Source organism: Colossoma macropomum, unplaced genomic scaffold (assembly GCF_904425465.1).
Source record: "Colossoma macropomum unplaced genomic scaffold, Colossoma_macropomum, whole genome shotgun sequence".
NCBI lineage: Eukaryota > Metazoa > Chordata > Actinopteri > Characiformes > Serrasalmidae > Colossoma > Colossoma macropomum.
In genome coordinates this window covers 36,176,319-36,297,017 of record NW_023494790.1, presented here as the reverse complement: position 1 = coordinate 36,297,017, position 120,699 = coordinate 36,176,319, and the positions used below count along the sequence as shown (strand labels likewise).

Sequence of the window (120,699 nt, the reverse complement as noted above, 5' to 3'; positions counted from 1 at the left end):
ATGCTCTATACAGACTCACACTGGACCTCATTCCGCTAATATGGAGTAAAATTAATGCATTACCCATGATAGCACTTAATTCATCTCTGTAATATATCGTTATATTCTGCCTGACTCTTGAATTTCCTCTTTTTGTCTTGTTGAGAAGTTAGCAGCAAGTGAATTTGGTTTATGGAGGAGAAACGCTGTTCTGTTCATTTACATTTACATTTACATTTACATCATTTAGCAGACGCTCTTATCCAGAGCGACTTACAAGAGCGACTTCAGATTTGCACTGGAGATACGGGGCTAATGTAGCTAACAAGTTATGAATAGTACACTCTCTAAATCATCTAATACATCATACACTTACCTTAAATTGTTAATTTAATCTCAAGTAGACTTGCATATGTGTGTCCCACCTTACCTCAGATCAGCCAGTGTCTGAAGTTAGCTTCTTACTCTGGAGCTACGACGCTAATGTAGCTAGATAACAAGTAATAGAAACTACCTCAGTAATTAATTGACAAAAGTATGTAGCATAGCTAAAAACAGTACTGTCAGCCATCAGGAAGACAGAATTTTGTCTTGTTGAGAAGTTAGCAGCAAGTGAATTTGGTTTATGGAGGAGAAATGCTGTTCTGTTCAGATTTGCACTGGAAAAACGAGGCTAATGTAGCTAACAAGTAACGAATTGTGCACTCGCTAAATCATCTAACACATCACACATTTACCCTAAATTGTTGGGTTAATTAATCTATAGTAGACTTGAGTATGTGGTTTCTCAAACTGTGTGTCCCACCTTACCTTAAATCAGCCAGTGTGTGAAGTTAGCTTCTTACTCTGGAGCTATGGGACTAAAGTATCTAACTAACAAGTAATAGAAGCTACCTCAGGAATTAGCATCGTGCAAATTGGCTAAGCCATTAGACATTTGCCTCAAACTGTGTTGAGTTGCTAAGTAACCTCTAATCGGTTGCTTATGTGGTTTCTGACACTGAATGTCATGTTACGTAAAAGAAATTAACAAAAGTACGTAGCGTAGCTAAAAACAGTACTGTCAGCCATCATGAAGATTTGCACTGGAGATATGAGGCTAATGTAACTAACGAGTAATGAATTGTGCACTCGCTAAATCATCTAACACATCATACACTTACCCTAAATTGTTAATTAATCTATAGTAGACTTGAGTATGTGGTTTCTCGAACCACCTTACCTCAAATCAGGCTAATGTAGCTAGCTAACAAGTAATAGAAGCTACCTCAGCAATTAGCCTTGTGCTAAAAACAGTACTATCAGCCATCAGGACAGAATTTGGTTTGTTATTTCGTTCATGTTCATAGATGACAGTATATGATACAGTCCTCAGAATCACGTAAGCAATGTTTTGAGGCAAACGTTTTGTGTTTATATTACTTGTTAGCTCCATTAGCCTCACATAGCTCCAGTGAAAAACTAAAGTAGCAAACGTCAGACACCAAACATGTCTTGGCTGATCAGCTATATTTGAGGTAAGAGTAAAACTGCCCAGAAAACTCAGAGACCACCCTTCATTTATTTAATTTCCAGTCAAAATAGCCACTTAGTAAGTTTCAAGTTATATATTAAATATATGATAATCCACTTGCGTAAGGAGAAGAAAAGTCAAAGTAAAAATAAGTGACAGGTGGAGTTATATTATACATATTATATTATATATATATAAAATATTAAAGCTACAGAGAAAATAATTGGATTCCTAACCAAAAACTGTCCCCATCAGATAAACAGCACTTAAAGCTTTCATCAACTCAGCTGTGAAAAAGTCCTTACTGAGACAAGGAAATAGACACAAAAGAAGAAATCAAACAAAAAAGTAGCCGCTGTTCTCAAAACAATGGACTGACCACCCCAGATTTCAGCCATTTTGGGATTACTTGGATTGTGAGAAGCAGAAAAAGCAACCAACTTCTAAGACTGAACTTTGGAGGTGTGGAAAAATATCTCTACAGATTTCTTTGTGAAACTGAAAGTGAGTGTCCTGAAAAGAATGGAAGCTGTAATAAAGGTAAAGAGTGGACACACTACACACCAATATATTTGATATTATATTCAGTTGTTGAGGCTTTTGTGTAATTATTTTTGTTAAATATATGTTTTTGCTGAAAAATGCACGCATTACCTACACACACATTAATTGTAGGTACTTTAAGCCTGTTGTGTGTTAGCTCACACAATTGCGCTGTAAAATAGTATGCATGTGCAGCCACTACCAGAAGGCCAGGTCATCTGGCCAGCTTGCAAAAGCCCCTGTTTACCCAGAGCAACCACAATCTGTCACAGCAGGGGCTGCTGGAGGAATGCGCTTTGTGGCCCAACGAAAGTCCGAAACGTGTTGCATTCTAATCCCTACACCAGCTACGAACATGGCAGCGGTAGAGCGCTGGAAGGCCCCCCAGGCTCAGAGAATGAGAGAGCGTGGGTGTCTGATGGCTCAGAGAGACGCGAAACAAAAGCGTGTGCGCTGTGTACAGAGGGGAAAGATAAGAACGGCGTAGTATCTCGAAAAAGCCGTGACCAAAATTGTGAGAAACAGCACGGAGGAGTCTGTCACTCAGGCTGAAGTGTCACTGTCTAATTATATAGAGAGATATAGAGGGAGAGGGAGAGAGAGAGAGAGAGAGAGAGAGAGAGAGAGAGAGAGAGAGGAAGAAAGAGAGAGATTAAAGTGATAGTTTGGGAAAAAATCGAATTCGCACAATCTCTCCCTTACCCCAAATGCCATTGATCAGCCAAGACACTTTCTTTAGTTTTTAAGTTTGTGCTGGAGCCACAAGGCTAACAAGTAATGGAAACGTATGTACGCTAATTAGCATTGGCCAAACTGCATGCATTTAACCATCGCTACATCTGTTGTAAACATGCCCGCTCACATCCTTCAGTGGTGCCTCAGTGACCTCTAAAGCGAGATTTTATGGTTCGAAGACTAAGAAAATCCTCTTCTGATGATGCACCTTGAAGGTGAGAAGGTGAAAAACTACAACTGCCTCTGGATGGATATTTGGGCGCAAGCTGTTTGAGATGTGTTTGTTATCCTCCAGCTGGCTAATGTCGAAGGAAGCAAGACGGTTATGGTTACTGCCAGGAAGCCAAATATCACATCTGAATTTATTAGCCTCTACATCAGTGGCAGCGCTAGCAGGATTCCTTTATCACTGTGAGAGGAGGATTCCCAGTGTAAATGCTGTATTTGGGTAAAGCATGCTGGGTATTGTAGTGAGAGAACACTGATAAACGGAAAAACACAAAAAGGATGCAAAATCATAAATTCTGTCAAATCCACAAGACTGAGGGAAACAATGGTGAACAGAGTTTTACATAACACAACAAATAACGTTAAATGCTAGTAGTTTTAGGCTTGAATTCCCCTTTGAATTAAACCTAAAATGAGACCACGAAAATAGTAGTTAGTAGATGACGATAGTAGATGACCTGGCTTGAAATTATCACCGAGAAGGGAAGGTCAATCTAAAGTCTTCAAGACAACAGACAAATCGCTAATGTCGGAAGAAAATCTTGTATCTCCATTTTTGACGTTTTTCAGTTTTGGACAAAGTTTGAAAATACTTGTTACCCTTTACATTGTGTGGAAATTTCATGATGAATGGACCAAAAGAAACGGCCCAAAATGACTCGGAAAAAAGTCTGGTTCCATTGACTTACATCAAAAGTAAAGTAGGTTTTTTCCTTCTCCTGTAAAGTTACCATTTTGGAGATACGAGGTTTTTTTCCGACAACAGCGAAATGCTAATCGTCTGTTACCTCAGGTAATGTTAGCCTCGTCACATCATAACTTATTTCACATTATAGCTTTTAGCTGGAAAACAGTGAGTTCATGAGGAGTTTGTTAACTGATACTGAATGTGATAAACTCACAAAAGGATGTTGACAGTTTTATTTCATTAAATCGCTATGTGTAAAATGAGTATCAGCTCAAGTTAGGCTTCACGATGGCTGCTACTACTGTTCTTAGCTATATTAAGTACTTCTGGTCATTTTTATTGATAATAGCATGTCATACAGTGTCGTATACAACATAAACAAGTCTGTTTGAGATTTGAGACAAAGCTTCTGTTACTTGTTAACTATGGCACTGTGCAAAGTCAGAGACCACCATTATGTACAAGTTAAGCCATAGTGGAGCTGGATTAGTTTTATCTGGGGAGCTTCTGTCATCTGAGTGATTACAGATGGGATCTGTGGATTTAATCCAGTCTGAAAACTGCAAAGTCTGCTAAGTAATAATTCCAGAGTGTATTATCTTCTGTAATTCGCTGAGCTCAGAGCTCCCTCAGTAATAACAGTCCTGCTCAAATCACCATCACAGTAATAAATTAGCAGAACTAGGTAACAGAAAATGGCGCCTCGATTTTTTTCTTTTTTTTTAATCTGAAGACGAGGCTAACAGCTAAATGGAATTGGTTTAACCTTTAATTCCTTAATCTTCAAGTTCATGACAAGACTACCAAAATCCACAACAATTCAATGTACATTTCCTCCTGTATGCTATGATTATGGAACATCATTTTGAATTGGCAGTTATAGAGGGCATTACTCTGCACTGAAATGAGATTTAAAGTCTCCTCCCTCGTCCAGGGCCGTGTTTTGGGTTTTTTGGCACCATATTTGCCATTTAGCCGCACAGTGTGTGGGTACTGTTCAGAAGTGTGCCGCCTCACATGTAATGCTGACGCGAGTGTCCATCTAAAGATGTCTTGATGCAGGCTGTTTGGGGTCATTTTGAGAAAATTGCACAGATTCCTGTACAAATTGGCCAGTCAAATCATGCACAAGTTACATTATAGGACCTTCTCCGATAAAATTAATCCAGCTTGAATAGAAAATCAGACTCCTAACAACCACCTGCAAGACCCAGACCACCAAAACTGCCCCCATCAGATAAACAGCACTTAAAGCTTTCATCTCTGAGAGAGAGGAGAAAATCAAGCTGCTTCAGATCTGAAAACATCCACAGGTGTTTCTGTCCATCCTTCCACTGTGAGAAGACGACTCAGCACTGTGGGTCTGAAAGGATGTGTAGCTGTCGAGAAGAACCTCACTGAGAAAAGGAGACAGACACATCAAACAAAGCTGAACAATGGACTGACCACCCCAGAGTCCAGACCTCAACACCACTGAATGTGTTTGATTACTTCAGAAAAAGATCAACCAGCTTCTAAGACTGAACTCTGGCGGCGTGTCTGCAGATTCTTTGAGAAGCTGGAAGTGAGTCTCTTGAAAAGAGAGGAAGCTGGAATGAAGGTACAGAGTGACTCACTAAATTCTGAAAAAAAGTGATATCATATTTAGTTGTTGAGGCCTCTGTGCAGTTCTCTGTTTTGAATGACTTGTATTAAATGGCCATTTTGCCGTTTTGACTGGAAATGAAATAAATAAAGGGTGGTCTCTGTTTTCCGCACAGTACTGTAAATTAGCCTCGTAGCTCCTGCGCTAAAACTAAAGAAGGAAACTTCACACACAAATCATGTCTTGGCCTGATGTTTGAGGTAAGATGGTTGGGTGATATGTGATGCATTTGATTTGCCACCAAACTGTCCCTTTAACATGCCACTGTTAAACTACCCCCGGCAGCGCGTGTTGAGAGTGGAGTCCAAAGACAGCGCACAGGCGTGTTAGTCTCACAATGCTGCAGTGGGTGAGAGAGCAAAGGGGGAGGGAGAAAAAGAAAAAGAGAGAGAGAGAGAGAGAGAGAGAGAAGAGGGAAAAGAGAGAGAGATAGTCGCTCGCATAACATCAGACGCATCACACACTCTCAAGGAATTTCTCTCCACCTCTTTCTTTTTTCCTTTTGCTCCTCCCCCTCTTTTCACTTTTAATTTCTTCTGTCCATTTATTTCTCCCCACATTATCTCTAACGTCTCTCCCTGTTCAGCTTCACCTAAATTATAGATGCTGAAGCTGGATGAAGACTGCGTAGAAGCGTCCACAGCTCTCTCTCTCTCTCTCTCTCTCTCTCTCTCTCTCTCTCTCTCTCTCTTTCTCTCACTGACTCACTCATCTCTCCCTCATCCCACTTCCCTCCTTCCCACCTGTTAGTCCCAGTCCGTCTGGCACGGAATTCCAGCTGTTTATGAGAACTTTCACGCTCGGGCTATCAAGCAGGTAAGAATTGACTTTCTTGTGCTTCTCAGGCTGGGCTTTATTTCTTTTATCTATATTCTGTCCATCCACTGTTAAAGTGTGAATCAGTGTTAGTGTACTGTAGAGCCAGTTTGGTGGTCGTTTGATTTTTTGGTCAAGAAAATAAGTATAATTGTTAGTAACCAGAGAGGCAAAGCGGACTAACTGAGCATTATAGGTGTCAACACAATATAAATACAAGACAACTATGATTTCATAATAGTTAACTTATCTTTCACAGTAAAAAACTGTATTCATGATCTTATTTTGAAATCAGCTCATTTTAAGATATTTCTGTAATAACAGCAAATTGAGGCTGAGCCAAACTGCACAGGACTATGGGATATGGCAGCAACTGAGAGCTAAAAAGGCATAAACATTTGAATAATTTAAAAACATGAATTAAAATAGAAAATAAACATGAATTCAAATTCAAGTTCAAGTTCGAAATAATTTTTAATAATAATCAGTATTTTTATTCTGACAATTTAGGTTCTGGTGTTGGTTTTTTAAGACTTAAAGTTTTACTCTGCATTATTTATTTATTTATTTAGATTATTCATCTAAATAAATAAATATGTATATGCAGGAACACTGCAGCGATAGCAGAAATGTTATTGTTTATTTGTATTGCCAGATTTGACCTTTTTGGTCATGTTTGCGCAAATTATAAGAATGTTAAAATGTCTGTAAAATATGTATTTGCATTTTAAAGACGCACATTTTCTGTGCATATACAGTAGGGGTGTAATGATACGCAAATTTCAATATATGATAAATATTGTCGTATTAGTCTCACCATATGATACGTTTTTGATACAGAATTAGAAAAGACAGATCATTTCAACATTTACATTTACATTTGTATTTGTTCACTTTTTGTAATTCCCAAAACATTTTTTTGTATTTTTCAAAGTCATTTTGTTGTAAGACATACAATAAATGAAAAAAAGAAACAAATGTGCAATATCTGTATAAAAGTAAAAAACGAATAGAGATGGACTCTACAATCAAATAGAGGTGGACTCTACAATCAAATAGAGGTGGAGTCTACCATCAAATAAAGGTGGACTCTATATCCAAATAAAGGTGGACTCTACAATCAAATAGAGGTGGAGTCTACCATCAAATAAAGGTGGACTCCACATCCAAATAGAGGTGGACTCTACAATTGAATAGAGGTGGAATCTACAACCAAATAGAGGTGGACTCTACAACTGAATATAAATGAATTCCACAATTGAATACAGGTGGACTCTACAACCGAATAGAGGTAGCCTCTACAGCTGATAAGAGGTGGAGTCTACAACATAGCGGTGGACTTTAAAACCGAATAGAGGTGGAGTCTACAATGAAATAGAGGTGGAGTCTACAATCAAATAGAGGTGGAGTCTACAATCAAATAGAGGTGGAGTCTACAATGAAATAGAGGTGGAGTCTACAATCAAATAGAGGTGGAGTCTACAATGAAATAGAGGTGGAGTCTACAATCAAATAGAGGTGGAGTCTACAATGAAATAGAGGTGGAGTCTACAATCAAATAGAGGTGGAGTCTACAATCAAATAGAGGTGGACTCTGAATAGAAGTCACCTCCACAGCTGAATAGGGGTGGACTCCACAACCGAATAGCAGTGGGCTTCACAACATAATAGAAGTGGTACCACAGCCAAATAGTGGTGGACTCCACAACAGAATAGAGGTGCAAATCTTCCTATTCTTCAGCTTCCTATTAAAATTTTCCATTCCACCTTAAATGGCACAGCAGTAACATGTAACTGCTGCTCCATTTAAGGTGGAACGGAAAATTCAAAGAAAAAGCTGGCTAACTTTAGCTTTGCGTTTTCTCCTCACTGTGGTAACTGACACATTTGGATGATGTCTTCACAGATGAGTTAGCATATTTTAAGGTATTAGCTCGGGTATCTGATACTGTGTTGACCACACTTGGGCACTTCGATCTGCTGCTCTTTGTCCCTCATTACTGTACATTACTTAATGTAACGTTAAGAGTGTTGCCCAAGACATCTTACTGGTGTGGAATGGGGTGCTTGCCTGGACAGAGAACCCATTACCCACTCCACTACACTGCCGTAGTATAGCATAGCTGATTTAGAGCTTTAATCCAACATTATCTGCTAGTATTTACGCCACAGCAATCCTGGCTACTGGATGGATTTATTTGCTCACATTCTCTTCATTTACTTAGCGCAGATTAAAGTTTCATTTAATCTCTTATTCATTCCCTTCTTGCACCGTCAAGCACCGGCTATTAACTTCCCTCTTCCCACCTGCGATGTCCAGCACACCTGTTTGCTCACCGTTGCTTCCCTGGACTTTGCTGTTCTCCGTCTCGCCACAATTTCATTTCTTTTTCTCCCTGTCAGCTTCCATGAGCTGTTTTGTTGTTGTTGTTGTTTGGCAGGCTAGCATGAGTTGTCTGGTCAGCAACAAGCCTATGTGGTCAGTGACGGACATGCTTGTACACTGTACACACATTTTTTCAGCGCACTCACCTCTGTCAGTTCACTGTATTGTGACTGCTGTGGCACCATTGTGACTATGAGGCTAAAGCACATTAGCATACACACACATACACTTGAGTCATATGTATAATTAGAAGCAGAGCACATCACTAACAGGCTCGGCGTATCTGACTCTCCACACTTGTGCACTCTTCCCTCTCTCGCTCTCTTTCTTGCCGTTGTCGTCTAAAAATACTGGCGCATAATTGGCAGGCGCTCACGTGGTGTTTGTAGATGAGTGAGATTTTCTCTGTAATGAGGGGAAATGATGGAAATGACATCATATTCATAAAGTGTGATAGTCTGACTGATATAAGCAGAGTTCACACTCAATGTAAAGCTGTAAGATTTAACTGTATGTTTTTAAACAATGAAAATAAAGATCTATCTATCTATGTATCCATCCATCCATCCATCCATCCATCTATCTATCTGCTCGCTGTAGAGCCAGTGTGACAACAGATGTCAGTAAAACAAGCTATTTCTTTGAAATTGTTGATCACATCACTTCGAGATAAGAAAATAGTTGGCAACTTTAGTGGAAAGATGGGCTAAACCAGAAATTTTGAATGTTAATAACATTCAATAACAACAATAATTACTAATACTAATGCTAATAATAGTTAATAACAACAACAGAAAACAACAAAACAATAAAAAACAAACCAACAGCAATGATAATAAACTATTAATATTATTTATAAACAAATAATGAAATAAAACAATACCAAAAAAACAAATAATATTATTTTATAACAAAATAATAATTGTAATAATTTAATAATAACAATGATAACAGTAAACTAAACGGTAAAACAGTGAATTTTAGTAAAACAATGTTTTTTGTTTATGTTCAAAATGTCTTCCTATTATTATCTATTATTGTTTTTAAAAATAATAAAGTTATTTATTATAATAATGTTATTTTCATTACTGACAGTTGTAGTCATTATAATAATAATGCTCATTCCATTATGCTATCATAATATATTGATATATAATAATTAATATAAAACATGTTAAATATCTACAATAATTGTCACAAAAAAAATCTTATTATATAATAACTGTAGTTTTCTAATTGCATGTAAGATTTTGGAATATTACTGAATGTGTTTTGGATTATTTGGATTATGAGAAGCAGAAAATGTAAAACCAACTTCGAAGACTAAACTTTTTCTTTGTGTGTGTATGTATGTATATATATATATATATGCAAATATGAGTATATATATTACATGAACACAGTTCCTTCGGTTTTAAGCCTCCATAGTGCCTCCACTCTCAAATCTCACGCTCCACATACTCGTCCACTTTCACATCTTTTTCATCCGGCCAAACTGACTTCAGATGATCCACGTATTAAATTATAGATTTTTTCAGGGGCTGCTTTGTAATATTTAACGATCTTTTACTCCACGTTTCTGACATTTCGACATCAACACTGACCCAGTGATACAGCACTCACCTTGCAGTGGGACTCTGAGAGGCGTGTTTTGACAGGTAATGAAGATGCCGATCAAACGACATGTGGGGAAAACGAGCGAGAAGAGCGGAAAAGAGATTATAGGAGGATGAAGAAGTGTGAGGAGGGGAGGAGAGGGAGCGACAGAGCAGGAAGATGAGTGTAATTAGAAGTGACTGAGAGAATGAGATGGAGAGAAGGAGAGTGGTGATAGTTGTTGGAGGGGGGCTGCTTGGTTTACATTGCTTTCTTTTTTTTCCCCAAGATACAGTCTGTCAGAATGTTTATGTCACACGGGACCAATGTAGCTCTGCAAACCACCAATTATATAAGAGCAGAAGTTTATTCATGGTTGAAGTGCTGTGTGTTGTTCTTATAGACTTCTTATGCCTGTACATAACATACCCTCGTCAGCTTGCCCTGGTCAAATCCCCAGCGCCACTTTTCAGGCCGTTCCCTTATTGTATTATCAAGTGAAGTTTGTTGGAAGAGCACTTGGAGGTCAGCCATCTGGCACAAACTCCCTTCGACTTATTGCATCCCTTCCCTTTCCAACTTTCATGATGGTGGGGAAAGGATTGTTGTGGACAGTGGAGGAGACGGAATGCCTCATAGATATATGGACCAAAGAAGGCATTCAAGCTCAAATGGGCACCACTCATAAAAACTCTCAATTGTCCCACTTGAGTTTCTATCCAAGGAAAATGATAAAAAGCAGCAAATGGATGAAGCTAGCGCCGACCATTTTGCAAGCCTGCATGAAGAAACGTGACGTATGGAAGAGCGTGATCGATCCACGGTTCGATAATGAACCCCTCCCCCAAACGAGCCCAAACTCAGTCCTGGGTGCAGACTCAAGTATTTGGGACACGTGTGAAAACACCTTTAAAAACAGCACTGAAAGGGATGGTAGTTGCTGTCATTGAGGATGCGTGCAAAGATTCCATTGTTAGCACAAATGCTAACTCGTAATGTCCTGCGATCTTGCAAAATTATGACGTTCAAATAAAGTTATGAGCAAAAACATTTAAATTGCTGCCACTCGCTATCCTAATGTTTCAGTCACGTGATTTTTCTGTTGTGGCCGCCATATTTGGGACCGAATTTCTGGCTTTGCTGCTCCACGCAAACATAACTAGAGGTGGAAGACGGCTAAAATCACTCTCCTTACTTTGGAAGAGAAAAAACATTACCTTGAAAAAGTCAAGCTGCAATGCTTTTACAGTCCAACCCACAGAAGCCCACCGGCTCTTCATGTCAGGGTGGGTAAAGAATCCCATGGTGCTGCATAAAGAGGAGATACACTCTGTCATCGTAGGAGGGTAACGACATCAGCTAATTAACACAGATGTGAACAATGCTGGCCTTTAGATAACTTTAGCTGATGTTAACAGCCGAGAGATGAACAGTCGTCCCCCCTAACGGAGCTGCAGACAGCCGGTATAACTTCACTCTCTGTTTCTGGAGATTTAAATGAGGTTTGAATGGAGAAACATAAACGTTAAATATCAGACTGAATGTCGTGGGTCGGAAAACGACGTCATGTTTTGACAGACGTGATTCTGTAAGTTTGCTAGTGCAGTTAGTGCAGAGTTCAGCTCCAGTCCTGAAACCCCTGCACTGCATAACTGTGGACTCCCTGAGCCAAACGAGGTTTGAACAGCAGAGAGAAACACTAAACTATACAGTGCAGGGGCTCCAAGACTGAATTATAGGCCTGTGCAGTCACTCGTCATTCTCGGCTTCTGTCAAGTCTTGCAGGTGAGTCACTCACAAAGCGCAGCAAAGTGAAGGCATTGCACAGTGCAGTCACTCCCTGATTCGGCCCTCAAAATGGCAGCAACTATACAGTGTGACGTCACGTGAGACGTGAGAATTCTTACTGCTATTTTAATGACTAAGTAAATTCGATTTCAGATTTTATTTACTGAACATATAACATCAAAATATGTACTTGTATTCTCCTGAGTGGTGCAACCGTAAAAGCGTTGACCCTATCATCAGGAGATCACGAGTTTGCTCACTGGTGATGCTACAGCCATCCATGGCTGGGGGTCCAAGACAGCACAGTTGGCCTTGCTCTCTGGGTGGGTAGGACGGCTCTCCGTCTCCCCCATCACTCAACGTGAAGCAACCAAAGGAGGATGAACTGGGTTCCTCTCTAGGTATTTTTCTTGTATTACTGTTGGTGTGTGTTGTGCTGGTCTGAGTGGATCAGACACAGCAGTGCTGCTGGAGTTTTTAAACACCTCAGTGTCACTGCTGGACTGAGAATAGTCCACCAACCAAAAACATCCAGCCAACAGCGTCCTGTGGGCAGCGTCCTGTGACCACTGATGAAGGACTAGAGGATGACCAACACAAACTGTGCAGCAGCAGATGAGCTATCGTCTCTGACTTTACATCTACAAGGTGGACTGACAAGGTAGGAGTGTCTAATAGAGTGGGCAGTGAGTGGACACAGTGTTTAAAAACTCCAGCAGCACTGCTGTGTCTGATCCACTCAGACCAGCACAACACACACTAACACACCACCATCACGTCAGTGTTACTGCAGTGCTGAGAATGATCCACCACCCAAATAGTACCTGCTCTGTGAGGGTCCATGGGGGTCCTGACCACTGAAGAACAGGGTAAAAGGGGGCTAACAAAGTATGCAGAGAAACAGATGGACTACAGTCTGTAACTGTAGAACTACAAAGTGCACCTATATAGTAAGTGGAGCTGATAAAATGGACAATGAGCGTAGAAACAAGGAGGTGGTCAGAATGTTATGTATATATGATAACTCTTAGCCTTTAATCCTTTAGCTTCAATATTTAGTGTTGCCTCACGGAGACACAGCACTGCTGAGAAATGATGGCAGAGATCCATAACGTCACCTTACCAACTTCCCCTTTCATTAAAGAGGAGTTTTAAACCATTCGGTCAATCCATTAACCTCTACCTTTTCAGCGTGTTGCTGTTCATCTTTAGCCGCTGCTATCCTTCTCACTGAGCGCTGCGCAGTGGAGCCGATAAACTCTTTGCCTGTGATGATTCTGAGATGCGCCGATTGCTTTCTGCATGTGTAATTATGTGAAGCCATTACACCAAGGCGAGATTTACTGACCATAAAAACAAAGAATGTTCTTATCTATCACCTCAGACTCGGCTGAGCTAATTGAGGGCAAATGACCGAGGACGTCGCTAGGCTTCCAACAAAGCCAAGGCTTTACAAATGCTGTACATGGTGTCATCCTACCAAGGTCTTTTGAAGGTCAGAAAGGATCACATTATCCCTAATGGAGACTGAATTGTTCTTATACTGTCAGTCACATCTCCCTCCGATGCTTGGAAAAGCATTCTGGGGCTTTATTTTCACACTGTTTCATCTGTCACAGCTCTCGCGTATGCAGGATACTACCTGCTCAGAGTGATTTGCTGGAAGTCTTTTCATTCAAGCTTTTAGTCACCATCTGTTCTTCCATCCCTTCCCTGAAAGTACAGCCGGCACAATGTGACTGCTAATGAGTCATAAATATTGCTTTTAGAGTTAGCTAGTCTCGCATCAGCAAGTAAGAAATGAGCTGCTGGACAACTTAACTGATTCATTCGCAGACGGTGTCACTTTCTTCATGGAAAGTTTCCTCTGAAACTTAAAAGTATTCTTTCATTCTCTCAGCATGCTAGCATGTGGTTAGCCTTTCACGCCAACTTAGATTATGACCAAATTTTCACATTTTAATTTTTTTTAGTCAGTTTTTTCAGTCAGTTTCTATTCCCAAAGTCTTGCTTTTCTCCCCCACTGAATGCATTTACATGCAATCCAATCATAATCGGATTTCTGCAGTTATCTGATTATTCAAATGGTCATGTAAACAGCACAGTCTGATTTCTTAGACTGGAGTAAGGTCTAGAAATTCTATCAATAAATCTGACAAAGAGAGCTGGATTTTAGCTCAGTAATCAGATTTCTCAGTCCATGTAAACTCTTACTCTGATTTCTTTCCGGTTTCTCAGTCTGCATAAGTGTGAAAACAGACGACACTTTTGGAGCGACGCTGAAACCAAATACATGTTTGTATGAAGGATTTAAATATTCTTCATCTTCTAGATGATGTATGTTTATATTTTCAGGTAAAGTGACAAAAAAGTGACTAAAGTAAGAAAAAAAAGCCACAGCATGAAGTTTGAGTTTTACGTCACGTTTACGTCACGTCTTCTTCTGTGAGTTTATTGGTCAGTTGCAAAGCAGAAATCTGATTACTGTCTGACTCATGTAGACCTGGAGTTTCCCCATTACCTGATTACTCAAGTGCATGTACACGCGTTGATCAGATTACTGATAATATATTATTTTCCGCAGTTATCGGAATATTAAGTGCATGTAAACACGCTTATTCGGCCACTGCTACACTATAAACTTAAATTAGTTGACTTTACTTTCAGAAATCATGCAAATTTACTGCCTCTAAAAGAATTAAGCGAACTTACATCGTTCAGTCTTAAATAACTGTATATTTAGATTATAGTTGCTTTCTAATTTTCCACACTCCTTCCGCAAGTACAGTTAATCCAAATAACCTAGTAATTTTCCCATTGAGCTGGTTGTTTTCTACTCTTTTGAGATCTGCTTACTCTTCAGTGAGTTCGGTCAACTTTAATCGGCCTAGTTAGGCTTTAAATTTCCCCAAATAATGTCACTTTTCTCAAACTGTTCACACTCATTGCCTTTAGCTCAACAGAAAACACCATCATCATCGCAAAAACATGTAAAATGCATCCAAACTTAACATTTAGCGTGAGAATATGCAAATAACGTCATTATGTAAAGAGAACGAATGAAAATATTGAAACATGAGTTAATTAACTGCTAGGAATGCTAGGAAGCTTTTTGGGCAAAAGACTCTTCACTTTCCAAATTAAATGATCTTAACTAGCTTTACTTAAGTAACTAAGCCATTATACAAGAAACAGTCTTGCTAGATTTGATTAGCAAGTTTGAAATATGAGTAAAATTAGTGCAGTTATTCTATTTTACAGTGTGCCAAGCCATAAAGCTGGAAATCACTGCAACCACTGGAAATCCCTGTAGTGTTGAACAATCCTGACTGCTAGCCTAGCCGCTGATCTACAGGCTAATAAACACAACCAAGCTAGCATTGTAGTAATTCTTACCTCAATCGCTGAACAAAATTGTGAAGAAAACAGCGACTCTATTTAGACTCTAGTTAGCCCACTGCCTCGCTAACATTCTCCTCCACAGCTGACGAGTCATTTCTGTCACTGGAGTCATCCAGTTTCTCCAGTGTAATGATGATTTGAATACAGTTGCTGCAGTTATATGTCTGCAATAAGATGTTACGCTTACTAGCAGTAACGTTAGCTTAATGCATTCTGCATTCACCAGCTAGCAGGAAATAAAACCAAAAACGTTTTAAACGGTCTGGTCCCAAAAATCCCAACCCAAGGTAGTTGTAGTTCCTGTAAGAGCTCCTCCACCTTAAAGACTAGTTTTCCTAGTCTTGAAACTGGAAATTCTCTGTTCTTTTTGCTGTTGGTTTGCTATGTGGTGTTGATCAGAGGAGGTATGGTTCTCCTCTTGAGTCTTGGCTCCTCTGGTTTGTCCCTCTCGCTCTTTTCCTTGCCTCTGTCACCTTTGGCGACACTCATGGGGGCTTGGACACGGATTTTTCTGTAAAGCTGCTTTGTGCCAAAGCCTGTTGTACAAGGTGCTATATAAATAAATGATGACTTGAAGCTTTAACAAGAGTTTCCTTGAGTTCAAGAGAGCACAGTTGGCCTCGCTCTGTCTAAGTGGGTAGGATGGCCCCCTGACCCCCCCATCACCCAACGCTGTGCTAGCCAGCGCACGCTTCTGTTGGCTGACGTAACAAAACTGGCAGTTGGCGTTCTCCTCCAAGCACGTTCAGCTGTCCAGTGATGTTGCATTAGCAGCAGTTCAACAAGATCTTGGAGTTGAACAGGTCTTGGAGGAAGTCTTAGCTTTTGCTCTCCCGACGCTGGTGGTATCGTGTGATTGGTGGAATCCTAACTAGTGGGTGGAACCGGATACGGCTAAATTGGGGAGAAATTGGGGAAAAAAGAGTTTCCTCATCAGCTGGTTTACATTGACATGAGCTCAGCTGCTGTGCCGCTACAGAGCACATATCTGTGTGGGTCTTGCTGACCTTTTGACTCTTCGGCTTTGCAAGATTCACCAGCTTAGACTGACCCAGCTTTGCTACTGACTGAGATTCACACTGACAAGCTGCTAACAGGTCCTTCTCTCACTATTGATGAGCGGAATGCGTCCAGAAGGCTAACACAGTTATCGGCTGAGGCTCCTGAGGGCCGTGGGTCCCTCTGGACTCAGCAGGAGGCCAAATACCGTAAAAGGCAAATTATTTCTTTGTTTTTTCTTTTAAATCTGTATATTTAAATGATTTAAGATGTACAGGGTCACTCAGAGTGGTTCGATGTGAAATGTGCCATTTGAGAGTCAGAACTGTTTACAGTGGTGGTGATAGGAACCAGACGGCAAGAGTGGCACTTGATTTTCTCCTCTTTCAAAGATGAAAGCTTGAAGTGCTGTTTGTCTGATGGGGACAGTTTTGGTGTGTACCAGGTCTTCCAGGTGGTTGTTAGGAGTCACATTTTGTCTGTTGATTTTAATCAGTTTTTGAACTTTTCTCTGACTTTCACCTTCATTATGAAAATAGATGATCTTATATCTAATCTCCTCAGTCTTGTCCAGTGATCTTCCTGCAACAACACACTATCACAGCATTATACACACTTAAAAAAGATGGCACTTCAAGAGTTCCTTAGTAAAGTAACGTGGTCTTATAGAATCATGAACAGTCAAAGGTTTCTTTGCATTCTGAAAGGTTCTTCAGATTAATGGAGATTATTCTATATAGAACCCTTTTAAAAAGGGTTCCGAAACACGTGAAGCACCACTGCATCTTTTTTAAAACTGCCGCTAACACATTGTCATTGGACAGCTCAACACGCTTGGAGGAGAATGCTTACTGCTTATTCTGTTACATGAGCTAACAGACGCCTGCGTGGCTAGCTTCATGCCGAGTGATGGCAGGAAAGGGAGGAGGAGAGAGGCCAATATGCTCTGTTGGACTCCACGAATGGCTGTGGTATTGCTAGGGATCAAACTTGTGATCCCCCTGTGAAAGCGCCAACACTCACATGGTTACAGATGATTACTAGAATTAATTTTATATGCGACCATAGTGCAGAATACACACAGGAGATCCAATCTGAGCGGTGTTGTGATGTGTTTCAACCCAAATTATGCCAGCGGTACGAGAGAGAACCACAGTTGTAAAGCATCTGGGCAGAAAACCTTGAGCCCTCTGTTCCTTTTAACAGCAGCGAGCAGTAAGATCCTCAATTCCAGACCAGACGTTTCTGTCTAGCACACATTATGAGGCCAGATGAGCTGCTGTGACTGCCTCTCTTCAGGGTGCCAATGCTCTTTCCACAACAGATCTGTGTCAGCTGATATGGTGCTCATTCAGGGCCCGAGGCCTCATTAATAACAAAGTCCATTCAGATTTAAGTATACAATACAAGGTTTCAGGTCTCTCAATAAACAGGAGATTTTCCCACACTCAGATTAAGCCTAAATTTAGGCTACTAGTGAAACACTGTTGGCATTGCAGTTTAATCCAAGACTAAGCATAATCCATGTCCATAGGTTGGCCTCATATAAAAGTTAGGTAAAGCAGTAAAGCATGGTTTATTCAAGGTCAAGGTTAAAATTTACACAATATTCTCCTTTAATCACACTGTATTGTTAATATCTCTCAAATATTGCTTGCTTAGTATTTGAGATTACTTAAACCTCAATGCAGTTTGGTCCAAACTTGGTCCAAACTATATTTGCGGCTCTTTTACTGCCCTGTTGTGGCTCCACAGCAGAATCAGATTTGTAGGTAAAAATAAAATAATCCTCCTTTACAGTAAAATAAAGCTCTGCTGATCGTTCAACACAGTTTAACAATAAATGGTCTTAAACTCTGGAGTTAATGTAGAACTGCTAATTCACCCTTTAACCCTGAAGATCAGCGCAGACTGCTGGTCACCATAGCAACACTGACAACAGTCTCGCCTAGCAAGTAGCTAACGAAAGGGCAGACAAAAAGATTTAAGATGAACATCGATAATTGGGAGACGAAATTGACTTATTGGCATTTATAATCACTCCAGCTGGTTTCCTGATACGTTTAATCTGCAACGAGAAACTGACAAACACTAAAAAGTCGTGAGGCTGAAGTCAGTTTCTCAATCGTCAGCTTCTTGTTCGAATTCTCCCGTTCCACCTTAAATGGTGCAGCAGTTACATTCTGGTGCCTCAGGCACCATTTAAGGTGGAACAGGAAAGTTCAAGAAGAAGCTGGTGAATGAGAAACAACTTCAGCCTCGTAAAAACTGCTCTACTTTTGTGGAAAAGTTTCCTGCCAGAGATGTGAGAAAACGGCTATAGCTGAGCTAAAGCTTAAAGCAGAGCAGAGTAAGTCTGTGTTTTCGTTTATATTATAAATTTTTTAGTCTATACTAGTACATCAGCACATACTGAGACATATTTACAGCCAAGATGGTAAAATGGACATAAAATGTTGTGGCCCCCAATGTGCATTATTTTTTGTTGGAAGGACAAAATGGCTCTTCTTAACATTTGGGTTGCGACCTCTGGCCTAAGGGGAAAAACCATTTGTTTTGTGATGAGCTGTTCCTTTAAAGACCCTGTGCCCTGACATTTCTTGTTTTTTTTGTGCATAGTGCATAAGATGGAGGAATCTTGGTTTAAATATCAGTCAAACCTTCAGGGAGGATTTTTTCACACATAGTGACGAGTGGCGCATGAGGTGGCCACACAATGCTTTCTCATTTCAGGGCATTTTAGCAGATTATAAATGAGAGTGTACTGGCGCTCTTTAGCTAAATGCCTGTAAGGGAGTGTGGGAGCAGGGTGGAGAGTGTGGAGAGGCACCTCTCTGTACCAAATCAGCTTCACTGGAGTGTCACTGAGGGCAGAAATTCAGAGCTTATATCCCTTAAAGATGTGTATTCCTGGCAGCCGGTGACTCCGATGTTGGAGAACCATGAGGAACTACGGGAGAGCCTAGTTTTTACCTGTTTTTTTGCTAATTAATTTGAAAAATATTTAAGTTGGAATAATCTTGTTTTTATACAAGCAATGTACACATCTCTGCTACAAAGGAACACTTGAACCTTGTTTTTTATCACCTGCAGTTCATTTACAATTCACCCAAAATGACGGGAAGTGCAGTGTTACAGTTTAGCCCATGGGTGGGTTCACTGTAACAGACAGAGAGTCAGTTTAACACCTGATACAAATGTCTGATGAATCAGTGCAAACAAAGTTAATTCAGTATAAGTCTATGTTGTAAGAAACAAATATATTATCCGACCGTTATATATTAAGACAGACAGATCAACTGATCTAATTACCTATGAACACTGATATGAAACTGTGTGTCAAACAATGACAGATTTATTTTTATCCAGTGAAGGAAAATAAAAACGTCACACATCAGTAAAATATGTAACATTGAGTCTGAATAACTACAGCTTTACCAGCTGTTACTGTCAATTTCATTAAAATACTGAACCAAAATACTGACATCTGAGTATTAAGATACTATTAAAGTAGTAGAAAATCCCTGTTTTTAGATGTTTTCTTATTTTCATCTTAAAATCTGTGTAAACATATGGAACAAAAAGACATAATTTACTTTATTAGCCTTTGTTTACTGAAGGTGTCTGAACTGTAACGCTGTGTAAGAACTAACCCCGCAGTACGGAGGCTGTATAAGCCCAGCTAGCGCTTACTGTGAGCTTGTCAGCTGCTTCAAAATGGTGCTGCGTTGTCGGAAACAAGATGGTGATTAAAGTGATATAAGGTTGTATGTTGTGATTTACACAAACAGCTCAGTAGCCGAAAAAAAACTTGTGTTGAAAAAACTGACTTACATGCCCTAAAAAAAAACCACTCTTTGGCACAGATCTATTTAAAACGCTGACGAATCACTCTAAATTTTGGTGGGAGGCTGCAGCTAGGAAAGGTGATAATGTGACCAGAAGCTCACGCTGCTTGACCTTGTATAACAACATAACATGTCTGTGCATTAACTTATTTGCACTTATTTGCACTAACAACTACTAAATTCTGAGTAGGTTACTCAGTATTGTATCAGAGTCGGTATCGGCGAGTACTAAAAACATCTATTCATACTTTTACAAAATCTGTAAATGTAAAAGCTACAAGAGGCATAAATGTCAAAACTCAATCAAAAACGAGGGAAGAATCCACCTCAACGATAATGCTAATTTATGCTAGCACTTCTGTGTAATTCTAGTAGTATGTTAGCACTAAGCTATAAGCGATTCCAGTGGATTGTTTGGCAGTTTTAGATTAAACACATTTGAAGAGATCTGTAACTTGTAAAACACATATATACATATATAAAGACATTAACATGTATTTATATGTGTGTGTATATATATATATATATATATATATATATATGTTATATATGTGTGTATATATATACATATATATATATATATATATATACATATATATATATGTGTGTGTGTGTGTGTGTTATGCCTTGTATCAGTTTTATATTGACTCTTTCCGTACAAAGTCCTGATATAGAGCTGCTGCCATTGTTTTCCATTTCTAACAACTGACTGAAATCTGGATAGACCACGTCATGTATTCAGTCGTATCTAGAACTTCCACAAGGTCAGAAGTGACGTTTTTCCTCACAAAGCTGTTTGATAAATCAAAATATGATCGATTCTGTCACTTCTGAATTATATTAGGACTTCAGTTCAGCTCCTGAAGTCCTAATCAGTGGGAGAGCTCACTTGGCAGAGACAAAAAAATTGGACCATTTTCTGTTGGCCGTTTTAAGAATTTAGCCTCTTTTTAAAACAAACAAAACAATGAAATAAAAGTATTACTACAATACTTGCAGAGTTTAAATACAACAAGCAAGATGATTACATTAATTAAAAATGATCTAAAAATTACAGATACGTATTTTTTTTATTTCACTCAAATCTTTAGGCCTTCTCTGCAGGCCAAAATGCCCTGAGTGTTCCCCACTGTCTAAAATAGAACTAATCAAGTCAGGTGCACCCTTCCTTCTTACTTTCAGTTCACTTTCAGATTTTTAATCTTCAGACATCTCTGAAAGTAACTGACCTTAAGCTGAAAGACGTCGACTTTAGGCCAAAACCAGAACTACTTAGAGCTCCTCCGTCCAAGACTGTAATTCTGGTCTTGTTGAGGACACTGTGTCTTTCAGACAGCTTGGCTAGACTTCCAGTCTGCCAAAGCCACTGTAGTGTCACTGTAACTGATGGATGGATGGAGCGAGTGTGTAAATGGCATTTGAAGGAGATCATATGAAGATGTTTATCAGCGCACGCACCCACGCAGTTTTACTGGTAGAATCCCTGTTGCCTGGAACGATGCATTATGCATAACACTGCAGAAAACGTGTATAAAATGTAAATGTGCTTAGAGAACGCAGCACGGATTCTAGGATGATAGACATGATGTGGGAACTGATTAATTCAGGAAACAAAGCAAATTAAACTACCCCGATTTGATAAAAACCAACAATAATGCTACATATTATCAGCGTAAAATATATTTACGTTAATTTAGTCTTTTTTCTTACCACAAATAGTGTCAGTATCTCAGCCCTAGTTTTGTGCAGTCTATCCCTCCTTAAACAAACCTATATTATGCTTAAGCAAACCACGATAGTTCATAAAATGTCAGATGAAATTCAATTAATATGCAATGAATTTCTAAAATGCATGAATAGAAGTGTTAGTGGTGAATGTCTGGCTGTTGAATGGTCAAGCTTGACTGTTATTGTACAGGACCAGTTAGTTGTTGATAATATGAATCAGGGAAAAGCAGATGATTAATCACAAAATAATACACCACAGGAAGTGTAGGTTGTGATATTTTTAGGATTGTTTCATTTAAAAAGCATTTAGTATTGCTCTATGATGTTCATATGATCCATGCGGTCATTGTGACAAATTATTATACAGTACAGGACCGGTAGGGGGCGATATTTCTTCTATTGATTAATTTAGAAAGCATTTAGTATCATTGTATAATGTTTATATGATCCATGCAATCCCTGTGACAAATTGTTATACATTACAGGAAAGGTAGGGGGCGGCATTTGCTATATGATTTCTTTAAAAAGCACCTTATAATGCTCTATAATGTTCCTATGATCCATCATGTCATTCTGACAGATTGCAATACGCTAGAAGATGTGTAGAGAATGATATTACTTCTATAGTTTCATTTAAAAAGCATTTTAAAAATGCTCTATAATGTTCATATGATCCACACAGTCATTGTGACAAATTGTTATATATTAAGGAATGGTAGGGGGCGATATTTCTTCTTTTGTTTCATTGAAAAAATCACCTTATAATGCTTTATAATGTTCCTATGATCCATCATGTCATTCCGACAGATTGCAATATACTAGAAGAAATGTAGAGAGTGATATTACTTCTACTGATTCATGTAAAAAGCACTCTGTAAAGCTCTGTAATGTTTATATGATCCATGGGGTCATTCAGTTGACATCTAGCTGCACTTCTGCAGACCAAACCCCAGACTGGACAAAACCTTAGCGTGGGCAAAAGTTAGCCAACTGGCTAGTAAACTCTCTAAGTAACTAGCTAGCTAAAGTTTGGTGAGGACATGTAATGTTAGGTTAATGTTTGTTAGCTAAATTGTTTCAGAGAAGGCACGCTAGTTACTCAATTACATAAAGTTGGGTAACTTAAAATCACTCTTTCTGTCTCTGCTGAAAAAGGTGGCCAGCATTTGTTGTTTTGAGCATATTTTTGCTGTTGACCAGCACTGGTTGTGTTGTGTTGTGTTGTGTTGTGCTAGCTAGCTAACTTTATCCCTAACCCTAACCTTAGCCATTTTATTTTGAATGAACAGTTTACACCAGCTAACATCACAAGAGGAGTAACAGACCATAACCTGAACCATAACACTTTTATTTTGAAGGAGAAATTCATACAAGCTAATGTGGCTGGGGTGCTAACATGTGTTAGTTATCTAATGCTAATGTGAGCTACCTCACCAGTACTTCAGCTAGATAGCTAGCTGGCTAACATTTGCCTAAGATTGGTCCTGCTCTGCTCAAGTGGAGGCCTTACCTCAGCCTGGGCCTTGGCCTGCAGGGCTGCAGCTGGACATTTCTGGATCATTCTGACAGATTGTAATACATTACAGGAAGCACAGGGGGCGACATTTCTTTTACTGTTTCATTTAACAAGTGCTGTTATGCTCTGTAATGTTCATATGATCCACACAATCTTTGTGACAGAATGTAATACACCACAGGAAATCTAGGGGGAGATATTTCTTGAAGTGTTTTTACAAAATATTTTATGATGTTCTGCAATGTTCATACGATTCATTCAGATGTTGTGTAGCACAGTTTGGTGAATTCCCTGCTCTCAACTCATCAGTTAATTACCAGGTTTACACAGCAGAGAAAATACCAAAATGTGCTGGACTCCAGCCTTGCATGGCCACAATTAGTGACCCTAATTAGTCACCAACCACTGGACAGTCACATCAGCTGGCATGTCCTAAAAGCTAACACCCTTCTCTGTCTGTACTTGCAGCTAGATGACGGTGCAGAAAGGAAAGAGGATGACCATCTCCATCCAGGAGCACATGGCCATCAACGTCTGCCCAGGCCCCATTCGGCCAATCAGGCAAATCTCCGCCTACTTTCCTCGCCTCTCTCCAACATCCTCCTTTTCTGATTCGCTGTCGCCCAACCAGCCGGGGTCAACGTCCCTGGCTGGAGGAGGGGCTTCAGGGGGAGGGGGGCTGCTGTCCCCTCTGTCTCCGGGGGCAACTGGAGGCGGAGGGACGCTGTCCGTCATGAGTAGCATGGACACATCGGTGGAGATCGACAGCTGTGACAGCGATGACAACAGTGAGTGTTGTACACAGTGGTCCTTCAGCCGTGCTCCCGCAGGGCTTGTCTCAGAGCACCAGCTCTAAAAGCGACTGGTTTTGTTAAGCTGTAAGACTGCGGGAGTGAGTCTCACTGCAAGTACCACACATAGAGGAGGGAGGCAGTTTCATGAATTATATATGATTAGTTCATCTCTTTAAACCAAAGCCATTCTTTGAGATAGTAATAACCTAAATATATCGCTGCTGTCGGAAGAAAACCTTGTATCTCCATTTTTGTCGTTTTTCACTTTTTGACATAAATTGGACATACCTGTTGCTCTTCACATTGTATGTAAATTTCACGATGAATGGACCAAAGGAAACGGCCCAAAATGGACTTGGAAAAAAGTCTGGTTCCACTGACTTACATTAAAAGTAAAGTAGGTTTTTTCCTTCTCCTGTAAAGTTACCATTTTGGAGATACGAGGTTTTCTTCCGACAACAGCGATACACAAAATTATCATTTATAGAGTGTTTTCTGTTGGGAGGTGTCTGTCTCAAACCTTAACCCCTAAATATACACTTGTGAAAATAATACTTGCTTTTTGCGAAAGCTTTTTAGTTTTATCATGAGTCTAATTTTTAAATGTAAAAACTTTGTTATAAAATGTTGTCCCAAGCTTTTGTCACTACCGAAACACACAGAGTTTTAGTATGTGGGCGGAGCCTTATTTAGCCACGCCCCTGTATCTTAGAGCAGGAAGTGAGACTGCATCCCTGTCCCTCATGTCCACATGGTGAGCAGTTAGATCCCATTGTTTTGAAGTAAATGTGTCCCAAAGTCTGAAAATCAGTGTGGAACATTAAAAATTGTCACTCTCAAAACACATTTTCAGCAATTAAGTAAACGTTTCTGTGTTTTAATAAAAAAAATGATGATTTTGTGTGTGTATAGCTGTTCAAAGCTGTGTTTGCTAGTCATGTGCTGGTTAGTGTTTTTGCTAAAATGAGCTAAAACTTCATTCAAGAAAATCATGCAGGACCTCCCAAATTCAATCTTGTCTCTCATATGGGAGGTCCCTTTGCTCCTATGGGAAGTCCAGGACCCCACCAGGCCCCCCTTAATTCAAATCCTGATAGTGCTATTTGGATGTAATTAGTTTTACACAGGGAGGTGGCGTGATGTAATTATTGACCGTGGAACTAACCACAACAATCTGTGTCTAGAGCTGGAACCTCTGGATTAGATGATCTATTCATTAGTGACTGCTCTTGTTCTCCGTTGCAGCGTCTTTAGGCACGCTGGAGTTTGACCTGCTCTACGAGTCAGCCACAAGTTCCTTACACTGCACCGTTCTCAGAGCCAAGGTAATCCAACAGCTCCTGATTTCTACTGCTGTCTGTTCGCAGGAATTGAGTGACCTATTAATGTTCACAATACTATTGCCATTCATTAATCCAAGATTTCTAGGGGGTTGGGGGTTATTTTGAGGTGAAAGCTGGGCTTAATGGAGTCTTCAGTGGAGAATAATCTAGTAGACCTACATGTATTTTCCATCTCAGTCTATATGTAGTTCACCTAGATCTATAGTCCATCTGATACTACAGTAAATCTCGGTCTTTAGCCCATTGTATAGTCAGTATTATGTACAGTGTATCTGGATCTACTACTATCTGTATAATCAAAGTGGATCTCCATGTATTTTCAGTTTATATAGTCCACATGGATCTATAGTTCATCTGGTTCTATAGTCAGTCTAGGTTTTTAGTCCATCTGGTTCTATAGTCCATGTAGGTCTACATTCCGTCTTGTCAAAAAAACACCTGGATCTATAATCATCCTACGTCTTAAGTTTCTGAATGTATAGTCAATCTGGGTCTTTAGCTGACTTTTTTCTATAGTAATGGGTCTATAGTCCACTTAGTTCTATAGTCAATCTAAATCTATAGTCCATCTGAATCTATATTCAGTCTAGGTCTATAGTCCACTTGGATGCATAGTCAGTCTGGGTCTATAGTACACCTGCTTCTATAGCCAGTCTGGATGTATAGTCAATTTGGGTCTAAAGTCCACCCAGATATATAGTCAATCTGGGCCTTTACTTTACCTGTTTCTGTGATTAGTGTGAGTCTAAAGTCGATCTGGTTCTATAGTCAATCTAGGTTTTTAGTCTGCCTGGTTCTATAGTAATTTTGGGTTGATTTCATTCTATATTCAATCTCGTCCACAGTAAACCTGGATCTATAGTCAATCTGTGATTTTAGTTCACTTGTTTCTTTAGATGGATTATATAACCAGGTAACTATGGAATCAGATGGGTCTATAGTTCATCTGGTTCGGTATTCAATCTTATGAATAGTACATCTGGATCTGTAGACACTCTGGGTCTTTAGTCTACCTGGATGTATAATCAAAGTGGATATACTCCATGTATTTTCATTTTCTGTAGTCCATGTGGATCTATGGTCCATCTGGTCCTATAGTCAATCTGGGTTTTTAGTCCATTTGGTTCTATAGTCAGCGTAAGTCTATATTCCATCTCGTGACACCTGACTCTATAGTGAGTCTGGATGTATAGAAAATTTGGTTCTATAGTCTATGTGATTCTACAGTCAATCTGGGCCTTTAGTTCACTTGTTTCTATAGTAATGTGTGTCTATAGTCCATGTAGTTCTATAGTCAATCTGGGCCTTTAGTTCACCTGTTTCTATAATCATTCTGAGTCAACAGTCCATCTGTTTTTGTCAGTCTGGGTCTATAGTACATCTGGCTTTATAGTCAGTATGAATGTATAGTCAATTTGGGTCTATAGTCTATGTGATTCTACAATCAATATGGGCCTTTAGATCACCTGATGTATAGTTAGTCTCTGTCTATAGTATACCTGGCTTTATAGTCAGTCTTTATATTGTAGTCAATTTGGGTCTATAGTCCACTTGGACATATAGTCAATCTGGGCCTTTAGTTTACCTGTTTCTATAGTCAGTCTGAATGTATAGTCAATTTGGGTCTATAGTCTATGTGATTCAACAATCAATCTGGGCCTTTAGTTCACCTGTTTCTATAATAGAGTTAGTCCATTTGGTTCTATTATCGACAGTCCATCTGAATCTTTATTCAGTCTAGGTCTATAGTCTACTTGGATATATAGTCAGTCTAGGTCTATAGTCCACTTGGATATATATAGTTAGCCTGGGTCTACAGTACACCTGGCTCTATAGTCAGTCTGGATGTATAGTCAATTTGGGTCTATATTCAACATGGATATGTAGTCAATCTGGGCCTTTAGTTTACCTGTTTCTATAGTCAGTGTGAGTCTATAGTCCATCTGGTTCTATAGTCAATCTGGCTCAACATTACACCTGGATCTGTCGTCAGTGTGGGTCTATAGTCCATCTGGACCTATGCTTGGTCATCTGGATGTATGGTCAGTCAAGGTCTAGTCCATGCACAAAGAGATTGGCCTTTAGAGTTTTTGTCATGGCACCTATAGCTTTCTTTCAACCAGACAACTTTCCTTAATTCCGCAATACAGGGACTGGAGTAGGTCAGGTTATATGAGGCGGTCCAAGAATAATACGTGATGACAAAACAAATGTAAACAACGAATTTGAGCCATTAAATTCAAATGGACAGTGTGGGGTCCAGAGTCTTCAGTCTAATGTGTCTGTCAGACAAGAGAAGTTTCAGCGAATCTCCATCACTTCTGAGCGCCGCCTCATTTCATCAGGACAGGGAGAGAATTTAAACGAGCAACAACCTGCCGTCTTTCAAATACGTTACAGAGGACACGTACAGTACTTGGGGACATAATTTGATCTCTGGTGCGTGAAGTCATTATGTTTTGCCACTGTGTCTGAGCCACTGGTTGATAGCTGGAGTGTTACATGTGGTCTCATATGACACCTAGGAAGTTAATAATCACTCCCTATTCACCCTCAGTGTCGGCAATGAATGTGACAGGAGATGAGCTGGATTGTTTTGCAGAGAGGCTCCATGAGGCTCTGGCACTGCTGTTTTCCAGTCATTCATTCTCCCTTGCAAAGAGGCTATTGATTCAGGGCCCCAGATGCTTTGTTCGCAGGGCGAAGCTGCAGAATCTCTTGCCATCATCTGGAATTGAGCAGTTGAAATGCTCAATTTTGACTATTTCTGATTTTACAGTAATAGTGAAGTTGTCAAAATGATGAAAACACACATAAGGAATTCTTCAGTGACCATAAAGTGTTAATCTAATCAGAACAATCATATATATTTTCAAAGATCCTTTAAGATAGCCCTCCTTTGCTGTCATGCTGCTTTGCACACTCTTGGCATTCTCTGAACAGGTTTGTGATGAGCCACCTGGGATGCTTTTCCAGCACATATGCTCAAACCACACTGGCTGAGAACAAATACTTGTTGGGGGGCATTTAAAGGAACATTTACATTTAAAATGCCTGTTTTGGGAATGAACTCATTGATAGTCATCATCATCATTGCTTATATTTGTTGTAGAAAGCATTTAAACAAGTAATCAATAAGTAATTCAGTAATCACTCGTCTGCCGCTGTGTGGTCATTACAGCCTGAGTTAATGTTATTGAGAAAGCTGAAGGAACCTCCGGACTCTCAGCATAATGATAGCCTTTATCCTCGATTTAGCCTTTAGCATAGCAGCTCACTAGCCAGGCCGGTGCATCTACTAGCCTCACCTGTGGTGCGCCTCCGTGCTGTATCACCCAGCAGTGAGGTTGCTGAACTTTACCCTCCTCTGCTGTCACTGCAGACTGGCAGGGTCGCCTACAGAGCAGCGCTAGTAGCTGTTAATGAAGTAATGCTCTTGTTTGTTATGAGGGTCCCATTTTGTAGGGAAGATTTCAACCTCAATTCCAAGGGACAAGGTGACACTCGAAAACAAGGGGTAGGGGTGAAAATAAGAAATGGGTTTGGCCCTAAATATAAGCCTTTAGATCAAAGGGTTTACTTTTTACTGTTGTAGTTGGGTTCTCTTGGTCCAGACCAAAGCAGAAAAAGACACATTCTTGTAAACGTTCTGGTTCACTTAGCGCTCACACCGACATATTTTGCGAACTGATTGGGCAGACTTTATAAAGTACATTTGGCAACAATAACTGGGGTAATGCTGCCCCCTGAATTAACTGAGCTTTTGGGATTTATGTATGTCTTGTTTTATATAAGTCTTATGATTTTCTAGAGCAGAGGGCTGCAAATCTGGACCTTGAATCCAATTTCCAGACCTGGATTTAATAATCACTGACACTAGCCTGGCTGATCACGTAGATCAATCATTCAGTTAACTATCAGTGATTACAAAATCCAGGACTGCGAACTGCATTCAAGGTTTGAAAACCTCTATTCTAGAGCAACAAGCCATCTGTACATTACTGTGGTTTTCCTAAAAAATAAGTTTCTGAATTTCACAAGTTTTATACAATGTTGGCCTCCTCAGGGGGGCTTGGTGCGCTGTTCTGGTTCACACCAGGGTTCGAATGGCAGTGTTTTCGCTTGTTCTAATGAACCAGACTAACAGAGCAGGCACACCAGGGTTCATTATAATTGAACCAAACCTGCCAAGTGTGAACACGCCCCCTTAGATTATGAAAAACCCGTTGAGTCAGATATGTTTACACTTGAGGCTGCTACTATATTTTCTCATTTATTCTTAATTGCTGTTGCAAAAGTTTGTCCTTTATGTCTCCATAACTATTCCATTACATGGTCATGATCATGTTAATTTATTCAAGGCAATTTTTACGCTTCTCTGAACCTCATAATATAATCTCCTGTCTTGTTTTTATTGATTATGTGATATGTTTATTAGTGAATGTCCTGACCCATTGAATACAGAGTGAAACTAAGTCTTCTTGTGCACATAAATAGCTCAATACTTTGTGATTTCTACAATAACAGTAGGTAATTACAGACATCTATAAAAATATGTTTAAATATGTTTGGGTTAGACTTGCCTAAACTGTCCACTCTAAGCCTGTATGTGTCTATTCAAATTATTACTTGACTTCTTACAGTAAAATTATCAAGAAATTATGGATGTTTAAGGATTGAAATTACCTAATTTTAGGCCTATCACTGTATACCTGGATAATACTCACTCTCTCACATTTAGCAGCCTGAAGATTCTCCACAAGGGGGAGCTGCCAGCTCTCAAAGCAGGGGAATTCCTACTCAAAGTAGGGGAATTCCTACTCAGAAAGTTAAGATGTTCAGCATATCAACATGACTGCTTGCACCATCCGCAGTAATCAAGCACCGCTTCTCTACTTTTAAATGAGATTATAGTATTATTTGCTTTCAATCAACACAGAGACACAGCAGATGGTTAAACCTATAACACTGATTATAACTTCTGCTATTTTCAGAATGTGAGTACATTATGGACATCAAAGTTATTGCTCAAATCACTAACGTTAGCTGGCTAGCTAGTTTCTAATAATACTCACTTTCATGGAGGCGTGCATGTCTGAGCTCTGACTGACCATTTCCTGAACACACAGAACTCACAAAGGCCTTGTTAATTAGCTGATGAGTTGAATTAGATGTTCCTAACGATGATTACCATTGACAGTAGTGACTTACAGCAGTGCATAATGACAGAATACAGTGGAACAGGAAAGAGCCGTAATATGTAGCTATTGTAACACAGAACTGAACACCAAAGAGCACCAACACTTTAATGACTCTCAATCCTTTTGGAACAATGTTCTGTGGACTGATGAGTCAAAAGTAGAACGTTTGGGAAGACAGGGGTCCCATTACATCTGACGTAAAGCTAACACAGCATTCCACACTAAAAACATAATGCCAGCAATGAAACATGGTGGTGGTCGTGTGATTGTATGGGGATATTTTGCTGCTCCACAGCGATGTGAAGGACTGATCTCTAGTGATAGGAAGCATTTGGTTACAGTTGTTGCGACTAAAAGTGGCACAACAGATCATTTAGAAGCAGCGTTTTGTGTTTCCTCATGTTGTCTTGTGTTACCTTTTGTGTAACGATCTGAACATTTGGCATGACAAATATGCAAAAACAGGAAATCATGAGGGCAAATACTTTTTCACAGTGCTTTACGCGACAATTTAGCTTTTTTGAGCTTAAGGTTCAGAGGGAGCTCTTAAGTGGTGTAGCTGTCACCCTAATGTCGGGACGTTTTACAATGTGGTGTCACAGTATGTCTGTCCGACTTTTAAACCTTCAGCAAAATATCATGATGCATACTGTGTACTTTGAAAATGTCTATATTAATATCATACTGTAGTGCCCTCCCCTAAAGACACGTGCACTCATGATGGCCTGGTTACATCCTCTCTCTCTCTTTCTCTCTCTGTCTTACAGGGTCTGAAGCCCATGGACTTTAACGGGTTGGCTGACCCTTACGTGAAGCTACACCTGCTCCCTGGAGCCTGCAAGGTTTGCTCTAATTCTTCTCTTTTCTGTGCACATTCCGCATCTTCACCCACTAAGCTAATGACCATGACAGTCTGATACTGTTATTTACATTCACAAGTCACAAGTCACCTCAGGGATAAAGAGAGAGAGAGAGAGAGAGAGAGAGAGAGAGAGAGAGAGAGAGAGAGAGTTAGTTTCTGCTCTAACGGCTAAGTACATGCATGGTTCCCCCTCAAGGAACTGTGCTGTCTTATCTTAATCCTATTTTTACAGAGGAAAAAACATGATGGCATCTTGCCAGTGGTTTTCCCTGAAACGTGGTTTAAGGCAAAGTGCTGAGTGTGACCGGTTGGGGGCTTAAATGGTGCTGGACATGCGCACCACAAACTCGGTTAACCAAGAACATTTGACTGCTTCACATTTTTGCTGATATCACTGTAATAATCTATATTTCATTGCTCTTGGAACAAAACCTCATATCTCAATTTTTGTACATTTTATTATTTTTTTACACAGTTGAAAAATGCCTGTTGCCCTTTACATTGTGTGGAAATTTCATGATGAATGGACCAATAGGATTGGTCCAAAATTGGGTTGTTGAGTTAAGAACAGGGATGTGGGAAGCGGGGGTGCTGAGGGGACCGCAGCACCCCCAGACTTCAGGATTGCAACTGATAAAAATAATAGATAATACTTGTTTTGAGCTGAGTTTTTATATAACCCCATTTTTAAAAAATTTGGGACGCTGTGCATATGTAAATAAAAATAGAATGCAATGTTGTGCAAATCATGTAAAGCATATTTTTAAAGGAAGATACTACAAAGACAACATATCAAATGTTGAAACTGAGAAATTTGATTGTTTTTTGAAAAATATATGCCCATTTTAAATTTGATGCCAACAAAATGTTCCAAAAAAGTTGGGACGGGGGCCTGTTTACCACTGTGTTTCATCACCTCTTCTTTAACAACACTCTGTAAGTGTTTGGGAACTGAGGAGACACGGCTGTAGTTTTGAAAGTGAAACATTTTCCCATTCTTGTTTGATACAGGATTTCAACAGCTTGGGGGCTCATTTGTCGCATTTTTCATTTCATAACCCTCCAAATGTTTTCAATGGGTGACAGGTCTGGACTGCAGGCAGGTCAGTTTAGCACCTGGACTCTTTTAATACAGAGCAATGCTGTTGTAATACATGTAGAATGTGGTTTTACATTGTCTTGCCGAAATAAACAAGGCTTTCCCTGAAAAAGACGTCGTCTGGATGGCAGCATATGTTGCCAAAACCTGTATATATCGTTCAGCGTACTGGCTTTTGAACTGTGCACTGATAATAAGCTGAGTGGTCTTTAGCCTGGAGGACACAGCATCCATGATTTCCAAAAAGAATTTCAAATGTTGATTTGTTGGGCCACAGAACACATTTCCACTTCACCTCAATCCATTTTCAATGAGCTCGGGCCCAGAGAAGGTGGCAGCATTTCTGGATCCTGTTTATGTACGGTTTCTTCTTTCCATTTTAGAGTTTTGACTTGCATTTGTGGATGCAGTGATGAACTGTTTTCATGAGCTGCAGTGATTTCCACTACAGAATCATGTCTGTTTTTAATGCAGTGCCGCCTGAGGGTCCAAAGATCACGGCCAGCAAATACTGGTTTTTGGCCTCGTCCCTTACATACAGAGATTTCTCCAGATTCTCTGAATCTTTTAATGATATTATGTACCGTAGGTGATGAAAAGCAAAAGTTCGTTGCTATTTTACGTTGATAAATGTTATTCTTGAATTGTTGCACCATTTGATCGTGCAGTCTTTCACAGAGTGGTGAACCCCTCCTCATCTTTACTTCTGAAAGACTCCGCCTCTCTGAGATGCTCTTTATACACAATCATGTTACTGACCTGCTGCCAATTAACCACCAGGTGTTTCTTTTAGCATTACACAACTTTACCAGCCTTTTGTCGCCCCCGTCCCAACTTTTTTGGAATGTGTTGTTGGCATCAAATTAAAAATGGGCATAATATTTTTCAAAAAACTATAAAATTTCTCAGTTTCAACATTTGATATGTTGTCTTTGTACTATTTTCAGTGAAATGTAGGGTTCAAATGATTTGCACATCATTGCATTTTGTTTTAATTTACATTTTGCAGAGCGACCCAACTTTTTTGGAAATGGGGTTGTATTTCATATATATTTTTAAAATATTTTTGTCTTCTCATAACACCCTAGTAGTCATTTCAGTAAATGAACACTGGCACCTTAAATGGTTAACTGAGCACTAGAGTACTTGCATTCAACTCTACTATCAACTCTCAATTAAAGCTATAATAACTAACTAGGCTAGCTTAGCAACTGTTTTCTAGCTAGTGCTAAAGCTTCAACCTCCAGACTCGCAGGGACGTTGACTATAGAGTCCAGTTTAAGGTCCAGTTCCAATGACAGTTTACCATTAGCCATACAATTTAGTCCAAGTTTAGGATTAGTCCATGTCTGGGAAACCGGCCCTCAGAGATTAAGGGCTTATTTCCCATTGAATTCATTACAGGATTGTATCTGAAATCTAACAAAACCCAACCAATAATTCTGACATAGCATGCATATGAATTATGCAGTGTGGCACCAGTGAACGTGCTTGTGCATATCACTCTAGTGCAGGTTAGAGGGTGTTCCTGTTAATTATTCTAAAGAGCCATGTAGCTGTCCAAGTGAGGCTTAGGGTTGAAAGATGGACATCAAGCAGGTTTCATGTTCAGGGCACTTTGCTCCTGATCTGACATGACTCTGTTCATAAACTCACAGCTAAAGGCTAACATGGCCGCTAAGCTTGACATCACCATCTTTGCAGGCCGAGTGCATGAATTAAATTACCTCAAACATAATACACCACGTGTTATTTTGGATTATTACAGGCAAAACAACATCCAGCAAACAAATGTATATTCTGTATGCTAATTAGTGATCCGATTCTTCGATTCAATTCAGTGAATCAAGCTACTTTTAGAGAGAACATTCCCAATGTCTGCATCAGCGGTTCCTACGGAGTCTAGTTCCAACCTCAATCTGCCACACAGCTTCAGCGAATTATCTTGTTCAGAGGTCATTGGTCAGAGGGGGCAGCACGTTAGATGACAGTTGGAATGAAACACTGCAGGAAGGATATCCAGGAAGAGTGTTAGTGACCACTGGTCAGCATTTTAATCAATGGGGGTTGTGGAGTGGTTATCAAGGTCATATGCAAAAGTTTGGGTACCCCTGGTCAAATTACATGTTTTCATAGTGATAAGAAGTACACTTCCTCTACACACGTCGGCCCATTTTACTGCACAATTGATATTTATTTGCTGAATTTAACGTATTGGGAATTGAGCCAGCAGGAAGGCAAGGCCTGAACTCCGAGCCCAGACTAAGCCCCACAAAGACACAGGGGAAAGGATGAAGTCCCTGAGAGAGTGGGGGATGGCTGATCCACAGTGAGGCCACTTTGATTTGTCTCACGTTCGTTCCTGGTGGACGAGCTGGAGAGTGGGGGCGGTAACAGAGGAGATGGGGCTTGGGACTTGCGCGCCGTCCCCCACTCCCTTATGGATTTCATCATCTCCAATCATCTCAGAGTTCGAGCCCTGCCTCTCACAGTCGTCATCGGGGCCCAGGGGATGGGCACATGCCACAGGAATAAACATTAAACATAAAATGTGGCATGTGCAAAACTTATGGCATAATTTATATTTTTATGTTTTATTTTCTTTCCAATATATTAAACTCAGCAAATAAATAGAGATTAGTGCATTAAAATGAGCAGAAAAATGCCACATTCAATGTGCTCCCTGTGGAGGATGTGTTAACTTGCTGTCTTGTCAAAAGTGTGATAAAATTAACTTAAAGCCAAGTACATATAGCTGCTGTTTGGTTTATTTATGATGAGCAGCACCAAACAGTACGTACTTTACATTCCGCGTGTTTAATGTAGGTTCTCATTCCACCTGGCTAGCCAGATGGGGGGCGCGGCACACCCACAATGCTTATTTAAGGCATGTGAACATGCACTCTGGAGAAAACACTACATCCCATTCCCCGTCCTTCAGGCCAAATGATAAAAAAAACAAGTAGGAGGCTTTCGGGTGTCGGTACTCTGGGCTTTGACTGACACATTTCCTGGAGTTTGTCTCATTAATATCATGCAAAAATACACTTGCATCCCACATACTCGCAACCCAATTTGATGGCCCTGGTGATATATTGGTTGCTTCCAGCACCAGGGCAACAAGTTACACTTATTGGTTGTGGCATGTCTGTCACAGTCCTGTTAGAGTTGATAATAATAAATGGGTTAGAAAGAGGTCAGTATTTCTGCTTTGGTTTGGGTTTATTCTAAATTACAGATGACTCTAGTGTAAATCTCCAGCAGTTATATCTCCATATTCTTGATTACTTTCACCTAAAATTCCCAAATGCAAAATTTAGCATAATGGGATAAAAATTATGGGTGTTTCTGCAACTACAGGCACTTGTGAGTCCAAGCGAATGTACAGTAAATAAGCAGTAACGTACAATAAACGCTAAATGTAACAAGTTCATGCAATTTGAATGAAGTGTATTGTGGCTCTCGAGAGGCACCGCACTCACAGTAGGAGAGACATTTCTTGCAAATAAGTTGTTGCTAGCTTAACATGTGCTTGCATGTTGGTTGTGCTATTCTGTGCTGGGTTGTGGGGTAGTCAGGTGGATTAGTGTCTACCATGAAGGAGAGCTCTGTGGATAGAAGTGCCCGGCTGCTGAGCAGTGGCTCTCCCTTGCTTCCTATTCAATAAAAGAGCATTCTCCTGTAAAGCACAATGTTTCCCGTAGAATATTCTTCACTGATGCTACACTGGTGTCAGAAGTGGGATAGTGCCACCCAGCAGTGTAGGGAGGAATGGTGCTTCTGAGTCCGACTGAAGCCCACGGAAGAAGAAGCAGTGCAGTGAGGACCAGCAGCAAAGACGGCGGAAAAAGAAGCACGAAGAGATGGCAAAAGAAGCAGCAGCAAGCTGCCCGCAGAGCAGCCCAGCAGCCTGCCGGCGTTGGCCCAGGCCCTCAAGCAGTGTTTCGAGCGGGTTCCAGCGGTGTGGTTGGCCCAGGTGGCTGCTTCCTGGAGAATGGATGGGCGAGCTGGCAGGGGAACCAAGTGCAATGGTTCGGCAGGCATGTCTGTGGTTCAAGAATGTGGTCCGGGAGGTGTTGGATCTGGGGCACCTCCTGGGTGCGCTGCCGCCAGAAGAGTTGCTTTCAGCACCACCTGGCCTTCAAGCCATCATAGCTGATTTTATGTGTGTAGCTGTCCAAAGCTGTGTTTGCTAGTCATGTACTGACTAGAGTTTTTGAGCTCAAAATGAGCTAAAATTGTCACCACCGAAACAGTCACTACTGAAAGTTTCAGTAGTGTTATAATTGTATTGGTAGTGACAAAATCAAATGTTCAGTCTTGTATTTTTAATATAATACACCTAATTAAGGTTTAGGGTCATTCAAAGCAAAAGAATTTCAGTCTAAAGTCCAAGTCATTTAAAATTCAAAAATGCGTTTTCAACTATGACTTTACAATCAGGCAGAATGACTCATATTAGCTATAGCTAATGTAGCAACCCATATAGTAAAAAGTATATCCTCACGGGAACAGCTCAGGGCACCACAGAACAAACGTTTTTTGTTAAGGTCCATTTTTTTATGTTGTGGGCAGCCAAAAGTGCCTGTAGTTGCAGAAACACCATGTACTGTTGTTTTTTGTATTGTACGTTTACCACGAGTCAAATACCATAAAAATTCATTAATTTCTAAAACTCTCATTCTTGATCAAATCAGTTCAAATCAAAATATATTTGTATAGCACTTTTTCACAAAGCAGCATTACAGGAGTCCAAGAACAAAGGCCTAGTGACCAAACCAAGGACGACAATGGCAAACAAAATCTCCCTACACTGTTAGAAATAAAGGTTCTGTTCAGGTTCATTTTTCGTTCATCAAGGTACAAACACTGTAAATGTTCCCTCAAAGGTTCAACGGTGGTTTTAAGGTCCAAATGTGTTTTTCCAGGTGAAAAATTCATATTTGTTCCTTTTCATAACCGAATGTTTTAAAACAGAACAATAAAATAAAAAGCAAGAGCAAGAAACACTGAGAGGAACCAAGGGGAACCCATCATCCTCTTGCAAAACAACAGATTAACCTGTGAAAACCAGTGACTAGTGTTAGAAGCCTATCAAAGACACATCTGAGAATTAAATCTGAATGAGTGCTACCCTTGAGAACATGTTAGCGTGAACTTAAAGGGGAACTAAATTAGTCATTTAATGGTTTAGCTGTAAACAAAGTCGTTCAGAGTGGTTTGGTGTGAAATGTGCCTTTCTAGGGAAGTCAACACTGTTCACCATTATAGTACTAGGAACCAGACGTCCGTATGTCTACACTACAAATGTCACCATTTTATCTGCCATTCAAAATGACCAGTGAATTTACATGTGTCTTATGAGTTTTTATGTCAATATATAAAAAAGTGCTAAATTGAAAAAAAAAAACGTTTTCTTTGGGTACTACTTTTTCCTTACAACGCCCTGCATGTACCTCTCTGCCCTGAACGAAGAAAGAAACTCCAGCAGAAACTGGAATCAAGGTAAGAAACGTTCATGAGTGAAATAAATTAGTCGTCGTTAGCCACCGTGCATGTAACACTGTTAGCCGTTAGCTTAGAACAGACTGTCTAAGTTGGCCACACTATAAAATAACTGTCTCCCTCGCTATCCTACCTCAGAAACTGGTAAGCAAAGCAGCAAGTCACTGACACCACCAATTCCCATTCGCCCGGGGTTTCTCTGCGTCTGCGCCGGCGGGTTCAGTCTCTCTCCTTTTTAGCCCTGTCTTCTTTAAACAGCTGCAACTCATTTGTGTATTCTAGTTCAAATTTATATGACTCTACGACATTTTAGAGACAGACCTCTTCAAAGTCCTCCGCATACTCTGCAATCCTTCAAAATAGGTAAGAAAACCGTAAAAATAAACTGTAAACAAAAGCCGCTGCTAGCGTTAGCCGTGCTGAACGGCTGTAGCTACAGGCTACTAACAACAAAAGCATGTTAACTTGCACACATTGATCTCAGTTGGGAATGCGGTTTTGAGAGGAAACATAGAGAAACCTTATAACAAAACAAAGTCGCAGGTATTAAGCCACACATTCCTAACCATTTCGTGTAATAACTTAACGGGGTGTAGCTTTTAGATCCATTAATTGCTTCGGACGTCAGGTTCCTACTAACATAATGGTGAAAAATTCTGACCCTGAATTTCTCTAGAAAGGCACATTTCACACCAAACCACTCTGAATGACTTTGTTCACATCTAGACCATTGAATGATTAAGTAATTTCACAAAATCGGTGGAGTTCCCCTGTAATTAAGTGTCATTTATCAATGATATGCCAATGTTTATCCACCCAGGCCAATAAGTTGAAGACCAAGATTGTGAAGAACACCCTGAATCCCGTCTGGAACGAGACTCTTACCTACTGCGGCATCACAGAGGAGGACATGTACAGAAAAACTCTCAGGTAGTCTCTCTTTCTCCTCCTCTCCCTCTTTTGACTTTCTTACTCTCCTATTATTCCTTTTGCCCACATCTGTTCTCCATTATTTGTGGTTCGTTATTCAGCCCTGCCAGAGGACACGCTTTTAGCTCATCTACAAGGTCAAGTTCAAAGCAGTGAAGCAGTTAGCGGTGTGTATTACGAGGTGGGTTCTCCCGTTAATCTCCTCCGCTAGAACAATCCTCTTTAGCTTCAGATAGCCAGCGGCTAGGGCAAGCAGCTGCTGCCGTTCCTGGGCTGCTAAAGAAAAAGAAGATTCTTCTTCTGTTGGCTGGACATCCGTTCCTCGGCAGCGATACAGATGAAGCAATGTCACACTCTTTTTCTGACTTACTCACTGCTGGTGTAGCTACTGCTGGTGCTAGCTTGGATGCTAAGACCAGTGAGAAAACAGTGTCAGCTGGACAGCCACCCCCCCCATTAATAACTTGGCATAAGAACCTGGACTCCCCTCCATGTCCAATCTTGGAGCCTGGACATTTTTTCCGATGTGGCCCAGCCAGAACCCATCAGCCATCCATGACTTCACAACAAATCTGTGATGACTTGTGGCTCTTTTGGATGGTGGCCATTAGTGAGCATGGCTGCTCATGCACCCTCGGTTTCCCACTCGGCAGTTGGGAGACGCTGCTGGAGAGGCCTTTGATCAGTGTGTCCAAGTTGCCTCCATCCAGCCCTTTCCAGTGTTGGAATGCTGGCCCTCAAAGATGCCCACTGTCCAACAATTGCCAGCCCTGGGCATGTCAAACCGGGGACCTTCCGGGCCAAAATGTATGGAGATCAGCGTTTACCCTCATCTACCACTCTGAATTCAGTTCATGAAGGTCTTGCTAATTAGCTGATGAGCTGAATCAGGTGTGTTTAATGAGGCAGTGAGCTGAAGTCTGCAGTGTTTTGGCCCACGAGGACTGGAGCCTGACACATGTGGTCTAGACTGACTCTAGAAAAGCTCTGGTGAAAAGATGCTTCACAGAAGCACAGCTTCAAACAAACAAGGCATATAGTACCTTTGAGTCTCACTGACCACTGACCTTGCCGCCCTTTCTCCTGAAAGTCAGTGCTCTGACTCATGGATAGCCAGATCACCTCCTGTTTACCCACAACTGCATAAAAAATCGGGGGATTCTGGAACCTGGTGGTTTCTGGTTGGCTATAATGCTGCGTATTTGATCATCAAAAAATGTGTGACCTTCAGCCACAGTTCCAGCTTCAACTGCGGGTGTGGCTGCTGGAACAGATGTGCTCCACTGGTGACCGCCATGATTCCTTATGTCGCTGCCAATGCTAAGGATTTCCAGGGGTAATAGTTCCTCTGAAGGACGTTTCAAGAAGTGCTTGATGAATATCAAGTGAGTGGAGTTGCTTTCTGTAATTGCTTTCCACAGTTTTTGGTGATTGTAGAATTAAACTGTGAGCTAATGCTATCGTCCTAGCACCATTTGTCAAATGAATCATAAAGCTAGCTCTCTCAGTCTTTCCACTGTGCCAGGCCTGCTGCCTGACAGGCTCTTGGGTAATATAGCTAGCATTCACAAGAAAGACCAAGCTTTATACTTTCCTAAGCATTACTGGTTTACACTATTCCTGTTCACACTATCGTGGAGCTTTACCTGGGCCTGAACTTGATCTGATCAAGTTTTGAGTCCAAACGTGACCCCACCCAAACTACATTATCAAGTTTTCAGTCCGAAACTGACCTGAGCTTTCTGTCTGAAACTGACCCGGACTGGCCTATTATCATCCAAAATAAAAACTGATATATAATGACAGCACTGGTCAAATTACCACATAATGACAATAAAAAAATTGTCATTAGATCATGAACAAATAATTTATTAAAAAGCAGAAGACAATTTGATGAAATAAAATAATCAGCTGCCCAAAATCAATCTAAAAATAAAATCATGACCACCTCCTTGTTTCTACGCTCATTGTCCATTTTATCAGCTCCACTTACTATATAGGTGCACTTTGTAGTTCTACAGTTACAGACTGTAGTCCATCTGTTTCTCTGCATACTTTGTTAGCCCCCTTTTACCCTGTTCTTCAGTGGTCAGGAACCCCCATGGACCCTCACAGAGGGTACTATTTGGGTGGTGGGTCATTCTCAGCACTGCAGTAACACTGACGTGGTGGTGGTGTGTTAGTGTGTGTTGTGCTGGTCTGAGTGGATCAGACACAGCAGTGCTGTTGGAGTTTTTAAACACCTCAGTGTCACTGCTGGACTGAGAATAGTCCACCAACCAAAAACATCCAGCCAACAGCGTCCTGTGACCGCTGATGAAGGATTAGAAGATGACCAACACAAACTGTGCAACAGCAAATGAGCTATCGTCTCTGACTTTACATCTACAAGGTGGACTGACAAGGTAGAGTGGACAGTGAGTGGACACAGTGTTTAAAGACTCCAGCAGCACTGCTGTGTCTGATCCACTCAGACCAGCACAACACACACTAACACAGCACCACCTCGTCAGTGTTACTGCAGCGCTGAGAATGATCCACCACCCAAATAGTACCTGCTCTGTGAGGGTCCATGGGGGTCCTGACCGCTGAAGAACAGGGTAAAAGGGGGCTAACAAAGTATGCAGAGAAACAGATGGACTACAGTCTGTAACTGTAGAACTACAAAGTGCACCTATATAGTAAGTGGAGCTGATAAAATGGACAATGAGCATAGAAACAAGGAGGTGGTCATAATGTTATGCCTGATCGGTGTAGAACCATGAACACTCAAAGAACCATTTGCATGATTAAAGCGTTCCTCAGATTGATGTAGAATGTGCTGTAGATGGTTCTGTATAGAACCCAAAAGCTTGACATCATAACAACAGAAGAACCCTTTTGGATGCTATAGAACCAACCTGTTCAAAAAGGTTGTGTATAAAACCACTTTCATGCACATTTTCCATCAATCTGAAGAACCTTTTAATCATGCAAAGGGTTTTTTGAGTGTTCATGGTTCTATATAGAACCATTTTCTTTACTAAAGAACGCTTGAAGAACCATCTTTTTTTAAAGGTATAGATATTTTCAGTGTAGATAAAGTTTTCATCATTATCAGTTGTTGCTGAGCCACATATGATCTCGTAATGTAAATACACGCCTGAGGACAACTTTAAAACCCCACCATTAGTACAGTTGAGAGCACAAGCAAAACAAGCTAGCTATCGAAACACTATTATTAGCTAATGGGACTCTTTTTACTTACAGGAGGTGATGTTTATCTTCACTGCATATAAAGTGTTCTCCACACAGCAACACTTCTACATGCTTAATTGGAGTTTTCTGGGGGTCCCCCGACTTTGAGCTCTGCCTTCCCGAGGTGCTGGATTAGAAATTTCTTACTCAGTCTGTTTCCAGCCTAATAGGTCTATGCTCTCTCCCACTTTTAGCACAAAATCTTTCATGGTGGTCCCTACATTCTTCTTACAAGATCAAGATGTTATCCAAGAGTTCTATTTCTTTACGTAGAAATAACGTGAGGCTATTTTTGAGCACACAAATTAAATTTTAACATCCTTTTGGCTGCATTCAACTGAATTGATTTGCTGTTTTATTTCTGTTTCATTTTCTTTACGTTCTGCTTATTTTCTCACAAGCATTGCACTATCCACCTTAGCAGAACGTGAAGCACAATCTGATATTTCACAATTTTTTTGTCAAAATTGAGAGGGGTAGCTTCACAAAACATGTCCACGATCTGCTGCAAGTTATGCTGTAAAGCTTGAAATAATAATTTTCAAAAATCAGAGGTGTCGGTCAGATTTTTCAGAACATGTCATATGTTTTTACGCATTAACGTCACATGCACAACCTCAAAAAGAAGATCAGCCTCAAAGTTTAGGCTTCAAATGCAAAATCAACATTACACTAATGAAGATTTAATGACAATAGCATATAATTAACTCATATCCATGGAAGACACGTCCTTCACCTGAGTTCTCATTGAATACTCTTTGCGCTCACAATCATTAGATTCATCCACTCGGGGAAGGGGTCTGCGTGTTATGTGCAATTACACATTTCCACCAGAGAGGTCACAAAATCACCAAAAAATCTCCATTTGCATAGCACAGGGGTCGGCGGCGCAAATGTTCAGATGAACCATTTTGTCCTTTCAACAAAAATCAAACCACCTTGGGAGCCGCAACATTTAATGTCCATTTTATTGAAGTAACGTTTTACCATCTCGGCTGTAAATATGTCTCAGTATGTGCTAATGTAGTAATATAGGCTAAAAATATAAACAAAAATGCTCTGCTTTAAGCTTTAGCTCAGCTATAGCTGCTTTTCTCGCATCTCCGGCAGGAAACTTTTCCACAACTTTTCGACTTTTACGAGGCTGTAGTCAGGTTCTCATTGGCCAGCTTCTTTTTCGAGTTTTCCCATTCCACCTTAAATGTCGCCAGAATGTAACTACTGCACCATTTAAGGTGGAACGGGACAATTTGAACAAGAAGCTGACGAATGAGAAACTTTGCTTTGTGACTTTTTAGTGTTTGACAGTTTCTCGCTGCAGATTATATGGAGTGGTTATGAACGCAAATACATCCATTCATCTCCAAATTATTGATGTTCGTCTTAAATCTTTCTCTTTGCCTTTTCATTAGCTACTAGCTAGGCTACTAGCTGTTTGCATTGCTATGGTGACCAGCAGTCTGCACACCAACCTTCAGGGTTAAAGGGTGAATTAGCAGTTCTACATTAACTCCAGAGTTTAAGACCATTTATTGTTAAACTGTGTTGAACGATCAGCAGAGCTTTATTTTACTGTAAAGGAGGATTATTTTATATTTACCTACAAATCTAATTCTAGAGCCTCAACAGGGCAGTGCAAGAGCCCCATGTTGCCGACCCCCGGCATAACTGTTGACGTCAGTAAGAAGCTACAAAGCCAGCCCTGCGTGTGGTCTTTGATGGTTCTCATTGGAGCTGTGTCACTCAGGCAGGTGTGCCCCATGTCTCCATTACTGTTTGCTCCTGTCTTTCACTGATGCCTGTGCTGGTCAGGAATAAGGAGGCTGTAGTCACTCAGCATCGCCACAGGGGTTGATTTGGCATCCAATAAGCGTTCTTAAGGTTACATCCCTCTCGCGTCAGTCGTCCTTCGTTGCCTTCATGTCACTACATTTTATCATCTGGGCTCCCCCTGCGGTTAGATCTGGGATGTATATGAAGATGTAGGCCAGTTTCATGCTGCACCAATCAAGTATTTTCAGTATTGCATGGTCACACAATATTGGTTGTGTCTTTAACTCTTGCTAACAGTCCACATGGTGCGTCCAGTCAACCTCTAATGTCCTCAAAGACATTATTCTCATGGCATTATGTGCACGGTAATATTGAAATTGTCAAAACTGATATATTGCACATGACCCAAATGTCTGAAACTACTGAGATTGTTTGGCCTTATTACCCGGCCCTACCTGCAGCGTTCCTCTACGATTGTTTACTGTCAGCACATTCTCTCTGTTCTGTTCTCTCTCTCTCTGTGCCTCTTCCAGCTGTAGTGACAGATTGAGGTCAGAGTTACTTCTGGGGGGCATTTAATTTCACTGACCCTTGGAGAGGTTGTGAGTAGTGTGTTTGTGTGTTTGTGTGTGTGTGAGTGCAAAAGAAAGGGAGAGAGAGAGAGAGAAATAGAGGATGGTGGTGGGTGTCGGTCTTCCCGGGCTAAGTTAGACCGCTCGAGGCAGGTGAGAACTCATATTAACCTCCGCGGAAACAAACACAAATAGCACGCACTCAACAAGCGCAGGGGGATGAGAAGCATGTGTGCGAGAATTTGCGGTGTAAAAGTCAGAGACCCCCTTCGTTTATTTCATCTCCAGCCATTTTACACAAGTACAAGCTATTCATTTGTTAAGAGCAGGAAACTTATATAAAACTGAAAATTACAATGACTAAAAATAATATCATTGTTTTCAGTATGTAATGAATCCATCCTTTACCTTTACTGCACCTCCCATTCTCGTAGGAAGAATCTGGACGGATAATTAAGTCCATGCTCCAAAGTTCAGTCGTAGTAGTTGGTTGCATTTAGACTCATCAGTGGAAACTCCTGTTTTTAATTTTCGTCTTCCTTACACTGTTAGAAATAAAGGTTCTGTTCAGGTACATTTTTTGTTCATCAAGGTACAAACAGTGTAGATGTTCCCTCAAAGGTACAACAGTGGTTTTAAGGTCTGATTGTGAACCTTAAATAAGTTTTTCCAGGTGAAAAGTTCGTATTTGTACCTTTTCATAAACAAATGTTTTAAATCAGAACAATAAAATAAAAGTCCTGGAGACGAGACGGGGTGTGTGGAGTCAGTACAGCTTAGAACATATCATTTCAGTGGATTATGGTTCAGTTATGTTCCCTGACTAAAGGTACTGAGATGGACCCTTGAGGGAACCATCCCAATGATAAGAGGGGTCTTGTCCCAGAGACAGTTTGCAAGTGGATTATCTTATGTCTCATCTCCTCAGAAACATCTAATTTAGCCATTTTAGGTTCACATGAGAAAGAAATTTGCGAGCCAGCTAACATCTCGCAGGATACACCAGCTATGTCCTTCCATTTCTCACAAACGGAGGACTTATTTCTCAGCCACATCTGAAGGATCCTACAAAATGGGACAGCATTTAGTGATGCAATGGCAGAGAATTACAGCCCTCTTCAGCTACATCCATAGCTGTGAGACAGGGAGGATGCTTTTGTTGGGAGGATGCTGTAACTCATGGGTTTTAAGACGGAAGGATGGAAGAGGTAAAGTGGCAGTAGGTGCACACAAGTAAAGAGGATCTGGAGGATCAGGATTATGTCTAGATGAGGTCAGGCCACATAAAAACGCAAATGTAAATACGTTCAAAACAGAGACAAATCCAATCGTTCAAACCACTTCAGGAGGTGAATTGAGATGCATTTAAGCCACATTATAACAGTGTAAACACATACGTCTCTCCAAGACACATTCGACAACCAAAACTCCTTCCAGTACAACCAGAAACCCTTCCCAGTACAACCAAATCCCCTCCCAGTACAATCAAAACCCCTCCCAGTGCAACCAAACCCCCTCCCAGTACAATCAAAACCCCTCCCAGTACAACCAGAAACCCCTCCCAGTACAACCAAACCCCCTCCCAGTACAATCAAAACCCCTCCCAGTACAACCAGAAACCCCTCCCAGTACAACCAAACCCCCTCCCAGTACAATCAAAACTCCTCCCGGTACAACCAAAACTCCTCCCAGTACAACCAAAAGTCCTCCCAGAACAACCAAAACTCCCCCCAGTACAAAACTTGTCCCAGGAAACTTTTCTGCAAAAGTAAAACAGTTTCTTGTAAAATGTCTCTCAATGTTTTATTTTTATGGGGCTGAAGTCGCTTCTCATTCGCCAGCTTCTTTGAATTTTCCCGTTCCACCTTAAATGGTGCCTGAAGCGCCAGAATGTAACTGCTGCACTATTTAAGGTGGAAATGGAGAATTTGAACAAGAAGCTGGCAAACAAGAAACTGACTTCAGCCTCATGACTTTTTAGTGTTTGTCAGTTTCTCGTTGCAGATTAAACGTATCAGGAAACCAGCTGGAGTGATTATAAACGCAAATAAGTCCATTCATCTCCAAATCATAAAACGATGTTCGTCTTAAATCTTTCTCTTTGCAGTTTCGTTAGCTACTAGCTAGGTGAGATTGTTGTATGTGTTGCTAGAAGACCAGCAGTCTGTGCTGATCTTCAGGGTTAAAGGGTGAATTAGCAGTTCTACATTAACTCCAGAGTTTAAGACCATTTATTGTTAAACTGTGTTGAACGATCAGCAGAGCTTTATTTTACTGTAAAGGAGGATTATTTTATTTTTACCTACAAATCTGATTCTGCTGTGGAGCCACAACAGGGCAGTAAAAGAGCCGCATGGTGCCGAGCCCTGCCCATGGTGATTCAGCAGCTCTGCGATAAGCTGTCTATGCACATTACGTTTACTGGGAGTTAGCTTAAGAAGATCTGAGCCGAACTGCAGATTGCAGTTAAGTTAGCTTAGTAATGAATAACATACACTGGGTTCTGTCCACCAGCGTTTCTTTTCCATTAGCAATAAATCATCTTCTTAGCTTTCCATTTCGACTTAATTTTCCCTACACTGAACTTTTTAAAGCCTTTGTAGAGCCTTTTTTTGGAAAAGGGTAAAACGATGGATTCCCGTTAAACTCTCTGTTGGCAAATTATGAACCGAATGAGCTGTTCTGCATATAAATTGCCGACTTCACACCGGTCTGAAATTGATCCATGGCTGCTTTAAACCCCTCCAGACTAACTAGGCAGGCTTTTCCAATAGCCCTGCCGACTGAATGTCATCTGTCACTCCAATAGCAGAGCGATCATTTACTCTCATGTAAAGATTAAGTAGCTTAATCTCTCCATCCTTCTAGACTCGTCACTCATTATTATTATGATCATTATTCTCTCTCTTTCTCTCGCTCTCTCTCTCTCTCTCTCTCTCTCTCTCTCTCTCTCTCTCTGGTGTCCCTCTTCAGCATAAGTGAGTGTGTGGCCGGGTTCTCATTTTCCGCTGGGATGACAGGGTGACGAACACTAAATTACCGGCCGGTCCTTAAAAGACTATCGACCCGCACCGTTTCCCGGGGCAACGCTCGTCTGGCATACCGCGCATGCTTTTGCATGGCCTGAGAGTTCCGGAGGCCGGTGACAGGACCCAATTTCACCACTCTGCTCCCAGGGCTCCAAACAGAGAGACAGAGGGAGAGAGAGAGAGAGGGAGGGCATAAACAGAAAGAAAAAAGAGACTGCCTGAACAAAGACGATCCCAATACAGTCAGAATTCAGGACCCTCAGAAATAGGCGTACACAGACTTCCTCTTCTTTTCTTGCGCCGTCTTCTGCTCGTCTTCTACTCCGCTTTGTTCTCCACCTCTGCCCGCCTCTCCTCTCCTCTCTCCCGTACTGTACCTGCGTTCACTTTTTTATTTTGATGCCTTCACCTTTTTTCTCTCCTAGCTCTCTCATTGGCTGTTGCCTGAATCACTTGTTCACTTTCTTCAGAACATTTTGAGTCGTAAAAACCAAACATGTTTGAAAATATCGGAAGGCTTGATCAGTAAAGCGGTAAAGATTGACTTGTTATTACTACCAGATCATCCGCGCCCTTAATCGCTTCCTACCGAGCTCTTATTTTGTAAAAATATTTGTTATAAAGCGGCAAATCAGTGTTAAAATCGGGCTGAACATTATAGTAGTGTGCACTCAGCATACGGTTGTCTGGTATCCATGGTGCTCAGGCATAATAACGAAGCTTGTCCACTGCCTGGAAAACTATAGTCAAAAACAATTATACTTTTTTTGTAGAATATGTTTATGAATTTTTGACTACAAGTATAATTTATGTGTTTCACATTCACGTTTACTGACAAAATTTAGAAATTGCTTAGTGCCTTTGACAGTACACGTTTGCATGTTCGGACCATTTCTTTGACGTATAGATGTAGGCCCAATCCCATTTCACCCCTTGCCACTTAGCCCTACCCCTCCATTTTGTGCATTCACGTCTAGGGGTAGGGTGTCCTGATTTTTGTTGGGTGGAGGGGTAGAGTGGCTACATGGCACTCCAAATGGAGGTTTTTCAGAGTCGAACTCCAAACAGAGGGTTATGAGAAAATAGAAAAATTGGCAAGATGGCTGAACAAGAGAGCAAAGAAACCCACAAATGTGAGAATTTTCTTCATATCACTGAAGAATTAGGGGTGGGTGATAATAAATAATTGCCCCCTCTTTAAAGTCATATGATTCCCTAAATGTAACTAAAGCCCAGCAGTGAGGAGCTGAACTTTACCCTCCTCTGCTGTCACTGCAGACTGGCAGGGTCGCCTACAGAGCAGCGCTAACAGCCTGTTCCCATTCTTATCATCCCAATGACACCTGTTGGAACGAAAAAAGATAAGGCATTTTAACTGGGTGGTTCAGTGATCAGGGCTTCGGTGTCATTACAGAACTTTTTTTGCTATCTTCTTCAGACTGCACATGCAAGCTATATGTGTACAAAATAGTAAACAAATTAACAGATGGTGATGCAGTATAGCAAACTGACAGGCACGGTGCTCGTAGCCTAGCTTAGACCAGCTTCTATAGGTCTTTAACTGAACTATGTTTTTTTAGCTAATTAGCTAGTTAGCGGTGATTATATGAAGCTTTTATCTAATGGAAACTATTACAGCTGTTCAGAGATAAAGCCCATGGGGGGGTCCTTCAGCCGTTGTATTGGATGGTTAGGAGAGGATGCTGTTTCCACAGTGACTCCCAAGTTAGCGACCTACGGTTTGTTGTTCAAGAATTAGCATTTGGCCTGTGTTAGCAAGAGAAAATTCCCACACAGTACCTGTTTGAGTGAAAATTCCTCAATAATATCTGAATAATACACCGTGACCCAGAAGGATAAGCGGTTTAGATGATGTATGTATGTATGTATCTGATTTATAGGGTAAAATTGAATGTTTTCCAGCCTTTCTCAACATCCATCTACTTTAAGAACTTGTCAAAACAATACAGTCGCTAATGCTAACAAATCGCTAAAATTACATCAGCTTTCCATGACTACTTGTCGTTGTTTTGCTAGTTCTCAAGAAGCATTCTGTGGTCAATAACCCGCCTCCCTGGAGATCTACCTTCATGTAGAGTTCAGTTCCAAAACCATGGTCAGTTAATCAAGGCCTTCTGAAAACACCTGCTAATCATGCAGTCCGAGGCCTTGATGATAGGTTCCAATGCAATCAGCCTAGTCACTGACCTTGAGCTGTAGTAGGAAGAAACATCAGTCCAATGCTGAGCAAAGGAACCATGCGATGGACCGGTCCTCTTCCGTACAACAGTGAGCTCCATTCCTACATTCCGGTCTTCAAGTGAAGGGCTGAGGGCAACATTGCGAGATTGGAATAATGAACTAATAATGAACTAATCATTCAACTTTTAATTCCAATTAAATTATTCCTGGCACAGAAGGACCTGGCGGCCAACCACTGACATAAAGAAAAACCTATCGTCTCTCTTTAAATAAGTCATGTTTTCATTCGTGTCAGCCCAGCGACATGAAGCAGGGCTGAATGAGTAATTACCACAACTTCATTCATTCCTGATTAAACTGTGCCTGAAGGCGCCGTTATCAGAACACAATGGGAATAGCATTTTACGCTTGTTCTTTTTTAATCTGAGTTTAAGTACTTTTAAGAGTCTCCAATCTTCCCCCTCGGAGGACAGAGCTCCAGTTGGCACGAGTGGAATGCAACATGTCTTTGCGGCTGCTGAATGACGTCAAGGGGTAACCTCAGTGGAACATTAAAGGAATAGTAAAAAAAAAAAAGTACAAAATTTGTAGTCCATAGTCCAGCAGCCAAACAAGATTTGGTGTCCTTTAGTGTAGCGCTGGAACTACGAGGAAAACAAACTAGCTAGCAAACACTAGAAGTGAACAGCCACCCAAATCTTTTCCAGAAATACATCCCCAAAACTTATCTTAGTCCAATTAAACCACAACTAGTCTTTATTTAGGTTACGTAGATAGAGTTATTATTATTTTTTTTTAGTCAGTATAACTTAAACATACTGACCATGTTCATGACCATGTACATACTGACCATGTACATACTGACCATGTACATACTGACTATATTCATGACCATGTTCATGACCATGTACATACTGACCATGTTCATGACCATATTCATGACCATGGACATACTGACCATATTCATGACCATGTTCATGACCATGTACATACTGACCATGTACAAACTGACTATATTCATGACCATGTTCATGACCATGTACATACTGACCATGTTCATGACCATGTTCATGACCATATACATACTGACCATGTTCATGACCATGTACATACTGACCATGTTCATGACCATGTTCATGACCATATACATACTGACCATATTCATGACCATGGACATACTGACCATGTTCATGACCATGAACTATAAAAACTTCACTGTGTTGCTGAAAGCAGTGGACAGCCATTTTAGACAATGGGTGTTGTGTTAAATTCTGTTGAGAGGCATTTTGGGCAATTTTGTGACTATTGACTTCTATTGTTTGTTAGCAACATTAGCCTCGTAGCTCCAGTGCTAACCTAAAAAAGGTACATTTGGTTAGATCAACCACATCTGGGGTAAGTGAGGTACTGAATATGATAATATGATAAAATAAATCATTTAGCAACCAATAATAAAGTCTATTTGCTTGAGGTTATCGGTCGCCTGCTTTGGACGGTTAGTAAACGATAGTTTTTACAGTGACTAATGACAGCAAGGGTTACCAGCCTACAGTTTCTTGTTCAAGCAAGTACCTTATTGAGTGAAAAAGCCTCTGATAACCTTTGATTTATTGGGTAAAACCTTGATGTATTTCATTCTTTCTCAACGTCTCTCTGCTTTGAAAGCTTGTCAGAAAGAATACAGCAGCTAATGCTAACAGATGTGCAGCCGCCTTTTGTTTACTGGCTGTTGTTTTGCTAGTTAGGAATAAGATTTCTGTGGTCAATAACGAAACGCTCCTCCTGGAGATGTACCTTCATGCAGAATTCAGTTCCAGACTTGTGTAAACTGTGTATTTTTTGCTGAACTATGTCTTTAATGATGTAGAAGATGCTGGAATGGCTAATGGAGCTATTTCAGACATTGATTTTAGCGCTGATTCATAGCTTGACCCCTCTATAACTCTTGGTTTAAATATATTGCCATGCGTTTGCGTGTATGACAAATTTCTTTTCTACCTGACCTGGAATGACATTGTTTGTGCAAATGCACATCTCTCCCTCTGACTCTCTCCCTCTGACTCTCTCTCTATCCTCCCTCTCTTGCTCATGCTTTCCCTCCCCGTCTATCTCTCAGGGTGTCTGTGTGTGATGAGGACAAGCTGACGCATAATGAGTTCATTGGTGAGTCGAGGGTGGCCCTACGTCGAGTGAAGCCTGACCAACCCAAGCACTTCAACGTCTGCCTGGAACACCCGCCCCCCGTGAGTGCGTGAATGTGTTTCTTGGCCTGGAAGATGGACATGCTCAGTGCCCAGAGGCGGCAGACACAACATATGAATTATTCAGTTATTCTACCTATTTATAAACTTAATAACATACAGACAGAGGCATCTTCAAAGCGCAGAGAGTCGGAGAAATGGGGAGCAAACAGCTTCAACGTGTATTGATTCCAAATCCCAATTAGGAAAGGTTGAGTCAGCAACACCATCGCTTGCAAGACGTCTTCTCAGAATGCCAAGAGGGAGCTCGGGGCAACCGAAGTGTTCTTTCTTTCTAGTGATCGCCAGTGAATGATATGATAGCTGGTGGCGCTAATTAATCATGCTAACTTGTCACCACAGCTAACAACGAATGAAAGCTGGTGGAGACAAGTTGGCTTTGCACAAATTAATCATGCTTAATGGATGAAGTATTGCTTTAAGGCCAAGTATCCATCTTTGCGTCTGAATCACAGCTACTGCAGGACTCGTTCTGAGAATGCTAAGAAAGATAAGAGACTGAAATATCCCTCGTCATGACTGCTAGTGCTGCTAATGAAGTCGCTACAAATAAGGAATATTTCAGCCTTTAGCGGCTGTAAGCGTTGAGGAAACCAGTGAGATCCATATATATATGACTTTTTTGGTTAACTAAACTCAAAACACTAAATGCTATATGCTAACAATAATCGTCACCCTGCTTTGAACTCTGAACATGAAGCTAACACCCACAGCTCCAACGCCGAATCGGCTAAACTGGCGCTGCTGTTGTTCCAGTTGGCTAAAAACTATTGTTTAAAGATGCTACATATACGGTTGTTGCAAGGAAACATTAAAGAATAAGCAGACAAGGCTTTCAGTCTTATTCAGTATAACTTGTACACATCGTTCACTTCTATACCGAATATATAGCGAAACCGCTATTGTGTTTCCATGGCAGTGGGTTTATAGATTGGTTCTGAACAGGCTATTGTCATGTTAAAGCAACGTAAACATTAGTTAGTTGTTACTAGTTAAGATATGACTGTTTGTTGCAACCAAATTTAGTACCCAGATAGCGAGCATATATCAGTCCGCTGGCTTGATAAGGTCGACACCCCACTGACTGTTTGCCACTGCTAGTCCACCCTTGGACCACTCAGATTACTGTCCAGTGTACAAGCTCTACCTAGTGTTTAATCTCCTCAAACAGACTTTAAATGCACAGAGACTTTTATTTTAGAAAATAAACTAAGACAAATATGACAAACAACTGAGAGGGAACAACATTATGACTAGGCCTGATATAAAATGATTTTATAGAAAATATTGCTGATACTATGTAGATTAAAATTAGTTACTAAACTAATTTACAAAGTATAACTAAAGAAAGGAAGGAAGGGAAAATAAGTAATTTGGACTGTGAGTGGAAAACGAGTGATGATAAGTGGAAATTTGTCTAATACTCTGCTTAAACACTGATGGGCCGCCCAGAAAACGCTGAACAAAATGCCAGTGGACCACCAGCTTTGCCATCAGCGGGCCAACAGTGGTCCACTATTCTCTTGTTATCAGGGTAAGAGGATAGTATGAAACTAAGTTATGTTAAGTAAGGGCTTAGTAAAGATTTTCTTAGAAACTTTAACATATGCATCTTGCTAACTCACTTATTAGCAGTGGTGGACGAAGTACACAAACCATGTACTTGAGTTAAAGTAGAGATACTTAAGGTAAAATATTACTCCAGCAAAAGTAGAAGTTCCTCCCTTTAGACCTCCACTTGAGTAGAAGTACAAAAGCATTTGCCTTCAAATGTACTTAAGTATCAAAAGTAAAAGTACTAAAAGATTAATTATGACTTTAATATCCTATTATCATTTTTGTAACATGACTCTGCTTCATTAACTCATTTTAGGTGAAAATACTCCAGTGTCTCTCTTGGTAAACCAGTCTTTTAATAGAATGTCATTAGTTAGTGACGCTGATGTTTATTAAAATTATCATAAGCACAAAACACTGAAGGCAAACAGTTTCCATCAGGTAGAACTGAGTGGCTCTGAAATCACTTTTTACAAACAACCAAAGTTTCAGTTTAAGATTTATTTGCAACTTAGTTACAAGTTTAAGTTTAATAAAAACTTTAAACTCAGATTCACAAATGAGTTTCCTTTACTAAACTGCATCTGTAGGTCTCTGTTCATAAACATAAACTAGACAAAACTAATTTACTATAAAATGAAATATTGTTTGTATGAATTCAGAAAAAAGACACGTCAGTCACAACTGCATATGAGTACATATTTCTATATTGTGGTCTGTTTACACAAAGTTAGGTTAGTTCATCATTTATGTTGAATAGACTCTCCCAAAATTTTACGCTGCTGCACTGATGTTGAACCGTGTGCTGCACTGGGTCGGTATGACCAACAGGTCAAAACAAGCTCAAAACAATGTGACCGCTGTGCCCTGATTGGTGTTCTTGCTTTGCGCTTCTTTCGTTTTGACGTTACGTTTTTATACACACATAACCCAAAAGGAACGACAGATTTCTCATAATGTAGTGGAGTAAAAAGTGAGATATTTGACTTTGAAATGTAGTGGAGTGAAAGTAAAAAGTCGCCCAAAATGCAAAAACTTCAGTAAAGTACAGATACACAAAAAACTACTTAAGTACAGTTCTGAATTACATTTACTTAGCTACTGTCCACCACTGCTTATTAGCAAAGTTAGCATTTTTTGTGAAGTCCTGCTTTTCAGCTACCATCTTGCGACCACTAGTTTTGCTACCCAGATAGCAAAGGAGCGCTAAATTAACATTGATATTGTGTCTGTTTTGGTCAGTAGCCTCAAATCATTGGTGATTCAACAATGCTGCATTAAACTGGACAATAGTGTGTGAATATTTTCTCAACATTTCTTTGCCATCTGGGCAATGATGAATGAAAGCCAGTGGGAATCATGGCTCCCACTATTTATCATTTCTCATTAGCCATATAAGAATCTGGGGTGAAGCTCTGCTTTCAAACTAACTGGATCTCTGTCTTTCAGCTGGCGTCTCCGACTGCTATGAGCACAGCACTCAGAGGGATCTCCTGCTATCTTAGAGAGGTACATTTCCTTTTCCTCTCTTTCTGCTTCCCTGGCTCTAAATCCCAGTACCGATTCGGCGGTCTCATTTTCCCCCTCTTTCCACGTCACTAATGCTCCACTTTGCCCTGCCCATACTCTCTCTACCATTAAATATTTAACTAAAGTGGGAGAAAGCCAGTTCGGTTTCTCTGAGGACGGCAGCTGTGCCCCCCTTTCATGTTGCTTTCTCATTACCGGACCATTTGACACAGCCAGGCAAACCAGTTCAGCAGATCACTTCCTGAGACCTGCTAATTAGTCAAATGAGGCCAGGACGAAAGCGCTTGACAAGTGGAACCGGAGAAGAGAAAGAAGAGGAGAGAGGTGGTCTTGAACGTGCGCAGCTTTCTTGGGGAGGAAGGAAAGTTTAACGATTCATTGATGAGGAGGGCAGGAAGGAGGGTTTATTTGGGAGCCTTGCTCCACTCAGTGATCACCTTTGTCCTACTTCCTGGAGAACGGCGTGCTGAGAGATTGAGGAGCTGCTAGAGAAAATTGCATCTTGCTTGTTGCACATTTTTAGAACTTGTCTCGTTGTATTTAAAAATCCTTATTAGAGTCAGAGACCCTGGCAGGCTCAGTGGACTGTTTTCGCAGGGAGCCGGGTTACGTCACACGTGAAACTGATGGCTCACGTACGGCTCAAAATAATGTGCCGCTGGAAGGCTATAAATACATGCGGCTGTACATACAGAGCCGCCTATGGTCACGAGTGACTCACACTGTGTTGGTCTCTTCTTCTCTGGATTTTGTGCTCACTTTTCACTCATCTCCTCTCTCCCCCCTCACATGCTTCCCCAGTCTTCTGCCCTCCCCTCCATCTGCCTTCCAGCCTGATGGCAGCTTGTCATTAGCAAGCTACGTAACCAGTTCATTACACAATGACGTGTACTGGGATTTGAGAATAAATCTACAGTGTTTTTGTTGCTCATTGAGCTCTAGTGTAGAAGAGGTGAAGTGAAATGGCAAAAACCCTACAGAACTGCTTAAATTGAGGACCTAAGTAAAGCCATAGGATTGGTTTCCTTTAACCTGGTGCCCATCGTTCTTCAACAAACACTATCACTGTTATGACCGAGTCGATCCAATGACTAGATACTCTGGAACGTTCTTCACTCATTCACACTGGTACATTTGGCCTTGGGTTTGTTGGAGAATGCTGGGTCTGTGTGCTCCTGTCATCGAATTCTTCAGCAAACTTCAAAATTCTCCAACAAACACCATCATTTTCCAACACTAACGTTCTCTAACACGCACACAAAATCTCCAAGACAACACTCTCAGGATTCTTCAACAAATTCCAACAATTAACACAATGTTCTTCCGCAAGCTCCAACATTCCGAGACAGACACCACATTTCTCCAACAAGCTCCAACATTCCCAGACAGACACCACATTTCTCCAACAAGCTCCAACATTCTCCTGGGACGCCCACATTTTCCCACAGACTAGCCATCAAACACCAGAAATCTTAAACAAAATCTATTCTCCAACATTGTCCAACAAACTCCAAAATTCTCCAATGAATGCCATCATTGTCCACCAAACACCAATATTCTCCACAAAATGCCATCATTTTCCAAACAAGCTCCAACATTCTCCACAACATTCACCAAACACCTCTGTTTTCCACAAAACACCAACATTCCATACCAAATACCAACATTCTTCACCTAATAATAATAATAATAATAATAAGTTTAAATTATGTAGCGCCTTTCTCAAACCCAAGGACGCTTTACAAAAAGATCAGAAAATAACAAAATAAATAATCAACAATAAATAAAACAACACAGTACACACACACACACACACACACAAACACACACACACACACACACACACACTTCTACATTTCCAACAGCTAGCAAGGGGGGGTTACAATGACCACAGTGTAGAGTCACTTAGCCAGCCCAAAAAGAGTCTTTAGCCGTGGGGAAAGTCTCACATCACAGCTACGGTGCGTCACACAGGCAGCCAGCCTAGGAATCCTTAAAGGCCGGGTATGTCCTTAGCCACGAAGGGGTAGCCTTGTCCTGCATCCGAAAACCATCAGTCCAGGCAGCCTCATAGCTGCAGCATAGCATCGCTTAGGCAGCCAGCCCAAGAGGCCTCGTAGCTGCGGCGTAACGCCGCTCATGCAGCCGAAAACTACCAGTCCAGGCAGCCCCACAAATAAGCACTATTTGACTTTAATCTAGTAAAAGAAATATCACGCTAAATGAATGGATGTGAAGAGGGAAGAACATTCTAGAAACTCCCATATAGGTATGTCACACCAACTCCACGTTGAGTGATGGGTCCTGGGATTTTAGCGTGTCGCAAGCCTAAAACAATACGAGGTCTAAGGCCAGGCTTTATGTCCAACAGTGTACCGTGGTGCTGATTTATTTTTGGCTGAGTTCTGGATTATTATTTAGCAGTTGCACACAGTGAGTCAACTTTAATATCGTGATGAAGCTAAAATATAAATATTGTCCCTTGAAGCGCTGTTCCTTGCCTGAATTCCAAATGGCAGAGGTTAAAGTTGAATGGCCTTTCCTTTTGAGAAGGCTTTTACTCAGCCCACCTGGTTCATACCATAGTTCATATCTCACGTGTTGTCCCTGATGTTACCTTCTGTCAGCGAGCTGGACTCTAGTTGAGGCCGACATGATTGTCTTATGTACGAAATACCCAAGGGACTTGTTGTACAGAGAGAAATCGCTTCGGCGCTTTCCGTAATAGTGTTTGAGTGTTTGAGTGGATTCTTTTCACAGCGAGAGATAATGAACACCAAAGCAGGTAGAACAGAATATGAGCGAAAATCAAAGCACTTCCGCTGTTCGATCTGGCTGATACGTACAGCACAGAGAAACGAGTAAAAAGGGCGATGTCTCGGGAACCTTCGTCAGAGGCTGGTGCTCTGCAGTTGAGAACCCACCATTGATCATGTTAGCTTTGCTCTGCGTATCTCCTGGGCAAATCTACAGAAGACAGATTCTCTCCATCTCCAGCGACTTCCGTTCCGAATACCAAGCAGACACAGCAATAACAAGAAGCGGCTGCAGACCAACTTCCTTTCACTGTTGAGATTTATTGTTATTCATGTATTCTGGCGCCTAACTATTCAGATTTTATGAGCCAGGTTCCAGAAATTCTAATCATCTCTCCCAAGGTAGCAACCTGTGGTGCGCCGTACTGGGGCTCGCTGTTATGTCAAGTTTAAAACAGACCGGAATTCATCAGAGTGACACATCAGTGAGAAATTACGGAGGAGAAGAGACTTACAGCCTTTGAAGCATTTTCCACTGTGGGTAAAATTCAACTTCAGCTAAACTGATTACTTATCCTGTATACAGCTGAGCCAGAGATGCAGCTATAGCGAACAGGCCTATAATTTCCATAGAGTGAAGAGACACTTGTTTTTGTTACTTAATATACTTCCAGTGCATATATGCATTCCAAATGTATAAATATGAATAAATGCATGAATTCATAAACGTAAACAAAGTTTAAAAAGCAATACAGAGGGAAAAAAATTAGGACACCGCCTATGAATAACTTTGGTACTACGTTGGAAAGTCATTGAGTGTGTTTACGTGCACTCAATAATCTGATCATAATCAGATTTCTGCAGTTATCTGATTATTCAAATGGTCATGTAAACAGCACAGATCTAAGAAATTGGAGTGAGGTCCAGAAATCTGATAAACAGGCTGGATTTTAGCTCCGTAATCAGATTTCTCAGTGCATGTGAACTCTTACTCTGATTTCTTTCGGATTTCTCAGTCTGTGCATGTGCGGAACAGAAGGCAGTAACAGAAATAAGTGACGAGACACAGCAAAACACTTTTGGCGCGACGCTGAAACCAAAAACATGCTTGACAAAATAAAGGATTTAAATATTCTTCATTTTCTAGATGATGTATGTTCATATTTTCAGGTAAAGCAGCTTTACATTACATTTATGTGTCCATCTTATTCTAGGAGTTTACTGGCTGGTTGTAAAGCAGAAATCCGATTACTGTCTGACTCATGTAGACCTGGAGTTTCCCCATTATCTGATTACTCAAGTGCATGTAAACGCATTGATCGGATCACTGACAAAATCTGATTTTCTGCAGTTGTCGGATTATTAAGTGCATGTAAACACACTCACTGTTGGCAATCACAGGTCTGACGTGGTAAGAAGTAATTAGCTTTTGGTAGCATTGTGGTTCAAATTTGGCCCGTTCCTCTTGACAAACTGTATTAAATTCCACAAGATTACAAGGGTCCCTCTGTTGGACTTGCAATTTCAAAATCCTCCATAAATTTTCAAAGTGGTTTAAGTCAGGAAATTGGTTAGGTGATGCACTTACCTTTACCAGTAATTATGTTACCAGTATTAAGTTGTTTTGACTGTATATTTGGGGTCATTGTCTTTTTGAAATGTCAGTCTTCTCCTCATTCTTGGCTGACAAGATTAAAATCTCTAATATCTCCAACTATATTGCTCCATTCCTGTTTCCTCCGATGTTGCTAATGCTCCAGTGCCATTTGCAGAGAGGCAACTCCATATCATGATGCTCCCACCTTCTTCACTGAGGTTATGGTGTTATTGTGATCATATACACAATCCTTCCTCACAGTAGTTGCGTTATGACAGTATGACCTATGCAGCTTCTGCCTTATCTGATGTGTATCTGTGTGTTTGTAGTGGGAGACGGAGCAGCAGCGGAGTCTGGAGGAGCGGGGCCGATTGCTCCTGTGCTTGCAGTTTCTGCCACCAGCCCAGGACCCTGAGGGTGGAGAGGTCCCACCAGAGGCCAAGGAGAGAGCCAAGGGTGGCCTGTGTGTGGGCGTCCGACGCTGCGCTCACCTAGCCGCCATGGACGTCAACGGCTTTTCTGACCCCTACGTCAAAACGTAAGCGTGTAGGCTATGCAGTTGCCTTGTTGTTAGAAGGGATGCACCTCATTGTAACTTACTCACTCAAGTTTAGCAGCTGAAGGTTCTCCACAAGGGGGCGATATTATCAGAAGTTAGATGCTGAGACATATTTCTTTGCACAAAGTAGTGGATATATAGACCACCAGTGCTTTATCAATCATCCTGTATGTGTTCCACCATGTTCTGTATCTACCATCCTGTATGTGTTCCACCATGTTCTGTATCTACCATCCTGTATGTGTTCCACCATGTTCTGTATCTGCCATCCTGTATGTGTTCCATCATGTTCTGTATCTATCATCCTGTATGTGTTCCACCATGTTCTATATCTGCCATCCTGTATGTGTTCCATCATGTTCTGTATCTATCAACCTGTATGTGTTCCACCATGTTTTGTATCTACCATCCTGTATGTGTTCCACCATGTTCTACATCTACCATCCTGTATGCGTTCCACCATGTTCTACATCTACCATCCTGTATGCGTTCCACCATGTTCTACATCTACCATCCTGTATGCGTTCCACCATGTTCTACATCTACCATCCTGTATGCGTTCCACCATGTTCTACACCTACCATCCTGTATGCGTTCCACCATGTTCTACATCTACCATCCTGTATGTGTTCCACCATGTTTTACATCTACCATCCTGTATGTGTTCCACCATGTTCTACATCTACCAAACTGTGTTTTCCACCATTTAATTTTTAGTTTTTTATATATGTACTGTGTGGTTTGAGGAATGAATGGCGTGTTTTGAAACTTTAACAATCTCTTTTATTAAGAAAGTAAACAAGAAGTTAGTTTTTGATGATATAGGCCCTTTAAAATGGTATTGGGGTTCCACCTGATGGGAAACGATGAGGACATGTTAAACAGAGTCCTGAAACGGGAGGTAGCATTATTATCATCGTGATGCCTGTCTGTGGTGTATGTGTTGGGAGAGTGATAAGTCCTGACAGACATCAGAGGGAAAAGTGGGTCTTCTGCTATATTTACTTGAATGCCACTGATGTCCTTAAGCTTAACATCACAGCCGATGTCTTATTTACTCCTTTTTCTTTCCTTCCCCACTGCGTCTTTCTTTTTCCCTTTTGATTCATTTTGTTCTATTTTCTCATCTCCTTTTGCAGATTTTATCAGTTTTTCTTTGGCTCCCCCTCCTTCATCTATTCTTGTCTGATTCATTCTTCTGTATTGTTATCTTTTGCACATTCTCTCTTTTTCCTCTTCAGCTCCCTCTTTGTACTTTCTTTTCTTGGTTAACTGTGTTACCTTTTTCTCTATTTCTTTCATTACTCCATCTTTTTTCTTTCATTTCTCACTTTGTTTTTCTCATCTTCCTTTTCATATGTTCTTTCTCTTTTTATTTAAGTGTCCTTTGTCTTTCTTCTCTCATTTTTTTCCCTGAATTCTTTTTTTACATCTTCCCCCTTTCTTTTCTTTCCTTTTCCTTCTAGTTTGTTTCTTTTTTCTCAATTTTTTTTGTTTGTTCTCTCTTTTGACTTCTTGTTTCCTTTTTATTTTGTTCCAAAAAATATCCAGCATCTCGAGAATCTTCCATTTGGACCAATAGAAATGTTACATATTAAAGTTACCTATTTTTCAAGAGATTTTTCTGAGAAGATTAGATATAAAATATAATCCCCTTGCATACAGAAGGAGAAAGTCAAAGAAGAGAAAAAACAGGAGTTTCCAAAACTGGAGTTCAAAAACCTGACAGACACTAAAGCTGCCCCCATCAGATAAACAGCACTTAGAGCTTTCATCTCTGAGAGAGAGGAGAAAATCAAGCTGCTTCAGATCTGAAAACATCCACAGGTGTTTCTGTCCATCCTTCCACTGTGAGAAGACGACTCAGCGCTGTGGGTCTGAAAGGATGTGTAGCTGTCGAGAAGAACCTCACTGAGAAAAGGAGACGGACACATCAAACAAAGAAGCTGAACAATGGGCTGACCACCCCAGAGTCCAGACCTCAACACCACTGATTGTGTTTGATTACTTCAGAAAATGATCAACCAGCTTCTAAGACTGAACTTTGGAGGTGTGTCTGCAGATTCTTTGAGGAGCTGAAAATTAGTCTCCTGAAAAGAATGGAAGCTGTAATAAAGGTAAAGAGCGGACACAATAAATACTGATTTAATATTATATTTAGTTGTTGAGGCTTCTGTGTCATTTTTTGTTAAATATAATGTGGCATCAGAACACGCCCTGTTCATCCAGTTTAAATATGTGTTCACGGTAAACTCGTTATTTTTGTTACCAGAAAAGTTCTTTGCATAGACTCTTATTCTGAAGTTACATGTACAGCCGGTGTGGTTGTTTTAGTAGCAAGCTGGAATAGCCTAGCTTGGGACAGTAGAGCCTAAGCTACCTGGTGTGCTGCATGTGGACCAGACCCCTGATTCCACAAAATTTCTTCTGAGCACCCCCATCGCTACAATGGTGTCAGAACTGGCAGAAAAACCGAGGATGGGAGATCGGTTGTGGGGAGCGCGAGGCCAACAGAGGGTGACAATAAGACGCAATGGTGCCAAACCACACGAGGACTAGCTGAAGAAATAGCTGACCTGCAGTGGTCGATAGGGCCACTCTGCGTTGAACCTGTGTCCTCCACAGCTAACAGCCACAGACGTGATGCAGCGAATGCGGCAGTTGGCATCACCCATGAAGCTCAAACACACTTGCTGCCGCTACGTCGTTATGATGGCTCGGGAATTGAGCAGCTTATCTGCGACAGTTTTGAGCTGACGAAAGCAGCGCAATTAGCCTCAGCACTTGAAGGCTCAGTCCTGCAGGCTTTGCTAGACCTCCCAGCCGACGTTCCGAAGCACCCCGACAGCTGCAGTGGACAGCCCAGTCTCCTTTGACCTGCCTGTGCTCTTCAGAGAAACCCTGCCATGCTTTCCGGTGGCACCAGAGCACTGTTAAAGACCCTCAGCAGCTTCAGAATGACCTCAATGTCCTTCGAGGGCCCAGCAGGACTGGGTCATGCCATGAGGCTGCAGTGGATAGTCCAGAAGCTGAGCAATGGGGAACTCTTGCTACCTCCTTGATCCGGGTGCCCTTAAAGACTTGGTCTGGTGGGACTGGGACTGTTAAGCAGCAGGTTTGGGCAATGTGGCAACAGAGCACGCCCTGTTCATTCAGTTTAAATGGGTTCATGGTAAACTCGCTATTTTGTGTACAAGAAATCCTTATGCAGTTCTTTCCACAGACTCTTATTCTGAAGGGATAGCTATGGCCAGTGTGTTTGTTTTAGTAGCAAGCTGGAGTAGCCAGGCCAGGGACAGTAGAGCCTGAGCTAGCTGGTGTGCTGCATGTTTTCCGTTCGGCTGCGCGCTGTTTTGAGTGAATTATTAATAAAGATGAGCTATGGCCCAGACCCCTGACTCCACCAAGGTTCCCCATATCGCTACAGTATTTTTCTGCCTTTTTTCCTGATGCCGAAAAATCAAAAACTTAATAGCTTGTACTTAATGGTTGTTTTGACGGGAAATTAAAATGATGATGGGTGGTCTCTGACTTTTTATCTCTCTTTGGTTTACTCTTTGACTTTCTTTTTCTTCTTCCGGCACACACACACACACACACACACACACACACACACAAACAGTTATCTTCCTATGGGCAAATAACAAATATGGCAACCACTCAGTCCTGGTCTCACACACACACACACACATTCAGCATTAAGGCAAACAAACACATGCACGCAGCACACACTCACTGTCGTCATTGCTGTGTATTGTGTGTGAGGTATGCGTAGGCACGCACTGCATTAAAGGCAACAAAGGACAGAAATGGAGGCCATTCATTCAGAGAGGCTTTGAATGTTCTTCATTATTAACTGAGTCTCTCTCTCTCTCTCTCTCTCTCTCTCTCTCTCTCTCTGTGTCTCTTCCCTTGCAGGTACCTCAAACCAGACGTGAAGAAGAAATCGAAACACAAGACTGCTGTCATTAAAAAAACACTGAACCCTGAGTTTAATGAGGTATGTGTGTGTGTGTATTTATCCAAATCTCTTCAGAATCATGACTATGTGAACGTTGTCAGGGGATGTTTGTCTGCTCCCCACAAGGAAAAAGGTTTTTTTAATCTTTTCCCCCAGTTTACTTGTGCCCAGTTCATCCACCTAGCTAGGTCTCCCCATTACATGATCCTACCAAGCTGGGAGGGTGAAGGCTAGAACATGCTTCATCTGAGACATGTTAAATGCCACATCGGTTCTATAACCAAAAAATAGCTCAACCATTTGCATGGGAAGTCCCTGTAGTTACTGAATAATAAGCCTTAACATGTAATAAGCCTGGGATTTTAAGGGGTTAATCCAGCGGTTGGCAACCCAAAGGTTAAAAGAGCCATTTTGTCCTTTCAACAGAAATCAAACCACCTTAGGAGCCACAGCATTTTATGTCCATTTTACCATCTTGGCTGTAAATATGTCTCAGTATGTGCTGATGTGCTAATATAGGCTAAAAATATAAATGAAAGCGCAGACTCACTTTGTTCTGCTTTAAGCTTTAGCTCAGCTATAGCTGCTTTTCTCGCATCTCCAGCAGGAAACTTTCCCACAGAAGAAGAACAGTTTCTTGTAAAATGTCTGTCAGTATTCAACTTTTTACGAGGTTGAAGTCGGTTCTCATTCACCAGATTCTTGTTCGAATTTTCCCGTTCCACCTTAAATGGTGCCTGAGGCGCCAGAATGTAACTGCTGCACCATTTAAGGTGGAATGGGACAATTCAAACAAGAAGCTTGATTAAAGTTTGATTAAACATATCAGGAAACCAGCTGGAGCAATTCTAAATACAAATAAGTCTTTAATAAGTCTAAATCTTTCTCTTTACCTTTTCGTTAGCAACTAGCTAGGCGAGACTGTTGTCTGTGTTGCTATGGTGACCAGCAGTCTGCGCTGATCTTCAGGGTTGAAGGGTGAATTAGCAGTTCTACATTAACTCCAGAGTTTAAGACCATTTATTGTTAAACTGTGTTGAACGATCAGCAGAGCTTTATTTTACTGTAAAGGAGGATTATTTTATTTTTACCAACAAATCTGATTCTGCTGTGGAGCCACAACAGGACAGTAAAAGAGCCGCATGGTGCCGAGCCCTGGGTTAACCAAATCACTGTGGTAACTGCATTGATGATGCCACAAATGTGAGAATAATGTTGTTCATTTATTAATTTATTTCATTCAATGTAAACATATCTAAACTTTTAAACATGAAGGTTGAACATGTTCGGTGCTCAGGTCTGTACAGAAAGCTGCCGATAGTACAGTCTATGATGTCCTCAGACCACAGTGTCAGGTTTCAGACATCAGACAAAACAGCTTCAGGTCACATTTCAGCTCTCAAAATCAGGCTAAGCTAAGCGGCTACAGGGTCCATGGCATTGGATGTTAAAATCTGTGTCACTTGTTGCAATTCTTATTAGTTTATTTAAAAAAGATTGCACTTCAACTCACACACTGTCACTTGCTCTGACGTCTGCTTCAGAGAACCGAAGAAAACATATTGCTTTTGTTATCAGTAGTAGAAGTAGAATCTCTGTAAGTCCATCTGCTGATGCTACTGGACACATCATCAGTGACGCTCCTGGAAGCATCAGCAGATGTACTAATAGAAATAATAATAATAATATTATATTAATAATAGCAGCATTTTATCTTCCTGTAATTTTTAGATGGCTCATAACTGAAACATTCATTTAGCTTCAACCAAAGCTAAAGCAAAGAAGGGGAAGATACCCCACCCACCCCACATCTGAATTCGAGGATCATTACCAGCACAGGTGTATGTAGATTGTTCTGCCATTCAGGAGCCCCTGTAGAAATGCATTTTTTTTGCCCCAAAAACTGCAGCTTTTATTAAAAAAGTCCAAAGAAATTGTTAAGTTGTTCAAATTCAAACAATCTAATCTAAACAATTTGCAATGTAGATAACAAGTATGCTTATGTACACCAGTTAGCATTTGTGGAAAACACCTCACAGTGATGGGAAAACACACCAGTGTGTATGTGTGTGTGTTTTCCTGTGTTGCTGCTTACACGTGAGGCTCAGGAGACATGTCCATGTGTGCATTAATGCTCTGCTTTCTGCATGTGCCTGTGAGGGTCACTACAAACACTGCTTAAATGTCAAGTGCTTGATAAAGCAAGTCAAGTAGATAAAATGGGTCAAAATTGCATAAAGCTGTGTCCTGTATTATAATAATGCAAGATTTTAAATCAAGTATTATATATAAAAATGAAGTATTTGTAAATTTCCTGCATAACTCCACCTCTCGCTTTCTCCTCTACAGGAGTTTTTCTATGAGATCACATTCAACGAGCTGGCGACTAAGACACTGGAGGTTACAGTATGGGACTATGATCTGGGAAAGTCTAACGATTTCATCGGTAAATAGCATCTCTACTGTTCCACTCATCTCTTCACAGTGAATCTGCACTTTCCATTCACTTAGAAACCCTTTGCTGTTGTACAGTTAAGCAGCGTTTACATGTCATTTACCAACGATGTGCCTCAAAGTGGTACACAGTGGCGGCACATATTGTTATACCAGTTGAAATCCTTTGTAAGTTACGAGTTTTGTCATTACTGTTATACCGGTCTACCACAAATAAGCACAGATAACACAACATACAGGCAGTGCAAAACACGCTAAATCCATCCCCTTCTGTGTAGCGAGTTGCAGTCTGAGGTAAATTAATCCAGTTTGTATTTAGAATGTAACGAGTTAATGAGTTAAAGGGAAAAATAGAATGGACAGAAAAGCCAGTTTCTTGGGGTTAGCCATCTACAAACTGGGGTTAGCCGTCAGCTTCTCAGCTGATGCTGATAGCGTGAACGGCTTATAATATTTAATAAATTCATAGATGAAGGTCATAGATAAAGCTTGCATGTCAGAGACACATGTATGAGACAAATGATGTGAAAATTTCGGGCATACTCCGATATTTAGCACCGTTTTTGCCATGCTCAGAGAAGCCGTGGTATGATTATATATAGTCGCCTTTATTTTGTTAGAGTTATGAAGCAATACTGACATCTGTCAATGTATTTTTCATTTCTGATTTTACTATTTAGCCCAATAAGAGTATTTTAAATTGACTCAAAAAGGGTTTTTATTAAAAGTAGACATGCTAGGAGACATACTATATACACCATTGTTAATCAACAAAATAAGGTTTACTCAAGCGTCCAGAATGGTTTTATTCTAGAAAGAAATATAAACTCTTACTCTGATTTCTTTCGGATTTCTCAGCCTGCGCATGTGTGAAAACAGCGGTACCGGAAATAAGCAAGCAACTTTGCTGCGAGACGCAGCAAAACACTTTTGGAAACCAACTACTTCCAGAAGGCCTAGAATGATGCTGTTAAAATGCTATCTGAATTGCTTCTGCCCAATGGAAATCAGAATGTGATTGATTCATTTATTACCTCATAATTATGCCGATAGTCATTCTAAGTCTTCCTACTGGTTATGACTTCAAGAGCTCTACCTAGAAACCACGGATAAATTTGACTGGCCAATTTTCTACTGGGTGTTTCAAGAATTTAACCCTTTTGTTTTCATCCAAAACTTGAAACAAGAGTAGCATTGTAATACTACGAGTTTAAATACAGTAAAATTCTGTTGAATAAAAATGAACTAAAATGTGCATCTTTTAGTTCCCAGAAATCATTAGGCCTTCATTGAAGGCCTAGAAGGCCCTGACGGTTCCCCACTGGTCCAAATGACAGACTGATCACCCTGTTAGGACAGGCTGAGCTTCGCAATTGCTTTAGCATTGCTAGCTAGCTAAGTTAACATTGTAGCCTACCGAGCGACACCTAACGCAACATTAATCCACCTGATCTATCCTGAATAGTCTGTATTGGATCATGTTCTGTAAAGCCTGTCCTAACTGTAGCTACGAAAAGGATGCGTTTGTGGGCGGAGCCTAGATAAGTCACTTAGCACACTGTATCACAGCATCCTAGCGCCCTTAAATTTGTTACCGGAAGAGCGTGAGCCTCCTTTTTTTCCCATGATTATTACAGGGAGCCAGTCAGTCTTGGGCTCTGAATAGAAGGCTGATTACATGTGTGCACATCACCGTCCCACGCCAGCAAAGTGATAATTACATGTTTCGTTCTCTCCGTTTCGCGTCTCCCAGGGGGCGTGTCTCTCGGCTGTCACTCGCAGGGCGACGCCCTCCAGCACTGGATAGACTGTCTGAAGAACAAGGGCAAAAAGGTGGAGCGCTGGCACACGCTGACCAACGACCTGCCCGGATTCCAGGATTGAAGAGGCCAAAGCTAATGGCCACTCGCTGGCCTTGTTTTCATTAACATCGGTCCGTTTTGCAGCTGAATGGTTGTTCACGTCAATTTAGCAACAGGTGACTAGCATGCAGCCACGCTGTATGAGCTCTGCTTATAGGAGTTTGTGTTGGAATCAGTCCCACATGGAGGAACTTCATGAGCTGGGGGGGACAATTTCTGTCATTACTCAAATCTTCTTACTCTCTGGGTTTTATTCACAACTAGGCTTTTTATATCCGTTCCGCCCTACCAACTCACTGCACTTCACAATAACACGCCTCTGAAATGCAATTAGCTATTGTTTTATGAAGGTTAATGAAACTCTTGTTTCACTGATGCATAATCTGGAATGGTTTATTCTAGGATTTATTGTATAATACCAAACCTACGCAAATGAGTTTTGAATCTGGGCAGCTTTGAGAAGTAATATGTTTAAAAATAGCGCCATATTTTGGTTTTAATGCAATAATGTCCAAGCTTTTTTTTTGCAATAAGGTACAGCCCTGTTTGACAATGCTTCCTACCAATTCCTACAGAAGTGGTCTTAAATCCAGACGTGCAGTTTTAAAGAAATCACCACTGAACTGCTTGCTGCTGATGTTGTAAATTACAGTTGTTCTTTATTTAATGAAGAATAAGCAATGAAGTCCTCGCTAATGGTATGTTCGTGTATATTGTTCGGCATGCTCGGTGTGTTGATATGGCTTTTCCTTTTCTATGTTTCTCTTTCGGAATGCAGCCGCCACTCCTAGCGTGTTTCTGAGGGGGGGATTAAAAGAATGCAGCTGTCTTTTTGGACCTACTTTGCAATGAGCCATTGCTGCTCCATGAGCAGCACAGCAGTGCCACACTTGGCAGATTCGCTGCATTACAGAAGCAATTCTGAATTCGCTCTCCCTCTTTACAACCCCTATCTCGCTCTCTCTCTCTGTTTATTTGTTTAAGGTCAGTTCCAAGGATTGTTCTAAATTTCTGCAAAATTCAACCACTGAGATGTAAACAAAGCCATTCAGAGTGGCTTGATGTGAAATGGTACGTTGTAGAGAAACTTACAGACTCAGATTTCTTTACAGTGGTGGTGAATGGAACCAGGGGTCACAATGTCCACAACACAATCATAGCCATTTTCTTTGCTGTCCAAAGCAATTGGCGAACTTACAAGTGGAATGTTGATAATGATAAAATAGTGATAAATAGTGATAAATCTAAAAAACTAAGTTTGTTTGGGGGCTACGTTCGCTATACTGCACTCTTAGGCAGTATATTTGTAACCACTTTATGTATTATCTTTAAGGGATGCACCCAAAGTTCGGCCACCAAAAAAGGTGGTCTGAAAATGGTCGAAAGTGGCACTTTGGTTTCCATCCTGTTGGCCAAAAAAGCCCCAAAACATGAAAGAGGCGTGCTGTCCTGCACAGTCCAAACAGTTGGAGCGGCAGAAAAACAGTGAAACGCTCAAGCGCTGTCCCCTGCGGCTCTGTTTTATATAGTCTGTAACAAAAATCATATCAATAATACAGTGGAACTCAATATCTTTCGGTAATAAACTTTCTTGCCTCTCATTTTGGAAGTTTGTTTGTCAGGTAATATTCATATTACCAAGCTGAAGTGGCACAAATCAGATTTTTTTGCCTTAATTGGTGATCGGATCATGTTTGGATTTTACTTGAGCGCAGGAAAAGCCAGGTGTAAACACCCCCGGGGCCATTGTGATCGTATTACAGTCTCTCATACCACATTTGGAGGATCTTGACCACACTTACACGTGTAATAGGTGTAAACGGAGTATGTATTCATGTACAATTACGAGACCAGAAATGCTTCTGCCGAGCGCTGACTAGCAGGTGAGAGGATAAACAACTAAACGAAAGATGGAGGATCCGTAAGTTTCCCCAAACTACGAGCCCATTTGAACTCCAGGCCGCTAAAGATGTCCAAGCCAAGCTTGTCCACTCATATCTTAACGGGGAAAAAAGTAAACAAAAGTAAAATGGAAATGATGCATATGTTGATGTGCTTTTAATAACGTGGGAAGTAAAATCGGATCTTCTCTGGTCACACTGGGGACGCATTTTTATAGTAAATGGAATTCAGGCCAAAGTTTATCCAGATATGATCAGGACAGGAAACACATTAATGCGTGTAAACAGGTGTAAACAGGCTCAGTGTGACAGATCTGATGTTTCCAGAGCTGTGTGGACACAAAAATCTGATATTTTCAAATCAGATCTGAGATATATGGTCACGAGATAGACACTTGTTCAGACTGCCAGCCCAAGTCTGATTTTTGCCATATTCAGATTGAATCCAGATTAATTTTTTATAGTCTGAACAACACAAAAAAAACCCCACATGAAATCTGATTTTTGCAAATCAAATCCAAGTCATATTTGGAGGCACAGAAGCCTCTCAGCCTGGACGCTCTGGACATTCAAATCAGATTTCAAAGTGTCCTTTGCGTCGGTCGCAACACAACTAACTACGATGATGTCAAATCCAGAGTGACGGAAGTGCTGGGATTTAAGAAGAGCGCCAAAAATTCATGTCACGCCAGAGAATTCTGAAGAGTTTGGAGGGATGAGGTGATGCACCTCCATCTCTCCTGCATCCGTGTTTGAAATCTGCGTTACCAGCGTAGCTACGTCGTTACCACGGCAACCCATGCAGATAGGCTGGTGATGTCTGGACATACAAATCCGATCTGATCACTTGCAAATAACAGTGCACACAGTCGTCTCAAAAGATCTGACTGGAGAAACAAATCTGATTTGCCTGCAGTCTGAACACAGCCTCAGTGTCTCAGATCTGAATCGTAATAATCAGATTTGTGTGTCCACACAGCTCTGGAAACACCAGATCTGTTTCACATTAGGACAAAAAATCTGATTTGTTCCACATCAGCCTGTAAATGTAAAAGCAGCCGTAATAAACAGCTGAGAGTTGATCAGAGCAGATTATCTTCGCGATGAAGGTTCTTTCTGCTGGTCAGTTTTGGTTTAGTTACCTACACTAATGTGAACTCTTACATTCGAAAAATCTGATCTGAGCAACTGAACTGAACAGCGAGGCTTGTAATGTGAACCTAAGATCTTGCTTTGAAACCTTTGAGGCTGTTTCTCTCTAAATGACAAACACTAAAGCGACTTGTGTGCTAATGGCGCCCCCTGCTGGAGAAACGAGATTAATTACGCATTATTATGTTTCTATTATGTATAATTTCACAAATTGTAATATTTTATACTATTTATCCAGCTGTTTAAAATTAAATTAGTTCTGTAGTTCTCAGTTTTCGATTAAGAATTCAGGTTTGGTTAACAATTTTCATTTCAGTGCATCACTAACAACCTGTTATGTAGCTTTTAAAGGTATTAAACTCCTCAGACATCTGGTTCCATTCACCACCACTAAGAACCATTCTGACCGCAGTTTGTCTAGAACACACTGAATGGCTCTGAACACGTATTCACTGGTTAATCATGCAGAAATTTTGAAAAGTTGTTGGAATTCCCCTTCATTCCATGAATTTTAGTGGAACCAAGTGGTGACTTAGCTCATATTGCAGTTATAATGCTACATATCGCTACAAATGCCTTGTGATGTATTAAAAAGGCATGTGCAGCCCCTTGATGTGATTAAAGACTGGCCTGTACTATTTTGACCAAAATGATTTCCACTGGTTGGATCAGATTAATACTTAGAACATCCAAAAAACACCTGTGATTGGTCGGGATGCCCACAGCATTTGCATATTTCAGTCCTCTATGATATCAGTGTTCAGTATGAAGGCTCATGTTATAAAAATGAATCACCAACAATATAGTGCAGCACTAATTAGAGCTAATTAGAAGCACTGATTACTTCCTGAATAGTTCAGTTCTAAAGAACCATATTTCAATTTTCTAGCTTTGTTTTCACAATAAATGTTTTAAAATGATAACATCATCCCGATCACTGCTGTCGTAACAAAAACCCTTGAATTGCCGACGTACATTGACGTGGCATTCCGGCCTAAAATTCATCATTGGTCTGACAGAACTCACGATTATGTCTCATTTTTGTGTTTGCACTACAATACCCAGCATGCTTTACACAAATACACCATGTAACCACTGGGAATCCCAAGGATATAAAATATAGGGGCTGGTATACAGACGTGATACCCAGCTTCCTAGCGCTAACGTTACCTATCTGGCCAGCTGGCAGGAAAAAAAACACATTCCAAACAACCCGCCCTCAAAAATCCACCCTGGAGGAGTTGTAGTTCCCCCCAACATTCAGATTACATCATCAGGGGGCTTTTTTTAGTGTTTAATTTGGAAAATCTCACTCTAGAGACCACTGTGGCACCACTGGAGGAGGTGCGTAGGCATGTTTACAACAGGTTTAAGCAAATTTTTCAGTTTGGTTCTGATGCCCCTTTATTATTATGATATTTTATATTTATCTATTGTTCCATTCATGATGAGACGTTCACACAATGGAAAAGCCAGCAGTCGCTTTTTACACGGATGGTGTAAAAGGAATATAAAGAGAACTAAAAATGGATGTGACAGCAACAATATATTCAACAAATGTTGTGAGTTTTCGGTTTCTCGTCTGTTTTGTTTACTCTGTAAAAATTATAATCCATATCAGACGTATACGGTTTGTACACTTACACCTCTACTTGATCTTTTATTTTACTGGCTGTTTGAAACGTTTACTTTCTCTGTCCGTTTGTTGAAGCGTTTCAGTTTTGTGAACGGAGCATGCTGTTGCTTATTAATGCATGTTTCATAACTGGAATAATAACAGATGTGTGTTTGTACGTTTCTCTGCTGTTGCGGTCTTCCTCTCAAACGATGATGTGAAACAATATGATGATGCATTTAGTGCATTTCTGTACACTGGTTGTTCGTCACCGTGCCTGGAATGATGCATGAATGTTTCCTTTTCCAGTGTGGACCTGTTCTGTCTCCTCATTTCAAAGACTTTTATTAAAAATAAATGGTGATTTGCTTCAAATGAGAGCCTCTTTTTTATGAATATAGCTGTGTCGTTGAGCACTAGTGCTGACCGCTTAACCATTTTTACAGTAAAATCGCAGTTTGCAATTTTCAAATCACAACAGCTGCAACTTTAACCATATCTGACATTATTCAATGTTGTCTTAAAGGGGAACTCCACCAAAATTTCTGCACAAATAAATGGTTAAGATGTGAACAAAGTCATTCAGAGTGGTTTGGTGTGAAAAGCAAGTCAGAATTGTTCAGAGTGGTGGCGAATGGAACCAGACATCCACCTCTAAAAGCTCCCACACAGAAAGTTACTACATGGAATGGTTATGAATTCACTGCCTGAGGCCTGAGACACTGTTTTATGATAGTTTTGAGAGCTAAAATGTATGGGCTCAAATCCATTCATGGTGGAGAGGTACATGTGGGGTGTTCTAAGGCAAAATAGTCCCTTAAGAAACGTATTTTCTCAGGTTTATGACTATTTTACCGTCATCAACATTACTTACAAAATCTCAGAAGACACGTGTAGGTTCACTGGTGGTTTTTCATAGTAAAAAATGGCCATTTTTGTAAATAGTGTGACCCCTGGTTCCATTCACCGCAATTATAAAGAATATATGAGCTGGTAAGTTTCTCTACAGTGAATCATTTCACATCCAACCACTCCGAATGACTTTGTTTACATCTCATTGTGAAGAAATTTGTAAAAAATTGGTGGATTTCCCCTTTATTAAGTTTAAAATGGGGTTATTTCACTTAATAACACAGAGCTCTTGAACTGCTATAGTAACTGAGGGTCCACAGTAAGAAGAACCTTTAAAAACTGATTAAAAAGTGATGACTATTTCCACATTGCCACTGGAGAGCTTCCTTTAAAGGGGAAGTCCACTGATTTTCCTAAATTTCTGCATAATTTAAAGTGTTTCAGAGTGGTTTGGTATGAAATGCTTCATCCAGGCAAAATAGTACCCAAATATTTATCTCTATTTATATTTGTCTCTATTTAACCAGTCAGTAGATAAAACTGTGACATTTACGTTGTGATTTCTGGTTCCTATCACTGTAGAGACAGTCAGGGTTAGTACAGTGCACCATTTCATATCAAAACACTTTGAATGGCTGTTTATGGCTGGTTATATCTAAATAATAGACTTTAGGCAGAAATTTGGAAAAATCTGTGAAATCTGCCTTTTTAAAAAAAGAAATAATTGCTTATGGTATTATATGAAAAAATACTATTATGCTTTATTTGAAGAAAAAGTTAAAATATTAAGTGTTAAAATTAACCATTTCATAACAACCCATTTTGAATGGCTGTTAACACCATAATAATAGAAAAAAATCGGTGGAATTAAAATTAAAAATTGTATATGGTATTTTAGGAACAAATATATATATAAAGAAAACCAAGTATCTACAAAATAGCAACTTTACAGGAGAAGGCAAAAACACTCTCACCTTTCAATGTCAATGAAAGGAGATTTTATTCCAAATGATTTTAGAGCATTTCTATTGGTCCAATTTGTACACAATGTAAAGGAAAGCTGGTGTGTTGAAATGATGTAGAAAACTAAAGAATCGACAAAAATGGAGACATGGTTTTCTTTGGACAGCAACGATGCGTATATATATATATATATATATATATATATATATATATATATATATGCCTCTTTGTTGATGAAAATGATTCACAGCGTGTTAAAATGAACTGCTTCATAACAAACCAATCTGAATGGCTACATCTCAACGATAGAATTATACCAGAATTGTAAAAAATCGGTGGAATACCCCTTTTTATCAGTAAAAAAAAACGCGACTTTTATTATGAAATTTCAACGCACCCTGGCACTCGGAAGTGAATCGTTCTCGTGGTGACATCGAGTACCGAGAGTGTTTTGTTGTTATTGTTCGCTTTATACTCGTCTTTAATTATTTAGCCGTTTTTGTGTTTATTATAATAAAGCCAAACGATTTTCTGTCAACATTAAGACCTCCTCAGTGGCGCGCGGCCCGGAGCAGTGTGACATCACGCGGAGCAGCGTGACATCACGCCGCGGCAGACCGTCCGGAGAGCGCGCGATGTGGGGAGCGGAGCTGCGCGCGCGGGTGAACGCGCTGCTGAGCGCGGCGGTGCAGGAGGTGCTGGAGGCGGTGAAGGAGACGGTGAGCGAGTACGAGGAGCAGCGGAGCCGGACGGAGCGCGAGAACGAGGCGCTGCGGAGGAGAGTGCGCGAGCTGCAGGAGCAGCTGCGCCGAGACAGCGCAGGTGGGCGGCGCAAGAACACGGTTACAGCGATGCCTCTCAGCCAGGGCCGCACGATACACCGATACCCCGAGTTATACCGCGATTTCCGATATATCGCGAGATTTACTAAATTCTGCAAAACTTGAATTTGTAGTTTTCTGCAGTTACGTTAAGGAATAACTGCAGTCCTGCTCACCAAAACTCAGAGAAAGCTGCTTTATGAGAAGCTCAGCTCTTTTGCCTTGTATACCAAAACGAGCGGACCGTCGCTGTCTGGCCAAAACCTTGTATCTTTATGTTTGTCGTTTTCATTTTTTGACAGAATTAGAAAAACCCAGTTGCTCTTTACGTTGGTCCAAAATTACTTGGAAAAAAAATTGTCCGGTAACGTCCATTAAAGGTCAATAAAGTCTTTCCTTGTCCTGTAAAGTTTCCTTTTTGGAGATACAAGGTTTGTTCTGATAGCAGTGGTATATCGATCCACTGGCTTGATAAGGTCGACCCCCCGCTAACTGTAGGCCACTGATGGTCCACCCCCGGACCACCCGGATTGTAACTCCTCAAAGAGATTTTAAATGAACACAGCCTTTTATTTTGGGCGTTAACTAAGATAAATATAACAAACAACTGAGAGAAAAAATGTATGTGTTACACTGATCAGGCATAACATCATGACCACCTCCTTGTTTCTACACTCACTGTCCATTTTATCAGCTCCACTTACTATATAGGTGCACTTTGTAGTTCTACAGTTACAGACTGTAGTCCATCTGTTTCTCTGCATACTTTGTTAGCCCCCTTTTACCCTTTTACCCACTGTTCTTCAGTGGTCAGGACCCCCATTGACCCTCACAGAGCAGGTACTATTTGGGTGGTGGATCATTCTCAGCACTGCAGTAACACTGACGTGGTGGTGGTGTGTTAGTGTGTGTTGTGCTGGTCTGAGTGGATCAGACACAGCAGTGCTGCTGGAGTTTTTAAACACCTCAGTGTCACTGCTGGAATGAGAATAGTCCACCAACCAAAAATATCCAGCCAACAGCGTCCTGTGGGCAGCGTCCTGTGACCACTGATGAAGGACTAGAGGATGACCAACACAAACTGTGCAGCAGCAGATGCATGATTAAAGGGTTCTTTGCATCATGAAAGCGTTCTTCAGATTGATGGAGAATGTGCTGTAGATGGTTGTATAATGAAAAACAAACGGGTTCTCCTATTGTTATGGTGCCAAGCTTGTAACAGTAGAAGAATGCTTTTCAAAAAGGTTCTAGATAAAACCATCTACAGCATATCCATGCACATTTTTCATCAATCTGAAGAACCTTTAATGATGCAAAGAACTTCTAATCATGCAAAGGGTTCTTTGAGTGTTCATGGTTCTATCTAGACCCAGTTTCCTTACTAAAGAACCCTTGAAGAACCATTTCAGGCCACTCTGCATTACTTTTTTGCGTCTTAACCATTTAATTATGCAGAAATTTTTTTGTGCCATCTTGTTTTTGACTATTTTGCAATCACAAATAGCTCTGTATCTTTCTCAGTGTCTAACTCCTCTTCCTTCCATCTTCCTCCCAATGACCTCTTAGTTGCCCAGCTCACCGCATCCATCCCTACCACCTCCTGTGGACATGAGCAGCCACCCACACTGAGGTGTAGTCAGCAGTCGAACACAGTGGTCACAGTAGTGGAGGACAAGCCGGTCCTCAAACAGGAACCTTCAGCCGACAGCCTGCAGGGTTTGTGTCCTGCTGAAATAAAAACTGAAATGGAACAGGTCGACTATCCTGCCTCGGAGCAGCCCATGCTTCATAACAGCTTTATAGCTGTTGATTCACATTTCCACAATTCCCAAACCGAGCTTCCTACTGAGCTTCCGGTCACTGAGATGGACTTCCCGCCGATGGCTCCGTGCATGAACGCAGAAGCTCTGAACGCTTTCGTGGAGCCGTTCCCTTACGAAGACGAGCCAAGCCTGCCGCTGGATGGCTGGAGGCAGCGGGCGGGCCAGCAGGATCAAGAGGAACGCCACAGCTGCCTCGTGTGCGGGAAAACCTTCAGCCGAATCGGGAACCTCCGCAGCCACCAGCGCTGCCACACCGGGGAAAAGCCCTACACCTGCCTTCACTGCGGCCGGCGCTTCAGCCACAGCGGAAACCTCCAGAAACACAAACGGGTGCATACAGGAGAAAGACCTTACCGCTGCCTGCAGTGCAGCAAGACGTTCTGTCAGTCCAGCCACTTGAAGAAACATCAGATGATCCACGCAGACCGGCAGATGATCGTAGGAAGGACGGAAATGGAGCTCTGAAGGAAACCTGGGTTTTGATGAACGTTTCACAGATCGAGTCACTATTTCATTAATTTCAAAGCATTTTCTGTTGTTCATTAACATTGAGTGCATTTACATTAACTTAATAATCCGATCATAATCAGATTCCTGCGGTTATCTGATTATTCAGATGGTCATGTAAACAGCACACTATGATTTCTAGATCGGAGTAAAGTCTAGAAATCTGATAAAGAGGCTGGATTTTAGCTCACTAATCAGATTGCTCAGTGCATGTAAACTCTTACTCTGATTTCTTTCGGATTTCTCCATCTGCACATCTGTGAAACAGACGGCGGTACCGGAAATAAGCGAGCAGCGTTGCCGCGAGACGCAGCAAAACACTTTTGGAGCAACGCTGATACCAACTACATGCTTGACGAAATGAAGAATTTAAATATTCTTCATCTTCTAGTGATGTATTTTCATATTTTCAGTTAAAGTGGTGCGATGTTTAAAAAAAAAAACTGCAGCATGAATTACGTTTACACTACGTTTACGTCACGTCTTCTTCTGTGAGTTTATTGGCTGGTTGTACAGTAGAAACCCGATTACTGCCCAACTCATGTAGACCTGGAGTTTTCCCATTATCTGATTACTCAAGCACATGTACACGTGTTGATCGGATTACTGCAGTTATCGGATTATTAAGTGCATGTAAACACACTCACTGTTCTGTGTTAAATTTGCATTCTGAAATTCTTGGGCCTGTAGTAATATCACTGCAATGTCTATGTACATAGTTCCTCACGTTAATATATTCACTGAATGGATGTATTTAAAACTTTTATTTTGAATCTAAAATATGGAGAGGTTTAATCTCCAAAGCTGAAACTGTTTTATTTATCAACTGAAGAATAAATAACATTTATTACCATCTGTCAATGCTCTAAATACTTCCATAAGGAATGTAGGTCCTCACATAAAGTAAGCATTTGTAATTATCAAGCAAAAGTGGCAACAAGAGTGGAAACTTATTATACAGATACATTTATATGCTATTATCTTGTTAGCAGATAAGCTTTTGCTACTCCCCCTGTCCTCCCCCTCATTTGCCCCTGCTCATCTCCTATCCCAGAAGCATGTGGAGAGTAATTTCAACATTTTTTTTTTGAAAAGTTGGTTCTTCAAAGCATACTTTACATATGTTTACAGCACATTTATAGCAGACATGAGCTAAAGGTTAGTTTTGATTTCAGGTTGACTTTAAAGGTGCAGTGTATAAGATTTAGGGGATCTATTAGCAGAAGTGGAAGATATTATACAAAACCATGTTTTCATTAGTGTATAATCACCTGTTACTATGGATCTGTTTGTTTTAGTTCGCTTAGAATGAGCTTTTCATATATATATATATATATATAATATAACAAGCATGTCCTGAGTTGAACTGGAGCAAGAAAGCAAAAATGTCCAGAACTAGGCCTTCAGGGAACCTGTGGAGTATATTCCAGGAAATGTGCTTTTATTTTGCAACACAAAAAGCAAGGAAATGATTCTAAAGAATTATTGTAGCTAGTAGAGAAATACTACGTTCATAAGTGTGACTGTTCCAGTTCATTCATATGTGCATGTATGAGTGATGTAACAAATTGTAAATGAAAAAGTAATGTTCACCTCTGGAATTCTTAATATTGTAGTGTTTGAATCCCACTTCTGACACCAGTTGCAGCGCTCAGCGCTCTTAAAAGAGGCACTGTTTTCACACAAGTTATGGTGCTATATTTTCCAGCTGCTGTTGGCCACAGCCACACTGCACACAAGTGAAGCTTTTCTTTCCCTTACAACTCGTTCTCTCACCCAGCTCACGTCTTTCTCTCTCCCTCCCTCCACACACACATACACCACACAGTCCTAGCATTAGGCACTGAAGAAAGTTTTGTCCCTTCCAGTTGGTGATGTGCTCAAGGCACTTATGGAATGAGTCAAGGGGACCATCGTTGTTTGGGGAGAGCGCCAAGTAGATCTGAGTATCATCTGCACAGCTGTGGTAAGACATCCCATAGTCTTGAAATATTTGGCCAAGAGGCAGCATGTATAAATTAAATAAGAGCAGCCCCAGAATTGAACCCTGGGGGACACCACAGTTCACTGGCAATCTCTCAGAAACATTATTTTCTATTTCAACAAAGTAATTCCTTCCTTCCTTCCAGGTATCAAGTGAAGTCCAACCCAGTTCTCAAGTTGACCCATGAGAATTTTGTGGTCAGTGGTATCAAAGGCAGCGCTGAGATCGAGCAGCAGCACAATAGATGTTTTTCCGGAGTCTGCATTTAAAAGAATGTCATTAATAACTTAATAAGACCTGTCTCAGTGCTATGATTAGGCCAAGATCCTCACTGAAATTTGTCTAGACAGCTATTTCAGGTCAGAAAGCCACTAAGTTGCTTGCAGACTATTTTCTCAATGGTTTTTCCAAAGAAAGGTAGATTTGAAATCGCTCTGCAGTTAGAGTTGCTTCTAGGTTTTTCTTTTTTAATGGAGGTTTTATTGTATTAGGAAAAATGCCCAACAGGAGTGAGGTGTTTACCATCTGAAGTATGTCCACTGCTGAGTGAAACACATTCTTCAAAAGTTGGTTGGTAACATGCCAAAACTACAAGTGGCTCATAAGAGATGATTCCCTATATCGATTAAAATATCATTATTAATAGCACTAAACTGGGACATTTTAACCATGATATCTTTATGTGGTGATGGAGAGGACGCCGGCTCTTTGTTGGATATAGATGTATTAATGGCTTGTCTGATATTATGGATTTTAGTGTTAATAAAATATGCAACCTCGTTACATCTCTCCGTTGGTGCCCATTTGCTGTGGAAAGAAGGAAAATACCGGTAAGTTTTCTTTATTTCCAGTGAAACACATTCTTCTACTTTCTAAAATTAAAGGGAAGTTCTGGGTAAGTGGTCACAAACCGTTTTAAATGTTTTTTTTAGCCGTTCAGCTTCATTTACTCCCTTTTACTGAGGACCTGCTCGCGGGCGCCCTCTGCCGTTTATCAGGCGTGTTTTTGATATAACCGTAGAAACAGAAAGTGGCCAGGCTCTGCTCTTGCTCCGGTTGAGTGGGACTTTTAATTTGAAATCGAAGGCGCACTGGGATGTAAATATAGGAAGAGGCAGGGACTGAATTTCGATTGAAATTCCTCTTTTTGAAGTTCCTCTTTCATTTAAACCGCCTCTGTCCTTTAAACCGGTCAGTTAGAGTGAAGACCAGATGAAATAAAGTATAGCGAACACGTTTATAATCTAACTGACCATATTCCTGAGGACGAGGCTCGTTTGTGGATTATATTTTCGTGTTATCGATAAGGAGGGGCTGACCGACTCTTCAGCTGCGGATTCGTGTTTGTCTGTCTGTTTGTTTGTTTGTTTGTTTACTTCAGGTTTTTCTGCCTGAATCTCTTTAATAACGTCTGTAAACCAAGTTAACTGAGTGTTATCCGTACAAAACGGGCCACTATGTCCACGACGACGCTGGAAAAGAGCCAGACTTTCTCTCGGTAAAGCATGTTTTCATACGTTTAACCTAAACTGTCACTCTTTAATATGTACTATATCTGCTAATGTAGCGCTGGACTCACTTAAAGGGGAATTCCACCTGATTTTCAAATGTTTGCATAATTCCGTCGTTGAGATGTAAACAAAGCCATTCAGGGTGGTTTAATATGAAATGGCTCTTTTGTAGAGAAACTTACAGACTCAGATGTCTTTACAGTGGTGCTGATAGGAACCAGAGGTCAGTGTCTACAACACAAATATAGCCATTTTATTTCAGTGAACCTGTCTTCTGAGGTTTTATGTGCAGAGTTGATGAGGGTAAATACTTTTGTTGGGGACTATTTTGCCTTAGAACACCCTGCATGTATCCTTCCACCAAGAACGGGTTAAAAAAAAATATATTAACAAGACCAAAACTTTATCCCAAAACTATCATCAGGCAGGGTATTCATAACAATTTTGTGTAATAATTTCTGTGTGGCAGCTTTTAGAGGTGGACGCCTGTCAACAAGGGTGATGGTGGTGAATGGAACCAGGGGTCACCATGTCCACAACACAAATATAGACATTTTATTTACCATGCAAAACCATCAGTGAACCTACACGTGTCTTCTGAGTGTGTATATGAAATGTTGATGATGGTAAAATAGTGATAAATCTGAAAAAAAATATATTTTCTTTGGGGACTATGTTGCTTTAGAAGGCCCTGTATGTACCTCTCTCCAATTAGTGTATCAAAAAATGTGTTTTAAGCCAAAATCTTATCACAAAACTACGATAAAACAGTCTCTCAGGTAACACATCATGTTTATTTCATATAATAACTTCCTTTGAGGGAAGTTTTAAAGGTATAAACTTCCCTTTAAAGGAGGCCAAATGTCCAAATGTCACTCATCTACCAAAGAGATCTACAGTAACATTACAGGAAACCTTGAGTTTAAGAGCTTCTACAGTGTTGTATAATACAAATAATAATATAATATATAACTATATTCTTGGTTCTATGTAATAATATTGTAGTAATATTACAAGTATTACAAATAATACTGTCTAATTGTAATCAATAATGCTTATGTAGCAAATTAGTCATTTTCATTATGTTGTATAAAATTAGTGTAAAAGTCCTGTACACTTTAAAAAAGATGGTTCCTCAAGGGTTCTTTAGTAAAGAAAATGATTCTATGTAGAACCATGAACAGTCAAAGAACACATGACTAAAGGGTTCTTTGCATGTTGAAAGGGTTCTTCAGATTGATGGAGAATGCGCTGTAGATGGTTGCTATATAGAACCTTTTTGAAAATGGTTCTGTATAGCACCCAAAAGGGTTCTTCTATTGATACAAGCTTGACATCTATATAGAACCATCTACAACACATTCTCTATCAACGTGAATGACACAAATAGCCCTTTAATCATGCATAGAGTTCATTGAATGTTCACAGTTCTATATAAAACCATGTTCTTTACTAAAGAACCCTTGAAGAACCATCTTTTTAAAGAACGTAGTACTACTGTATGTCTTTTCTCATTAGGCACAATAGGGACATGATGGAGTTAGTGATACTTCTGGGACACAGAGAAAAGAATCAGATGATCAGAACTTAATTAGCCTGCTTGCTTGATTGGGGCACAACGGCCCCTCGACTGAAGGGATATTTCTACAGAGTCTGACCACTTATGGTAGATATGAGGGGTGAAAAGTAACTGAATATGGATGAAAGTGATTATTTCACAACTACAAACACAGAGATGTGAAGATATACCATGTGGTGTTCCACTGGAATAGTACCCTATATCATTTTATAGCGTTTGTGCTTAACTGTTTACTTTTATTGAAGCTATTAACCATATCTAACGCACTGTTTATTGTATGAAACAACACTTATACATATTTACATTTTATTTAGGGGCTTTTGGTGTGCCAACCTGATTTAAAGCTTTTTTATTAGATCAATATTACATTATTTCAGCTTGTGAGTGAAACATTTGTATACTTACACCCAGTGTTGTCACTGTTCTGCCACAGCTTTCTGTCAGAAACATTAGATTCACTGGTTTTGTTAAGCAGACAGTCTTTGTGGGTTAGTTTTATGTAACCCAGATTTACTAAGTTTCTCTGTTGGTTGAAAGAGGAAGTCTTGGTCATCTGATGTTTAGGACAAGGAAGTGAAACCAGAGCCAGTTGAAGGGCAGCAGGGCCTCTTCCTGTTTCGTCCATTATATCAAAACAAGACTGCAGAATGCCTAACATGTAAATTAAGCATTTATCTTCTTTTTAAATTTTAGAAAGTAGAAGAGGGTATTTTGTTTAGAAAAGGAAAAAGCATCTTACCATCATACCAAAGATTTTAGGCAGTAGGACGCTGGCAGTTTTGCGCTCATTAATGCCATGGATAAACACTGTAGTCCATCTGTTTCTCTGCATACTTTGTTAGCCCCCTTTTACCTTGTTCTTCAGTGGTCAGGACCCCCATGGACCCACACAGAGCAGGTACTATTTGGGTGGTGGATCATTCTCAGCACTGGAGTTTTTTAACACTGTGTCCACTCACTGTCCACTCTAATAGATACTCCTACCTTGTCAGTCCACCTTGTAGATGTAAAGTCAGAGACGATAGCTCATCTGCTGCTGCACAGTTTGTGTTGGTCATCCTCTAGTCCTTCATCAGTGGTCACAGGACGCTGTTGGCTGGATATTTTTGGTTGGTGGACGATTCTCAGTCCAGCAGTGACACTGAGGTGTTTAAAAACTCCAGCAGCACTGCTGTGTCTGATCCACTCAGACCAGCACAACACACACCAACACACCACCACCACGTCAGTGTTACTGCAGTGCTGAGAATGACCCACCACCTGCTCTGTGAGGGTCCATGGGGGTCCTGACCACTGAAGAACAGGGTAAAAGGGGGCTAACAAAGTATGCAGAGAAACAGATGGACTACAGTCTGTAACTGTAGAACTACAAAGTGCACCTATAGAGTAAGTGGAGCTGATAAAATGGACAATGAGCGTAGAAACAAGGAGGTGGTCAAAATGTTATGCCTGATCGGTGTGTATAAGACACTGTTATAAAGTCCTATAACTGGAATTCAGAAGCTTCAAAACATGACAGCAGTGTTGAAACATGTTATGCTGTTGTGTGTTGAAATAAAATAAGTGCATTTGGCTGTATTAAAAAGGTTTACAATTACAGTTATACAAAAGCTCCATAGGAACCCATTCATTTGCGACTGTCATGAGCGCCCTCTAGTGTCAGACCATCCCAGAGTGGTTGTTCTTCTCTCTAGAAACTCTCTGGTGAAACTCAGTGTAAAAGTTCTGTCTGTACAACCCACAGTGAGATGGAACTGAGCGGTCTAATGTTTTCATGTCGGTTTTTCCTCAACCGAGTATAAAGCACAAATAAACTCACCGTTCCATTAGACCTTCATTTTGTAGCACTTGAACAGTCCGCTTTGCTGCCTTTTGGTGGTATTTACTTCCTCAATCCATAACCACTGAATCATGTTACTTCCCTTCAGGCCTACACAGCAAGGAACGGTGAACTCAGTGTTGAATTTAAAAGAGGACTTCCACAGATTAAACAAATCTGCATAATTCATCTACTGGGATGTAAACAAAGTCATTCAGAGTGGTTTGATGTGAAATGGTGCACTGCTGATAGGAACCAGGGGTCATGATAATTTAATGTACTATGAAAACCACCAGTGAATCTACACGGATCTTCTGAGTTTTTATATGGAATGTTAAAAATAATGAAAAAGGGGAAAATTAATTGTTTGGGGCCTATTTTGCCTTATAACAAATGTATTAAAAAAATAAATAAATTTTAGTCCAAAATGTCATCACAAAACTATCGTTAAAAAAAAATCTTTGGCATCACGTAGAATATTTTTAACCATGTAATAAGTTTCTGTGAGGAAGCTTTTAGAGGTGGACGTCTGGTTCCTATTACCAGCACTGTGAACAACTCTGACTCTATAAGTTTCTCTGTACAGGTTTTTTGAGCTTTAGCTGTACATTTTCATAAGTTTGATCAGTTTATAATCATAAATAGTAATAATAGTCTTGCTGTACAGTTAATTACAGTTGATCTTGATTGCATGGTTTTGTGGGCTAAAACATTGTGCTTGTGTGGAATACAGTGATGATTCTCCTGAGTAACTCAATTTTCGGTTGTATCTCCTCAAATCAGCAATAACGTGACGAAGCTGGATCGTCTGAACGTCCGGGTCAGCAAGCTGCTGACGGTGGCGGTGCATGAGGTCCTGGAGGTGGTGAGAGAGACGGTGTCGGAATATCAGGAGAAGACGGCGCGGACGCAGAGGGAGAACGAGAGGCTGCGGCTGAAGTTGCGGGACGCCCTGGAGCAGCTGGAAAGAGAGAGAGAAGGTGAATGTTAGTGAGTGAACGTCTCACAACAGAGCAGAACCTAATCTAGGCAACAGGAACAAGTCTTGAACATGGTGCCAGTGAGCGCTTTGTTTGGGGCGATACATCATTTCATATAATTTGAAAAATGTACAGACATTTTGAGGGGCAGGGGCTCAAAAAAAGGCAATAAAAAAATAAAATTTTTTAAATTTATATAATTTAATTTACAGCATATGGCTGATAAAAGGCAGTCATGTTGTAGAGGACAGTAAATGTAGTGTCGAATCTTTCCCAAGTCAAGTCAAGTCAAGCTTTATTTATATAGGGCTTTTTATAGCAGGCATTGTCACAAAGCAGCTTTACAGAAAAATCCAGGTCCGAGCCCCCATGAGCGTCGCCAATGGCAACAGTGGGAAGAAAAACTCCCTAAGAGTAAGAGGAAGAAACCCTGAGAGGAACCAAGACTCAAAAGGGGAACCCATCCTCCTCTGGTCGACACCGGATAGCAAACAATAACACGAGCAAAAAAAACAGGGAATAAGGTTTTAACATTAGTCTAAAAGGGGAAATGCAGGTGAAGCAGTGGCTCTGATTGAATAGTTTGACTCTGTGCAGCAGCAGCATCATCAGGAGGGTCAGTTCATGCAGGTGAGGTTTGCACAGTGTTGTACAGCAGGAAGCTCCATTGTAGTTGAACTGGTCCAGAAGGCTGGCGAGCAGTGGGCACCCAAACAAGCCAGATGAAGCAACAGCATCAGACGCACAGGATGTGCAGTTATTCAGCTCAGCAAAGAAACCACAGACAGTTCTGTTAAGAGAGACAGATTATAGTATACAGTGTTAACACAGTGCTGCAGAGACTCCGGCAGGTCGAGCTGTTACAGCCTCATTAAAAGGGAAAGCAAGAAGGTCATAGAGACCTGAGGCTCCCCGAGATGTCAGCACCCCTCTGCTCCACCGTCAACAAACCTGAGTGAGTGCGTGAGAGCAGCATGATGACATCACTGATGTTGTCAGTTTACCATAATACATAAACAGGAAAAACGAATTACCAAAGGCTCGACTAAACAAGCTGGTTTTTAGCCTAGACTTGAAGACTGAGGCTGGGTCTGAGTCCTGAACACTGACTGGAAGGTTATTTCAAAGTTGGAGGGCTTTGTATGAGAGCCCCCCCCCCTTTGTATGAGAAGGTTATTCCAAAGTTGGGGGGCTTTGTATGAGAGCCCCTCTGATGTGACTTTATTCATTCTAGGTACTAATAGTAAGCAGCACCTTGTGATCTAAGAAGGCATGATGGTTCAAAATAAGAGAAGTTCACTCAGGTACTGAGGGGCCGTTTAGAGCTTTATATGTCAAAAAATAAAGCAGCAAATAAAGCAGATGGCAGTCCTACCTAGGGGTGGGCAATATGAGGATATTATACTGTTATTGCGATAAATTATGTCACAATACACTTTTCTGAGCATATCATAGATATAAAACTACATGTTTCATTACAAAGTGAACATAATTAGGTCTGTTTAACTGGATATAGTGCAGTGCAGTTTGTAAAACATTGAATAAAACCATTTGTAGTTGTAGATTTATTATTATTATTATTGTAGTATTTCCAAAAGTGGTATTACACATTTTTTTGTCTGTTCCGTCTTGTTTAATCTCAGAAAAACTGAACATTGTGATGTGTATTGTTTATCATGAAAATGTCTGGAAGAATCATGATAAAATTCAGGGAACTGAAACTCACTTATCTGCATATACGGCTATATCATTAATCACTACACTACTTACTGTACATATCATCGCTGTTGTATCTCCATTTTTGTCGTTTTTCATTCTTTGACATAATTTGAAAATACCAGTTGCTCTTTACGTTTTCTGGACATTTCATGACAAACAGACCAACAGAAATGTTCCAAACTTACTTAGAGTAAAATATCTTTACATTAACCTACATTGAAATTTAAGAATAGTTTTCCCTTCACCTGAAAAGTTACTATTTTGGAGATGCAAGATTTTGATCCGACAGCGATGATGTGTGAGGAGGACTTTGTTACCTCGCAAAACTTCAAGATCCCCTCTGCCCTGGGAGTCTATGTGTACATGCCTGCACAAATTTCACTTAATATTCCAGAGTAAAACAGCATGTTTAATCAGTGATTAAAATATGTATTTAATTTTAAGTAATTTTGCCTTCCATACGAAACATTCTACGATTCACTGTAAGTAGTCCTTGGGTCTTTTTGCTTGGTGGTGAAGTATAACCGTAGCTCATGTGAATTCATTGTCATTTCCTTTTGTTTTTACCTTTGCAGTGTCAAGACTTGCCTCCATCTCCTTGTCGGTCAATAGCCTGTCCACTCAGACTCAGCCGACACCTGGCTCAGATGTTTCCTGTTTGAGGCAAGAGTCCACTTCTGCTCAGCCTGAGGATCCAGTTGTTAAAGGAGAAGAGCTCGGCCACGCTGTAGAGGCAGAGACGGTTTGTGACCTGAGAGTGGCGCTAACGTTAGCCGATATGTGTACATCAGAAGCGGAACATGACAGCAGTACAGATCTGACCGAAACGCAGCACAGTGCGCAAGCTTCAGATCGCTTGCCTGCGGACCGGGCGCCAAGCATACCTGTACAGGACATTAAAACTGAATCTGCTGCTGGGGAACACTCTTCCCCACAACAACAGATGTCCCAGGTCGGGTTAGATGATGTTGCTGAGGACCTTAGTGACCCTGCAGCAGGACAAGATCTCATTGGTACAAGCTCCTATGGTATTGTATTCGTCCAGTCAGATCTCAGTACAGCTGGAAGGTGCATGATGACTGAAAGGAGCGCAAAGTCGGCCATGGAAAGGTCCAGGAGCCTGCAAATACCACGGGGTGTGGAGAACCATGGTTGCAAAGTAGGGATGCCTCTTGATTCCTGTCTCACAGCAAATAAAAGAGTCCATGGCTATGGATAATTTACCCAGTATGTAACATGTAAATACTAAAAAGCATTGGGCCAAGAACAAACACTTGGGGCACACCACAAATAACTTGGGAAGATCTTCACTGAATATAACCGGTTCTGAAACAGAAACCAGTTATAAACTGCATTGAATGTTAGAATTTATCATTTTGAGGTGAGAGATTTTCACCTCTCATACCTCTAAAACCCTAACGATACCCATCTCTGCCACCAGGTGTGCGGGAAGACGTTCAGTCGTGTGGGGAACCTCCGGATCCACGAGCGATGTCACACCGGAGAAAAACCGTACTGCTGCCCTGTGTGCGGCCGCTGCTTCATCCAGGCCGGAGACCTAAAGAAGCACAAGAGAGTTCACACCGGAGAGAAGCCCTACTACTGCCTCCAGTGTGGCAAAAGCTTCAGCCGGAGGGAGAACCTCAAACGGCATCAGAAGATCCACATAGGACAGAGTTTACATCACCAGCGTTTATGGAAGGGCCCTCAGTAGGGCTGGGCGATATGGCCTAAATATCATATCACAATATTTCTTATGTTATCGCTGGCGTTACGGTATTTGACTGTATTTTATTTCACAGTGCAGCTTGTATGAGAAACGTATCGCCCAAAGACAGCAGCCACTGATCAATCAAGAACAAAACGCCACACTGTACAGGCCTGTTACATCACTTTTTAGGAGGAGTGGTGGGTGTTATGAAAATGTTTGAATTATATGTAGACTGCAGATTCTTTTATACTTTTGCTATGAGCAACTTTTAATATTTAACAGAAAAATACTGTCAATTAAGGTTTTGAAAAATCAATTGGAGCATGAATCAAAATCTGATAGACCCAAAAATTATCCACTTGAAGTGATGTTAAGGCATTCAAAAGACATTTTTACATGTCCTGATGTGATCCAAAATGTCAGTACCAGAGCAGACACAGGTATACTTTAACAAATTTAATGGAAATTTTTGCATAATTCCTTGGTCGCAGTGTGAACAGAATCATTCTGAGTGGTTTGATATGAAATGGTTCATTGTAAAGACTCAGATGTGGTGATAGGAACCAGGGGTCACCATGACTACAACACAAATATAGACATGTAATTTACTATCCAAATCCACCAATGAACCAACAGGTGTCTTCTGAGTTTTATATGGAATGTTGATGATAGTAAAATAGTGAACAATCTGAAAAATAAGCTTTCTTTGAAGACTATTTTGCCTCACAACGCCCTGCTTGTATCCCTCCGCCATGAATGGATTGCAATAAATGCATTGACAGGACATTTTACGCTAAAACATCATCACAAAACAGGCATCAGGCTGAGTATTCATAACCACTTTGTGTGATAACTTTCTGTGAGGGAGCTTTTAGAGGTGGACGTCTGGTTCCTATCACCACCACTGTGAGCAATTTGAGTAAATCTGACTTTAGCTTCTCTCGAACGGAGCATTTCACGCCAAACCACTCCGAATCGCTTTGTTTACAGCTTAACCATTTAATTATGTGGAACTTTTTTATTTTTGGAAAATTTGGTGGAGTTCCCCTTGAGGCCTTATCCAAATCCAGTCCTTTCTTAGGGCTATTTTACCCTATTTATTGCACTGTTGCACTGATTTTAAGACAACCAAGACCCGCAGCAGTGAGGCACGTTTTCATAAGTTAATAAAACGGTTCAAATGTCTGGAGGAACTATTTTAAACTGAAAAACGAAAACAGCCCAGCAGCGCTTCACTGCTTCACTCATGGTAGAGCAACCTGAAAATTAAAACTCCAGTAATCTTTGGAGGCGTTGGGTCGAGTTTTTCGGACTATGTCATACGACTTTACATATTAACCTCATACTGGTGGTGTAGACAGATGTATATTTTTAGGTGGGCCTGTCAAAAAGTGGGTAGGCCTGTTTGGTAGATACAAATTAGCCGTGCAGTCGTCGGCCTTCCTGTTTCAAAGTTTTTTTGCGCCCTATGGTAATATAACCAGTCCGCCAGAACATTGAATTCACATAAACACAACAAACACTGCAACACCCTTGACTATGAAGACCATCACAGCAAACTTAAAAGCCTAAACCTAATCACTGAAGCCACAAACATATTGCCACATAAAAATGTTTGTCCATTCATATCTTTCCTTTGATGCACTGAAGTAACGTTAGATAGTAGCTTGGACATTTTCACAGTCTATTTCAGCTTCTGTAGTAAAAGAGATGAGAACACAAAGCTGACACTTTTTTTTTTTTGTTTTGGGTGAGTAGATAATGACACTATCAGGGACAAAATTAAATTTTTAGCCTCCCAGGTACATCTTTTACCTGCAACTGGAGCTTCAAACACAGGCGTATTATAACGAACTGAAGGCTTGGAGCAATGGTGGATAGCAACAGTTGCAAAGCAGCGATTGGAGGGTTGAGGAAAAGAAGGAAGATCATAGAGGAGCTTATAATAATTTGATTGGTCAGTCGTGGGCTGGAGGTTAGGGAACCAGCCTTGTGACCGGAAGGTGGCCGAATTGATCCCCTGAGCCGGCGTGACTGAGGTTCCCTTTGAGTAAGGCACCTAACCCCCAACTGCTCCCCGGGCGCCTTGGATAGGGCTGCCCACAGCTCCAGGCGAGTGTTCTCACTGCCCCTTAGTGTGTGTATTTACTAGCGTGTGTGTGGTGGTTCACTGCACGGATAGGTTAGATTGCGGTGGTGAAGTATCCCCATTGTGGGACTAATAAGGGTCACTTAATCTCCCCATTTGATTGGGTAGGCTTCTGATCAATCTGGGTAGGACCAGGCCCACCAATGGCTATGCCCCTGCGTCACACGCACAGGCTCAGAAAAAAGGTCCAGCTCGATTTTTACGCTTCAAATGCAATATCAACATTATACTGATTAGAGTAGTAGATAATTCACTCACATCCTTGAAAGACAGGTCCTTCACCAGGTTTTAACTGAGTTCTCTTTCAGTTCTCTTTCAACACACTTGCAATCATCAGATTCAGAGACGAAGCACAACCCACGCTACAAAATGTTCCTCCGCTCATTGCATGTAGTTACACATTTCCACCAGAGAGGGCTCCAAATCCCCAAATCTTACATAGTTCAGATTTAACAAAAGACAAAAGCCGTAATCCGAACAACCCTAATTTTACATGATCGTGGATGTCATAGACATTTCACTCGCAGAGATTTTCAGGGAGGAGTTGACCTGTGCTCTGAAAAGTAACAGTGATTTATTTTTTTTTCCTCATTTTCGTCTTTTGAAATGTAGCTTTTCCATTGTGTGACAGCGAATTACATCAACTGCAGATGATTATGGATTTTATCATGATTTTATTCATCTAATAAAGAATCTTCCAAAGATGTGTTCCCAGGATTTTTTTTGATTTCAGATATTTTGACTTTTGACATTTGTTCATCAAGTTTTAAGCTTCTTTCTGTTTTTGATTAGATAATTTCTTTTGATTTATTGCTCAAACCCAGTGTTTTATTTTGGCCTGTAAGTGTACATTATTCTTTTAAAAAGCTATCCTTGTGGGGATAACAATGGCATGTTAGTGTCACAGTGGTGCTGAGAAGGGACCACCACCCATATAATGTCAGGTCAACAGGGGTTCTGTGGTCAGAAACTGACCAGTGACGAAAGGAGAGGGGTCAGGGGGTGTATGAGAAATTGTGCAAAATGGCAGATGGGCACATATCACCTGTATGTATACATATAAAATAAAGTGGACCTATAAGACGGGTGGAGCTCGTGAAGAGATCAGTGAAGTGAAGTTATCACTTTTCTTATTATTAGTAGTTGTAGTTTGTATAAGAACAAGTACGAACACAGATATCGGAGGGGTTTATGTATAATAGTGGGAGAGGGGTAAAGGTGGTTGGTGACGTCATTTGCCCCGCTCCCCTCCCTTTCTGGAGAACTCTGATCTAAACAGCATCTAAAGCAGCCTGAGGCAAAAGTCCACATTACACTGTAATTCTGATGAGAGATTAGATAAAGGAGTGTTGTTCTGCCCCTGCGCTCTGATTGGTTACTCACAAGCAGTCCGGCCGTTCTAGAACGCTAACATGGCCAATCCCAACGCAGGAGAGGCGGGGCTTGTCGGAAAACAGGTGGGAAAGAAAATATCCGCAGGTGACTGTAAAACTGTGTTGGCGATTCGTTCACTCTGATCTCTCAGCACATCATTTAATAAAGAAACTAATTTGGGTATAAAGACGTTATTGAGTAATTTACCACAGCATGACTGAGTAAAACAATTATGAAAAACACTCATTCATAATTTGTGAGCACTTGCTGGTGTCTTCTCCATCTAAGACTTGGTCAAGACAGTTACAGCTTAATGCAAATTATATGTAAATTATATGTAAATTATCAGTAAATGTATATCGCTGTTGTCAGAAAAAACCTCGTATCTCCAAAATTGTAACTTTACAGGAGGAGGAAAAAACCTACTTTACTTTCAATGTAAGTCAATGGAACCAGACTTTTTCCCAAGTAATTTTGGGCCGTTTCTTTTGGTCCAATCATCATAAAATATACACACAATGTAAAGAGCAACAGGTATTTTCAAATTATGTCAAAAAGTGAAAAATGACAAAAATGGAGATACCAGGTTTTCTTCCGAGAGCAGCGATATACATTTACTGATTCATTGTTTGGGTCTCATTAGCTAAGCTAAGTTAGCTAGGAGAGAGGAGCCAGCTAGCGTAGGCTTAGCTATGAGTCTACAGCTCCAAACACCACAGAACAGGCTTAATTTCGGCTTTTTGCACCTCCAACGCCAGCCGCTCGACTTCGCTCCCTTCTTTATCATCTGAACTTGTGTCAGTTCAGTTTGTTAGTCAGAATCGAATCTGTTCTGTGGTGAGCAGAGCTGGCAGCATGCTAGCTAAGCTAATGCTAACCAGCTACTCTCTCCTGGTTATCAGCGCCATTTAACAATGATAAACTGGTGTTAGATTGACGTTTATTGAGTGGTGGATTTAATATTGTGCACTCCTTTCATTTATTTGCCGTCTGTGTAAGTGAACTGAACCTATTTGACTGTTTTCAGGTTTTAAATAACGCAGCACGAGGCAGCGGCACAAAACTGACATAACCATAGTATCAGTCAGCGAATAGCTATGTCGTTCCACCGTCCCGCTGAACGGTTCTGTGACCCAGAATACGGTTAACTAACTGTGCCGAGAAAACATGCTGAGCCTGGTATTTAAGTGTTCCGCGTCAAACCGTGTCCGTGTGGAAACGCCACTAGAACGGTTACCCTCGGTGCTCAAAACTGTTCGGCCCTGCGGTGGAAAAGAGGCCAACCTTAATTTTTTTTGGTTTACTCTCCTAATTTGTTAAAATTACTAATACAAATCTAGCAACACACTATTTCTTGTTAATTTGAAGTCCTACAGCCTGGAGTCTTTTGCCTAAAAACTTCCCAGCATTCTTAACAGTTTTGTTGGTTTCTGTAAATTAATTTCTCTAATTTATGAATTTAATTTTCCTTGCAAAATGTTATTTTTGTGTCATAGCATAGTCTCAGGTTAACGTGAATGTTTTAGTTATTCTCGCCATGATGGTGTTCTGTGTTCAGGTTTATCTGGGGTGCATTCAACCTCAAAACGTTGTGCACTGTTTTGCTCTGACTTCCAGGTTGAACGACATGTTTTGTTGAAATGGTGAGCGACAGGTTTTCAGGTATATTTTCTCTGGTTTAATGGGTGTGTCAGAGGTGTTACCCAGTCACCAGCGACGTGTATATAAACCCAGCCATATTAAAAAGGCAGCGCACACAATGGATTCTAATGAAGTCCCCTACAAATGTGGCCGCTGCAGCTTGGTGTACGCAACAATTGAAGATGTTAGCAGGCATGTTTAATAGAATAAGCTAGAAGGACGACAAGAATGGCCTTCTCAGCTGCCACAGATGCAATGCTTATGTAACACAACTGGGTCCTCAATATGCCACCACTTCTGTTTGAACGCAGCCCTGTCCAGTCTATCACTATGAATGCTAGCAGAATAGCAAATATGCATTAACTATTAGAGTCCTCAAATAATGGGTGATTATAGACTATAGTCTATTTATTACTATACAAAACAATCCATTTAATATAATGGAGTAGTTTCAATTGATGCAAATACATTACATAATATTTGAAACTAACCTAACTAATTCAAGTGTAAGCAGAACTTGTGAAAGTAGAGCAGCTCAATGGAAACCACTTATAATGGTTGGACTGTTTGTGTTAACTTGCTGCAGAAGTGTGGATCACTGAAAATTAGAATTAGTATCTGTAACTCATCTTTTTGTAAAGTAAAGTCAACTAATTCAGTTTACAGTCCAGGCCGCCACCATGTCTGGTAAGATTGACTGGAGACGGGCGAAACAAGCCCTTATCTCATGTCACAGCATCCTCCTCAAGGAACGTCACAGGCCTCAAATAGACACAAATGCTAAAGTACTGTAGGCGTAAGAAATTTACTCTTAAAATTTTCTATATTAAAAAGATTCAAATTTGATTATGGGAGATAATCTACATCCCTTCCAAGTACCAAAGGCAGAGACTACTAGAATTAAAATGAACAAGAGCTTACTAGGAAATGCTTCTTTCATTAGGTAAACACAAAAAATGACGCCCAAGGTGAACAAACATTCAACACTTCATGTGTGTATTTGCTTTCAGAAAAGGCTGATGATGAATTTCAAAGGGCTCCCTACTCCCTACACAGTGCATTGCATTGGTCAGTCTGTATATTCTACACCCCAACAGTGAATTTACACCGGTCAGCCATAACATTAACACCGCCTCTGTGTTTCTACAATATTTGTCTATTTTATCAGCTCCACTGACCATATAGGAGCACTTTGTAGTTCTACAGTTACAGACTGTAGTCCATCTGTTTCTCTGCATACTCTCTGTATACTTAGTTTGTGTTGCGCTGGTACGAGTGGATCAGACACAACAGTGCTGCTGGAGTTTTAAACACCTCGGTGTCGCTGCTGGACTGAGAACCAAAAATATCCAGCCAACAGCGTCCTGTGGGCAGCGCCCTGTGACCACTGATGAAGGACTAGAGGATGACCAACACAAACTGTGCAGCAGCAGATGAGCTATCGTTTCTGACTTTACATCCACAAGGTGGACTGACAAGGTAGGAGTGTCCAATAGAGTGGACAGTGAGTGGACACAGTGTTTAAAAACTCCAGCAGCACTGCTGTGTCTGATCCACTCAGACCAGCACAACACACACTAACACACCACCACCACGTCAGAGTCAGTGCTGAAAATCACCCAAATAGTACCTGCTCTGTGGGGGTCCTGTGGGGGTCCTGACCACTGAAGAACAGGGTAACAGATGGACTACAGTCTGTAACTGTAAAACTACAAAGTGCTCCTATATGGTCAGTGGAGCTGATAAAATGGACAATGAGCGTAGAAACAAGGAGGTGGTGTTAATGATATGGCTGACTGGTGTATATTCAGCTCAAACGACCCACGCAAGACCCAAGCCGACCAGTGTCGGAAAACGCGTGGGAAACAAAATTATCAACAGGTGAATGTGAAACTGCGATGACGATTCGTTAAAGATTTTTATCTTTAAATACATAATGATGTATTAATGAGTGCAGATGAGGAAGCTAGAACCAAATTCAGAGACTACGGGACGAACGAGAGCGTACTAGGAAAGGCTTTTTTCACAGGTAAACACAAAAATAAAACGTCTGTAATGCGATACTAATAAGCGTCCAACGTTTACCTGTGTATTTACCTTCAGAAAATGCTAAAGCTAACGGATTTGGCTGACGTTGCGCTTGAAAAGCGACCCGCGGAGGCACAAAATCTACATATTTGTGATAAAACTGAGTAAAAATGAGCCAAAATGATCGGAATGCAGGTGAACAAACGTCTCCTCAGGTCGTCTTGAAGGTTTCTGAGAGCAGATTCGTGTTAAAGGCGCAGGCGGGCTTTGCGGAAGTAGAGAGAGCTTCTTATTCGAATTCTGTCGGTCCACCTTAAATGGTGCAGCAGTTCCATTCTGGCGCCTGAGGCCGTTTCCACCATTTAAGGTGGAACGGCAGACTTCGAATAAGAAGCTAAGTTCGTAGAGTTGTGAAACGCTGCTGTGTTGACAGACCAGCTTTGGTAAGGCAATACAGAAACTACACCGCCGTAATGTTGTCATTTTTTCCGTTTTCATTTGCATACGATTAATAATAGTGACAGAAGCTGCTTTTCAGCTTTTTAAACGTTTATTCTCGTCAGTCATGACTTGGAAAGGTCGACAGGAGCTGTGAGGAGGTGCTATTAGGACATTTTACAGTGTTTACATATATTTTAAAAACCTTATCCTCACTAATAATCCGCTTCTGGTGGCTAAACCATCTGTAAGAGTGAGTAGAATCGATAATGACATTAAACAGAGCGTTAAAATCGAATTTTTTAAGCTTATTTATTGTGTTTTGTACTCATGCCAGATGTGAACAACCACAAATCTCCTGTTCCTGCTCTGACGTTTAGATGAAGAAGCTCATGGTGAGACACAGTGATGAAGATCCATGGAAAAATCCTGCATCACTACCTGTCCTGTAGTGCACCTGTGGTTAAGGAGGGCTTCCTGTACAAAAAGGTGGGCTATATGTAGAAAAGATGGTTCTTCTAGGGTTCTTTTGTAAAGGGAATGGTTCCGTTTAGTTCTATATAGGACCATTTCCTGCTTAAATGGGTCTTTGCATGGTGAAGTTGTTCTTCAGGTTGAAGGAGAATGTGTTGAACATGGTTCTATATAGAACCTTTTTAAAATTAGTTCTGTGTAGCACCAAAAAAGAACCATTTTCAAAAAAGGCTCTATATAAGAACAGATATACATCAGTATGAAGAACAGTTCCACCATGCAAAGAACCATTTGAGCATGGGATAGGTCTTGATAGATCTCATGAGTTCTATACAGAACCATTTAATGCTTAAAGGGTTCTTTGCATGGTGAAGTTGTTCTTCAGGTTGAAGGAGAATGTGTTGAACATGGTTCTATATAGAAGCTTTTTAAAAATAGTTCTGTATAGCACCAAAAAAGAACCACTTTCAAAAAGGGTTCTATGTAGAACTCATATACATCAATCGGAAGAACCATTTCACCATGCAAAGAACCATTTAAGCATGGGATTGGTCTTGATAGATCTCATGAGTTCTATACAGAACCATTTCATGCTTAAAGGGTTCTTTGCATGGTGAATTGTCCTTCAGATTGAAGGAAAATGTGTTGTACATGGTTCTGTAAAGAACCCTATTAAAAATAGTCCTATATAGCACCAAAAAAGGTTCTATAAAGAACACATATACATCAATCTAAAGAACCATTAAAGCATGAAATAGATCTATATAGATCTTGTGATTCTAAATAGAACCATTGCCTTTGCTGAAGAACCCTTAAAGAACCATCTTTAAGAGTGTAGGCTTGGGATAAATTGCAGTGCCGATGCCAAATCACCATAGGAAATTCTTTTTAGTCCAGGCTTTGGCTTAGTCTAGGTAATCTGGGTCCGAGAAACTGTCCAAAAGTTTGTAGACACCTGCTCATCCAGCGTTTCTTCTGAAATTAAGGATGTTAGTAGTAAGTTTGTCCTCCTTTGCTGCAGTAATAGCCTCTACTCTTCTGGGAAGGCTTTACACTATATGTTGGAACATTGCTGTGAGGATTTGATTGAGCTTCAGTCAGGTACTGATGTTGGATGATCAGTTCTGGATCACTCCAACTCATCCCAAAGACATTCGATGGAGCTTCATCACTCCAGAGAACGCAGCTCCACTGCTCCACAGCTCAATATTGGGGGGCTTTATACCCCTCTAGTCGACTCTTGGCATTGGGCATGGTGACCTTAAGCTCATGTGTGTCCCATTCTATTGGTCAGCACATTTCTAAAGTGATCTACAAGCATTTTTATGGTGACTTAGAATAAAATCTCTGATTTTTTCCCACTTCTCCTAAAAAAAGTTACCATTTTTGAGTTTTGTGTTCGACAGCAATGATATGTTGGTCAGTTATTCTGCCCCCTGACCAGCCAGCTGATCCAATTCAGATTAATGTTATTAAAAACAGTTCTTTTTCCCTTTTTGGGTCACTTTAACTCTGTCCAGTATTAGCCCATCCAGTGGATTAGGCTATGGGTGGTAGACCTATAGTGACAGTTATCTTAAAAAAATAAATCCAATATTAATAATGCATGTTTGATAGCATTTTCAAGTAGTTCTATACCTCAATCTGGCATTAGAAGCAACAATATGTTGGTCAGTTAATCCGCCCCTGACCAGCCAGCTGATCCAATTAAACGTGTCTGTTGACCAATCAGTGAGTCACTGAGTGCTGTTACATATGAGAAAACTAAAATAACTCATGATTCCCATTTCCGCAGTACTGCACACACTTAAAAATGATGGATATTTAGTAAAGAAAAGGATTCTTCTGTTGTTACAAGCTTGACATCGAAACAATATGGTGCTATATAGAACCCTTTTCGAAAATCTTAGCACATTCTCCATCAATCTGTAGAACCCTTTCACGATGCAAAGAATCCTTTAATCATGCATAGGGTTCTTTGAGTGTTCATGTTTCTATATAGAACCATTTTCTTTTTAAAGAACCCTTGAAGAACCATCATTTTTCAGAGTGTAGGCTACAGTGAGGTGCTGTCAGAACAAAGCCTGTACATCCAAACCGGCAAATTGACAGGACGAGGATAAACATTCTTCAGTTTCAACGGAAGTTAATAGAACGTGATCATATCTTATTATGTAAAGAGCAGCTTGCATTTTCAAATCATGGGAAAAAAAAAAAAACGACAAAAATGGAGAGATAGGTCTGCGTTACGACAGCAACGATACTGTATGCTGCTTTTGGACCTTGTGTGTAAATAGTACAGTTACACAGATATTGAGTATGATTGATTCAGACAAAATGGGACATCAGTACAGTTGAAAAGAATGTTTTCCATTTTTAACAGATGCTCACAGGCAGATTCTATATAAATGGGCAAATGCAGATACTGTAAATGGGCTAATTCAGTTACAAAAGAAATATTTAGGGACAAATTTAAAAATCAGAATGGCTTTATATATTTATATACCTGACATAGTAAACCTGGGTGTGATCTTAGACTCTGAGCTCTGTTTTATGTGCATGTAAACACAGACACTAAACCAGCTTTTTACGATTTGAGAAATGTCGCTAAAGTTCTGCTTTTTCTATCTCAGAGCGACGCAGAGAAACTTGTTGCATTTGTTAAAGCAGAGTTGATCACTGTAATGATCTTCTTACTGGACTTCCTAAAAAAAAAACAGTACATCCTTTACAACTCGTACAAAATGCATCAGCATCCTAACAAAAACTTAGTCATTTTTTTGGGGAAAAATAAAATCTCAGGTCATTTTAAAGTGCAAAAATCCCTTGCGTTCAGTTTATTTTCATAAATTAATTCTGAATCAAACTGAATTGTGGTACTGAGATTTTCTGATGCGCTGAATCGTTTCCTAAAGGAATCGATTCAGTTTGAATCGTGAGGTCAGAGATTTTCACCCTTAGTAAGCCGTCCTGGTGAACTCTGTGTTCTGTCTGATGGCCCCGCAGGGTGAAGTGAACACCTCCTATCAGAAGCGCTGGTGCACCCTCAAAGGGAACCTGCTGTTCTACCGGGACCGCCCGGGGGACAGGGAGATTTTAGGGGTCGTCGTGTTGGAGGGCTGCTCTGTACAGCTGTGTGAATCGGACGAGCAGTTCGCCTTCTCTCTGGTGTTCAGTGAGACCGGCCTGCGCACCTACAAATTCTCGGCCGAGAACCAGAAAAGCCAGGAGGGCTGGGTTAAAGCCCTCCACTCAGCCAACCACAGCTTCCTCTCCATCCTCCTGCAGGACCTGCGCCAGCAGTATCTGGGTAAGACAGGACAGAGTCCAGCGTGGGTCACTGTTAGAGCTCAGATCATTTTCTTTGAGAACATTCATACCTTTCAAAAGTTTTAAACTGCTTTTCACATTATTAACACTTACCAATACTTATACAGCAAAAATATTATAAACTATATAATAACGTTTCACTTATTATTTAAATAGTTTGGAAACAAGAAGTAATTTAATGACAATAATATACTGGCATTATTTTATTTAAGTTTTCTGCCTCCATATTTGATGAACACATATTATTAGAACTATTTATTTAGTTCTGATAATACTAAATTTCATCCTCGATATGAACTTCCTTTCTGAATATGAATTTTATTATAACTTCATTCTAGGTCTGAATTATATTTTAACCTTTATATAGGCATTAAGATTATCAGAACTTCATTCTAGGTATTAATTTTATAAGAACTTCCTTCTGGATATTAATGTTATTATAAATTATCATTTTGTCTTCCTACTTTTGCACAGCTTTCTGTTAATTATTTGAAACCTGTGAAGTTCATTTTATTTTATTAAAATCATTTTATACATTTATCTGCAACCGAATCGAATGAATGTTATTGAAAGCAGTGTTTTTTCCTTTTTGGGTCCCTTTAACTCTCTCCAGTATGAGCCCATATAGTGGATTAGGCCATGGATGGTAAAACAATAATGACATTTATATAAATTAAAAAAAATATATAGTTTTTCCGATATTGATAATGCATGTTTGAGGTATTTTAATAGTGATTTCAAGCAATTCTATTCCTCAGTCTGGCATTAGAAGCAGATGAAATTTAATTTTTAAAATGATTTTTTAATAACTAGAAGGCATGAACGCACTATTCCAGCAGACTAGGTGGCGCTGAGTGCATTTAACTCAGTAGATAAGGAGGGAGCTGCTTTTGGAGATTCGGATCCTTTTGACATCTGTGAAAAAGTTTTGTTTGCTGGAACACAGCTGCTTCGTCATCTTGGTTGTTGTCATGCCAACAGCAGAGGCGACCATCATTGGTCCGAAAATATTCATGTCACCAACGAAAATTTGCAGAAATCTAACAGAGGATAAACAAAATAATGTTGTATTTTCGCCTTCTGAAAAATTGTGTTTGTTATGCAAGATACCGTCATGCAAATGCTCAAATTAGTTTATTTTCACCTGAATAAATTGCATGAATAAATCACACAGTGTCTAACGGCCTTTACAGTGTACAAAAATGTGGTTCTGATGTAAGTAGCTAATAGTATTTGATCATTTTTCTTTTGCACTATAGTGAATGGTGCATTTGTATTTTTTGTGTGTGGTTAGTTTAAAAAAACAGCACATCTGGTTAGAGATACACTTTATTAATCATAATATATTGCTTCTCGTATCGTCATGGTGACACAGAACAGCTTTATCGAACATTGCATTTCCATATCGTGCTCATCTAATATGTCTTGGTATTCTTGTCTTACAGAGACGGCAGAAGCATTGGGAGTTAAACCGGTGGACTGTTCGCAGCTGGTGAAAGAGAGCATGCCTCATTCTCAGAAGCCGTATGTAACCTCAGTGTTTTACGCTGTGCCAGGCGCGAAAGAATCAGGGGGTCTCGGAAACAATCAGCACCTTCTGGTCCCACCCCCCGGTGCCAAGCACGCCAGCAAACGCTCCCCTAAACTCTGGCCTAAACGTCATGCTCACGTCATGCCCCTCAACGGCCCACCCCCGGCCCTTGGGGAGTGGTCAGAGCCCACAGAGGAGTTCAGCAAAATGCACGAGGACTATGGCAGGGAGGTTAGGCAACTGGTGGCCGACTGGCAGAAGAAAAAAAGGCGGGAAACGACGGCCATGCCAGAGGAAGATCTGATTGATTTGGGTTAGATTGGTAGAAAAATCAAATTTACCCAATTTTCCCATTTTTTCAGATGATGGTTGATCAGCCAGTGGCTGTGTTTACATGCAGATTTTCAACAATCCAATTGAATACATTCCGATTATAGATTAAGACTGAAGTGTTTATTCTCACTCTACTCAACAATCTGATGGAAAATCTCTGTTTACATGCTTACTACAAGTAATCCGATCCAAAATTATGCACAGTTGTAGAGAACCACTTTAGACGTTGCCATGACAATGAGCACCACGTGAGTCCAGTCAGAGCGAGATGAGCAGCAGTGAGCAGTGCTTGTGTTTTTAATGACTTTAAAATGATGTCAGACTCAGGAAAACGTCCTTCACATGTCCTTATTAAAGAAGGCCGAGAGGAAGACGTCGTGTTCTGAGACACATAAGCTGGACGTCCGTCCCACCGCCGTCTTTTAAAGATCAGAGCATAAACTTCGTCTCCTCTGCAGACCAGTTTCTGCTCCGCCATGTTGAACGGTATAAACTCTCACTATGACGTGACGAACATGATCAGAACGGACTTAAACTTTCCGATAGGGAATGTAATCAGATACAGGCGTTTACACGGATATTATTCTTCTATTTAACAGATTATTTACAGGATCACCCACCTCGATCAATCAGATAGAAATTGTATTCCAAATGGCCCCGATCAGACTAAACTATTCTGAATGAGGTGTTTACATGGACATATTCTATTCAGATTGAGCTATTAGTCGGATTATTAACGGATTATTAGTCTGCATGAAAACGTGCTGCTGTTTGTTGTTTGAAGTTTGCTTCTTTAATTATGCACTGGAGCTACAAAGCTAATGTAGCTAACAAATAAAGAGACTTTATGACCCACCAGTTAGCATCATGCATGTCTACATTATCACAGACTTATCATAGACTTGACATGATATTTCTAACACTGTATGACATTATGAAGCCTGAACTTTGTCCATGTTTAAGAGAACAGTGTAGAAAACCACATAAACAATCCACACTTTTGTGAGTTTGTGTAGTGCTAATTAGTGGGGTATGAGCTTCCGTTGTTTATCAGTGCAAAGCTAAAGAAGCAAACGTTGGACATCTTGGATGAATGTCTTGCCTATTCGACTACATTTGGGGGAAAATTGTGTACATTTGATAAGCGACAAGAGGGAAAATGACAAACACTCTTGGAAATGTTAGAAAATCTATTTTTGTAGAGCTTATCTGGCTTTTCAACTTGAGAAATGTACACAGTCCATGAAAAGATTGGAGACACATAGCTTTTTTAAATGTTCGTAATACAGAAAAATGTTTTCTTTGGCGAATGTTAATAACATACCAAATTGTAAGCTGTTTAGATCTTGACAGACAGTTTTCTTTGCCAAAATTGCAAAACTGCAAGACCAGCTGACGAAAGCTGTGGAAGCACCACACATTTTATCCCCTTGTTGTGATCATCACTCAACTTTCAGGTGTTTCAACAAAAAGGGTTTCAATATGTGCTTTGAGCAAAGGTTTGGAAAAGAAAACTGTCATTGTTATTTAGGCAATTCCTGCTTGTCATACCAAAGAAGACACTTTGATGAAGTTGAAGCTGAGGATTAGCACCACAGATATACATACCCAGATGCCGCATTGGGTCCAGCCAGGCACGTCAACGGCGCCGCCATTTTGGGGCGGTCAACAATGCAGCTGGACTGCATTCAGTACCATTACAGAGCGGCAGTTTAAGAAAGATACTGTCCAAAATTACACTATTTCAAGAATACTGCACTCAGTGAAAGTGGGATAGGATTATATAACGGAGGGAACGCAGTGATCCACACTCATGTCTGTGTGATGCGTATTGTTTGTGTGATGTTTGTGTAGATATGGTCGTGTGGTTAATGAGGCACAGAGAACCTGTTGATGTGATTGTTTTTCCTCTGGTTTTATATTGAGCTTATTTCATTTAATAGTCTATTCAGGGGGTCTTAACTTGATGTAGTAGTTATTTATTTACAGTGATGGTTAAAGCTTTGTAGCTCAGTAAGTTACAGCATTCCTTAATCCGTGTAGAGATTCATAATAGATTAACGTTAGCACCTTATTACACGAACCTGACGTTAGCTTTTTATCTGCCAGCTTCTTGTTTGAATTTTCCCGTTCCACCTTAAATGGTGCAATGGCCACTTTCTGGTGCCTAAAGCTGCACCATTTAAGGTGGAACGGGAAAACTCGAACGAGAAGCTGGTGAATAGGAAGCCAACTTCAGCTTCGTCCTTCTTAGTGAGTTTTGGGGGTTTATTTTATTTTTATGTGTATTAAGATTAGAAGTGATTCCACACACTGATGGATTTGCTGATGTGTGTGTGATTTGTGTTTCTATTCATGCTAAACTCAGTTTTTAACGTCAGGTGGTCCAGTAATAACACGATCAGTTATGATGAAAATTCAGTTGAGTAATAAGGAAGTTGTGGCTGATTTAATCCTGAGACTAATCGTCTCTCAATACAAGTGAATTAGTTCACAAGCGGATCTTGACCTCTCCAACATGGCGGACGCTCAGACGTATCGCCTCAGATAGAGAACAACAGACAACTCGGCATCTAGGTATGTGTATCTGTGATTAGCACATGGCTGCTTTTCTTACTTGATTGATTTTCACTGTTACTTTTCAGCCGTTACTCTGACCGTTTTAAAGAAGGCGACGTCCCTGAACTTTTCACAGGCAGTGAAGACTTAACGACTGTTATCGATGCTGGAATTGAAGACCTTTTTTGTGTGGATGAGTTCTGTATGTATGTCATTGTGTGATTCAATTAAGAGCAATATTTGTAAAGCATTAGTGAGTTATTGCACAATTCATTTTTAATGCTGGGGATATTTTTTGTATTGTGATATTTAATACCACAGTGTGGAAGAAGGCCAAATTTTCTGGATTATTATTTAGTTTTTAAAGACTGATCATGAATGCTACCTACCATATTTACTAGAAGCTGTGGCTTAATGTATGTTTGTTATATTTCCTGATAAAGTATATTATTTAATGTAATGGATTCTTTCTCTTATTATTCAGGTGACTTGTTTCTTTTTCCTCTCTAACCTCAAATGCAGGTGATCAGGCAAGACATGTTCGGTGTCTGAAGTTTATTCAAGGCTAACGCAGCTAACAAATAATGGACGCTTATGTCCACCAATTAGCACTGTGGAAACCTCACATCTGAATCATCAAACTTGCCTCAGAGTGTGTTGTTTAAAATGGACAAACATACAGACATGACATCTGTGTCCATGTTTAGATCACAGGATGTCACATGGTGTCACAAACCACATTCATTAGAGATTGCTCAAAGGGGAATTCCACTAAACTTTTAAAGTTTCTTCATAATTAAGTGGCTAAGATGTAAATAGAGTCAGAATTCACGCACTTAAAAAGAATGGTTCTTCAAGCGTTTTTTTAGTAAAGAAAATGGTTCTATATAGAACCATGAACAGTCAAAGAACTCTGCATGATTAAAGCGTTCTTTGCATCGTGAATAGGTTCTTCAGATTGATAGGGGAATGTGCTGTAGATGGTTCTATATAGAACCTTTTTGAAAGGGTTCTATATAACACCAAAAAGGGTTTTTCTATTGTTATGATGTCAAGCTTGTTACAATAGAAGAACGCTGTTTGTGGTGCTATATGGAACCCTTTTCAAAAAAGGTTCTATGTAGAACCATCTACAGCACATTCTCCATCAAAAAAACCTTTAATCATGCAAACGGTTGATTGAGTGTTCATGGTTCTATATAGAACCATTTTCTTTACTGAAGAACCTTTGAAGAACATCTTTTTAAGTGTGTAGGAGCCAGACATCCACCTCTAAAAGCTCCCTCACAGAAGGTTGCTACATGAAATGCCCTGAAACATTGTTTTATGATAGTTCTGAAAGAAGGTTTTGGCTTAAATGTATTTTTTTAAATGCATTCATGATGGAGGGATACATGCAGGACGTAGTGAGGCAAAATAGTTCCCAAAGGAAACTTATTTTCAGATTAATCACTATTTTATCATCATCAACATTCCATATAAACACTCAGGAGACATGTGTAGGTTCACTGGTGCTTTTGGATAGTAAATAACATGGCTATATCTGTGTTGTAGTCATGGCGACCCCTGGTTCCTATCACCACCACTGTAAAGACATCTGAACCGTTTCACGCCAAACCACTCTGAATCACTCTGTTTACATCTAAACAATTAAATTATGCACAAACTGTGGAAAATCAGTGGAACTGTATGATGACTTAGGCATGCAGTTAGCACCATGCTAAACAGTGGGGTAGAAGCTTCCATGACTTTTTAGCTCGGTTGGCTTTGTATCTCCTGTGCGAAACTAAGGCTTTAGAGACAAAACGTCTTGGCTCACTGATGTTTGTGGAAAGTGGAAAACTGTGACATGTTCACTAAACTATTGCGTTAATATTTCAGCTATCTTTTAAAAAAGGTCATCAAGTTTTGCGCTAGGCCAGGTTAATTATTAACTGCTGACAACAGAAAATGGTCAGTAATGTGGGGCAGGACGCTGAAGCCGTCTGTCCTGGCCTCACCTCTTGATCTCTGCCTGTCTGTTGGAACAGGTGGACTTTTATTGCTCCTAAAAGCTGCCAACAAAAAAGTGCCCCACAAATGCAACACATGTGGGGGGTTAAAGGGCAGCATGCTTTCAGGCCAGAGAATGACGGGGGGGAGGGGGGGAGAAAGTGACCAGTAGAAAGCAAAAGGAGGATGTGTTTATTTTGGAGAGGAACTAGAAAAGTGCATTTCCTGAAGAGAGCGCAGAGTGATTGTGCAGCGTAAACATTTCCTGCCGGTTTCTACAGTGTGCTCATGCAGTTACTGTGGTATTTTAGGTGGTCAATAAGTTGTTGCTTAGTGGCTGCGATGGAATTCCTGATGGTTGCTAAGGTGTTACTAGGCAGCTGCTATGGTATCCCAGGTGTTTCCTAAGTGGTTTCTATGGTACCCCAGGTGATGATTGCTAAGGTGTTGCTGGGCAGTTGCTATGGTATCCCAGGTGGTTGCTAGGTGGTTGTTGTGGTACCCGAGGTGAATGATTGCTAAGGTGTTGCTAGGCAGTTGCTATGGCATCCCAAGTGGTTGCTTGGTGGTTTCTGTGGTACCCCTGGTGATGATTGCTAAGGTGTTGCTAGGCAGTTGCTATGGTATCCCGAGTGGTTGCTTGGTGGTTTGTATGGTACGCCTGGTGATGATTGCTAAGGTGTTGCTAGGCAGTTGCTTTGGTATCCCAAGTGGTTGCTTGGTGGTTTCTATGGTACCCCAGGTGATGATTGTTAAGGTGTTGCTAGGCAGTTGCTATAGTATCCTAGGTGGTTGCTAGGTGGTTTATGTGGTACCCACTGATGATGATGGCTAAGGTGTTGATAGGCAGTTGCTATGGTATCCCATGTGGTTGGTGGTTGCTAGAGTATTGTGAAGTGTTGCAGTGGTATCCCAGATGGTTAGTGGGGTATAGCTAGGTGGTTGCTATGGTGTTCCAGTTGGTTGCTAGGATGTTGTTAGGTGGTCGCCATGATATCCCAGGAGGTTGCATGGGAGTCGCTAGGTTGTTGCTGTGGTATCCCAGGTGGTTGCTAGGGAGTTGCTTAGTGGTTGCTATGATATCCCATATGGTTAACAGCGTGTTGCTAATGGACTTGTGTCATTGTGATAGAAGCTTGGTGCACAAACTTTTGAGCCCCTTTTATTCTTATGGAGAAAAAATTGGGTCTGATCAAAAAGCTGTAAACAAGCATACAATTCCTGATCACACCGGACATTCCGGAGTTGGAACGGTGTTGATATCTCAAAACCGTGAGATGCATTAGTGGACAGAAATCCTGCAGAAAAATAATAATAATAAGAAGAAAAAGAATATAAATATAACATCATGGTTGTTATTATTATCACAAAAAGATGTTGTTTCAGTAAAGAAAATGGTTCTACCTAGAACCATAAACACTCAAAGAACCCTTTGCATGGTGAAGTAGTTCTTCAGTTTGATGGAGAATGTGTTATATATGGTTCTATAAAGTTCTTCTATTGTTATGATGTCAAGAACATTTTTGGTGCTATATAAAACCCTTTCTTTGGGTTATTTAAGTGTTTATGGTTCTATATAGAACCATTTTCTTTACTAAAGAACCCTAGGAGAACCATCTTTTTAAGGGGAATTCCACTGTTTTTTCAAAATATATGTTCCATTAAATGGTTATGATGGTAAGATGTAGTCATTCAGAGTGGTTTGGTGTGAAACGCTCTGTTCTAGAGAAACTTACTGAGTCAGAACTGTTCACAGTGGTGGTGATAGGAACCAGATGTCCACCTCTAAAAGCTCCCTCACATGAAATAGATATAAATATGTTGCCTGATGCCTGAGGCACTGGTTTAGAGTAGTTTGCAGGATGGAGGGATACATGCAGGGCGTTGCGAGGCAAAATAGTCCCTAAAGAAAACTTTTTTCCTCAGATTTTTTTCTATTATGTTACCATCACCAACATTCCATATAAACTCAGAAGACTCGTGTAGGTTCTCTGGTGGTTCTGGATAGTAAATAAAATGTCTATATTTGTGTTGTAGTCATGGCGACCCCAGGTTCCTATCACCACCACTATTATGAAATGATGAATTGTGCTAAACATGACTGCAGACATGAACTAACACAGTAAAAATAACGGTTCGTATTGGGTCAACTTTAATTTTAATACGTTTCTGATGTCCAGACTGAGTTGATGAGGCCTTGAGGAGCATCTGAAGGGGGGGGGAACAGATGAATCTGATTGGAGCTGCTATAAAGCTCTGCAGGAGGCCCAGCAGGAGCATCAGTAAAGTTGTCCACTGACATAGTTACCAAAATTTGAGCTTTCCTAAATGATAGGCTACTTTAGTCTTAAAGTCACACTGCACACACAAATACTGCAGTCATGTTACTTTCCTTATGTTTTATATCAGTTAACGTCGTATGATTAACACCACTGACCATCTCTTTGGGACACATGAAGCAGCCAAACTGATCAGAAATATGAAAAGATTTCAGTGACCGTTCTCAAAGCTAGCCTTTCTTCCTTCGAACACACTCGTGTGCAAAAGTTTGTGCATCCCAATATTTAGTTGATTTTCTAAGTTAAAGTAAGTGAACACTGCTTCAGCTCAAATTTATACAGAAATATAGACAAATTTTAAAGGGTTCACAAACTTTCAGGCACCACTGTATAAAGATACAGTCATATGTAAAAGTTTGACCCCCATTCAAATGCAATCTGTTGATTTTCTGTTGGTAAAAACTGCATTTTCTTCCCCCTTATTGCACAGTTAGTGTTTATTTGCTGAATGTAACATATTAGGGAAGAAAATAAAACCTAAAATGTGGCTGCAAAAGTTATGGCACACTTTGTGTTATTTTTTTTCCCACAAAATAGAAACCAGAAGCAGTTTTTACCACGTAGGTTTACTTATTTTCACACAGAAAATCAACAGATTGCGTTTGAATGGGGGTGTTCAAACTTTTGCATATGATTGTATCTATACACAGTGGTGCTTGAAAGTTTGTAAACCTTTTAGAAGTTTCTATATTTCTGCGTAAATTTGAGCTAAAACTTCATCAGATTTTAAGTCCTTTAAGTAGATAAAGAGAACCAAATTAAACAAACGGGACAAAAATATTAGACTTGCTCATTTATTTATTGAGGAAAATGTAAGAAGGTCTGCCTTTTTTTTTATGGCGTAATTTGTTTCTGTAACACCACTGACAAAAAATATTGGGACTAGATTTATCATTTACATTTTTTTTTAAATATATATCTTTAAAAATACTTTTAACAGGGCAGACAGTTTTCTTACAATGGTTTATCTTCAATGTAAACTGAAAAGCAAGCAACAAAATTTTTGTTTCAGATTTAAAAAAAACAGTTCTGCATCTGTGGTCACTCCTGTGATGTGCGCATGACTAAAAATCACTCAAATAAAAATAGCTCAAAGAATAGGCTGACAACAGCTTTGTTATCTTTATTTTTATATAGAGATATATATAGACACGTTAGTGTCTCTATTGCCTAAATCATCCTGTTAATATGACACACCATTTATCACTAATCATAAGGCCTGCAGAGTGAACAGCAGCACGGCTGAATGCTGAGAGAGAGAGAGAGAGAGAGAGAGAGAGGAAGGTCTGTGTGGGTGATGGAGAGAGAAAAAGCCGCTTAAGGCCGTTTCGCAATTATCGGTTTGGTCAGAGTGGCTAAAGCAGGGCGCTCTGTGTGAACTGGAGGAAGCTCAAGCTATTTCAGTCTCAACAGCAACAGCTGACACGCTTTCTTTTTTTAAAGAATGCCTGCACTGTCTTACGTAGCCTCCTTCCTTTCTTGCTTCTTCAATTCCGTCCAAAACTCAGATGTTCAAATAAATAAATGAGTGAATAAAAAATTAAATAAATAAATAAAAAGTGCAGCTGGCCTTGTTGTAAAAAAAAAGCTTTTATTTTGCTTTTAAGTTCAGCACAAGTATATGGTTTCCTGAAAAACGTTTTGTGAACAGTCCCTTAAGTATACAGCAGTGTGCAAAAGCTTGCGCACCCCTGATGAAATCACATGTTCTTGTCGAAGCGAACACTGTTTCTACAGAGAGCACATTTCAGTGCACAGTTACTGTTTATTAGGAAACAAATATGCACATAATGTGGCTGTGCAAAAGTTATAGCCCATCTTATATTTGATGTTTTCCCTTTTTTCCAAAAAAAAAACAAAAAAAACCCAGAAATGTTAGAAAATCAACAAAACATGTTGTTTGACTGGGGCGCCCAAACTTTTGCACACAACCGTTTTTGCACGTGCCTTTAATATGCGAAGAAATTCTTCTGATTTTTACTAAAGCATTTTGAAAGCAAATTAGCCTCCCAAGCTTGGCCTGTGCATTCCTCATTTCTCCATTAATATTTAAGGTGCTGACCCAAAGGACGTCATCTGGGTCGCTTTCGAGGTTCTGGACCCTGGCTGAACCGGTACAGCCAAGAAGGAAGTGTACACACATTTCCTGTGGAGCCCAAATCAACTTTGATTTAATAACATTGTTGATGGAGAGGCATATACAGAAGGGTTCTTTGGGGGGAACCACTTTTACTTGCCTAAAGAACCATTTAGGGAGGTTTGTAGGTGTAAAGAACCTTTATTGGTTTAAAGAACTTTCACATAATGTAAAGGTTCTGTCAATTTAAGGGTTCAGCCTAGAACATTTACGTTATGTGGATCCATTAAGGTTCTTCACTCACATCTTATTTACAAAAAAGGTTCTCTGAGGAACCATTGGTTAAAAGTTTTGTGTATGCACTTTATGCTATTTAATATATAGTCAACAGAAAATGACACAGAAGCCTCAACAACTATATACAATATCATGTTTTCAGTGTTCACTGAGTCACTCTTTACCTTTATTACAGCTTCCATTCTGAGACTCACTTTCAGCTTCTCAAAGAATCTGCAGACACACCTCCAAAGTCTTAGAAGTTGGGTGATCATTTTCTGCTTCTCACAGTCCAAATGATCCAGAGGAATCAGTTTCATTTTGTCTGATTTTTTGAACTCCAGTTTTGGAAACTCATGTTTTTCCACATATTTTCTCTTGACGTTCTCCTTCATCATGGAAGTGGATTATCTTATATCTAATCTCCTCACAAACATCTCCAGAAAAATGAAGAACTTGTACATAATGGCTGCTCTGACTGGAAGTCAATAAAATGAACTGTGGTCTTTGGTTTTTACACAGCGCTGTGTATATATATACACTTTCAGAAGAGGTTCCACAAAGGGCTGCCATACAAGAACCACTTTTGGTTCCCTAAGGAATCATACTGGAAAGAGAGGTGAATAACCTTTAAAAACCTTGAAGGTCTAAAGAACATTCTCATAGTTGACAGGTTCTCACTCACACATCTCATTTATGAAACTGTTCTCTAAGGAACCGTTCACTGAACGTTTGTTTAGGGAACCGAAAGTGGCTCTTTTACATACATACGTACAGACACACATACACATCGTCCCTGTCCAAAGAAAAACATACATACCAAATAGAAATACATACAGACCAATAGAAATGCTACAAAATAGCTTGGGGTAAAATTCTCTTTACATTAATTTATATTGAAATTAAAGAAGGTTTTGCATATATATATATATATATATATATATATATATATATATATATATGCAAAAACTTTCTTTATATATATTTATATATGCTTTATATATATATATATAGCGTTCATTTTTCTGGGAAAGAAACAAGTGAGTATAAAAAGAGCCGTCCTGATGCTGACACAATGCCGTCCGTATTGGGGACAGTGTGAGCTGGGGGTGGGGCAGGAGGGCGTTGAATGTCAGAGAAAGTGGACCTGCAAGTCTTCGGAGAGAAGCCATATCGGTTCTCACAACTCTGCATTTCAGTACATGCCTGCACAGTTCAACTCATGATGGATGGTGGGCAATGGAGATCATATATGGTGTGGAGCAGGGGGGCTACCGTCTTACACTAAACTGAGAGTGAGGTCTATATGTGCTCCCCAATATAGAGCCATACTACTGATTGAATCAGATCAGTACTGGGGTCATCACTCTCAACAGAAATCAATATCATACCATCCTTACAGGTTTATGATGAAAACTGAGAGACTGATTGAAGCGTAGATTCGCAAGCAAAGTATAACCAGTAAAGCAGTGGAGTAAAGTAATAAAGAGGTAAAGATATCTGATCTATCAACTACCGGCCATTTAATCGGTTTCACAATGACTTGTGCTATTTATTCCCTTTGAACTCAAGTCTAATTATTCAGGCTTATTTTCTACACCTACTATGAATGATTGAGATGTTGCTATGTAGGTCATGCAGTTACTAGTCTAATGTCCACATTTCCTGGAATTAAAGGGTTTAATGTTATCTTAAGGCTAAGGCTGACCAAATTCTTAAAAAAAACCCGAATAGTTAATTCACAGTGTGAACGCACCTGACCTGTAGATTAGAATTTTTCAGTAATTTTATAAACTTGAACAGGAACATTGTAATAATTTACACACCCGATTTCCACACATTTACTTGTTTACTTTGTACTGTTATGGTGTCAATCAGATAATGTTGACGGATCTGTTTCCTTTTTGGATCTGAACCAGCGCCCTTCCGCAAACGCTCTTAAAGTTTCATGGCCGTGTTTGTGTTATGCGCTCTAATATATAGCCGGTCCATTCATAAGCCAAGTGTTGACATTAGCCCGGATGATTTGATGTATGACCTCATCAAAAATCCGTCTAATCCAGGATGTTCACGCTAAAGCCAAGCCGTGTACAAATCCATGACTCAAGGGAATGCAGCTGTTCTTTACTGCTCCTTGTTCTTGGTTGCTTTGAAGACGGTAAAACTGGTAAGAAGCTGTAATTTTCAAGCTTCCAAAGTGAAGTTTTCTATAATACTCAGGGTTAATGTCACATTCAGACCGGCCTCAACATTAGACATCTCTCCTTATACGTCCACAGGCTGCACCAAACTATGAATTCACCTCATTCCAAGGCGTTCAGATCCTATTTTGGATGGGGGGGACGAAAGGTGACACTTGAAGCCCACCACACTCCTCCTCTCTGTTACTTTCCCCTGCTCTCTCTTTCACTGCCAAACCTGATGGTGAGGCTATAGTTAGACCACCCGAGCTAGTATATAAGGCCCCATAGGATCAGCATTTACATGTCAGTCACACCGACTTGGCGAAGGCTTCTCCTCTCTTGACCAATCCCCAAAACTCCACATAACCTTGAGAGATGGTGAGTGTTTCGCTGTGCGGCTTTGGACATTTGGCAGCATCCAGGATTCCCGACAACATCAGGGAGAACTAAACAAGCTAAAAAATATCTGAAGGGAACTAAACGCTTAAAAAGATACCACTTAGAAGAGCCATAGGACTTGGCACCAGAAGCCTGTTGGCTTTTTTATTTGGTGCCCACAGGCACCGTTGTTTCGCTAGAGAGAAGCTTGGCAACTGTATGTGCCAGACAGCTTTGTTAGATGTGCATCCTTGAAAGCAGATTGGAACCAAGATGGCTTTAGAAGCCAAGGTATCCATTCCTCAGTGGCCAATGCCAGACCACATTAAGGCTTACTACACCACTGTTGACATTCTCAGCCATGAAGTTGGAGCAGTGGTGCAATGCGATCTTAACAAAGTCTGCTTCTCAAGATGACAAGCAGATTTAGGAAGTAGTTTGGCCTGGGATTAGAGACCCATTCTTAAAGGAACCGCTTTTGATAGCCTAGGGATAGCGACTGGAAGAAGAGCAGCACAGAAGAGGAACGTTCTTGAGTAGGTTTCTTGGTTTAAGTTCTTGAGGAAGACCTTCTCTGTTCTTGTTCAACTCCAGGCACCCAAGAAGGCCAAGAGGAGGCAGGCAGCAGAGGGCGGTAGCTCCAACGTGTTCTCCATGTTTGAGCAGAGCCAGATCCAGGAGTACAAGGAGGTGAGACAAACAGACCTACAGCATGATCCACAACATATCTAAGCAGCACATGACAGGAATGAGAACAAATTTGAGTGTAAACTGAAACAGCTAAATCCTCAGGGTTGAATTAGGACCTGTTGCCCAGCAGGATACAAATGAAAATGGGGACCATTCTGCACTGCAAGTGTCGATTCAGTGCAGCAGGTGTTGATTCAACCATAAAGATTTTGCTGTGTACATGAAGGTAAAGATTAGCTCTGCTAGCCAAGCAAACCTCGTGATCAGCTGCCTCCTTCTATCCACTCCATAGGTACAGTGTTGAAGGAGGTTCCCGGAATGCCAGGGATAAAAATAAACCATGTTGTGATAGCTTATGCCAGACTTCCTCGATCACTCTATTAACTTGCCTCATAAAAATAAATCAAATGATTGCTAGCGGTGAAGAGGTAGTAGCTCTCTTACTCCTTGTTTATTTTTGCCTATTTTTGAGGAAGTGATGTTCATATTAGCAACAGAATGTGCTAAATCTTGAAAGAGCTGATGTTAGCAGTCAACCTCTTCTCCAGATGACCCCACAGGAATGCGTACCAACAGTTGTTAGATGCTAGCACAACTTAGCCACTCTCCACAGGTGGCAAGTTCATTTTTCTGGAGGTCAAAAGGATTAGCACAAATTTCACTGACCACCAACAAGTTCCAGAGGGATCTCTTGGGACTTCCAGCCATGAGATTTCTTCCCTTTCGAGCATGAATCTTCAAAGAATTGGCTACTTCCAAGACTTTAGGACTTGTTTCTTAAAGTAACTGTAAAATGGGAAAGATTGGTGGAGAGCATGGAAGCAAAGGACATGGAAGGGGTATCAAAAAGGAGAACAGTAGGGGGGTGAGTAGAGGGGACAAGTGTAATCGATCCCTACTCCTTAAATGTTCCCGAAGTCTTGTCGTGAATTCCAAGACCATTTTATCGCCTTAGAAAGACAAGTGGCCAGCAGCTGCCAAGGGTGCCTCGTGTCTCAGTTTCCTTCTCCAATTTCAGGGGGTCTTAGTGACAGGCACACCGAGGTCTGGCACCACAAGAGTAAACACATTTCATATTTATGTTGACAGATTAACTCATTCTTAATTATTCCCATAGAGGCACTTTGTATATCCATGTAATCTTGCAAAGCATAACCGTGTTATGCTAAGGGTAGTAACCAGGTTGATTGAGTGGTATGTCTTGAAGGTTTTAGAAGGCAACTGAGCAAATGAGTGATGTTCTTGAGAGTACTAGAGGCAACGATAGATGGACACAGTTAGCCACGCTAATTAAACAAATGAGCAAGCCCGAGTGATGTCCTGTAGTGGCCTTCCAGAAAGCTGACAATGGCAATTCCCTCAGGCTGAGGAAACAGCAGTGTTTCTGGGTACTTGGCAAGGATCTCCAAGATTTTTAAAACTGAGGAATAGGATACATCCAGGATCATGTCTAATCTTAATATGCAATCTGTCAAATTCCTTGAATACCAAATTAGCAAAATGATCCCAAAGAGTACAGCCACTTCTTCACTACTTGTTCTATTAGCAGGCATCCTGCTCATATTAAGTTACTGTTTGGAGGTTTGAAGGGAAGATCTACTTTGTGATTTATACCTATTTTTCTTCCCAACCATGCAGGCCTTCACAATCATTGACCAGAACAGGGACGGTATCATCAGCAAGGATGATCTGAGGGACGTGCTGGCCTCCATGGGCCAACTGAACGTGAAGAATGAGGAGCTGGAGGCCATGGTCAAGGAGGCCAGCGGCCCAATCAACTTCACCGTCTTCCTCACCATGTTCGGCGAGAAGCTGAAGGGTAGGTCACCTGCAGTCTTCTTCTACACACTGTCAAAAGTTTGGGGACCCCTTGCCTTCTTTTGAAATTTGAATACCCGGAATGTTTCTGTTAAAGTGGTACAAAAAATATTTGAGATATAGTTTTGTTACTCTCAATTCTCATTTTTAAAGCTTTTAAAAGCTAGTTGGCCCCAAGCTTTGATGGTCAGTGTACTCCTCTGTTCATATTCAGCAAATAATGAATTTTTTATCTTATGATTATTCAAGGTGCTGACCCCGAGGACGTCATCCTGAGCGCTTTCAAGGTCCTGGACCCTGAGGGTACCGGCACAATCAAGAAGGAATTGTATGTATATTTCCTGTGGAACGCAAATCAGCTTTGATTTAATGTTCATTATATTTTGAGATTGAGTTATTTTTGGACGAATACCAATCAAATCTTTTCTGTCTGCCTCCAGCATTGAGGAGCTGCTGACCACCCAGTGCGACAGATTCTCAGCTGAGGAGGTAAGTTTAATTTTTTATAGACAATAAGAGTTTTTCACTACTCCTGTTAGTACCAGTGATTTATTTTTATAGCACCTTTTTTTAAAAACATATTTACAAGCTGTTTGACTAGGTGAGATCTTGGGGTGCTATTTGGAATCTATTGTTGTAACACTTTTTACTTTACATATAAAATATTTAAAATATATGACACACTCTTTTAAATACAATTATTTATTTAATATGTGACTCATACAATATCTCATACAGTGTAGTTTTGAAATGTTCTAAACTCAAGACAAAAATGTACTTTTATTTTGATATTTTAATTATTTTAATATTAACTACAAAAAGTTAGTTTATTAGAAATTTATTCCATTAAAAAAAATTTTTGTAACTTCATTCTGGATATTCATTTCATTAGAACTTAATCCTGGAAATTAATTTTATTACAAATTAACACTGCATACTAATTCTAGTAGAAATTCATCATAGATATTAATTGTATCAGAAATTCAACCTAAATATTAATTTTAGTAGAACTTCACCATGGAAATTAATTGTATTAGGACTTAATTCTGAATAATAATTTTATTAGATATTTATTTGGGATATTAACTTCATTGAGGATATTGATTTTATTAGAACTTTATTCTGGACATTAATTTTATTAGAAATGTATTCCGGATATTAATTCTATTAGAACGTCATCCGGGATACTAATTGTATTAGGAATTGATTCCGGGTGATAATTTTATTAGACATTTATTTGAGATATACATTTTTTTAGAACTTCATCATGAATATCCATTTTTAGAATTTCATTCTGAACTGTAATTTTATTAAGAATTCAGTCTAGATATTACTTTTATTAAAATTTCATCCTGGATGTTAAATTTATTATAACTTTCTTCTTAGTTATATATTATTGAAAACAATAATTACAAACTTATGAATAATGAAGCCAAACCTTTGAATGCTACCTCACATTTTCGCTGCATATCAGTTCCTATATAACTTAAAGTAGCTGTAAAAAAAAATATTTGTATATTTTAATTTTCCAGATTTACTGAGTTGCTCTCACAGCTGATCACTGACGGTTCTCTCTCTCTGTTCTCCACCTTCCAGATGAAAAACCTGTGGGCTGCCTTCCCCCCAGATGTGGCTGGCAATGTGGACTACAAGAACATCTGCTACGTCATCACACACGGAGAGGAGAAGGAAGAGGAGTAAAACCCCTTCCGTCGTATCCATCCCTCCATCCATCCATCCATCTTCACCTTGCACCCAAACAACATCCCTTACCTCCTTGTCCTCCATGACACGCTCACGTTTCCCCTCCCTCTCTCCATGTAGCCTTGTTCCCTCGCTCCCCCACACAACAGAGAGACTTGGGCTGGGCAGGGTTGAATGTGAGTTAGCTGTGGAGACAGCGGGATCATGCTGAATAAAAATAAGGCTGTCATTAAACTGCAATATCTCTCTATCATCTCTCTCTCTCTCTGCCTTTCCATCGCACTCTCTTTTATTTTCTGTATCTCCTTCAGTCCAGACAACCAGTGCATGCACCATACAAACTTTATGCTAATTCTCAGGCCACAACATGAAGCAGAGAAGCCTTTCTTGGGTGCTATGATGCATGTCCAGCTGCTAATTTGAAACAGATCAGCAGTTTGGCCTCAACCAGCAGGGCTGTTTGCCTGGACTTACTGAATATGTGGAGCAGTACTTTTCTTTCCCCTTTCAACAACGAGAAAGGGAGGCGGTTGAAAGCGTGGGGTTCACTGACTTCTACAATAGAGCGCCACCCCTCTCTCTCAGCCCCTCCCTTTCTGCCCCGGAGGTAGAGAAAAAGGAAGAGATGGAAACAGAGGTGGAGAAAAGGAGAAGAGGGCTGTCAGAGGGAAGGCGAGAGAACGAAAAACAAAAGAGAACGTCTTTGTTTTGGCTTCTTCACGTCCCTCCCTCACTCATCCTCCATTCCTCGGTTTCTCTTCTTTCCTTTCATTTTCTTTTGCTTGCTTCATCTTTCTGTCCAAAACCACTGTAACTTAAAAAAAAAGCACCCGACTCCGAATAAAACCACTGAAGTCTTTCGTACCCTTGTGTCTTTGCTCATGTTGGTAGCTTCTGAGAAAGGGAAATTGCACTTGACCCCTTTATGTTGCCTCAGGGCAACAAATCCAATTTTCTCACTTTACAATGACAGGATACATATTTAATGGTGATGAGATGGTGAAAAATGGACGGAAGAGTTTTAATAAACCCAAAAAAAAAGCATGGTAGATCTTCTGCTGGGCATTTTTAAACCAGGTTTCGGCACGGTGCAGCTTGTGGATGATGCACTTTACTGCAGCAGACAAGACAATTTCCCTTAGAAAAGCAACTATTTGTCATTTTTCATCCATCTAAAAAATATGCATCACATCTGTTTGAGTGTGAAATTCACTTTTTTATATTCAGTATCATATAAATAATTTGTTTATGATAAACTGCTGAAATACATTTGACACATAAAACTTCAATTTTGATCCTTCCAAAACATCTGTTCGAGTGTGATGTTCACTTTTTAATATTCAGTATTATATTCGTAATTTGTATGTTATGATAAATTGCTGAGATGTGTTTGTTGCCTTAAAGCAACATTGTGCGACAGTGGCTTCACCATGATGGTGACCATCCAACACACAAAGCCCACTCCCTGACACATAACGACACATAAACCGCCAATTTAGATCCATCCAAAAATAGGCTTCACATTGTTTGAGGGTAAAGTTCAGTTTTTTAATTTTCAGTATTATATGGATAATTTGCTGAGATACATTCGTTGCCTTAAAGCAACATTGTGCGAGAGTGGAATGGATTAGCCAGTGAGGTGTCATTTATGCAGCCACATCAAATAATATTGCAGTTATTGTTTAGTTTTAGAATTATTTTTATTAGAATCGTTTGTGTTTTGCTTATTTCGGAAACTTAGTGGATAGAACCCCCTTCCAGTCAATTATGTCATGTAGCAGTCAGCATCCAATATGTTTTACTAGTATCATTAGTTTTGTTTGGAAAGTCATGAAAATTAATATAATTAACATATGTTTTAGCATGAAAGGTTTTATCATGCAGACATGGTATCTTTGAGAACAGCATGAAACAGAAGTGTTCTTTCTGTTAGCTCTGTATCATTTTTTGCCAT

General features: G+C 40.4%; 5 protein-coding genes across 11 annotated transcripts; all 5 read left to right on the top strand.

The window, feature by feature from the left end:
• Positions 1–6,047: 6,047 nt before the first annotated feature.
• Positions 6,048–68,799, top strand: LOC118808897 (double C2-like domain-containing protein alpha). The gene is made up of 11 exons (XM_036571779.1): positions 6,048–6,147; positions 23,879–24,198; positions 25,450–25,529; positions 31,516–31,590; positions 39,035–39,144; positions 52,074–52,200; positions 55,225–55,284; positions 59,988–60,196; positions 64,136–64,217; positions 66,528–66,624; positions 68,386–68,799. The coding sequence occupies exons 2-11, from the start codon at positions 23,883–23,885 to the stop codon at positions 68,514–68,516; spliced, it is 1,287 nt and encodes a 428-aa protein (XP_036427672.1). The 5' UTR covers positions 6,048–6,147; positions 23,879–23,882; the 3' UTR covers positions 68,517–68,799.
• Positions 68,800–75,397: 6,598 nt separating this feature from the next.
• Positions 75,398–78,250, top strand: LOC118808896 (zinc finger protein 112-like). The gene is made up of 2 exons (XM_036571778.1): positions 75,398–75,799; positions 77,365–78,250. The coding sequence occupies exons 1-2, from the start codon at positions 75,613–75,615 to the stop codon at positions 78,084–78,086; spliced, it is 909 nt and encodes a 302-aa protein (XP_036427671.1). The 5' UTR covers positions 75,398–75,612; the 3' UTR covers positions 78,087–78,250.
• A 2,921-nt stretch (positions 78,251–81,171) lies between these two features.
• On the top strand, positions 81,172–91,254 carry LOC118809710 (zinc finger protein GLI4-like). The gene is made up of 4 exons (XM_036573242.1): positions 81,172–81,610; positions 85,805–86,001; positions 88,296–88,879; positions 89,162–91,254. Exons 1-4 carry the CDS (start codon positions 81,570–81,572, stop codon positions 89,432–89,434), a joined length of 1,095 nt encoding a protein of 364 aa, XP_036429135.1. The 5' UTR covers positions 81,172–81,569; the 3' UTR covers positions 89,435–91,254.
• A 5,114-nt stretch (positions 91,255–96,368) lies between these two features.
• Positions 96,369–103,096, top strand: LOC118809708 (sesquipedalian-1-like). 7 transcript variants are annotated; one of them, XM_036573238.1, is made up of 4 exons: positions 96,369–96,476; positions 97,399–97,550; positions 100,542–100,845; positions 102,311–103,096. In XM_036573238.1, the coding sequence occupies exons 2-4, from the start codon at positions 97,470–97,472 to the stop codon at positions 102,712–102,714; spliced, it is 789 nt and encodes a 262-aa protein (XP_036429131.1). In that variant the 5' UTR covers positions 96,369–96,476; positions 97,399–97,469; the 3' UTR covers positions 102,715–103,096. The 7 variants fall into 7 exon arrangements, with proteins under 7 accessions (XP_036429131.1, XP_036429134.1, XP_036429130.1 ...); XM_036573241.1 differs by having other exon boundaries at positions 96,370–96,476; positions 97,442–97,550; XM_036573237.1 differs by lacking the exon at positions 96,369–96,476 and adding an exon at positions 96,518–96,624 and having other exon boundaries at positions 97,442–97,550.
• An 11,305-nt stretch (positions 103,097–114,401) lies between these two features.
• On the top strand, positions 114,402–118,756 carry mylpfb (myosin light chain, phosphorylatable, fast skeletal muscle b). Its single transcript, XM_036573234.1, has 6 exons — positions 114,402–114,533; positions 115,128–115,223; positions 116,862–117,042; positions 117,291–117,369; positions 117,482–117,530; positions 118,638–118,756. Exons 1-6 carry the CDS (start codon positions 114,531–114,533, stop codon positions 118,740–118,742), a joined length of 513 nt encoding a protein of 170 aa, XP_036429127.1. The 5' UTR covers positions 114,402–114,530; the 3' UTR covers positions 118,743–118,756.
• Positions 118,757–120,699: the final 1,943 nt, after the last annotated feature.

Excerpts from the sequence above, each read along its gene's own strand:
- LOC118808897 (XM_036571779.1), top strand. The coding sequence starts at position 23,883 with ATGACGGTGCAGAAAGGAAAGAGGATGACCATCTCCATCCAGGAGCAC. Across the intron at positions 31,591-39,034 it reads TGCTCCCTGGAGCCTGCAAG|GCCAATAAGTTGAAGACCAA; the intron begins GTTTGCTCTAAT and ends TTATCCACCCAG. Across the intron at positions 55,285-59,987 it reads TCTCCTGCTATCTTAGAGAG|TGGGAGACGGAGCAGCAGCG; the intron begins GTACATTTCCTT and ends GTGTGTTTGTAG.
- LOC118808896 (XM_036571778.1), top strand. The coding sequence starts at position 75,613 with ATGTGGGGAGCGGAGCTGCGCGCGCGGGTGAACGCGCTGCTGAGCGCG. Across the intron at positions 75,800-77,364 it reads GCTGCGCCGAGACAGCGCAG|TTGCCCAGCTCACCGCATCC; the intron begins GTGGGCGGCGCA and ends ATGACCTCTTAG.
- LOC118809710 (XM_036573242.1), top strand. The coding sequence starts at position 81,570 with ATGTCCACGACGACGCTGGAAAAGAGCCAGACTTTCTCTCG. Across the intron at positions 81,611-85,804 it reads AAGAGCCAGACTTTCTCTCG|CAATAACGTGACGAAGCTGG; the intron begins GTAAAGCATGTT and ends TCCTCAAATCAG. Across the intron at positions 88,880-89,161 it reads TGGAGAACCATGGTTGCAAA|GTGTGCGGGAAGACGTTCAG; the intron begins GTAGGGATGCCT and ends CTCTGCCACCAG.
- LOC118809708 (XM_036573238.1), top strand. The coding sequence starts at position 97,470 with ATGAAGATCCATGGAAAAATCCTGCATCACTACCTGTCCTGTAGTGCA. Across the intron at positions 97,551-100,541 it reads AGGGCTTCCTGTACAAAAAG|GGTGAAGTGAACACCTCCTA; the intron begins GTGGGCTATATG and ends ATGGCCCCGCAG. Across the intron at positions 100,846-102,310 it reads CCTGCGCCAGCAGTATCTGG|AGACGGCAGAAGCATTGGGA; the intron begins GTAAGACAGGAC and ends CTTGTCTTACAG.
- mylpfb (XM_036573234.1), top strand. Across the intron at positions 115,224-116,861 it reads AGATCCAGGAGTACAAGGAG|GCCTTCACAATCATTGACCA; the intron begins GTGAGACAAACA and ends CCAACCATGCAG. Across the intron at positions 117,531-118,637 it reads ACAGATTCTCAGCTGAGGAG|ATGAAAAACCTGTGGGCTGC; the intron begins GTAAGTTTAATT and ends TCCACCTTCCAG.